This window comes from Anomaloglossus baeobatrachus, chromosome 7, assembly GCF_048569485.1.
Source record: "Anomaloglossus baeobatrachus isolate aAnoBae1 chromosome 7, aAnoBae1.hap1, whole genome shotgun sequence".
NCBI lineage: Eukaryota > Metazoa > Chordata > Amphibia > Anura > Aromobatidae > Anomaloglossus > Anomaloglossus baeobatrachus.
In genome coordinates this window covers 273,253,194-273,366,124 of record NC_134359.1, presented here as the reverse complement: position 1 = coordinate 273,366,124, position 112,931 = coordinate 273,253,194, and the positions used below count along the sequence as shown (strand labels likewise).

Sequence of the window (112,931 nt, the reverse complement as noted above, 5' to 3'; positions counted from 1 at the left end):
CACTTCCGGGTTTCTCGTACACTTGCTGTCTGTGTTTTTCACACCTGACTTGTACCTTTAATAGTCTGTGCAGCTGTTCCCATGTCCTATATCTTTTCGGATAGCGTCGTCTCCACAAAATCAGACCCATCCAATATTGATCCGATTCTCAAGTCTACGGGTCCATGGGAAAAAAAAAAAACGGACAATACTTGATTGCTATCCCTGTACTAATTTTCTCTTATTTTCTCCCCCCCCCCTCCCATCCAATAAAAACTGATCAAACTGTGATGAAACTGCGATCAAAAACTCTGAAACTTGCACTGATTATTGTTTTTTATTTTATTTTTTTTTTCTTTTCATACGAGAAAAACCGCTCAGGTCTGAATGAGCCCTTAAATGTGAGAAAACCTTTCTGTTATTACTGATTTACCCGTCTATGATTTCCTGTATTTCTATTTTTACATCTTGTATAATCTACCTGGACCCGGAAGCAGATTCCTCTTTTAATGATTGATGACGTCTGTGAATAGATTTTTGTATTATTTTTAATTGTGGTAATTCCGAAAGAAAAATATAGAATATAACATTTTCTCCAGAGCGGCTGTGGTTCATTTGTTATTTGCGTTTGTGTATAATTTCATAGTAAAGCCGGGTTTAGGCAAGGGTATTAAAAATGGTCAATTTTTTACCCCTGGAGAGGACTGTTTATCTATTTTATACACCCCACCCCCCCCCCACCCCAAAAAACGGCCAAATACAGTTTTTTATGCAGTTTTTTTGCAATAGATCTGTTATAATTGGATGTAATATGGATGATACCTTTATGGCGTCTGATTTGCCCATTAACCTCCATAGGTGGGTATATCTTTATGGCGTCTGATTTGTATACATACCCATGCAGTTTAAGGATCGAATTTCATCTAAAAAGAAAGACGAGCGCATGTTGCATTTATTACAAACCCAGACTGCGGAAAATATGATTCATTATATATAACACATTCACTTTCATTGATCTGTTGGCACCAAGAGCGAAAATCTGCTCCTCTAAAGAAACCTTAGGCCGCTTTCACGCTGCGTTTCTCTCGCGGGTCCCGTTCGGGGCTTCCATCCGAACCTCCCGTAAAAATGTTTTCAGACGCATGCACCAACGGGGCCACTGACTATAATGGAGCAGCCGGAGTCACCGTGTGCTCTGTCGTGCACTATTTTCGGAAGTATACACTTACAGTAGGTGGTCTACTATGTCTGGGTGTCCGCCTCCAATAGGTGTATACTCCCAAAAATGGTGCATGACAGAGGACCTGGTGACTCCGTCTGCACCATTATAGTCAGTGGCCCCGTCGGCGCATCCGTCCGAAACCCGTTTTGTGGGGGATTAAGACAAAAGCCCCAACGGAACCACTGGACAGGAAGAGGAACAATGTGAAAGCGGCCTTAGAGTTTGTTCACACACAGCAAATTCGTCAGAATTCCGGTGTAAATTGCTGTAAAAATGTTTGTGCTTTCACATCAGTTTCTCCCAGCTCTGCCATTAGGGGTGTGACGCCACCGCTCATCTAATGCATGAAGAACGATGGCGCTCCTTGCACCAGAAATCTGAATCCAGATTTGTGGAGAGGTGTGTAACTCATCACGACCTGCTGACGCCTCATCACGGCCGGCGTCAATATTTTGGTCTTGGTGAATCAAGGCCATTTTTTAGTTTAAATAATAAAATATATGTGGACCGTGCAGTGTTTTTGGCAGATAACTGGTGTCGTCGTATCATCACCTCCCTTGTAATAACGAAGTTTGCCAAACAACGTCTTAAGACCAAATTCAGACATCTGTGAAGCACAGTTTAACGCTAGTGATGGGCACACCCGAACTATAAAGTTTGGGGTTCGTACCGAACACCTAGTGTTCGCACACACGATCCCGAACACGAGCTTTCCTGGGAAGCTTGTGTTACAGTTCCGTTCCATGGGCTGTAAAAAAAAAAAAAAGAAGCACATTATTAAAAAACGTTATGATTATACTTACAGGTTCTGAGACACATCCTGCAGACTCTGTATCCTGGCCGCTTCTGCTTCTGTGTCCGATCATTACTGTGCCCCTGGGTAACCACCACTGACTAAAGGACCTTCCTTGACGTCATAGCCATGTGACCAGTCTGGTGTGAATGTTGTATAGACATTGGCTTACAGACTGGTCACATGGCTATGACGTCATCGAAGGTCCTGTTAAACTTCCGGGGGTATTCATTTCACTGCTCGTCACTCGACAGTTTTCAGCTATTTTAGTCCGTGTTTGCAGTGACGTCAGGGTTCACCCGAGTCAATGGCTTATGGACTCGATTACACTTTGGCTGTCACTGTGCGAGTGTTGTATCGCATCACCCGCCACGGTACACACACTTCTGACAGTGGGTTGGCTGTGTTTATGTCCATGCAGCTGAGCCGCCCCTGTCCGGAGAGTGTCAGGCTGTACCACGTGATGCAATGTGGAATCGTACCCTCAGTGTCAGCCTGTTTCTCGCTCTGTACAAAGCGATGAAACAGAGCTGATATGGCTCTCCCTGCTTCATGCGCTGTATATGTCTGTACAGAGCAATGAAGCAGAGCTGACATGGCTCTTCCTGCTTCTTTCCCTGTAGAGATGCTTGTCTTTACAGAGTGATGAAGCAGAGCTGTGTATGGACTGCTTTCAGGTTACTACAGCATCCAATCACAGACGTTCACTCTGTGACAGCGTCTGTGATTGTTATTTTACCAGTGAAATAAAACAACACAAAAAAAATGTTATTCGAAATAAAATAGAAGACATTTAGGACTCAATCTTTATTACTCAAAAAAACCCTCGAATGTAGCCCAAAGGCGGGCGAGCATCTTCAGCTCTGCTACATCTGACTTTCAGGACCTTCCATGACGTCATAGACATGTGACCAGTCTGGTGTGAATGTTGATAGCTCATGGGTTACAGCAGGACCTTCCGTGATGTCATAGCCATGTGACCAGTCTTTAACCTAATGTCTGTACAACATTCACACCAGACTGGTCACATGGCTATGACTTCACGGAAGGTCCTGTAACCCATGAGCTATCAACATTCACACCAGACTGGTCACATGGCTATGGTTTCATGGAAGGTCACCCCCCCCCCCCCCTCCTCCCTGGCAAGTTTGCGTTATTTCAGAACCCGAACTCGATCTTTGCAAGATGTTCGGGCAAGGCCCCTGAACGTGAACAGCGGGGGGTTCACCCATCACTATTTATGATGCCTGATGTTGGTACCGGTCTCAGCTCTCCCAACCTGGGTTCAGCCCACAGTTGGTTTGTATGTGGACAGCGTTTTATGGAAATGTGAGATCACAGTCACAAGAGTGCATTATATGGCCATGTGTGCCACAAACCGATCACTTGCCCATTCATGCCAATGTGCCAGGGCTTATTGCCGATTTGGCCAACATCTGCATAGAAAAAAGGGCGACAAGCACTACATTGGGTCAGTTACGGAGCGGTATCTAAATAGCAGATCTGTCATTGGGGATAGGACTGGTCAGTTTTTGCTGGTGACTATTCACATTGGATGAATGGCTGCAGCACGGGTCATCCGTCCTTTGTATGTGGGACATCCCTAATCTTCACCGATGGCAAATGCTGGGGAAATAAAGATCAGACATGAGGAAAGTTCAACATGCCCAATCTTTTTATTCTCATGGGAATAAAGCTGCCTATGGAGAACACGTGCATGGTTAGCCAAATCGAGCGTGCATATGTGCATTTTGGGAGAAGTGGTTGCATATACAAGGGGTTAGTAGTGGATCCACACAACCATGTATGAAGAACGCGTCTAATCTCAAGCAAACTGGTGGCGCGCGTTACTGGAAATCAATACGTTTTCTGTAGAGAACAATGGAAACAGAGGTCAGCTGCACCAAGCAGGATGTCGTGTTCCCGACCATTACTCCAGGGAGTGTCCCCGGCAGGATCCGGTTACCTTCAATTTCTTACAAAAGATCCTATTTGTAACCTGAGAGTTGTGTACATAGGATAATTAGTGTATTCTGGGATCGGCTCCACTGACCGAGGGAAGACGAGGAGACCAGAAGTGAGGTTTCTATGTCACCTATATATGTATTCAAGTCTTCGGTGGAGATGGTAGGATGGAATCATGGTGTCACCACGGTTTTACGCTTCCAAAATCTGCTCTGCCCTCCATGCCTTGTATATAGAGACCCTGAGTCTATAATGGGTGGCTCTAGATTATCACCTTATCAAGAGCTCGATCATAACTTTCAGATCAGGGGGGTCCCCGAAGCCCCAAAATGCCCTCCAGGAATGAGGTTCTGGCTACATCTGATGCCCTCACTCCATTACATGGTATGGCCAGAGATGGCGCTCTGCTAAACAATGGATGGAGTGGGGACAAGCTCGTGCGGCCAAAGCTTCAATCCTACAGGGCACTTCAGTTCCAGGAACGGGCTTTAAAGGGGTTCCTCAGTGGAAAAACCCCCATAGATCATAAAGTTATCACCGATACAGCAAACAGGTGATTAATCTAAAAGGGGTGGTTCACTACTCTGCAATAGTGGCCACATCTCTAAAGCTGATATGGAAGGCTTTTTCTACATACCTTGTTCAGCCAATTCTGCCTCTGAGTGGTGCTATTGCGGTCCACTCATCCCCATGAAGTGTTTCCCCCGGGGCTCCATGACCTCTGGGATCTGGTGATGTCACGTCAACTTCTAGTTGACCTGACATCACCGCTTATCCACATAGTGTTTCCCCCGGGGCTCTATGACCTCTGGGATCCGGTGATATCACGTCAACTTCCAGTTGACCTGACATCACCGCTTATCCACATAGTGTTTTCCCCGGGGCTCTATGACCTCTGGGATCCGGTGATATCACGTCAACTTCCAGTTGACCTGACATCACCGCTTATCCACATAAAGTGTTTCCCCCGGGCTACGTGACCTATGAGATCTGGTGATGTCACGTCAACTTCCAGTTGACCTGACATCACCGCGGCCGGCCCCTGTCTTCCTGAGTGACTGGGCTGTGGGCGGTGTTTCACCGCTCGTCACAGCCCAGCATCGCTCCTGCTTGCGGCGCTCTGCAGCGAAAGAGCGAGCATGCGAGATGCTGGGCTGTGATGAGCGGTGAAATACCGCCCACAGCGCAGTCACTCAGGTAGACGGGCCGGCCGCGGTGATTTCAGGTCAACTGGAAGTGACATCACCGGATGTCCGGTCACAGAGCCCCCGGGAGGGGGGGGGGTTGTCACTTCATGGGGATGAGCGGACCGCAATAGCGCCACTCAGAGGCAGAATTGGCTGAACAAGGGATTTAGAAAAAGCCTTCCCTATCGGTTTTACAGGGATGTGGCCACTATTGCAGAGTAATGATCTCCTTTAATGGTGGACATAATCCCTTAAAGGGGTATTCACTTCTCAATCATTCACAGTCCAGGATTACTGAAGCTCTCCTATCTTTGTAATTCCCATAGAAGTGAATGGAAGTTACATAAACTATAAACCAGCCCCCTTGGCTATTTCTCTCAGCAGGGTTTCCTTTTTCAATTAGGTATAACCCCTTTAAGGAATTTTCCTAAATGTACTACGTTACTGATACATGGATAAACATTTTTGAGAAGATTCTTCATCTTCATACATTTGTCTGAACTCGGCCTTGCGTGCATTTTACTCCATTTATTGGGGGGGGGGGAAATCGCCCTTATAGTGCTCGGCACAGGACACTTCCAGTTTCGGGACATATTGTATATAAATAAACACAACCTTGAACTACAAATCCCACAATCCTTAGCGTGCTGTGCTGACACCAAGCTCACGATTGCACAGTTCACCTTCTATGTCTCATCTGTGACCCTTCGGACACAGCATTTCTGACTGTGCCATCAAGGTATCAATCACCTGCTGAATATACAGCATGGCATGTGATCCCGTAGACCTCTATAGGGGTATTCCCTAGCTTTAAGGTTCTCTGCAATCGATGGGATCGAGGATAAGTTTTTGTTCGCCCGGAGCCCGACCAGCAAAGTCCTCGGTGATCCCGAAAAAACGGTTAATGAAGCGCAACTCCATTACGCGCCGTGCTGCTCCATTCACAAATCTGTGTCTTTGGAACGTATCCGTGTGCTCCACATGGCGACATGTCTGGTTTTGGCCAGCAGCATGGATATCACACGGGCCACACACTGATTTGATCTGTGTGACACGCACCAGAGGACACCTCACTGAGATGAAATGGATCTTTAAACTTACCTGTCTGCGGCGCAGCTGTTGCTTCCGGGCCCCGCTCATTATGCCTCATGAATATTCACTGCACTGACTGTGGACCTGGAAGCAAGTGAGACAGCAGCGCCGGAGACAGGTATATGTACAAGTTCACGCCGTCCGTGTGCTATCCGGATGTTACACACATAGCACACAGAGAATACACAGACAACCCACGGAACGCCTCAACGGAGTGTGAAGGGGGCCTTAAAGGGACTTTGTCAGCACAGAATGACTGTTCAAACCAAACACAGGCACTCCTGAATCATGGTGGAGACAATCATTTAAGTCCACTTCACCACCTGCTGGTTTTCCATCTATTCCCTTCTCTGACTCTATGAAGCCAGAGCTGTCAATCAAAGACGGGCAGGGGGGTGTACATTAAAAGCAAGGTGTTGGTGAGTGCCTGGTTTGAACAGTCATCCTGTGCTGAAACAGTCCCTTAAAATAAAAAAAAAAATATTTTTATATAGCGCTAACATATTCCGCAGCGCTTTACATACATCAGGAACACTGTCCCCATTCGCGCTCATAATCTAGTCCCTTTAACTGGAGCACAGGAGGTTTCCGAGTGCTGCACCCCACTGGTTATCAGAAGTCCCATTAGAATGAATCGGGCCACGGTGCACATAAATCGACCTCTGCCTTATTCCGCTGGACCTGCAGCGAGAAATCAAGGACCACAATCGCTGGACCCCAGCACTCAGAAAGTTATCCTCTACCCCATAAATAGGGGGAAATATCATTCAAAAGTGAGAATATCCCTTTAAGAAGATCGAATTCAGCCAAAAAAGCCCAGGAACACTCCTTTAATTGCAGATCATTTAAAGGGATCAGCCTGCTTATCTTTTAAAGGGATACACAGTCATTTAAATGGTTACAGGGGTCTACAAGTGTCTGACAATCCCTTTAAGAACATAGGAGGAGGATCCCTGGAGGTTGGAGGTGATGATCCGCCCCTGCAGAGCCCTGATCTCACACGATCACATCTATCTAGGGGGACTTGAAGGATCCACACAAGATCTGGGGTCAGTTCTCCAAGATGTTTGGCAGAACCACCCTGCCTGTGACAAGGGGACCTAGAAGGAACTGAATACTGATATTTTAGGTTTCCCTTTGTCACTCACTTTGCATTTTATTTTTCACTTATTCACACTTTGCAGCATTTTTACCGCATCTGCCTAAAACGTGTGCGTGATGCAATAGATAGACCGGCGCTGCAGCCGGTGACTGACCGCGGCCCGTCACCTCCACGTGTCCACCAACAACACAACGCTACTTCCGGGTTTGTTCGGACACACCCACTCGTCTCCTGATTGGGCAAAAAGATTGTGTGGGCTTCAGTGATTGGTCAGTGCGCGCGGTGACGTAGGAGGGGAATCCTCTGGACTCCGGCAGGTGGGAGAAGTGTTTATTGTGTCCTGGATCCGCCTGACACCCGGAAACTGACAGCTGCTCCCCTGTGCCCCCCCAACTCAGCCCGAACTGTCCCCCCCGAGCTCAGCCCCCGTGCCCGGTAATGGAGGAGGGGCTGTGACCGCGGACCCACAGGGCTGTGTCCACTGAAGAAGAGGATGAAAAGCCCCCCAGAGACCCCCCGCCGGTATGCACCCCGCTCTGTGGCTGGCACTGGGCATCTGCCTCACACGGGTCCTACAGGTGAGTTATCAACATCCTGGACACTGGTCTATGAGGGAACTACAAATCCCAGCATGGTGCTCAGGAAAGGATATGATGGGATCTGTAGTTCTATACAAGATCGATGGGATCTGTAGATCTATACATTATTACCTGAATTCTGTAGATCTATACATGATTGCTGGGATCTGTAGTTCTGTACATGATTTGCTGGGATCTGTAGTTCTCTACGTGATTGCTGGAATCTGTAGTTCTCTACGTGATTCACTGGGATCTGTAGTTCTCTACGTGATTGCTGGAATCTGTAGTTCTCTACGTGATTCACTGGGATCTGTAGTTCTCTACGTGATTGCTGGGATCTGTAGTTCTCTACGTGATTCTCTGGGACCTGTAGTTCTCTACGTGATTCACAGGGATCTGTAGTTCTCTACGTGATTCACAGGGATCTGTAGTTCTCTACGTGATTCACAGGGATCTGTAGTTCTCTACGTGATTCACAGGGATCTGTAGTTCTCTACGTGATTCTCTGGGATCTGTAGTTCTCTATGTGATTCTCTGGGACCTGTAGTTCTCTACGTGATTCTCTGAGACCTGTAGTTCTCTACGTGATTCGCTTGGATCTGTAGTTCTCTACGTGATTCTCTGGGATCTGTAGTTCTCTACGTGATTCTCTGGGATCTGTAGTTCTCTACGTGATTCTCTGGGACCTGTAGTTCTCTACGTGATTCTCTGAGACCTGTAGTTCTCTACGTGATTTGCTGGGATCTGTAGTTCTCTACGTGATTCTCTGGGATCTGTAGTTCTCTACGTGATTCGCTTGGATCTGTAGTTCTCTACGTGATTCGCTGGGATCTGTAGTTCTCTATGTGATTTGCTGGGATCTATAGTTCTCTATGTGATTTGCTGGGATATGTAGTTCTCTACGTGATTTGCTGGGATCTGTAGTTCTCTACGTGATTTGCTGCGATCTGTAGTTATATTCATGATTCTCTGGGATCTGTAGTTCTGTACATAATTTTCTGGGACCTGTAGTTCTCTACGTGATTTGCTGGGATCTGTAGTTCTCTATGTGATTCTCTGGGACCTGTAGTTCTCTACGTGATTCTCTGAGACCTGTAGTTCTCTACGTGATTTGCTGGGATCTGTAGTTCTCTACGTGATTCTCTGGGATCTGTAGTTCTCTACGTGATTCGCTTGGATCTGTAGTTCTCTACGTGATTCGCTGGGATCTGTAGTTCTCTATGTGATTTGCTGGGATCTATAGTTCTCTATGTGATTTGCTGGGATATGTAGTTCTCTACGTGATTTGCTGGGATCTGTAGTTCTCTACGTGATTTGCTGCGATCTGTAGTTATATTCATGATTCTCTGGGATCTGTAGTTCTGTACATAATTTTCTGGGACCTGTAGTTCTCTACGTGATTTGCTGGGATCTGTAGTTCTCTATGTGATTTGCTGGGATCTATAGTTCTCTATGTGATTTGCTGGGATCTGTAGTTCTCTACGTGATTTGCTGCGATCTGTAGTTATATTCATGATTCTCTGGGATCTGTAGTTCTGTACATAATTTTCTGGGATCTGTAGTTCTGTACGTGATTTGCTGGGATCTGTAGTTGTCTACGTGATTTGCTGGGATCTCTAGTTGTCTACGTGATTTGCTGGGATCTCTAGTTCTCTACTTGATTTGCTGGGATCTGTAGTTCTCTACGTGATACGCTGGGATCTGTAGTTCTCTATGCGATATGCTAGGATTTGAAGTTCTCTACGTGATGATATCCTGGGATCTGTAGTTCTCTATGCGATATGCTGGGATTTGTAGTTCTCTTTGTGATGATATGCTGGGATTTGTAGTTCTCTTTGTGATGATATGCTGGGATCTTTAGTTCTCTACGTGATGATATGCTGGGATCTCTAGTTCTCTACGTGATGATATGCTGGGATCTCTAGTTCTCTACGTGATGATATGCTGGGATCTCTAGTTCTCTACGTGATGATATGCTGGGATCTCTAGTCCTTTACGTGATGATATACTGGGATCTCTAGTTGTCTACGTGATGATATACTGGGATCTCTAGTCCTTTACGTGATGATATGCTGGGATTTGTAGTTCTCTTTGTGATGATATACTGGGATCTTTAGTTCTCTACGTGATGATATGCTGGGATCTCTAGTTCTCTACGTGATGATATGCTGGGATCTCTAGTTCTCTACGTGATGATATGCTGGGATCTCTAGTTCTCTACGTGATGATATGCTGGGATCTCTAGTTCTTTATGTGATGATATGCTGGGATCTCTAGTTCTCTACGTGATGATATGCTGGGATCTCTAGTTCTCTACGTGATGATATGCTGGGATCTCTAGTTCTCTACGTGATGATATGCTGGGATCTCTAGTTCTCTACGTGATGATATGCTGGGATCTCTAGTTCTCTACGTGATGATATCCAACCCCTTTGGTGGCACAGAGATCCCCGTCCTTCGGGCTTGTTTAACCCCTTTGTTTCCTGCCAGCTCATGTGATGGACGCTCAGGTGCAGGGCTCGTTACAGTGCAGCGTGTCCATCACATGACCAGGACTGAAAACCATGAAGATTCCTATTCAATGACAGCAAGCGGAGAGCTTGACAACTTTTAAGAATGGCATCATTTATTTCATCCTATCATGTAACCAATCACCCTTCATGTCGGGGGTAATTCCCCTTTAATGCCCCTGTGTATTCGGTGCGGTGTCGCCCTATTACTGTCCGTCAGACACTGTGTGGCCTCCGCATGGATAATTCCATACAATACAAATCGCATCCGGTTCTCTCCTGGAAACGCTCCTGCATGAATCAATATTTGCTCCTGTCAGTGACCGGCCTATATGATGTAACATACTGCTTAATATTTGTAATAAACCTTACTTAAAGGGGAATTCCACCTTTGCCGCCGTGTCTGTGCACAGACAGGATCTGTAGTGTTGTATGGACTAGAATACATGGATCTTTCTATCAGAAACAGCGCCACTTTTGCCCTTAGGTTGGTTCTGGTATTGCAGGTCAGCCTCATTCAATGGTTCAGATGAGTGTATATCATGGTGTGTATACGGCGAATCTCCCAACCTGAACATCCAGCTTTATAGACACATATAAGGCTGTAAATTTGGGTCGGGCGACCCTGCTCCGCCAGACCGGGCACTGCGGTACAAACCAACAAATACAGACCAAAAAATGCGCATGTGTGAGGCCGGACCTGTGTGACCACGGCAAACATCACTAAGGCTATGTGCGCACTAGAAATGTGAAGTTTCTCAAGAAAATTTCTTGAGAAACTTCTGCCAGTGAAAGATTTCCGGACCTGCGGAAAAAATCCGCACCAAACGCATGCGGTTTTGCCGCGGATTTGCCGCGGATTTACCGCGGATTTACCGCGGATTTACCGCAGGTTTGTCCCTGCAATAAATAATAAAGATAATCGATAGACAGATAATGGATAGAGGGAAAGATGGATAGATGAATAGATAGATAGATACAGGGATAGATAGATAGATAGATAGATAGATGAATAGATAGATAGATAGAGGGATAGATGGATAGATAGATAGATAGAGGGATAGAGGGATGGATAGAGGGATGGATAGAGGGATGGATAGAGGGATGGATAGAGGGATGGATAGAGGGATGGATAGAGGGATGGATAGAGGGATGGATAGAGGGATGGATAGAGGGATAGAGGGATAGATAGATAGATAGATAGAAGGATAGATAGATAGATGAATAGATAGATAGAGGTATAGATGGATAGATAGATAGATAGATAGATAGATGAATAGATAGATAGATAGATAGATAGAGGGATAGATGGATAGATAGATAGATAGATAGAGGGATAGATAGATAGATAGATGAGAAAAACCTATATAATGTTCCACCTCCCTGCATTTTCTAAGCTGGCACCCTTTAGTGACTTTCATGTGGCACTAAAGGGTGCTTAGCCTTGTATTTAGCCATAAAATAAATAAATAATTAAAAAAAAACGACGTGAGGTCCCTCCATTTTTTGTAGCCAGCTAGGGTAAAGCAGACGGCTGCAGCCTGCAGACCACCGCTGGCAGATTCACCTTGGCTGGTAATCCAAAACAGAGGGCACCCCACGCTGTTATTTTAAATTATATAAATAATTTAAAACAAAAAACGTGCGGTCCCCCCATATTGGATCACCAGCCAAGGTAAAGCGGACAGCTGGGGTCTGATATTCTCAGACTAGGGAGGTCCACTGTTATTGGACACTCCCCACCCTAAAAATAGCAGGCCGCAGCCGCCCCAGAAGTGGCGCATCCATTAGACGTGCCAATCCTGGCGCTTTGCCCCAGCTCATCCCGCGCCCTGGTGCGTTGGCAAACGGGGTAATATATGGGGTTGATGCCAGATGTGTAATGTCACCTGGCATCAAGCCCTGGGGTTGGTGAGGTCAGGCGTCTATCAGATACCCGACATCACCAACCCAGTCAGTAATAATTAAAAAATAGACAACAAAAAAAGTTTTATTTGAAAAAACACTCCCCACATAGCCTCTTTAACCAATTTATTGAAAAGAACAATCAATCCACGTCCGGTGTAATCCAATAAGGGGGGGGGGGGTCCCATGCCGATCCATACCATAGTCACTGTCCCAGTCAATGAAGAACAGAATGTTCCCCATTGGCTGGGAGAGCAATGCAGTGACCTGAGCTAACATCAATAGGTCAGCTCAGGTCACTGCAGGGGATGACGAGCGCTGCCATCAGGAGCATAGATGAGATCATTACCTTCTGTGATCATCTCCTGTACTGCTGATGTCAGCGCTGTCACTCACTTCTATGCCCGCCGCGTTGTCAGAAGTATCGCGAGAGCCCGTGACGTCACCGCTAGTGACAGTCTCGGGCCGCTCGCGAGACGGGCATAGACAGCAGTGACCGCGGTGACGTCAGGAGGCAGGAGATCGTCACAGCAGGTAATGATCTCACCTCCTGACAGCAGCGATCGTCATCCCCGCGGCTCCCAGCACTGCAGGGTGTCAGTGTCTGCCTGCGCTGCCGCGTGACAGGCTGCTGACACTGCGGGCAGACACTGACACTGCAGTGCAGGCAGCCGCGAGGCCGGAGCAGGACACACACTGCACGGGCACCTGGAGGTCGCACGGAAGTGCTTCTGTGCGGCGTCCAGGGAGTGTGACGTGTGTTTACTCTGCTCCTCTTCCTGGCATAATGACATCGCTTCCTGCAAAACCGCAGGCAGCAATGAGCATTCCCGCAGGTAATTCGCGGCTATTCCGGTGGTATACCGCACATCATTGCTACCTGCGGAATACCCCCGGAATACCCCCGGTACCTGCGGAAATTATGGACATGCACATTTTCTCAAGAAAGTTTCTCGAGAAAATTTTCTCAAGAAATTTTCTTGAGAAAAATCCGCACAGTGCGCACAGCTATTTTTTTTTCTCATTGAATTTCATGGGAAATGTCTGCACAAAGATTGCAGACATTTCTCAAGAAATTTCCGGGGCAAATCCGCGGGTAAATCCGCAGGTAAAAAGCTCTAGTGCGCACATAGCCTAAGGGGGGTTTTATGTGTATTTAGTTGTAAAGGTAGAAACTATGGGGGCTTTTTGGTGCTTTTTTGCTGTAAAATCTTCACCCAACAACATTTATAGATTTAGGTACATAAAACATAAGAAAGAGATGGGTTTTTTTTAACAATAAAACACGTGGGGAAATAAAAGTGACGTGTGCACTATAGGGCCGTTTTTCACAGTCAAAGGAATAGGAAGCTTGTTGCCAACAGATTTGAAGCTTATTATGTGGATTTTGGCCCAAAAATCTCATAAAAACGTGATAAAAACTGTGTGAACAAAGCCTTAGGCCCACGTTCACATGTTGAGTTTTTTACCTCAGTATTTGTAGCCAAAACCAGGAATGGGTGATAAATGCAGCAGTGGTGCCCGTGTTTTATACTTTTCCTCTAATTGTTCCACTCCTGGTTTTGGCTACAAATACTGGGATAAAAAACTAAAAAAAAAAAAAATACTCGCGTGCATGGGGCCTTACAAATACTGCCATCAAATACACAATGAGTGCACTAGCCTTACAAATACTGAGGTAAAAAACTACTCAACAAGTGCACGTGGCCTTACAAATACTGAGGTAAAAAAATACTCAACAAGTGCACGTGGCCTTACAAATACTGAGGTAAAATAATACTCAACAAGTGCACGTGGCCTTACAAATACTGAGGTAAAAAAATACTCAACAAGTGCACGTGGCCTTACAAATACTGAGGTAAAAAACTACTCAACAAGTGCACGTGGCCTTACAAATACTGAGGTAAAAAAATACTCAACAAGTGCACGTGGCCTTACAAATACTGAGGTAAAAAAATACTCAACAAGTGCACGTGGCCTTACAAATACTGAGGTAAAATATATTCAACAAGTGCACGTGGCCTTACAAATACTGAGGTAAAAAATACTCAACAAATGCACGTGGCCTTACAAATACTGAGGTAAAATTATATTCAACAAGTGCACGTGGCCTTACAAATACTGAGGTAAAATAATACTCAACAAGTGCACGTGGCCTTACAAATACTGAGGTAAAAAAATACTCAACAAGTGCACGTGGCCTTACAAATACTGAGGTAAAATATATTCAACAAGTGCACGTGGCCTTACAAATACTGAGGTAAAATATATTCAACAAGTGCACGTGGCCTTACAAATACTGAGGTAAAATAATACTTAACAAGTGCACGTGGCCTTACAAATACTGAGGTAAAAAAATACTCAACAAGTGCACGTGGCCTTACAAATACTGAGGTAAAATAATACTCAACAAGTGCACGTGGCCTTACAAATACTGAGGTAAAAAACTACTCAACAAGTGCACGTGGCCTTACAAATACTGAGGTAAAAAAATACTCAACAAGTGCACGTGGCCTTACAAATACTGAGGTAAAAAAATACTCAACAAGTGCACGTGGCCTTACAAATACTGAGGTAAAAAAATACTCAACAAGTGCACGTGGCCTTACAAATACTGAGGTAAAATATATTCAACAAGTGCACGTGGCCTTACAAATACTGAGGTAAAATAATACTCAACAAGTGCACGTGGCCTTACAAATACTGAGGTAAAAAAATACTCAACAAGTGCACGTGGCCTTACAAATACTGAGGTAAAATATATTCAACAAGTGCACGTGGCCTTACAAATACTGAGGTAAAAAATACTCAACAAATGCACGTGGCCTTACAAATACTGAGGTAAAATTATATTCAACAAGTGCACGTGGCCTTACAAATACTGAGGTAAAAAATACTCAACAAGTGCACGTGGCCTTACAAATACTGAGGTAAAAAATACTCAACAAGTGCACGTGGCCTTACAAATACTGAGGTAAAATAATACTCAACAAGTGCACGTAACCTTACAAATACTGAGGTAAGATATATTCAACAAGTGCACGTGGCCTTACAAATACTGAGGTAAAATATATTCAACAAGTGCACGTGGCCTTACAAATACTGAGGTAAAAAATACTCAACAAGTGCACGTGGCCTTACAAATACTGAGGTAAAATATATTCAACAAGTGCACGTGGCCTTACAAATACTGAGGTAAAAAATACTCAACAAGTGCACGTGGCCTTACAAATACTGAGGTAAAAAAATACTCAACAAGTGCACGTGGCCTTACAAATACTGAGGTAAAATATATTCAACAAGTGCACGTGGCCTTACAAATACTGAGGTAAAAAATACTCAACAAATGCACGTGGCCTTACAAATACTGAGGTAAAAAATACTCAACAAGTGCACGTGGCCTTATAAATACTGAGGTAAAATAATACTCAACAAGTGCACGTGGCCTTACAAATACTGAGGTAAAATAATACTCAACAAGTGCACGTGGCCTTACAAATACTGAGGTAAAATAATACTCAACAAGTGCACGTGGCCTTACAAATACTGAGGTAAAATAATACTCAACAAGTGCACGTGGCCTTACAAATACTGAGGTAAAAAATACTCAACAAGTGCACGTGGCCTTATAAATACTGAGGTAAAATAATACTCAACAAGTGCACGTGGCCTTACAAATACTGAGGTAAAATAATACTCAACAAGTGCACGTGGCCTTACAAATACTGAGGTAAAATAATACTCAACAAGTGCACGTGGCCTTACAAATACTGAGGTAAAATCCTCAAAAAAAAACAAACAACGTGTGCACGTGGCCCTAAATAATAAGGCACTTATTCATCACTATTGAAACCGTTTGCGCCAAAGTTCTGTCAGAAAAAAAACAGTTGGAAATTTAGCAACATTTTCGTTGCGCAAAATTTTGGGGATTTGTGGCGTTTTATATGCCAGCTCCTGGCAAAGCCCAACAAATCCATCATAAGTACGACAGAAATGATGACTCCAGTCCGTAAGGCTGGAGACAGGTGGAACAAGGCCAAAAAAAAACTTGTCATGTGTGTTGCGCCGGTCCGGTCTCACGCTCGTCACCTGATGTCATGTGACTTTTCTTTTGTTTCAGGCGTCTGGATTAATCCACCCTTTGTGCAAACAGTACAGTGGGCAGGTGAGCGGGCCGGCACTGAATACGCCAGCTCAGCTCAGCGGGGCTCCGCCGCACCCCCATACTGCCCCAATATGTCCTGTATACACTGTATATAGGGTGACCAAGTCCTCCCGGCTCATTAGAAGGGGCTCGGTTGGTAATGCAGACAGTATGTATCCCACTCTGAGCCTGGGTAGGAAACTTTCTCCATGTATGTAGATGGGGAGAGGTTGCACTGATAACAGACATGTCAGCCTAACCTGAGAACAAGGTGCGTCCTACCACAGGTGGGCCGGGCGCAAGATCATATTTTATAAAATGCCCTTTTAAATATACAGCTCCCAGTGAGTAATTAACTGGGAAGGGCGGCTCTGAGGAATGTCCTACTAAATCCAGTGTTACTGGGGAATAGACAAAGCTGACTGCACTAGTGTTGGGTGCAGTTGCTCTCTATACGTCTTGTATTATACTCCAGAGCTGCACTCACTATTCTGCTGGTGCAGTCACTGTGTACTTACATTACGTTACTTATTTTGTACTGATTTTGAGTTAAATCCTGTATTATACTCCAGAGCTGCACGCACTATTCTGCTGGTGCATTCAATGTGTACATACATTACATTACTGATCCTATACTCATCCAGAGTTACAGCCTGCATTATACTCCAGAGCTGCACGCACTATTCTGCTGGTGCAGTCACTGTGTACATACATTACGTTACTGATCCTGCAATGATCCAGAGTTACATCCTTTATTATACCCCAGAGCTGCACTCACTATTCTGCTGGTGCAGTCACTGTGTTCATACATTACATTACTGATCCTGAGTTACCTCCTGTATATACTCCAGAGCAGCACTCACTATTCTGCTGCTGCAGTCACTGTGTACATACATTACGTTACTGATCCTGCAATGATCCAGAGTTACATCCTGTATTATACCCCAGAGCTGCACTCACTATTCTGCTGCTGCAGTCACTATGTACATACATTACATTACTTATCCTGCACTGATCCTGAGTTACATCGTCCATTATACTGCAGAGCTGCACTCACTATTTTGCTGGTGCAGTCACTGTGCACATAATTAGTTATCCTGTACTGATCCTGAGTTACCTCCTGTATTATACTACAGAGCTGCACTCACTATTCTGCTGGTGCAGTCACTGTATACATACATTACATTACTTATCCTGTACTGATCCTGAGTTACCTCCTGTATTCTACTCCAGAGCTGCACTCTCTATTCTGCTGGTACAGTCACTGTGAACATACATTACATTACTGATCCTATACTGATCCTGAGTTACCTCCTGTATTATACTCTAGAGCTGCACTCTCTATTCTGCTGGTGCAGTCACTGTGTACATACATTACATTACTTACCCTGTATTATACTCCAGAGCTGCACTCACTATTCTGCTGGTGGAGTCACTGTGTACATACATTACTGATCCTGAGTTACCTCCTGTATTATACTCCAGAGCTGCACTCGCTATTCTGCTGGTGCAGTCACTGTGTAGATATATTTAAGTACTGATCCTGAGCCACATCCTGTATTATACTCCAGAGCTGCACTCTCTATTCTGCTGGTGCAGTCACTGTGTACATACATTACATTACTTACCCTGTATTATACTCCAGAGCTGCACTCTCTATTCTGCTGGTGCAGTCACTGTGTACATACAGTACTGATCCTGAGTTACCTCCTGTATTATACTCCAGAGCTGCACTCACTATTCTGCTGGTGCAGTCACTGTGTACATACATTACTGATCCTGAGTTACCTCCTGTATTATCCTGCAGAGCTGCACTCACTAGCCTAAAGGCCACATCCTAATCCTGGTGTCTTGTCCTGCAGTGTGATGGCGGAGCCTCGGTCTCTCTGCCGGAGTCCATGCTTTTTGTATCTACGCTGGATGGGAAGTTTCATGCTGTGAGTAAGAAATCCGGGGATGTGCTGTGGACCTTAACAGACGGTAAGTCATCCGGGTGTGGGGTGGGTGTTTGGGGTAAAGGGTAAAAAACCCTTTTCTTTGTCGCTCCTAATTGGGAGACCCAGACAATTGGGTGTATAGCTATGCCTCCGGAGGCCACACAAAGTATTACACTAAAAGTGTAACGCCCCTCCCCTTCAGCCTATACACCCCCCGTGCTGCTACGGGCTCATCAGTTTTTATGCTTTGTGCGAAGGAGGTCAGACATGCACGCATAGCTCCACAGCTTAGTCAGCAGCAGCTGCTGACTATGTCGGATGGAAGAAAAGAGGGCCCATAACAGGGCCCCCAGCATGCTCCCTTCTCACCCCACTCTTGTCGGCGGTGTTGTTAAGGTTGAGGTATCCATTGCGGGTACGGAGGCTGGAGCCCACATGCTGCTTTCCTTCCCCATCCCTCAATTAGGGCTCTGGGTGAAGTGGGATCCTTTCGGTCTCCAGGCACAGGAGACCGTGCTCCATCCACAGCTCCTGAGGAGCCTGCTGGATAGGAGCCGAGTATCGTTCAGGGACATGGCCCTGCTACTTTGAGGTACTCTGTGTCCCCGTGGGGACCGCGCACAGCAACACTCCAGCATTGCTGGGTGTGCTAGTGCACCGGGGACAGCAGCGCTGACTGCGTTTGTGCCATTACACACTTCAGCGTCGCTGAGTGTGTTCGTGTAGGGGGACTGCCGCGCTGACCGCCGCTGCCGTGGTTATCACTACGGCGCGGCTGGGACTGTTAGTGCGCCGGGGACTTCCGCGCCGACCGCGCTTATACGGCGGCCGCGCTTATAACTCGAGTCCCCGGCTTTTGCGGCCTAGTCTCGTTTTCTTCCCGCCCCCAGCCCTGCCAATCAGGGGAAGGGCGGGACGCTGTACAGGTCGGCAGCACTGAGGGCTGGAGCATGCTTTGCATACTCCACCCCCCTCACTCTGCACAGTGGGGCACCAGTTCCCGCACTTTTCTGGGTCACGCCCACGGCTCCCTCCTCTCCTCAGGACGCCGGCAGCCATTCCTCTCAGCTCTGCTAACGCTGGAGAGGAGAGACAAGCTCAAAGAGACCCAGGCAGGATTTCTGGTGCCCACACAACCGCTTTGCGAAGGCGGTAAGCAGCACCTGTGGTGCTGGCCCCACTAGTGCAGAAGTGTACTTATAGATTACATGATTATAGACTATACTTTACACTGTATGGTGCACTGTTGATTTTTGTCTATATACCCTCCTGTATTGCTCAGAGGAGACAACAGCATGTCGTCCACAAATAGCAAGGGTGCCAAAGCACAGACTTACTATGCTGCCTGTGCAGCATGTACGGCTATACTGCCGGCAGGTTCCACTGACCCTCATTGTGTGCAATGCTCGGCCCCTGTGGCACTTTCTCAGCCGGAGCCTCTGCTAAGGGTGGCCCAGGGAGAACCACCTGTTAACACTGTCCAGGTGACAGGGACGGAGTTTGCAGTTTTTACTGAAAGACTTTCTGAGACTATGGCTAAGATATTAGAAGCCTTGCAGTCCAGGCCGGCATCTCAAGCCAGGGGCACTGTGGAATCATTGCCCCCTGGTCCCCCTCAGTTGGAACAGCAATGTCCTCCCGGGGTGTCTCATGGATCCCAGGGTGAGGTCTCTGACACGGAACGCAGTCCCAGACCGATTAAGCGAGCTCGCTATGATATCCCCTCGACATCATCACAATGTTCAGGGTCTCAGCGAGAGGACTCTCTGTATGATGAAGCGGAGGTAGCTGATCAGGATTCTGATCCTGAAGCCGCTCTCAACCTTGATACTCCTGATGGGGACGCCATAGTGAATGATCTTATTGCGTCCATCAATGAAATGTTGGATATTTCTCCCTCAGCTCCTCCGGTGGAGGAGTCAGCTTCTCAGCAGGAGAAATTCCGTTTCAGGTTTCCCAAGCGTACAAAGAGTATGTTTCTGGACCACTCTGACTTCAGAGAGGCAGTCCAGAAACACCGAGCTTGTCCAGATAAGCGTTTTTCCAAGCGCCTTAAGGATACACGTTATCCCTTCCCCCCTGACGTGGTCAAGGGCTGGACTCAGTGTCCCAAGGTGGATCCTCCAATCTCCAGACTGGCGGCTAGATCCATAGTTGCAGTGGAAGATGGAGCTTCACTCAAGGATGCCACTGACAGACAGATGGAGCTCTGGTTGAAATCCATCTATGAAGCTATCGGCGCGTCTTTTGCTTCAGCATTCGCAGCCGTATGGGCACTCCAAGCTATCTCAGCTGGTCAGGCGCAAATTGACGCACTCACACGTACGTCTGCGCCGCAAGTGGCGTCCATAACCTCTCAAAGGTCGGCATTTGCGTCTTACGCTATTAATGCTGTCCTGGACTCTGCGAGCCGTACGGCGGTTGCAGCCGCCAATTCGGTAGCAATACGCAGGGCCTTGTGGCTGCGGGAATGGAAGGCAGATTCGGCTTCCAAAAAAGTGCTTAACTGGATTGCCATTTTCTGGCGACCGTTTGTTTGGTGAGAGATTGGATGAAATCATCAAACAATCCAAGGGAAAGGAAACATCCTTACCCCAGGCCAAACCAAAAACACCCCAACAGAGGAGGGGACAGTCGAGGTTTCGGTCCTTTCGGGGTGCGGGCAGGTCCCAATTCTCCTCGTCCAAAAGGCCTCAGAAGGATCAGAGGAACTCCGACGCATGGCGGTCTAAATCACGCCCTAAAAAGACCGCCGGAGGTGCCGCTACCAAGGCGGCTTCCTCATGACTTACGGCCTCCTCACACCGCATCCTCGGTCGGTGGCAGGCTCTCCCACTTTTGCGACACCTGGCTGCCACAAGTAAAAGACCGTTGGGTGAGAGACATTTTGTCTCACGGTTACAGGATAGAGTTCAGCTCTCGTCCTCCGACTCGATTCTTCAGAACATCTCCGCCTCCCGAGCGAGCCGAGGCTCTTCTGCAGGCGGTGGGCATTCTGAAGGCAGAAGGAGTGGTGGTCCCGGTTCCTCTTCAGCAACAGGGTCACGGTTTCTACTCCAACCTGTTTGTGGTTCCAAAGAAGGACGGGTCCTTCCGTCCTGTTTTGGACCTAAAGCTGCTCAACAAACACGTAAGGACCAGGCGGTTCCGGATGGAATCCTTCCGCTCCGTCATCGCCTCAATGTCCCAAGGAGATTTCCTAGCATCGATCGATATCAAGGATGCTTATCTCCACGTACCGATGGCTCCAGAGCATCAGCGCTTCTTGCGCTTCGCCATAGGAGACGAACACCTTCAGTTCGCGGCACTGCCGTTCGGCCTGGCGACAGCCCCACGGGTCTTCACCAAGGTCATGGCTACAGTAGTTGCGGTCCTCCACTCTCAGGGTCACTCAGTGATACCTTACTTAGACGATCTGCTGGTCAAGGCACCCTCTCAAGAGGCATGCCAACACAGCCTCAACGTTACTCTGGAGATTCTCCAGAGTTTCGGGTGGATCATCAATTTTCCAAAGTCAAATCTGACACCGGTCCAATCGCTGACATATCTTGGCATGGAGTTTCATACTCTTCCAGCGATAGTGAAGCTTCCGCTGGACAAACAGCGTTCACTACAGACAGGGGTGCAATCTCTCCTTCAAGGTCGGTCACACCCCTTGAGGCGCCTCATGCACTTCCTGGGGAAGATGGTGGCAGCAATGGAAGCAGTCCCTTTCGTGCAGTTTCACCTGCGTCCTCTTCAATGGGACATCCTACGCAAGTGGGACAGGATGCCGACGTCCCTAGACAGGAACGTCTCCCTCTCTCAGGCAACCAAAGCTTCCCTTCGGTGGTGGCTTCTTCCCACCTCATTATCGAAGGGGAAATCCTTCCTACCCCCATCCTGGGCGGTGGTCACGACGGACGCGAGTCTGTCAGGGTGGGGAGCAGTTTTTCTCCACCACAGGGCTCAGGGTACGTGGACTCAGCAAGAGTCCTCACTTCAGATCAATGTTCTGGATATCAGGGCAGTGTATCTTGCCCTAAAAACGTTCCAGCAGTGGCTGGAAGGCAAGCAGATCCGAATTCAGTCGGACAACTCCACAGCGGTGGCTTACATCAACCACCAAGGTGGGACACGCAGTCGGCAAGCCTTCCAGGAAGTCCGGCGGATTCTGCTGTGGGTGGAAGCCACAGCATCCACCATATCCGCAGTTCACATCCCGGGCGTAGAAAACTGGGAAGCAGACTTTCTCAGTCGCCAGGGCATGGACGCAGGGGAATGGTCCCTTCACCCGGACGTGTTTCAGGAGATCTGTTGCCGCTGGGGGGTGCCGGACGTCGACCTAATGGCGTCACGGCACAACAACAAGGTCCCAACATTCATGGCTCGATCTCAAGATCACAGAGCTCTGGCGGCAGACGCCTTAGTTCAGGATTGGTCGCAGTTTCAGCTTCCTTATGTGTTTCCTCCTCTGGCACTGTTGCCCAGAGTGTTACGCAAGATCAGGGCCGACTGCCGCCGCGCCATCCTCGTCGCTCCAGACTGGCCGAGGAGGTCGTGGTACCCGGATCTGTGGCATCTCACGGTCGGCCAACCGTGGGCACTGCCAGACCGACCAGATTTGCTGTCTCAAGGGCCGTTTTTCCATCTGAATTCTGCGGCCCTCAACCTGACTGTGTGGCCATTGAGTCCTGGATCCTAGCGTCTTCAGGATTATCTCTAGTAGCAGTCACATCACTTCGGAGAGTGTCTGAGTTGGCAGCGTTATCATGCAAAGCCCCTTTCCTGGTGTTTCACCAGGACAAGGTGGTTCTGCGTCCGGTCCCGGAATTCCTCCCTAAGGTGGTATCCCCCTTTTCATCTCAATCAGGACATCTCCTTACCCTCGTTTTGTCCTCATCCAGTTCACCAATGTGAAAAGGATTTGCACTTGTTAGATCTGGTGAGAGCACTCAGACTCTACATTTCTCGTACGGCGCCCCTGCGCCGCTCGGATGCACTCTTTGTCCTTGTCGCTGGCCAGCGTAAAGGGACACAAGCTTCCAAGTCAACCCTGGCTCGGTGGATCAAGGAACCAATTCTCGAAGCTTACCGTTCCTCGGGGCTTCCGGTTCCCTCAGGACTGAAGGCCCATTCTACCAGGGCCGTGGGAGCGTCCTGGGCCTTGCGACACCAGGCTACGGCTCAGCAGGTGTGTCAGGCAGCTACCTGGTCGAGCCTGCACATATTCACGAAACACTATCAAGTGCATACCTATGCTTCGGCAGATGCCAGCCTAGGTAGGCGAGTCCTTCAGGAGGCAGTGGCCCACCTGTAGGACGGAGCCGTTACGGCTCTATTATGAGGTATTATTTACCCACCCAGGGACTGCTTTTGGACGTCCCAATTGTCTGGGTCTCCCAATTAGAAGCGACAAAGAAGAAGGGAATTTTGTTTACTTACCGTAAATTCCTTTTCTTCTAGCTCCAATTGGGAGACCCAGCACCTGCCCCTGTTTTTGTATACACATGTTGTTCATGTTAAATGGTTTCAGTTCTCCGATATTCCTTCGGATTGAGTTTACTTTAAACCAGTTTATAATTTTTTCCTCCTTCTGGCTTTTGCACCAAAACTGATGAGCCCGTAGCAGCACGGGGGGTGTATAGGCTGAAGGGGAGGGGCTTTACACTTTTAGTGTAATACTTTGTGTGGCCTCCGGAGGCATAGCTATACACCCAATTGTCTGGGTCTCCCAATTGGAGCTAGAAGAAAAGGAATTTACGGTAAGTAAACAAAATTCCCTTCTTTACTATTGGTTTACGCAGATGCATTAACACCTGAGACCTCACAAGGTTATAGGGGCCTGTGTACAGCGCCGCACAGTGAGTTGTGGTGGTGCCCGGTACTGCAGCTCAGTCCTTTTCTCCTATATTGGGTTGCTCTGCTCTGCTTTGTTGGCACGGTCAGTGATGTGGAGTAATTCTGGGATGTCTGCACACGGTTATGGTCTGCGGTGTTGTCCTCGCACAGCGTCCTCCCTCCTGTTGTCAGGAGAACAATACACACAATGCGTCGCCTCCATTCACCCCAGCGACCATCGCTGCCTCCTCGGCTTCTCAACAGCTCCATGGTTTCCTGACTCTGTACCCACAACTGCCGCCAATGACGGATGCAGGCGGTAATCTAGACTGACTGCCGCGACTTCTACTGTCTGCACAAATCTACTTAAAGGGGTTGTCCACCTTTTTGGGGACATTTTTTTTAAACCTAAATGCATGTAATTGTGTCTAAAAATCATTTTTGCAATTGGGTTTCTTTAAAAATCTTGCTTTCTATATTTCCTAAGTTGCACTGTCTTATGCTGACTGCAAAATGAGTTAACTGAGAATCTGTCAGTGAGCTCAGTCTGAGTTTTAGCTTTTTCTAGCTCCTTTTAACTGCTTTATGACCACAGACCACATCAAAGTTTAAACGGTGCAACGTTTTTAATTAAACCCAATTGCGAAATTTATATTTACCCTCAAATATTTGTACTTGAGATTAAAAAAAACAAAAATTGACTCCAAAGATGGACAACGGGTTGGATATACATGGAGCAGTTTATTGTATACCATACGGGAAGGCTCTTGTCTACAAAGGGGTATTCAACCAAAATCTATTTTGGTATTGACACCCTATAATTAGTATAGAGGTCGCTTAGCGTCCCCAAAGTACCGATCCAGAGCAGCACAGCGCCATATACTGTGTAGTGGCCATTCTTGGGTACTGCAGCTATGCTCCTATTCAGTTCAATAGGGTGGAAGAAAAAAAAAACTGGGATTCCGTAATTATTTTTTAGGGTTTTGTTCTTATGGTATAAATTAGAAAATTCTATCTAGGAGTTTTATAAATCTTTCTGCGATGAGTGCCCCTTTTGGGGGCACCTGTTGTTTTTGCCACCATTTTTTCTTGTGCTTTAGTCGAGAAATGTACCATATGTCATGCTGTATCCAATAAGCCTTTACTAATTACATCTGCCCTGTATTTTCTCCTCTCTTTCAGATCCTGTGATACAAGTGCCGCTGTATGTGTCAGAGTAAGTCTAGGGTCACACGTCTGTGTCGCCCCTTTAGCTTTCTCCATAGCCTGAGATGTACCATACAGTAGCAAAGCTCTTTGTCTTACTAATATTGCATCATAGGATGCATGTTATTTAACATTTTAGCCTCTAAACAGCCAGCAAGGCACATGATGACTAAACCTGATATATTCTGTATCATAGACCAGCTTTCCTGCCGGACCCCAGTGATGGCAGCTTGTACATTTTGGGGGGAAGGAATAAAGAGGGTCTCATGGTAAGCACAAGTTTTATTAATGTGTAATTATACTTCTCTATTCATTTATTGGGGGTACCGCTATGGGCACCAACCCTGGCCCAGAATTTTTACCTACAGATATTACATACCAAAGATTCACCTGCTAGATTGGCACTGTTGAAGTGCTTGTAACTTGCACCAGTAAATGTCTAGGGGGGATGGAATTTTTAGACTATTGTTGGTGCCCATGGCAGGACCAAGAACTTTTATAGTCGCCACGATGGAAGCTTGTACATTTTGGGGGAAAGGAGTAAGGAAGCACTCATGGTACTCACCTATTGTACTATCACCCATTCCCTGTAGACTGTGAGCCCTCGCGGGCAGGGTCCTCTCTCCTCCTTGGGGGCAGGGTCCTCTCTCCTCCTGTACCAGTCTGTTTTGTACTGTTAATGATTGTTGTACGTATACCCTCTTTCACTTGTAAAGCGCCAGGGAATAAATGGCGCTATAATAATAAATAATAATAATAAAATGGTAAGCACAAGTGTTATTATAGGTATCTATTCATTTGTTGGAGGCACCGCTTAGTGCACCAACCCCGGCCCAGAATTTTTTACCTACAAATATTTACCCATACTGCATGCCAAAGATTCACCTGCTATATTGGCACTGTTATTGTAATTTGCACCAATAAATGTCTAGGGGGGATGGAATTTTTAGACTATTGTTGGTGCCCATGGCAGGACCGAGAACTTTTATAGTCACCACGATGGAAGCTTGTACATTTTGGGGGAAAGGAATAAGGTAGCACTCATGGTACTCACCTATTGTACCATCACCCATTCCCTGTAGACTGTGAGCCCTCGCGGGCAGGGTCCTCTCTCCTCCTATACCAGTCTGTTATATACTGTTAATGATTGTTGTACGTAGACCCTCTTTCACTTGTAAAGCGCCATGGAATAAATGGCGCTATAATAATAATAATAAAATGGTAAGCACAAGTTTTATTAATGTGTAGTTATAGGTATCTATTCATTTGTTGGGGGTACCGCTATGTGCACCAACCCCAGGCCCAGAATTTTTTACCTACAAATATTTACCCATACTGCATGCCAAAGATTCACCTGCTATATTGGCACTGTTATTGTAACTTGCACCAATAAATGTCTAGGGGGGATGGAATTTTTAGACTATTGTTGGTGCCAATGGCAGGACCGAGAACTTTTATAGTCACCACGATGGAAGCTTGTACATTTTGGGGGAAAGGAATAAGGTAGCACTCATGGTACTCACCTATTGTACCATCACCCATTCCCTGTAGACTGTGAGCCCTCGCGGGCAGGGTCCTCTCTCCTCCTATACCAGTCTGTTATATACTGTTAATGATTGTTGTACGTAGACCCTCTTTCACTTGTAAAGCGCCATGGAATAAATGGCGCTATAATAATAATAATAAAATGGTAAGCACAAGTTTTATTAATGTGTAATTATAGGTATCTATTCATTTGTTGGGGGTACCGCTATGGGCACCAACCCCGGCCCAGAATTTTTTACCTACAAATATTTACCCATGAAGAAAAAACAAAAAGCCAGCACCAAATGTGCACTTCAGCACTAAACATTCCAAACTGTACTTATTATAAAAATTTTGAGATTTTTGGCAAAAAATTGCAATTTCTTGAGCTGCCTCGCCACGCCACGGCAAATCTCATTTGAGGCAAGTCCTACACTAAAATATTTTTATAAAATGTGCCATACGGCCTCACATATGAATAGTAGAACTGCTCTTAGCAGCACTCACCTGGTCTATTTCAATCCCGTACCCATGACTGAGTCATGGCTGTGGGCGGGACAGGTCCAAGCAAATGCTGCATGAAGTAAATAGCCTGTGGACAAAGCCTGATGACTTAATGTGAACAGTCACCAACCGCCAAAATCTAGACAGATGGAATACATCCCAAATTGGGGTGCATAGCAAGGTGGAGGTCAACCACCGACCAATTCAATGAAGAAAAAACAAAAAGCCAGCACCAAATGTGCACTTCAGCACTAAACATTCCAAACTGTACTTATTATAAAAATATTTACCCATACTGCATGCCAAAGATTCACCTGCTAGATTGGAACTGTTATTGTAACTTGCACCAATAAATGTCTAGGGGGGATGGCATTTTTGGACTATTGTTGGTGCCCATGGCAGGACCAGGAACTTTTGAGTCACCATGGTTTTTAGTGAATTACAGCTGAAGAGTAATATAGAAAGGAAAGTGAAAATCCTCGCGTCTTATATGAGGTTCTGATTTGTACATTTAGCTGTGGGTTGAGGCCAATATACAGATCCTAGAGGCATCCTTGTATGGGATTTTATTGTGTGCGTAACATATGTTTCCATATTCCCTAGAAATTACCATTCACCATCCAGGAACTAGTCCAGTCCTCCCCCTGCCGCAGCTCTGATGGAATCCTGTATACAGGTAATACCAGTGATGTGTGTATACATCCATGCAATTTGGGTGTGGACACATTTAGGGCCACATTGGTGGTTGATATTGATCATTATTAAGTATCTACCTATGATTCATTCTGGATAGGGAAGAAGCAGGATTCCTGGTTTGTATTGGATCCACAGTCAGGAGAAAAGCAGACCACGTTGTCCACGGACTCATCTGATGGGCTGTGTCCTTCCAGTCCTCTCCTGTACATAGGACGGACACGTGAGTTTTAAAATATTTATGTAATGTGTATGTTAAAGGGGTTTTCCTACTAAATACACATATCACCGTGAATATGATGGCTGGGTCCCTCATCAATTCTAAGAAGTCTACTCTGTGGGTGGATTGGTGGTGCACAGGCAGCGGTGGTGCACAGCCACGTCCATAGAAATTAATGGTGCAGTGGGAAGAAATATAAGACCCCCAAACTCCTTTTCCAGGCTTATACTTGCTGTGTCATATTGCTTTAGGTCTTTTTTTGTGATAACCATCAGTTTTTGCCTTGCAGAATACATGATCACAATGTTTGACACAAAATCCCGTGAACTGCGCTGGAACGCCACCTTCCACGACTACTCTGCTCATCCGTGTGACGAGAACTATGAATACAGTGAGTACAGTACGACAAACAGGATTGATCTCCAGCAAAACTATAACTCCCAACATGCTGGAAGTTGTAGTCTCTTGAGATCTGGAAGTCACTGATTGGGGGGTTTCTGGCATGGAGACTATACAGTGTGTCCACCCATATCCTGTCCACCGCCATTAACTTGAGAACGGCGGCAGCTATAGGCATAGAAGTGGTGTCTAGGTGTAGTAAAGTAGCCATGCGCTACGTAATGAAACCACCTATAGCGCCACCTGGTGGAAAACAACGGAGTTAGCATTTTTATCTTGAAAACGGAACGAGATAGAGAAAAAAAGTGAATTACAAAGTTGTAGGGCATCAGCAATTCAATATGAATCGACCCCTTGCATACAGAAATGCTATGATATGAAGCCCATGACCCCCCAAAATATTGAATGCTGGTCACGCATATGGCGCTCATTTAACTTTGATGCTCATAGCGGCCCCCGTCAGCTGCAATGCACATCTGGCCTCTGCACAGCATACTGTATCTTGCTGCACTTTGTGCAATATGGTAGGTGACACGTTTGCACAAGCATCTGTGATACGTGGTCGTAGGTCCTGCAATGTTGGTGGAGGGGTCGCATACACCTGCTGTTTTGATGTGACCTCACAGAAAGAAGTCCAATGGGGTCACGTCAGGTGAGAGTGGAGGCCACTCCACACAGCCACCATACCCAATGACTTGTAGGAAGGTCTCCATGAGGTATCGCTTCACGTCCGCAGCCTTGTGAGTGTTACACATTCTAATCATAGCATTTCTGTATGCAAGGTGTCGCTTCGTATTGAATTGATGATGCCCTACAATTTTGTAATCCACTTTTTTTTTCTCTATCTCGTTCCATTTCCGAGATAAAAAGGCTAACTCCGTTGTTTTCCACCAGGTGGCGCTATAGGTGGTTTCATTGCGCAGCACTTGGCTACTTTACTATACCTAGACACCACTTCTATGCCTATAGCTTCCGCCGTTCTCAAGGTAATGGCGGTGGACAGGATATGGGTGGACACACTGTATATTTATTACTTGTTACCTATATTCAGACTGTATGGGCAAATAGGGAGCAGATCTGAGTTTTGTTTCTTTCCCATAGAGATGGCTCACTTTGCCTCCACTGGAGATGGGATGCTGGTGACCGCCGACCAGGGGAGCGGAGAAGTGTTATGGATGCAGAATTATGGATCCCCAATAGTCGGACTTTTCATGTGGCACCAGGACAGCTTGAGACGGATCCCGCATCTTAATGTCGCGCTGGAAACCCTCCGTTACTTGACGTTTAATTCCCAGGACATGCGTCTCCTCAAATGGAACTACCAAGCGGTGCAGGAGCTGAGCAGCACCAAGACCCATCTGCTGTGAGTACTCCCATCTGCTGTGAGTACTCCCATCTGCTGTGAGTACTCCCATCTACTGTGAGTACTTTCATCTGCTGTGAGTACTTTGAGGAGGACTCAGAACAACTATGCCAATTAATTTTCATGGGCGCCATGTAATTCTTCATTTCTCCTGTGGGGGTGCTGCAGGAAAAATGAACACTTACTGCTGGGTTTTCCCATAGGTGATCAATGAAGGTCCCATTTTCACCTATATTGCGTGAACTGGGTTAATATTTGACCACTTATGTCTTTACAGGCCGTCTCTGTATGTGGGGAAGCATGAAAGTGGATTTTATGCTTCCACATCGCTGATCCATGAAGGAGTCTCTGTAGTGGTGAGAATACTTTCCCTGCATTTTCTTTGTTACATCATGGGTTAACATATTGTAAAAGGTTAAAGTTTTACTGAGTTTTCAAACAGTTCTTGACTTTTCATGGTAAGTACAAGTTTTATTACTGTGTAATTAGAGGTCTGCTCACAATGTGGCAGTTTATTGCGTTTTTGTATTTCTGTTGGGGGGTACCTCCATGGGCACCAACCTCGGTCCAGGAATTTCAGCCTCCAAAACATTTATCCATACAGCCTGCAAGATTGCCACTGTTGTGGTGTTTGTCACTTTCATTAGTAAATGTCTGGGGATGGGTTGAAATTTTTGGACTATGGTCCGTGCCCATGGCAGGACCAGGTCCTACATTCTGTTCCTATGATATCATTGAACGTGTTGTCATTTAAAGTTAGTATTTACACGTTTCATGTACATTGGAAGATATTTTACATTTTCCTTTTGATATTCGTTCTTGTAATATATTATATCTTTTTTTTTTAACTGCTAGCCTCGAGGAATCACGCTGGCCCGGATAGAGGGTCCCACGACTAAGGATGTTACCCTGAAGGAATCTACGGAGTTTGATGTAACGCCCACCACAGATGTCAAGTACCCACTTGGGAGCATTGTATCTGCAAACCAATGGCTGCTTATAGGTAATGGAAGGGGATGGGCAGATCTGTGAACATTATTATGTGTGCACTGCATAGCGATGGTATTACAGTTATGTTCAATGTGTGGCACTATTATTTATGCACATTACGACATTGTATAGCAGTATTAGTTGGTTACTTTTGAGGCAGTACTACTCTCCATTTCGCTTCTTTAAAGCATGAGTACCCCTCCTATGCTTATCCAGAAGCCTCCAATCAGCCCTGTGTCTATAGATGTTAGTTGAATGGACCCTCTTTCTGTCTATTGACCTTTTGCAGACTTTTTATCGCACCCTTCTAATAAAATATCTCATTTTTTTTCCATTAAGGACACCATGAAGTTCCTCACGTTGTTCACACGACCATGCTCCGAGCGTTTCCAGAGACCCTGAGGAGGGATACAGAGACGATCATTCGAGGACCTACACCCAGAACCCTATTTGATGATGTAAGTATACTCCAGAGTATTGATATCCATCATCTGTTAAAGGGGTTGTCTGGTACTCTTCTGTTTTCACCATGCATAGCCCCCCAAAAACCATAATCACCTGTCAATTACCCTCTGTACTGCTCCCTGTGTCCCCAACTGGTCTCCGAATCTTCTTTTGTGGATAATAATAATAATAATTTTATTCATTTACATAGCGCTGTTAATTCCGCAGCGCTTTACATACACTGGCAACACTGTCCCCATTGGGGCTCACAATCTAGAGTCCCTATCTGTATGTCTTTGGAGTGTGGGAGGAAAGCCACGCAAACACGGGGAGAACATACAAACTCCTTGCAGATGGCGTCCTTGGTGGAATTTGAACCCAGGACCCCAGCGCTGCAAGACTGCAGTGCTAACCACTGAGCCCCCACAAGACTGCAGTGCTAACCACTGAGCCCCCACAAGACTGCAGTGCTAACCACTGAGCCCCCACAAGACTGCAGTGCTAACCACTGAGCCCCCACAAGACTGCAGTGCTAACCACTGAGCCCCCACAAGACTGCAGTGCTAACCACTGAGCCCCCACAAGACTGCAGTGCTAACCACTGAGCCCCCACAAGACTGCAGTGCTAGCCGCTGACAGACCACAAGACTGCAGTGCTGACCACTGAGCCCCCACAAGACTGCAGTGCTGACCACTGAGCCCCCACAAGACTGCAGTGCTGACCACTGAGCCCCCACAAGACTGCAGTGCTAACCACTGAGCCCCCACAAGACTGCAGTGCTAACCACTGAGCCACCACAAGATTGAAGTGCTAACCACTGAGCCACCGTGCCGCCCATTATGTATGCTGCGCAGATTTTACTTGTGCAAATCCACAAGAAAAATCTATAGTAATTCCTTCTCTTGTGAAACTACTCGGTTAGGCTTTGTGCACACAGAGTGTTTCAAGGAGTTTTTGGAAAGTTTCAAAACTCTTCAAAAATTTTGAGTTTTCCCCCAGTTTCCGCTCCGAAAACTAAGCAAAGTAACTCGATCTGGGTGCACATAGCCTTAGGGTTTCAATTTATTGACTGATATCTTACCCATCGTCTAATCTCCCTGTAGTTTCTGACCCCTCAGAATCAAGGAGAATCCCCCCAGGGTGACGCAGAAGGGCGAGTGAAGATGGAAACGACCCCAGAAGAAGCTGGCATCGTTCTTCCAGACTCTACATTAACTAATCTGCTGGTCACGGGCATCATCACTCTACTCCTTGGAGGATGGGTGCTCTTTGGGTTCACTTTTCCCAAGGTAAGTAGCTTGGATCCATTCTTTTGCTCTCTGTTATCAGTTATTTGGATATACCGTATTTTTTTGCTTTGTAAGACGCACTTTTTATCCTCCAAAACTAGGGGTAAAATGCAGGGCTGTGGAGTCGGAGTCGTGGAGTCGGAGTCGGAGCTCATTTTGGTGGAGTCGGTGTCGGAGTCGGTATAAAATGCACCGACTCCGACTCCTAAAATATATAATAAATTGGGGACAGGAGTGCAATGCAGAATGTGCTGAATATTTTACTAAATAATAACATTTAGTATAATGCTTATATTTAAGTGAAAAATTTATTGTAGTACAATGTGAACATCAGACATTTAATTGTTTTTATGATACAATAATCAAGATATTTGGATAGAACATAAAATATTTATTGGAATACAACTTTAGAACACAAAAAACTAATAAATTGTAAATATGTAATATATATATATATATATATATATATATATATATATATGTATACAGTGTATATACACACAAGATATATATGTAATCTACTGTATATTACATAGTGTATTACATATTTACAATTTATTACAGTTTTTTGTGTTCTAAAGTTGTATTCCAATAAATATATTTTATGTTCTATCCAAATATCTTGATTATTGTATCATAAAAATTATTAAATGTCTGATGTTCACATACACATATTCATGTACTACAATAAATTTTTCACCTAACTATAAGCAATATATGTAGGAGTCGGAGCCGGAGTCGGAGTCGGTGCAAGAGAATTTGAGGAGTCGGAGTCGGAGTCGAAGGTTTGGCTTACCGACTCCACAGCCCTGGTAAAATGGGGGTGCGTCTTACAAAATGGATATGGCTTAAAAGGGGCGGCGGGGAGTGGGGTCATAGGACACGGTATCAGGGGTGTTGCGGCGGGCGGCATCTCGGTGCATTGAGCTGACTGCCGGCTCCCTTGAATCGCCTGCGATGAACTTCAAGAAAATAGCCGCGGAGGAGGTGCATACGCAGATCGATGCAGTGAACTTCAAGAAAATGACCGCGGAAGAGGTGCATACGCAGATTGACGCCATGAACTTCAAGAAAATGGCCGCAGATTTGGTGCATACGCAGATTGACGCGATGAACTTCAAGAAAATGGCCGCGGAGGAGGTGCATACGCAGATCGATGCAGTGAACTTCAAGAAAATGGCCGCAGATTTGGTGCATACGCAGATTTACGCGATGAACTTCAAGAAAATGGCCGCAGATTTGGTGCATACGCAGATCGACGCAATGAACTTCAAGAAAATGGCTGCGGAGGTGGTGCATACGCAGATTGACGCAATGAACTTCAAGAAAATGGCTGTGGAGGAGGTGCATACGCAGATTGACCCGATGAACTTCAAGAAAATGGCCGCGGAGGTGGTGCATACGCAGATCGACGCAATGAACTTCAAGAAAATGGCCGCAGATTTGGTGCATACGCAGATCGACGCAATGAACTTCAAGAAAATGGCTGCGGAGGTGGGGCATACGCAGATTGACCCGATGAACTTCAAGAAAATGGCCGCAGATTTGGTGCATACGCAGATCGACGCAATGAACTTCAAGAAAATAGCCGTGGAGGTGGTGCATACGCAGATTGACGCAATGAACTTCAAGAAAATGGCCGCAGATTTGCTGCATACCCAGATTGACGCAATGAACTTTAAGAAAATGGCTGAGGAGTCCTATCTGCGTATGCACCACGTCCGCGACCACTTTCTTGAAGTCCATCTTGTCAACCGCGGGAGATTCAATGTACCTGCCGCCGAGACACCCCATCCTGTGACACCTCCTCAGCCCACCCTCAGATCAATGGTGCGCTCTACGACACCCTCGAGCATGTCCTGTCACCCTGCCTCCTATGACTCCGCTCTACCACCGTTGCCCCGGTAAGTCATATCTGGTGGATTCAATGGCGCATGCCGCTACACCCCCAAGCCCGCAGTATCGCCGACCCTCCTGAGCCCCAACACCCCCGTCCTCTGTGCCTTCAGCATCGCTGACGCTGCCTCCTGTGACCTTCCTGAGCTGCTCCACCTCCGCCCCCCCTTGTGAGCATTAGGATTGAGACGCACTAGACTAACCCTCATATTAACAGGAAAAAATATTTTTTTCTATTTTCCTCCTCTAAATTTGGGGTGCGTCTTATAATCCAGTGCGTCTTATAAAACGAAAAATACGGTAGGTCCTCAGTCCCTGTGAGAAACTGGACTTTGCTATAGGACAGTGATTTTTTTTATTTCTTCAATAAAAAAGTAATAATGGCGTCTGCACTTTTCAGATGTGGGAGCAGCAGCGCAGGCAGCAACAGGAGTTACAGCAGCAGTTTGAGGAGAAGCTGCAGCAGCTCCAGCATCATCAGCAAATGGCAGCCGAGGCCGCTCCGTCCTCCACTACTACAGAGAGCCCCGGCTCCACCGGAGAGCGAAGCTCTGGGAGCGGCAAGAGGAGGAGCGGAGAGCAGGAGTATGGCCAGGCCAATGGCACCAGGAGATGGAGCAGTAGCGAGCCAGAAGGTGAATAAAGCCTATATTCCTCAGTTATTCCTCCTGGAAAAAAATTAATACAATGACTACTTAGTCCATACAGACCGATACTGTCCAGACTATATAAACTATAGAGAAGAGGATATGTAATTCACAGGTGGCAATTTATTCGTACAGGTCCAGGAGGAATAACAGAGGGACATGATACATCGAGTTCTAAAAAAAATATACTACAGCATTAATGGAGCATTACTAAATGTATTACTATACTGGCATGAAAGATGGCTGTCTGAATGTTTATTGTATGGGGGTTGTAATTCTGATGTGACCTGCATGAACTGTATTTATCACAAATGTGAGGCCATGCTCTGTTCCAGCAGGAAATGAACATTAAAATGAGAGCTGTGCTGCTATTGGTTGCTATGGGCAACGAGGCCTGCTTTGAAATCCGAGGCCTGCTTTTGTATTCAAGGCCTGTTTTGCTTCCTGAGGCCTGCTACTTAACCCTTTCACGACCGGCCGATTTTTCGCTTTCCGTTTTTTTTTTTCGCCATTCTTTTTCTGAGAGACGTAACTTTTTTATTTTTCAGTCAATATGGTCATGTGAGGGCTCATTTTTTGCGGAACGAGCTGTACTTTTAAATGAAACCATCAGTTTTACCATATTGTGTACTAGAAAATGGCAAAAAAATTCCAAATGCTGAAAAATTGCAAAAAAAGTGCGATAGCACTATGATTTTTGAGATATTTTATTCACTGTGTTCACTATATGGTAAAACTGATGTGTGGGTGTGATGCCTCAGGTCAGTGCGAGTTCGTAGACACCAAACATGTATAGGTTTACTTTTATATAAGGGGTTAAAAAAAAATCGGAAGTTTGTCCGAAAAAAGTGGCGCACGTTTTACGCCATATTCCGTGACCCGTAGCGTTCTCATTTTTCGGGATCTTAGGCTCAATGACGGCTTATTTTTTGCGTCTCGAGCTGACGTTTTTAACGGTACCATTTTTGCGCAGATGCTACGTTTTGATCGCCTCTTATTGCATTTTGCGCAAAAGTTGTGGCGACAAAAAAACGTCGTTTTGGCGTTTGGAATTTTTTTGCCGCTACGCCGTTTACTGATCAGATTAATTGATTTTATATTTTGATAGATCGGGCGTTTCTGAACGCGGCGATACCAAATGTGTGTATATTTTTTATTTTTTTAACCCTTTAATTTTCAATGGGGCGAATGGGGGGTGATTTGAACTTTTAGGTTTTTTTGTTTTTTTTTAATTTTTTAAAACTTATTTTTTTACTTTTTTTTTTTATTTTACTAGTCCCCCTAGGGGGCTATTGCGATCAGCATTCCGATCGCTCTGCAGTATCTGCTGATCACAGCTGGAAGGCTGTAAACAGCAGATACGCTGTCTTTCTCTTTTGCTGTGCCCCGGGCACAGCGAAAGTGAAACCAATTCATGTGTAGTACAGGAGTCATCACATGACCCTGTACTACCATGACAACTATCGGGAGTCACGTGATCGCGTCACGTGACTTCCGGTTTCGGCGGTAAGTAAAACTTTACCGCGATTGCGCTTATAATGGCGCTGTCATGTATTGACAGCGCCATTATAAGGGGTTAATCGGCACGAGCAGATAACGATTCTGCTCGTGCCTAGCAGGCACACATCTCAGCTGTGAAAATCAGCTGAGATGTGTGCCGATCGCGGCATGCTGCCGCCGGAGGACCGCGGGCAGTAAGATTATGTCATTTAGGACGTAATTTTACGGCCCGCGGTCGTTAAGGGGTTAAGGTCCGCTTTGCTTCCCAGGGCCCGCTTTGTTGCCCGGGGCCCGCTTTGTTGCCTGGGGCCTGTTTTGTTGCCAGAGGCCTTCTTTGGTATACGAGGCCTGTTTTGCTTCCCGGGGCCTGCTTTGCTTCTCGGGGCCCGCTTTGCTTCCCGGGACCCGCTTTGTTGCCCGGGACCCGCTTTGTTGCCCGAGGCCCGCTTTGTTGGCCCGAGGCCCGTTTTGTTGGCCCAAGGCCCGCTTTGTTGGCCCGAGGCCCGCTTTGTTGGCCCCAGGCCCGCTTTGTTGGCCCGAGGCCCGCTTTGTTGGCCCGAGGCCTGCTTTGATACCCGAAGCCTGCTTTAATACCCGAGGCCTGCTTTGATACCCGAGGCCTGCTTTGATACCCGAGGCCTGCTTTGATACCCGAGGCCTGCTTTGATACCCAAGGCTTGTTTGTTGCCCGGGGCCTGCTTTGTTGCCCGGGGCCTGCTTTGGTATACGAGTCCTGTTTTGCTTCCCGGGGCCTGCTTTGTTGCCCGAGGCCTGCTTTGTCGGCCCGAGGCCTGCTTTGTCGGCCCGAGGCCTGCTTTGTCGGCCCGAGGCCTGCTTTGTCGGCCCGAGGCCTGCTTTGTCGGCCCGAGGCCTGCTTTGTCGGCCCGAGGCCTGCTTTGTCGGGCTGAGGCCTGCTTTGTCGGCCCGAGGCCCGCTTTGTTGGCCCGAGGCCCGCTTTGTTGGCCCGAGGCCTGCTTTGATACCCGAGGCCTGCTTTGATACCCGAGGCCTGCTTTGATACCCGAGGCCTGCTTTGTTGCCCAAGGTTTGATTTGTTGCCCGAGGCCTGCTTTGGTGTCCGAGGCCTGCTTTGGTGTCCGAGGCCTGCTTTGGTGTCCGAGGCCTACGTTTCTATATTTCCTTGATATGTAAATAAGAGCCCGTAGTCACCATAACTTCTGTTCTGATTTTTCTTTTCTCCACTTGCAGCTTTCAATGAAGAGGAGATAGAAGTCGGTAAAATTTCCTTTTCTCCCAAAGACGTTTTGGGCCATGGAGCTGGAGGAACGTTTGTATTTAGGCGAGTAGAAATCCATCACCACATTACCCGTGTATGAGGTTCTATCACTTTCTAAATATCGTTTTGTGTTTCGTATTATCTCCTTTTTCAAGATCTCCGCTTGCTGTTAATGAATAAGAACACTGTATTTATCTCCAGTGAAAACCCTTAGGCCGGTTTCACATGTCCCAACATTCACAGTTTGAGTATGGAGCCATTTTATTGCTAACGTGTCGCTTGTTTCCTTTCTAGGGGCAGATTTGATGGACGATCAGTTGCCGTGAAGAGGATCCTGCCCGAGAGTTTTACATTGGCCGATCGGGAGGTGCAGCTATTGCGAGAGTCTGATGAGCACCCCAATGTGATCCGCTATTACTGTACAGAGAGCGACCGCATGTTTTACTACATTGCCCTGGAACTGTGCGCTGCCACCCTGCAGGAGGTGAGAGGACTGCTACAGGGTAGGCATGGCAAGCACCCACGTACCACGTTCTGTGATAAAAACATATCCGTTCAGTGAAGTGGTACATAATTATCTGTATAACTTGGTTTTTGCAAATATTTCCGCCCCTTCTCTTTGAAATTTGTATATTTTGATAGTACTGCCTCCCTGTTTCTTCCTGTAAATGATATTGGTACAGATAGTACTTCCTCCCTGTCTCTCTCTAGATTTTATATAACGTATGTACACATTACTACTGCCTCCCTATAGATCATGTGACTACTGATAGTACTGCCTCTTGGTTTCTTCCTGTAAATGATATAGGTAGAGATAGTACTTCCTTCCTGTCTCTCTCTAGATAATGTATGTACACATTACTACTGCCTCCCTGTAGATCATGTGAGTACTAATAGTACTGCTTGGCTGTTTCTCCATGTAAATGATCAAGGTACAGATAGTGCTTCCTCCCTGTCTCTCTCTATATAATGTATGTTCAGATTTAATACTGCCTTCCTGTAGACCATGTGAGGACTGATAGTACTGCCTCGCTGTTTCTCCCTGTAAATGATATAGGTACAGATAGTACTTCCTCCCTGTCTCTCTGTAGATAATGTATGTACACATTATTACTGCCTCCATGTAGATACTGTGAGTACTAATAGTACTGCCTTGCTTTTTGTTTCTATAAATGATGTAGATACATGGTTATCCATTTAGAGTAATTAGGAACAGATAGTACTGCTTCCCTGTTTCTCTTTCTCTAAATAATGTGTTCATGGGGATAGTGTCCCAGTAAATGATTAAGTTACAGATAGTACTGACTGCATGTAGTTACAAATAGTGCTGTCTCCCCTATTAGTAATATTGTCTTTTTGTTTCTATGTGGTTAATGTAGGTACTGATATAGCGGTGTCTGTTCCTTTAGATAATGTAGGTATAGATAGTGCTGCCTGCCCTTCTCTTCCTGTAAATGATGTAGGTACAGATAGTGCTGCCTCTCAGTCTATGATGGAGGTAAAGATAGTACTGCCACCTTGTCTCTGTGCATATAATGTAGCTACTGATAGTGCTATGTCAGTCTCTGTTCCTGTACATTATGTAGGTACAGTTAGTAGTGCCTTTCTGTAACTTATATTGGTACAGCTTATACCTTGTTTGTCCTTGTAAGTAATGAAGGTGCATATCTCCTCCTATACATGATGTAGATACATATAGTACTGCCTCTTTGTTTTTTTCTTTACATGATGTAGGTACAGATTGTCTTTTTGTCTTAATGATGAAAGCACAGATAGTACTGCCTCTATCTTTCTGTGAATGATGTGGGTACAGGTAGAACTGCTGCCTCCATGTCTCCCTGTGAATGATGAAGGTACAGATAGTACTGCCTCCCTGTCTCTCCTTATGATTGATGTAGCTACATAGTATTTCTTTCTATAAAGCACTGTAAATATGCACCCATGCCATCCAAACGCAAAATGTGAAATAGACCAGATTAAAAAATGGTTGGTGAAAGGCTTATAAATACTTTATATTAAGAAACCTCTCATGTTTTTTTCCCTCACAGTATGTGGAGAATTCGGCTTTTCCACGATTTGGACTAGATCATGTGACCCTTCTTCATCAAGCCATGTCTGGTCTCGCCCATCTGCACGCCCTCAATATTGGTGAGAAGTATTGGGTTGCTATAATATTCAGTATATCATTACATTTTTACAAAATTGGATGTGGTTTAGGCCTCATCCATTAACAATTGCACCACAAGCGACACTCCTTTTTGTAAATATGTCACTGTAGCTTTAAGACCTATAAGTCTTTAAGGTACAGTCTCATAATATGAAGTGGAGAAATATTGATGGCGTCACATCATGCTTATAACAGATCTATATAGTGCCTACCTATTGCAATGCAATAGCACCATAGCGTTGTACAGTGCCCAGTATTTTGCTGGTCTCTTCCCAGTGCACAGAGATCTCAAGCCGTGCAATATCCTCATCTCCCTGCCCAATGCCCAGGGCAGACAGAGGGCCGTCATCTCAGATTTTGGGCTCTGTAAGAAGCTGGGATTGGGAAGGAACAGCTTCAGCCTCCGCTCAGGAATCCCCGGAACCGAGGGCTGGATCGCGCCGGAGGTTTTACGTGATGGAAGGACGCAAAATCCAGTAAGTGATCCCTGGCGTTGGATCTGGAAATGGATTCCAGGTGATCAGTCAGAGATGGGTTTGTTTTGTGTTCTCAGACAGCGGCGGTGGACATTTTCTCTGCTGGTTGTGTCTTTTACTATGTCCTGGCAAGTGGACAGCATCCGTTTGGAGACAACCTTAGGAGACAAGGCAACATCTTAAATGGGTTGTACAGTCTGCCGCAGCTCCAGGAGGAGACATATGGTAAGAAGAGGGGATATATCCGGATATTCGGCTTATTAAAGGGGTTGTCCACTACTTTTACATTGATGGGCGGCACGGTGGCTCAGTGGTTAGCCCTGCAGTCTTCTGGTGGCTCAGTGGTTAGCACTGCAGTCTTGTGGTGGCTCAGTGGTTAGCACTGCAGTCTTGTGGTGGCTCAGTGGTTAGCACTTCAGTCTTGTGGTGGCTCAGTGGTTAGCACTTCAGTCTTGTGGTGGCTCAGTGGTTAGCACTGCAGTCTTGTGGTGGCTCAGTGGTTAGCACTGCAGTCTTGCAGCGCTGGGGTCCTGGGTTCAAATCCCACCAAGGACACCATCTGCAAGGAGTTTGTATGTTCTCCCAGAGTTTGCATGGGTTTCCTCCCACACTCCAAAGATATACAGATAGGGACTTTAGATTGTGAGCCCCAATGGGGACAGTGTTCCTGATGTATGTAAAGCGCTGCGGAATATGTTAGCGTTATATAAAAGTAAAGATTTGATTTTGATGGCCTATCCTTAGGATAGGTCATCAATGTCTGATCGGCCGGGTACTGCACATCCACATCCTATTCTAATCAATAGAAGGCGGATGTGCAGTACCCGACTGCGGCCGCTATCGGAAGACGGTGCAGCGCCGGAATTGAGCATTTCCAGCTGACGCCGCTAGGACCAGGAACAGCTGATTGGCGGGGTGTCAGACCCCGGACAATCAGACATTGATGATCTGTCCTAATGATAGGCCATCAATGTAAAAGTAGTGGACAACCCCTTTAAGCATAGAAACCATGGTCCAGCAAAAGCACGTACACATGTCCTAACTATTGGAATTATCAATATTTTTGGTACATGGACCTTTTATTGCTACTAACTGTATTACTGCCCGATCTATTTCTGCAGACAATATTGTAGCAAAAGACTTGATTGAAGGCATGATCAGTGGTGATCCAAATCTCCGGCCTTCAGCACCGTGCGTTTTGAGACATCCGTTCTTCTGGGCCCCGGAGAAACGGCTGCAATTTTTCCAGGTACGATTGGTGGAAAGGTTAAAGAAGTTTCGCTGTAGGAGTCTAAGGATAGGAAATCAATATCAGATCGATAAGGATGTGACACCCAATACCAGATGTAATCAGTGGTAGATCACAGCTCCGTAATTGATCAGGTCCAGATACCGAGAACAGCTGATAGTCGGTGATGCCGAATGTCGCATCCCCATAGATCTGATATAGATGACCTATCCCAGGGATGCACAACATTTTATGGTCCACAATGCCATACTGCACCAATCCCAATTAGTTACATGAATATATCACTAAAACCACCATCAGTGGATAAATACATCACCAAAACCAAATTTTGAGTATTTGATTTTTTTGGTGGAGTAGAAACTCTCCAAATCCTTTTCTGAGTGAACACACACTAACGTTAACTGAGTTTTTTTGTAGCAGGAACATGCCAAATCCAGCTCATAATCTAAAACCTCTATATTTTGACACTTCCTAAGTTTTAACATAGCCATGAGACACATCATGGATTGCTACATGTGTACAAGATCAGAACCTCTGTCAACAGCTGAATAGAGCATCAGATCCAACATCATTACATGAATGCAGCACCAGAACTACCTTGAGCACACAAATGCAGCTTCGGAACCATTGTCAGTAATGAGTGCAGTGCCATAAACATTGTCAGTACATGAATGCAGTGCCAGAAACCCCATCAGTACATGAATACAGTGACAGAAACACCGTCAATACATGAATTCAGTGCCAGAACCATCATCAGTACATGAATGCAGCGCTAAAATCACCGCCAGTACATGAAGGCAGCGCTGGAATCACTGTCAGTACATAAATGCAGCGCCAGAACCATTGTCAGTACATAAATGCAGTAACAGAACCACCATCAGTGCATGAATGCAGCGCCCAAACCACCACAGTACATGAATATAGCACCAGAACCACCATCAGTACATGAATGCAACGCCAGAACTACCGTCAGTACTTGTTCCCACACACACACTGCCATTCACCAAAATATACCTGGACACTGCCCCTCTCCAAATTACATCCCCTACAATCCCTTTCCGTAATATCCCCCACATAGTGCCCATTTCCACATCTTCCCCAAACTGCCTCTTTCCGAGTCCCCCATACCCACCACCCCACTGTCCCTCGCTACACCATTTCACAATCACTCCTAATTGCCCCAATAATGTTTGAAATGGTCACATCATTTACCCTCGTAGTAACAACCCTTCCCTTCACCAGCACCTCTTCTAAAATGACATGACATTTCATCTTACCAGTGCCCACATCTCTTATGGCTGTGCGGCTCCCTCAGTCGTGTGATGATGTCGGCATCGTACTGACCTCATCACGCCGCTGCACATTTTTATTTAAATATGAGCGACAACCCGTGTAGTAATAGCTTGTTGTTTCTTACGCCTCCAGGATGTCAGTGACCGTATTGAGAAGGAGCCACAGGAGAGCCCCCTGATTGTCAGCCTGGAGAGGAACGCTCGATTAGTCGTCCGAGTCAATTGGAGATTACACATAACTGTACCTCTGCAGACAGGTAACATCACGGCTGTCCTTGGCCCAAAATTACTCCCCCCGTCAGTTACAAGGCAGGGGTATAGATGGTGGTGAGATAAGCTATTGTGCAGGTGTCTGGCACAGTCGGGGGCTCTGGGACCCCCACTAATGATGCTTTCCCTTATGGCGGCATCACTGACTCCGCTCTCTGACAGTGACCTCTTCATCAAAGCCAGTGAATAAAGGGCACGGGTTCCCATTTGGCAGATTGGAAGGAGTATGGTGGAGACCCCATGGCCGCCTCCTTGCTCCTTTGCAGTAAGCAGAGACCTTTCAATCCAGGACAGCGGACGGGGAGAAGTTGGCAGGGATCCGCCCGTTGGACTAGTCTACACCGCGGCTCGGTCCCCGGCGGCTCCTAAAAGTAAACGCCACAGCACCTGATACATGTAATGGATCGGGCAGCATGTATGAGATCTCAGCGTCACTTTAATTTAACGATAGGGCAGAGTGCTAACAAAGAGGGGTCTGTCAGGCCCCCAAACTAGGGACTATATGGGAATTCTTAGCATAAGTGTGCATCATATAATCACCAAGAATGCAACATATTCCATATATGTGAATTAAACAGTGTATAGGTGCACCAAGCATGATCTATACAATTAAAGGGGTTGTCCACTACTAGGATAACCCCCCCTTCTGATTCCATAGGTTTTCCTCCAGGTAAAATAATAAAGCTTATACAAGTACTCACCTCCTGTACCGGTGCCCTTCTAGTGGTGCCGGAGCTCACGTGGGTTTGTGATGTCACACGAGCCCCACATCCAATCAGTGCCGTCTTCCTTCTCTCCGCCTTCGGACCAAACGAGCAATCAACAGGAAGTGAGTGCTGCGGTTGCACTCACTTCCTGTTCATTAACTGGTGTGGTCCGAAGGTGGGGAGAAGGAAGTCAGCACTGATTGGATGTGGGGCTCGCATGACATCACAACCGCACATGAGCACCGGCACCGCAAACCAGTGGAAGGGCCCCGGCACGGGAAGTGAGAAGCTGTATTATTTTACCTGGGGGGGAAACGTGGAATCTGAAGGGGCTGTCGTAGTAGTGGACAACCCCTTTAAGGTTTGTTTGTTTTTAATTTCTAGACTTGAGGAAATTCCGTTCTTATCGTGGAAACTCCGTACGAGATTTACTCCGAGCCATGAGAAACAAGGTGAGTACTATTTATTTCATTGTGGAAATTGTAGTCCCCACCTTTCCATATAAATAAATAAAAAAAATAAATAAATAAATCTTTATTTTTATATAGCGCTAACATATTCCACAGCGCTTTACATACATCAGGAACACTGTCCCCATCGGGGCTCACAATCTAATTTCCCTATCTGTATGTCTATGGAGTGTGGGAGGAAACCGGAGACCCCGGAGGAAACCCACGCAAGCACGGGGAGAACATACAAACTCCTTGCAGATGGTGTCCTTGGTGGGATTCGAACCCAGGACCCCAGCGCTGCAAGACTGCAGTGCTGACCACTGAGCCACTGCAAGACTGCAGTGCTGACCACTGAGCCACTGCAAGACTGCAGTGCTGACCACTGAGCCACCGCAAGACTGCAGTGCTAACCACTGAGCCACCGCAAGACTGCAGTGCTAACCACTGAGCCACCGCAAGACTGCAGTGCTAACCACTGAGCCACCACAAGACTGCAGTGCTAACCACTGAGCCACCACAAGACTGCAGTGCTAACCACTGAGCCACCACAAGACTGCAGTGCTAACCACTGAGCCACCGTGCCGCCCATATAAATGCCTGTTTCCATGCATTTCTTTAATGTCATGTCACCCACTGCATACGCAAAAATGTAGCATTCACAGGGACCCCCACCAGCCACAAGAATGGGGTCCCGTGTGCTCAGTGTGAATGGAGCGGTGGTGTTCATGTGTGACCATCACTTCTGTGGGCGCTGCCGTGACACATGAGTCTGCATAGGAGCTGTATACCAAAAACGGATGTGGGATTTTTTATTTTATTTATTTTTATTTTTTTTTACTATTTGGAAAAATGTGTCCTTTTTTTTATATTATACATGTATCAGAAAAAAAATATTTTTAGCTATAATGTGGTCAATATTTATTGATTTCCTTCTTCTTCCTCCAGAAACATCATTATCATGAGCTGCCGGCAGACGTCCAGGAGACCCTCGGCTCCGTCCCGGACGAGTTTGTGGCTTATTTTACATCACGTTTCCCACTTTTGCTGCTTCACACACACCAGGCTTTGGAACAGTGTGCGCACGAGAGGCCCTTCCACCCCTATTACCATTGGGCACCAGGACGTTAATGATGCCACTTGGCCAGTTTACGGGGGTCTTTATTCAGTGGGATCTGGACCCTTGTGTTTTTTTTATACAGTTAATTGCACTGCCTTATATATTTGCACAGTTATTTTATCATGGTTTTTGCTTTTAGATAATGTGCAACACAAAGGTGCCAGGTCCGATGCAGCTAATGGGGGGGTTTCCTCACAAAATTCCTTGATCGTTGGAAGGGGGTCTTCAACTTTTTAGCTGGCCTGGTGGTTTCATAAAGTTACATGTTGAGGATTCTAGTAATGGACAATTGTGCGGTAAAAAAAAATGTCATCTTATGGTATTAGTTGCCATTTTGGTGCCCCGTAATTGTGACGTTAAAGGGAACCTGTCACCAGATTTGGGGCCTATAAGCTGCCGCCACCACCACCGGGCTCTTATATACAATATGTTAGAATGCTGTATATAAGAGCCCAGGCCGCTGTGCAGAACGTAAAAATGACTTTATAATACTCACCTAAACGGACGGTGCGGTGTAGACAGGTCGGATGGGTGTCTCCGTTCTTCGGGTGCGGTGCAGACTGGTCGGATGGGTGTCTCCGTTCTTCGGGTGCGGTGCAGACTGGTCGAATGGGTGTCTCCGTTCTTCGGGTGCGGTGCAGACTGGTCGGATGGGTGTCTCTGTTCTTCGGGTGCGGTGCAGACTGGTCCGATGCGTGTCTCTGTTCTTCGGGTGCGGTGCAGACTGGTCGAATGGGTGTCTCCGTTCTTCGGGTGCGGTGCAGACTGGTCGAATGGGTGTCTCCGTTCTTCGGGTGCGGTGCAGACTGGTCGGATGGGTGTCTCCGTTCTTCGGGTGCGGTGCAGACAGGTCTGATGGGTGTCTCCGTTCTTCGGGTGCGGTGCAGACAGGTCTGATGGGTGTCTCCGTTCTTCGGGTGCGGTGCAGTGCAGACTGGTCGGATGGGTGTCTCCGTTCTCCGGGTGCGGTGCACTGCAGACTGGTCGGATGGGTGTCTCCGTTCTTCGGGTAAGGTGCACTGCAGACTGGTCGGATGGGTGTCTCCATTCTTCGGGTACGGTGCACTGCAGACTGGTCGGATGGGTGTCTCCATTCTTCGGGTACGGTGCACTGCAGACTGGTCGGATGGGTGTCTCCATTCTTCGGGTACGGTGCACTGCAGACTGGTCGGATGGGTGTCTCCGTTCTTCGGGTGCGGTGCAGACTGGTCGGATGGGTGTCTCCGTTCTCCGGGTGCGGTGCAGACTAGTCGGATGGGTGTCTCCGTTCTCCGGGTGCGGTGCAGACTAGTCGGATGGGTGCCTCCTCTTTCGGCCCTCTTTGGCCTCCTTCTTCTGAACCCAGGGTGCATGACGCGTCCTAAGTCATCCACACTAGCCGACATTGAGGCCACTTTGATCTGACAGATTTGGATGTCATGGAGGATTCATGGTGAAAAGCTGATCAGGGGCTTCAACGAGTGCACTCGATAGAATTAGGGAATGGACATTTTTTTTTGCCCAAAAAAAGGGGGGGGGGGGGGTAATATGATTCAGGGTCTACATGTCAATTTTTGCAGAATGCGATGACAATGTGTGGATAGATTCCGTGTGCAATGAAAGCCTCCATCGTTCTACATTCCGTCTCTGCCCACTGTCATTTTAAAAGAAGAAATTGTTTTCTTGAAACTATAGATTTTTTTATTTTTTTTTGCCAAAACATGAAGTTATTTTTAAGTTTAAGTAATTTATTTTGTATTTGTTGCGCATTGTATATATTTTTAAAAAAGAAACTAAAGTGAATGTGCCAATATCATGACTACTATTGTCACTTAAAAGAACAGAAAAAAAATAAAATTGTACTTTTTGTATTTGTACTGAGCTTTGGAATAAAGCAATTTACTGCACTATAATGAAGAAAAAAAAAATCTCTTCTATATCTATCTAATCTAAATAATATATCTATAAAAAAATTATAATCTATACCTCTCTATATCTCCATATATATCCTGGATAGAGGGAAGATAATGTAGTGATCACTCACCAAAAAAAAAAATCCCTTAAAGGGAAGGTGTCGTCAAACTTTTTTTCAATACCTGAAAAAAATAAAAGTAATGTTTTTGTTTAAATAATTTTATTGAGAGATGAAAAAAAATTAAAAGCTGGATATTATCCACACTTAAACACTAGGGGGAGCAGCTGCTGAAATCCTGCAGCAGAACTAGCTCACATTACAGCTGCAGTAAAAGTGGGTGGAGTCTGCTCCTGTGTGTGATGTCACCTCCCTCTCCCAATCTGGATGTTTCCATAAGGATAAAAGGGAATGATGTTTAGGATCACAGTGCGGAGCCATTTTGTTGGTGGCTGCAGAGTGATCCTAACGTCTAAATTGTCACTAAGGCATAGTGCTCCACAGTATCCTGTGCCTCACTGTATCCTGTGCCCCCATATACTGTGCTGCCGGCCAGGATCGGAGGTCCGACGCGACGTGCTGTGAGGAGGGATGATCTGCAGCCTGAGCAGCACTGTACTAGATGTCATACCGCGATCACCGCTCCCAGCCGCATGCACTCACCTTTAGACCTGCGCTCCGGCAGCCTATCCTGTCTGCCATCACAATACGAGCAGCGGAGGCCTAAGGGGAGAGGTGGTGACCGGCAGAGTGGGGAGCAGCACACCAGGATCAGTTACGGTGCAATCACCACTGCCCAGCACCGGTGCTTACCCCATCCCGGTGGGTGACAGGGGGGAAAGTGGCACACATCATACGCTGTGAACTCCACAGAGATGGTGCCGGTCTCCTCCCTCTGCTGTGATCTGGACAGCCCAAGGGGCGTATCCAGGTCACAACAAGGAGCTTTTCTGTGTTATGTATAGGGGTCGCAGTCCAACTATCAGACACAATGCCCTGAGCGCTGCCATAAAGGAGGTGAATAACTGTTACAAACACCAAATCCAAAATGGCCGCCCCCAGTGCTTCAGTAACACTAGCATTAAATAACTAAATAAACAGCAAATTTAATTTTGTATTAAATACTTGATTTCAGAATCACTATTAATACAAAAATAAAAATGCGACACCTTCCCTTTATTGAAAGGGCATCAAGCATCAATACCAGTAAAAGATGAATAGCCAGTAGCAATCCCTGCTATAAGTCCACATGATAGGCATAGTAAAGAGAATATGTAGTGCCATTCAAGTCAGCCCATCAAGGATCGGGCCCAAGATTTAGGGGAGAGGAGGAGGAACTCTATCCCACGGTGCCTTCTAGACATCTGTCAAGTCAGCAGTCTTCTCCATGATTTGAGTTTGTTCATTCATGTTTATGGGCTTACAGCCAAATGAAAACCTGAAAGTCATCTCAGAAAACTAAAATTACCACAAAACATCTGCAAAGGCTTCCTAAGCATTTAAAGTGGTCCTTTAGTCTGGTTCAGTAGGGTACACTATATAATGTACACATGAATAGATCACTGTATAATGACTATATACAGTATGTGCTACCCTTTTTGTATTGAATTACTGAGGATATTCCAATTTGAGACGCACATGTATATTGAACCAAGTGTGTTTCTAGAGAGCATGGCTAGAGCAAGTGATATGACTGCACTTATGCAGTGGCCTCATGAAGCCACATTGTCCTGCCTGCTGTGGCTAGTCATCACCATGCTGACACCACAAACTTTGATATTGCTCATCAACACCTGGGATTCCTATTGGGGGGAGGGAGGGGGTCCAGCATGTTGAAAACGTCCCCAAACACATTGTTCAGCCAACATTTGTCTGCATCCACCATAACAAAGGGTGTCAAGTGCTGCCCACAAAGGCAGTTTTCAGGGGGAGGGGAAGGAAAGGGAGTCTTTGAGAACATGCCCTTTAAAAACCACTCCTGACCAAGTAGGCATGGGTGTGGAGAACACTGGTAGTACCCGATATTGGGGCAGCCACATTGTCCACACGCTTAGGCTGGTTTCAGACATCCATGTTTTAGGTACGTGTGACATCCATAGTAAACACTGATGTCACACGTACCTATGTTCTCCTATTGTGTACTCACACGAACATTCCCCACATGCACAGAGACATGTCAGTTTTGTCTCTGGCAGCATGGGTGGCACACGGACCGCACACTGATGTGACATGGACTGGAGAAAACATGGGTTTTTGAAAAAAATATATATATTTTCTACACTTACCTGTATCCAGCGATGCTGCCTCCTGCTCCTGACCCCTGCTCATTATTTTCTTTTATTATTCACTGCAATGAGCAGCTGGGAGGAGGGGCATCGGCAGGGACAGCGCCACCGAGGACAGCATCGCTAGTGACAAGTGAGTATCCTGCCAGCATTGTGTGTACAGGGATGTCCAGGAAGTAATCGGATTTCCCAATGAACTGATGACCACCTGCGACAACTGCATTACAGCGGGTGTCACGATGGTGACAGATTCATGAAAGTTCATTGGGAACTCAGATGATCCCCTGGATGTCACTGCACAAACTGCTGTATACTCACCTGTCCGGCGCTGTCCCCGCGATGCTCCGGCTTTCAAATACTCGGGCAGTGAATAATCAATGAACATAATGAGCGGGGGTCAGGAGCAGAAGACCGCATCGCTGGATACAGGTAAATATAGAACATCTTTTCATTGCAGAGACACGTGTTTTACCCGGTACGTGTCACACGTATCCAAACATGGATGTCACGTGTAACCATAACCATGCGTGTGACTGGTACCTGATTAAACACGGACGTCTGAAACCGGCCCGAGACCTTCCCCACCACATCTTTAGAACATTTCACAACTTCTCACTTGGCGGTCTCTGCACCCAGAACTTCCCCCCCCCCCCCCTAAGTGGAGCATCCTGCCCCCTTCTGATCAAATGAGGTAGAATTTGGGGGGCTTTAAACAAAATTAAAAAAAAAGTGTACAGCCTCATTTTTAAGATCCAAATGGGCACAGAAGGCCCCCTCAAAATCCACCAATTGATGTGGCTGGTAGTATCATGTGAACAAGGCTGGACATGCCCATATAGTGCCCAGTGTGAATGAGGCTGGATATGCTCAGTGCACGCTTTGTCTATTACAGATTCTCTTGTCTCTGGCCATCAGACTTGGCCCTTTCTTGGATCTCCTCACTTATCCTTTCAGAGTCTCCCACCACTTCCTCAGCTCGCCCCCTATCTGTCGGTGTCCCCCAAGGCTCAGTTCTTGGACCCCTGCTGTTCTCCATCATCATGAAGCACTTATGATTAAGGACTTGTTTTGTTTTTATATTATTATTATTATATATTATTTATATATTATATATTATTTTTATATTATTAGTCCGAAACGCGTTTAGCCTTCATGATTTTTGAACCTACACCATCTGAATGAATTTTTTTGGTCTTCACGATGTGTTTTTAAATATGTCCAAATAAAGACTTGAATATTTTAACTTAAGAATTTGTGCCGGATCGCCCTCTCTTTTTGCTTCCTACGTTCCTTGTTACCGGTCGGGTTTGACCGAAGGATTCCGGGCACCCGCAAGGCTGAACAGTCCGGGCAGCAGGTGAGCTGAAGAAACCACTTTTTATGTTCTCCATCTACACCTTTGGCCTGGGACAGCTCATAGAGTCCCACGGCTTTCAGTATCATCTCTATGCCGATGACACACAGATCTCCCTCTCTGGACCTGACATTACCTCTCTACTAACCAGAATCCCACAATGTCTGTCTGCTATTTCATCCTTCTCTGCGCGATTCCTAAAACTGGACGAAACAGAAGTCATTGTCTTTCCTCCTCCTCACTCAACCCCCCCACCTGACATCTCCATCAATGTCAATAGCTGCTCACTTTCCCAAGTCCCGCATGCTCGCTGCCTGGGAGTAATCCTAGACTCTGCCCTCTTTTAAGCCACACATCCAAGTCCTCTTCACCTCCTGCCGCCTCTAAACCAAAAAATAAATTTCCCGGATCCGTCCATTCCTTTTCCAAGAAGCTGCAAAAACCCTAGCGCATGCCCTTATCTCCCGCCTGGATTATTGCAACCTCCTGCTCTGTGGCCTCCCTTCTAACAGTCTTGCACCCCTACAATCCATTCTAAACTTTACTGCCCGGCTAATCCACCTATCCACCTCTCCCCCCGCTACTCCCCGACCTCTCCTCTCTGCCAATCCCTTCACTGGCTTCCCATTGCCCAACGACTCCAGTCAAAACATTAACCATGACATACAAAGCCATCCACAACCTGTCTCCTACCTACATCTGTGACCTAGTCTCCCGGTACTTACCTGCACGTAACAGTCGATCCTCAAAAGATCTTCTGTACTCCTCTCATCTCCCTTTCCCACCATCGCATCTAAGATTTCTCCAGTGCCTCCCCCATACTCGGGAATGCTCTGCCACAACACATCAGACTCTCACCCACCTTGACAAGCTTAAAAAGGAACCTGAAGACTCACCTCTTCCGACAAGCCTACAACCTGCCGTAACCCTCAGTCTGATTCAGCGCCGCACAATCAGCTCTGCCCTCACCTACTGTATCCTCACCTATCCCTTGTAGACTGAACCCTCATGGGCAGGGACCTCTGTTCTTCTGTACCTGTCTGCCTTGTATTGTTTATGATTATTGTACTATTCCCTATTACATACACCCCTTATACATGTAAAGCGCCATGGAAGGATATTAAATTATAAAAATAATGATAAATAATATTAGTATTAATAAATAATAATAATTAATAATAATAATAAATCAATAATAAATAAATAATAAATAAATAATAATGGGGCACCTGAAAAAAAAACCTCCATGATTAAGATACGACAAGGCGCTGTGTACATATACAAAGACCTTTAATCTGATATTAATATACAAAAGTTATAAATTGTTATTTACATTAAAACCTGAACATGGAGAAGTGACAGGACAGGTTCTTCCTCGCAGAAATATTCAGGATATCACCCAGGTTACATAAAAGTCGCCCCCTGTGGCGGCAATGAGCGCACGTTACAGGCGGGTGAGCGGAGAATGTAGTCTGGTACGTTAAACGACTAGTTTAATACGGATCGTGGCACTTCTCAGCTCGGGATTAAAAAACACAAAAAGAAAAACCATCTGTGGCCGCCGGGGTCTGTTATCTCCTACTATAATACATAAGACTGTGCCCCCGGCAGGGAATCAGAGAAGACGGCATCCATGTTTCTGTAGTCCAGCTATGCTGAGGCTTTGACATGTATGACGGCTCCGGACCGCGTGTTCTGCAGTTTCTCCACCATGGTGCGGGCATAGCGCAGCGGCTCGACAGTTCTTTGCTGCAGCCGAACTCCTCTATCAGGCTCAGCTTGTACGTGTGGAACTCCCGCTTCTCATCAATGTAGGAGACAGCAGCCATGAGGGGACATAGGATGATCTTCGTGTGGTCCTGGAAGGAGGAGGATGAAGGTTAGCAATATGGGCAATGGTTTGGAACTAGTTATCAGCTAGGACTACCATGCTCGGGTGCTCTGTACTCTTCATGAGCAGTTGGATGGGTTTGACTTTAGTACCAGAGTATAATGGAAGTCAATGGAGAGTTGCTAGAGTTCCCCACCGACTTAGATTACACACAGGTACTTAATTCACACCCATCCTACTGCTCGTTATGAGTGCCGAGCGCCCCAAGAGCGCCAGTGGCCGCTCAACGCTAGTCCCGAGCGCCCCAAGAGCGCCAGTGGCCGCTCAACGCTAGTCCCGAGCGCCCCAAGAGCGCCAGTGGCCGCTCAACGCTAGTCCCGAGCGCCCCAAGAGCGCCAGTGGCCGCTCAACGCTAGTCCCGAGCGCCCCAAGAGCGCCAGTGGCCGCTCAACGCTAGTCCCGAGCGCCCCAAGAGCGCCAGTGGCCGCTCAACGCTAGTCCCGAGCGCCCCAAGAGCGCCAGTGGCCGCTCAACGCTAGTCCCGAGCGCCCCAAGAGCGCCAGTGGCCGCTCAACGCTAGTCCCGAGCGCCCCAAGAGCGCCAGTGGCCGCTCAACGCTAGTCCCGAGCGCCCCAAGAGCGCCAGTGGCCGCTCAACGCTAGTCCCGAGCGCCCCAAGAGCGCCAGTGGCCGCTCAACGCTAGTCCCGAGCGCCCCAAGAGCGCCAGTGGCCGCTCAACGCTAGTCCCGAGCGCCCCAAGAGCGCCAGTGGCCGCTCAACGCTAGTCCCGAGCGCCCCAAGAGCGCCAGTGGCCGCTCAACGCTAGTCCCGAGCGCCCCAAGAGCGCCAGTGGCCGCTCAACGCTAGTCCCGCGCCCCAAGAGCGCCAGTGGCCGCTCAACGCTAGTCCCGAGCGCCCCAAGAGCGCCAGTGGCCGCTCAACGCTAGTCCCGAGCGCCCCAAGAGCGCCAGTGGCCGCTCAACGCTAGTCCCGAGCGCCCCAAGAGCGCCAGTGGCCGCTCAACGCTAGTCCCGAGCGCCCCAAGAGCGCCAGTGGCCGCTCAACGCTAGTCCCGAGCGCCCCAAGAGCGCCAGTGGCCGCTCAACGCTAGTCCCGAGCGCCCCAAGAGCGCCAGTGCCGCTCAACGCTAGTCCCGAGCGCCCCAAGAGCGCCAGTGGCCGCTCAACGCTAGTCCCGAGCGCCCCAAGAGCGCCAGTGGCCGCTCAACGCTAGTCCCGAGCGCCCCAAGAGCGCCAGTGGCCGCTCAACGCTAGTCCCGAGCGCCCCAAGAGCGCCAGTGGCCGCTCAACGCTAGTCCCGAGCGCCCCAAGAGCGCCAGTGGCCGCTTAACGCTAGTCATGACCCCCCCCCCACAAGAATGATCCTGCGCTTGTTAATGCCATATAGCCAAGATATGCCGACATTTCCATATTTGCCCCATGAGCAGGATTGTTCCCAAGACCAACTTGGTCCCCACTTCCACCATGGGTACATAGATTTACACAATTATAACATGGCATATCCTAAAGATGACCACCAGGGTACAACATTGGACATGTGCCCTTTAACCCCTTACACACCTGAAAGAAGTTGATCTGAACGGTTCATTACTTAGGTGAAGGATAATGGCGCTTCTTGTACGGAACCAAGTTCTCAGAAAGGGGAGGCGAGCCAGCTCATCTCCCTCCCGGGGGGTTATGTTGGCACCAGCTTTCAGGAGATGCTCGCTCATGTAGTTCCGGAAATATTTCAATAGTGTTATCTGCAAGAGAATTTAGGTTAGGAGTCAAGTTTATTTACACAGGAACCAATATGGAAAACAATTGGTCGTCATTGACCAGGCTTTACGAAAATTGCATTTGAGGAACTTCCAAATGTTTCCCCGTGTGCCCTCCACCTCTGCCATTGGGTTGTCCAAGCTGAAGATACATTACCCTCAGTGATTACGTATACCATACCAGCCAAAACAAAAACCCTATACAGGTTCAACCAAGCTCATCTAACCAAAGCCTTCCGCCATTAGCCCATCGGAGGTGACTGCCGCCTCTATGCCCGGTGTGCTGCGTTATTAGGACTTTGGCTCACCTTCTTGGTTAGGGTGGACGGGTATGAGCGAACATTCAGGTAAGACTCAGAATTGTTCCTTTCTATGTACTGTAAGCTGTCGCCATCATTGTACATTATCAGTCGGGTGGAGTCATTGAAGAGAACGCCAACACTGTTATCACAGAGCTGGTAACCTGGGGGTTGGGTGGGGGGGGAGGAGAGGGAAGGGAAATAGGAGGGGGGGGAGGGGTAAAGGGTCATTACAAAATCCATCACTAGGGACAATAAGGGGGCAAGCTGTGGAGCGTTACATACCTAAACCATACTTGTCAGAGTAGTCCACCCACTTGCTGACCCAGAAGATGGGATTGCAGCCGGATCCTCCGCTTCCTCTGCAACATGAAAGGTCAAATATTAAATCAAAAAGGGAACACCTGTATATATTTTGGGGGGTGGGGATGGAAGGGGGGCGTCACATGTGAATCTTACCTTGACGAACCAAAGGCTTCTCAGATGGTTTGGCAGCATTGACGCTAGTGAGCTGCTCCATCATTTCGGACAGGTAGCAGTCAGCAGGCTCCGCGAACTCTGGTGGCACCATCTCCTCATCCTTGGTCTGTGCAGGTTTCTCTACCATGGGAGAGTCCTGGCCTGGAACCAGATACAGTGAGGTAATCTATGGCACTCACATAAGATATGGCCTTGGTTGAAGACCCTGCTGGCTGAGGACTCACCCTTATTATAGCAGTAAGTGGTTTCCTGAAGCTGGGGTCAAATAGTGCTAGGTGCTATTGAGAACCGTGGGGCTACAGTCAAGCAGGTGGTGGGCAGCCGGTTGGAATGTGACCACTGGTGAAGAACTCGTCGGTCATCAGCTCGTCTATGGTGGGTCTGGTGTTTGGGTCTGAGCGGAGCATTCTCTGGATGAGGGCAGCAGCGACTGGATTAATGTGCTGGGGGGAGAAAGAAGATACAAGGAGTCAGCTGCATCAGCATCAATTCTACCCAAAGGAAAGTGAATCAAGACCCTGGTCTAGAAGCCGTGATGGCACTGACAACCTCCTTGGCCCCTTTTCTGATCAGTAGGCCCAGAGCAACTTCATAGTTGGGCCTAGTAATTAGATGTTGGGGATCCAAGCAGGTGGAGGCCACTAGACAGGAGCCCTGTGAACCTGACTGACATGGCCCAATGTACCAGGGTCCTGAGAATAGATCTCTAGTCTGTACAGATCCTTCTATAGGATACATGGATAGCCCATTACAGAGGGCCACTACTTTCACATTGATTACCCATCGATATCTGATAGGCTGGGGTCCAATACTGCAGTTTTTGGTGCCGGTAACTGAAAATGCTCAACTGTGGAGCTACCTTGTCTTCTGGTACTGCCATTCAAACCAATAGGAGGCGGATGTGGAGAGGTGCAGTACCAGGTTGCAGCCACTGAGGATGAGGCAGCTCCAGGACTGAGCATTTCCAGCCACCGGCACCAAGTACAGCTGATCGGCTGGGGTCTGACACACAAGGACCCCCCCCTGCCAATCAGCTGTCCTGTGCTGGCGGTAACACTGGTCAGAAATGCTCAGTTCGGGAGCTGCGTTGTCCACTAACATGTCGCTGCACATCCATCTCCCATTCAAATCAAGAGGAGGCAGATGTGCAGTAACGTGGCCGCCATCAGAAGACGGGGCAGCTCCAGAACTGAGCATTTACAGTTGTCCGTACCGAGAACAACTCTTCAGTGGGGATGTGCAGTGTTGGACCATTGCCGATCAGCCATTGATTGCCTATCCCAAGGATGGGTCACATTTGAATGGCTATGCCCATCTCAGACATTTAGGAAATATTCATATTTGCTGTAAAGGTCTGATCAATGGACATCAGGGGGTCAGGCCCACATCCATTTCCCTTGGGCATAGACTACTATTCTGCTGGCAGCAGCACAGGATTGCTCACCATAGAGGTCAATTACTTGTTGTGATAAGTATTTAAACATTTGTAATATGATTTTATATTCTAATAAAAAAAAAATGTATAAAAAAATATATATACGTAAAGAAAGCGCCAGACATGCACAGCAACAAGCCAAAACTGCACCTATATCATTCTGTGGATAGATTATAATATTTAATCCCTTATACAGCACTGAATTCCACAGCGCTTTACATACATTGGCAACACTGTCCCCATTGGGGCTCACAATCCAAGTTCCCCATCTGTGTCTTTCAAGCGTGGGAGGAAACCTGAGAACCTGGAGGAAACCCACGCAATCAAGGGGAGAACATAAAAACCTCCTTGCAGATGTCGTCCTTTGTGGGATTTGAACACAGGACTGCAGTGCTAACCACTGAGCCACCACAAGACTGCAGTGCTAACCACTGAGCCACCACAAGACTGCAGTGCTAACCACTGAGCCACCACAAGACTGCAGTGCTAACCACTGAGCCACCACAAGACTGCAGTGCTAACCACTGAGCCACCACAAGACTGCAGTGCTAACCACTGAGCCACCACAAGACTGCAGTGCTAACCACTGAGCCACCACAAGACTGCAGTGCTAACCACTGAGCCACTATGAAATGGCAATACCCTATTAAGACATATGGCAGTCACCCCTGTAGGGAGGGTGCAGAACCAAGCACTGCAAAGAATACACAGACTGTTGAGGGGGCAGGCTCCTGTGAAACATGGTGCCGTCACGGTGCTATGCTCTACACCCGGCCATCCTTCCTTCTTACCTTTGGAATGTTGTATTCATTCTTTTTAATCCTCAGATAAGTTTCCTTTAAGCACGAGGTTTCAAATGGCGGTTTACCAACCAGCAGCGTGTACCTGGAGGGGGGGTACAGAGATTTAATCATAGCCCTTACAAAGTAACTACCATTGGCCACAAGGTGGCGATCACACCTATGGGGAATACAGGCAGTTTGGTACTTTGATTGCCCATTCATGGAAAGAAACTGCAAAGTGGGAATGATACTCCCAACTACTAGGAGTTACCTATTGCTGTAACTTACATGATGCATCCTAAGGACCAGATGTCCACTTCAAAGCTGTGCCCCTTCTTGCCCAAAACCTCCGGTGCAATATAATTGGGGGTCCCACAAAGGGTTTTCTTTCGCTCCCCATCAAATTCCACTTTGGTTGCCAGTCCGAAGTCACCTGAAAAGGTAAAATGTATCACTCAGGATCCTGACAACCCCGATACATATAGGGGGTTCAGCAATACTTTTGTATGAGAAATTATCCAGGGGTCCAATGACTACAACTCCCAGCAAACCGCGACAGCCTCAGACTTGCTTGGAGTTGTAGTTTTGACGTTTGGCAATGCATAGATTACAGAACGCATCCCTGGATAACTCCTCCTGGCAGGATCTAGTACGCAGTAATCACGTTACCGATTTTGACCTCCATATCGTCGTTCAGAAACAGATTCCCGAGCTTCAGATCCCGGTGGATCACTTTATTGGTGTGCAGATACTGACAGCCCAGGATCGTCTGCCGCAGGTAGTAGCGCGCCTCCGGCTCAGTCACCGCTTTTCTCCTCTTGTGCAATTCCAGTAAGGACTGATGAAGAATAAGTAATAAAGTATCATGTACTGAAGTCAGAAGTCTCAAGGTCACTGCTAGAACTACAACTCCCAGCATGCATCATTTACATTTTTTGCCTTTAGCTACTGAGCAGGGCCATGAAAGTCTCGTAGGTTTTACGATTGCTTGGAAAACGTTACATTCCTCACTCCAGGAGGAAATCCCTGCAATAACGCACAAACCGTCCAGAGCTGCAGTACACAGGAGCGGCCACCGGGTGGCAGCACAAGGCAGTGCCAGCTCCTGGTATGTGACTGTTACTGAGGCCAAAGAACTGGATCCAGAGGTTCTAAGCTCCAGAACCGACACCAGATCCCCCATAACATTCATATACACAGCGCCCTCTACAGGGGCCTGCAGCTGCTGCATCTCCTCTTTACACACCAAACTGTCAATCATGCAGCCCTGGTAACCTGACAACATAAGCAATGATTGTATAGGAGAGGAAAGTGGAGAGCGGGAGGGAGCGAGCAGCCAGTCCTGCTGGGACCTGTAGTCCTTTACTGTGCAAAAAGATCCACCATTAATGATTTTGGATGACGGCGGAGTAGGACTTATAAGCACCCACCCTGCCCCCCAATAAGTGGGTGCATATGGCACTATAGCCAGGGCCTGCTGGGCTCTGTAGTCCCCCCCCTCCTCCAGTGTAGGGCCTGCTGGGCTCTGTAGTCCCCCCCTCCTGCAGTGTAGGGCCTGCTGGGCTCTGTAGTCCCCCCCCTCCTCCAGTGTAGGGCCTGCTGGGCTCTGTAGTCCCCCCCTCCTCCAGTGTAGGGCCTGCTGGGCTCTGTAGTCCCCCCCTCCTCCAGTGTAGGGCCTGCTGGGCTCTGTAGTCCCCCCCTCCTCCAGTGTAGGGCCTGCTGGGCTCTGTAGTCCCCCCCTCCTCCAGTGTAGGGCCTGCTGGGCTCTGTAGTCCTCCCCTCCTCCAGTGTAGGGCCTGCTGGGCTCTGTAGTCCTCCCCTCCTCCAGTGTAGGGCCTGCTGGGCTCTGTAGTCCTCCCCTCCTCCAGTGTAGGGCCTGCTGGGCTCTGTAGTCCCCCCTCCTCCAGTGTAGGGCCTGCTGGGCTCTGTAGTCCCCCCCTCCTCCAGTGTAGGGCCTGCTGGGCTCTGTAGTCCCCCCCTCCTCCAGTGTAGGGCCTGCTGGGCTCTGTAGTCCCCCCCCCTCCTCCAGTGTAGGGCCTGCTGGGCTCTGTAGTCCTCCCCTCCTCCAGTGTAGGGCCTGCTGGGCTCTGTAGTCCCCCCCTCCTCCAGTGTAGGGCCTGCTGGGCTCTGTAGTACCCCCCTCCTCCAGTGTAGGGCCTGCTGGGCTCTGTAGTCCCCCCCTCCTCCAGTGTAGGGCCTGCTGGGCTCTGTAGTCCCCCCCTCCTCCAGTGTAGGGCCTGCTGGGCTCTGTAGTCCCCCCCTCCTCCAGTGTAGGGCCTGCTGGGCTCTGTAGTCCCCCCCTCCTCCAGTGTAGGGCCTGCTGGGCTCTGTAGTCCCCCCTCCCTCCAGTGTAGGGCCTGCTGGGCTCTGTAGTCCCCCCTCCCTCCAGTGTAGGGCCTGCTGGGCTCTGTAGTCCCCCCTCCTCCAGTGTAGGGCCTGCTGGGCTCTGTAGTCCCCCCTCCTCCAGTGTAGGGCCTGCTGGGCTCTGTAGTCCCCCCTCCTCCAGTGTAGGGCCTGCTGGGCTCTGTAGTCCCCCCTCCTCCAGTGTAGGGCCTGCTGGGCTCTGTAGTCCCCCCTCCTCCAGTGTAGGGCCTGCTGGGCTCTGTAGTCCCCCCTCCTCCAGTGTAGGGCCTGCTGGGCTCTGTAGTCCCCCCTCCTCCAGTGTAGGGCCTGCTGGGCTCTGTAGTCCCCCCTCCTCCAGTGTAGGGCCTGCTGGGCTCTGTAGTCCCCCCTCCTCCAGTGTAGGGCCTGCTGGGCTCTGTAGTCCCCCCTCCTCCAGTGTAGGGCCTGCTGGGCTCTGTAGTCCCCCCTCCTCCAGTGTAGGGCCTGCTGGGCTCTGTAGTCCCCCCTCCTCCAGTGTAGGGCCTGCTGGGCTCTGTAGTCCCCCCTCCTCCAGTGTAGGGCCTGCTGGGCTCTGTAGTCCCCCCTCCTCCAGTGTAGGGCCTGCTGGGCTCTGTAGTCCCCCCTCCTCCAGTGTAGGGCCTGCTGGGCTCTGTAGTCCCCCCTCCTCCAGTGTAGGGCCTGCTGGGCTCTGTAGTCCCCCCTCCTCCAGTGTAGGGCCTGCTGGGCTCTGTAGTCCCCCCTCCTCCAGTGTAGGGCCTGCTGGGCTCTGTAGTCCCCCCTCCTCCAGTGTAGGGCCTGCTGGGCTCTGTAGTCCCCCTCCTCCAGTGTAGGGCCTGCTGGGCTCTGTAGTCCCCCCTCCTCCAGTGTAGGGCCTGCTGGGCTCTGTAGTCCCCCCTCCTCCAGTGTAGGGCCTGCTGGGCTCTGTAGTCCCCCCTCCTCCAGTGTAGGGCCTGCTGGGCTCTGTAGTCCCCCCTCCTCCAGTGTAGGGCCTGCTGGGCTCTGTAGTCCCCCCTCCTCCAGTGTAGGGCCTGCTGGGCTCTGTAGTCCCCCCTCCTCCAGTGTAGGGCCTGCTGGGCTCTGTAGTCCCCCCTCCTCCAGTGTAGGGCCTGCTGGGCTCTGTAGTCCCCCCTCCTCCAGTGTAGGGCCTGCTGGGCTCTGTAGTCCCCCCTCCTCCAGTGTAGGGCCTGCTGGGCTCTGTAGTCCCCCCTCCTCCAGTGTAGGGCCTGCTGGGCTCTGTAGTCCCCCTCCTCCAGTGTAGGGCCTGCTGGGCTCTGTAGTCCCCCTCCTCCAGTGTAAGACCTGCTGGGCTCTGTAGTCCCTCTTACCCTCCGCCTGCAGAGCTCCAGCACCACGTAGACGAAGTCGTTGTCCTCGAAGAAGCCGTGGAAGCCGACCACATGGCGGTGCGCCAGGCTGCGCTGGATGGCGATCTCCATGGTCATCTTGTCCTTCTGGTGCGGCTTCAGCAGCATGGTCTTGGGCACGATCTTCCCGGCGTACACCTCCCGGTTACTCAGATCCGTGATCTCGTAGCACTTGGCGAATCCTCCCTTCCCGAGGAAGCGGCCGCGGAGGTAGCGGCGCCGGGTGCGGGGGTCCACTAGGACCTCGGGGATCTCCTTCACCGCCGCCGTCCCCGGGGGCTTCACTGGCGCCTGCTGCGCCGCCGTCCTGCCGTCTACCTGAGCCATGACTGTGGGGAGAGCCGAGCGCTGTACTGTGAGTGCTGCACGGAGCCTCCGGGGGTCGCTGTGTACGGTGAGCGCTGTACGGAGCCTCCGGGGGTCGCTGTGTACGGTGAGCGCTGTACGGAGCCTCCGGGGGTCGCTGTGTACGGTGAGTGCTGTACGGAGCCTCCGGGGGTCGCTGTGTACGGTGAGTGCTGTACGGAGCCTCCGGGGGTCGCTGTGTACGGTGAGCGCTGTACGGAGCCTCCGGGGTCTCTCTGCCGCCGCTGGCCGTGCGTCTCCTCCCGGCCCTTTAAGCCCTCTGCTCCCGGCCCTGCAGCCGCCGTTGGTTTTGAAGCAGAATGCGCTCTCCTGATTGGCTGATAGAATTTAAATTCCAAAGCCGCCTGCCGCGGAGCAGCATGGGAGGCTGGCGATTTAAAAGGACGGGGAGCGTCAACCAGCTTTATTAACAACTGACACGAGAATAAACGGACATAATCGTGCCGCAGAGCCAAAGCGATCGGGTGGGGGAGGGCGGATCGGTGTCTGCGGCAACGGCGAAAACCTCCACAGGGAGCGATCAGCCATACTGGGGGCACTTTATATATTCTCCAGGGGAAAATAAATATTTTTCATTCATTTTTTTATTTTATTATTTTTTTTTGCTCCTACTGGGGGGAATTGAACCTGCGATCAATTGTGCAATGTACTGCAATGCTGTAATATTAAAACGACTGATATCCCACTGCCATGTCAGTGCTGTGTGTGGGAGGGCATCAGAAGGGGCACGGTCCCCCATTTCCAACCTGTTGTGATTGACAGTGGGATCTAAGAGGTTAAATTGCCGGGAACAGAGTTATCTCCTATCACAGCAGGCAGATGAGCAATGAGCATCCAAAATACATGTACGGCCAGGGGCGGACATATCATTGGAGCAACCTGTGAGGGTGCACAGGGGCCCAAGAGGTCAGGGGGACCATTTCTACCGCCAAAGAAGGCAGAATGGTGCATTTTGATGAGTTATTGGGCCCCTATATTGTTCTTGCACAGGGGCCCTTTTCTGTCTCTATCTGCTAGTGTGTATGGCGGATGGAAACCCGGGCAGAGTGGGTCCAAATAACTAAATACCAAGGGACAGTCAGTGCCCCATTAAGGCTGCTTTCACACCTCCGTTTTTTGCTCAGCGGCACAATACGGCGCTTTGCAGAAAAAACGCAACCTTTTTTTTGCCGCCGGTTGCGTTTTTTCCGCATAGACTGGCATTAGCGCCGTATTGTGCCGCATGGCCTTGCGTTGCGTCCGGTTTTTGCCGTATGCGGCATATTTAGCCCATGCGGCGGCCGGATGGAACGTTGCCTGGCACGTTTTTTGTGCGGCGAAAAAAACGCACCGCGTTGGATGCGGCGCGATTTCCAATGCAAGCCTATGGACGCCAGATGCTTTTTTTTGCACTGCGCATGCTCAGTATCAAAACGCAACCGTCAAAACACAGACGGACCGCATGGAAAAACATATGCAACGGATCCGTTTTTTTCGCCGCATCCGTTGCATAGGTTTTTGACCCGGATTGAGCCGCAGTGCAAAAAACGGATGTGTGAAAGCAGCCTGAGGCCCCCTTCACACGTCCGTGATACACGTGCGTGTTTGGTCCGTTTCCGTATATGCCGGAGACACGGCCAAACGTGCACCAATGTTAATCTATGATTGTGGTCACACGTGCGTTATTTCATTATGTCCGTGTGTGCGTGTCCGTGATCCGTATGTCTTTGCGTTTTGCACGGATGCATGTCCGTTATCTGCACGGAGCACGCACACGTGGACACAATGAAAGTCTATGGGTATGTGCACACACGTTAGTAAACACGTATGCATCTACCTATAGTCCGTGTCCGTTTGGTGTTTTTATTTCTAGTGATGTCGGCTATTCTTTCTATTTCTGTGTATGTCGGTCAATCTCCCTGAGTCCGTCGGTCGGTCTCTCTGTCGGTCTCTCTGTCCCTCTCTCACAGTCTGTCAGTCAGTTTCCCCCCCTCTCTCATACTTACCGTTCCCCGATCCCCGGCGCGGCGCTGCACGGCGTTCACACTGCTGCGGCGGCTTTTACTATTTTGAAAAAGCCGGCCGCTCATTAAACAATCTCCTATTCCCTGCTTTCCCTGCCCACCGGCGCCTATGATTGGTTACAGTGAGACACGCCCCCACGCTGAGTGACAGGTGTCACACTGCACCCAATCACAGCAGCCGGTGGGCGTGTCTATACTGTGCAGTAAAATAAATAAATAAATAATTAAAAAAAAACGGCGTGCGGTCCCCCCCAATTTTAATGCCAGCCAGATAAAGCCATACGGCTGAAGGCTGGTATTCTCAGGATGGGGAACTCCACGTTATGGGGGGCCCCCCACCCTAACAATATCAGTCAGCAGCCGCCCAGAATTGCCGCATACATTATATGCGACAGTTCTGAGGCTGTACCCGGCTCTTCCCGATTTGCCCTGGTGCTTTGGCAAATCGGGGTAATAAGGAGTTAATGGCAGCCCATAGCTGCCACTAAATCCTAGATTAATCATGTCAGGCATCTATGAGACACCCTCCATGATTAATCTGTAAATTACAGTAAATAAACACACACACCAGAAAAAATCCTTTATTAGAAATAAAAAACACACACATATACCCTGGTTCAACAATTTAATCAGCCCGAAAAAGCCCTCCATGTCCGGCGTACTCCAGGATGCTCCAGCGTCGCATCCAACGCTGCTGCATGGAGGTGACAGGAGCTGCAGAAGACACCGCCGCTCCGGTCACCTCCACGCAACTAATGAAGACAGCCGTGCAATCAGCTGAGCTGTCACTGAGGTTACCCGCTGTCACTGGATCCAGCGGTGGATGCAGCGGTGGCCGCGGGTAACCTCAGTGACAGCTCAGCTGATCGCGCTGTTCCCTTCATTAGCTGCGTGGAGGTGACAGGAGCGGCGGTGTCTTCTGCAGCTCCTGTCACCTCCATGCAGCAGAGCTGGAAGCGACGCTGAACCATCCTGGATTACGCCGGACATGGAGGGCTTTTTCGGGCTGATTAAATTGTTGAACCAGGGTATATGTGTGTGTTTTTTATTTCTAATAAAGGATTTTTTCTGGTGTGTGTGTTTATTTACTGTAATTTACAGATTAATCATGAAAGGAATCTCGGGGAGACGCCTGACATGATTAATCTAGGATTTAGTGGCAGCTATGGGCTGCCATTAACTCCTTATTACCCCGATTTGCCAAAGCACCAGGGCAAATCGGGAAGAGCCGGGTACAGCCCCAGAACTGTCGCATATAATGTATGCGGCAATTCTGGGCGGCTGCTGACTGATATTGTTAGGGTGGGGGGCTCCCCATAACGTGGAGCTCCCCATCCTGAGAATACCAGCCTTCAGCCGTATGGCTTTATCTGGCTGGCATTAAAATGGGGGGGACCGCACGCCGTTTTTTTTTAATTATTTATTTATTTATTTTACTGCACAGTATAGACACGCCCACCGGCTACTGTGATTGGGTGCAGTGTGACACCAGTCACTCAGCGTGGGGGCGTGTCTCACTGTAACCAATCATAGGCGCCGGTGGGCGGGGAAAGCAGGGAATAGGAGATTGTTTAATGAGCGGCCGGCTTTTTCAAAATAGTAAAAGCCGCCGCAGCAGTGTGAACGCCGTGCAGCGCCGCGCCGGGGATCGAGGATCGGTGAGTATGAGAGAGGGGGGGAAACTTCAGTCACTCGGGGGATTAGCGGTCACCGGTGAATCCTTCACAGGTGACCGCTAATCAGTACTCGACACAGACAGAGCCGCGGTATGAGGATGAAGTCGGGTGAAGTTCACCCGAGTTCATTCTTATCGCGCAACTCTGTCTGCTGTCAGCCGACATTTATAAACGACATTGTGCATCACACACACGGACATTCCACACGGACATTCCACGTACACATACACGTTAATTCCACACGCACACACGGACGTTCTACACACAAACACGGCTAGCATACGCAATTCACACAGGTGCCACACGGACCATAAAAACGGACACAAAAACAGGACACGGACCCGAAAAACGGCCCGTAACACACGTGCGTGTTTTTCACGGACGTGTGAAGGGGGCCTAAAAGGGATGTCCCAGTGCTGTGTGTACAGATAATGCTGCCATACAGTGCACAGATAAGATGCCCATGTCACGTGTAATGGCCCCAAGTAGTGACCGTACAGCGCCCTATTATAAATCATGTCCTCAGAGCACCCCCTGGCATACAATAATGCCCACAAAATGCCCCCATAAGTTATAATGTATAGTTCTATTTTGAGCAAAATACCACAGAAAATGATAATGCTGTAAAACTGCCCCCAAAACAATATAAACCAGCATAGCGTGTACCCCCTCAACAATATCGCAAGCAGAGTGGACCTTTTACAGTCCTCCAATATATACCAGATTATCTTCCCGATAATCACAAATGTTCTGAATTACTCTCTACTAATCGGTCTCCCTATTACTAAACTTTCCCCTCTCCAATCCATCCTGAATGCCGAAGCCAGGATCATATTCTTCTCCAGCTGCTGCACTGATGCCTCCACCCTGTGCCAGTCATTGCACTGGTTACCCATCCATTACAGAATCCAATATAAAGTTACCACTCTGACCCACAAAGCTCTCCACAGTTCTGTACCGCCCTACATCTCCTCCCCCATCTCTGTCTATCACCCTACTCCTGCCCTCCCTTTTGCTAATAACCTAAGACTGACATCCTCAATATCCGAACATCGCACTTCCGTCTTCAAGATTTCTCAAGAGCTGCTCTAATTCTCTGGAACGTACTAGCAATTCGATTAATTCCCAATATCCACACTTTTAAGCGGGCCCAAAAAACTAATTTCTTTATACTGGCCTATCGCCACACCTCTCTCATCAAACTATTCCCGTTCTGATCTTTACAATATTTTCTTCCAATTCTGTATCTTCTTGGTGCAGTCACTCTGTTTGCAGACTATTGAATCCTCACAGTGTGCTCACTGCACACTGTCAGGATTCTACAGTGTCGGAAGTGAGCGGTCATGTGACCACATGTATGCAGTTTTAATACTTCCATCCACATTTCGGCTAGATGTGCGCATCCTCGCTCAATTCACCTATATTGAGCCGGGCCGTACACATCTAGTCAATTGCACATGTGTTGGAGCTTCCATCCCATACTCAAAGCGCAACCATCACCAGGATTTTCCTATATAACCTAAAGCCAGTGCTATACTGGCACTATCAGGCTGATTCTCTACAGACCTGTAGTTGTCAGCTCGGATATTTGGGTTTTGAAACCCAAGCAAGTAAAGTTTATAAAATCATCAGCTACTTGAGAGACAGCAGCTGAGGAGCAGATAATATCTGGGGGGATTCATAGTTATCCCCTCCCCCTGTTAGAATTAGCATAAGTATTATACAAACAATTCACTTTTTCACTACCAGGACCTGTGTGAGGTCATAACCATGTGACCAGAAGGGGCGGGGCTTCATCCAACAAAGCTGATACCACAAAGCAATATTTTTCTGTTGGCTGAGGCCCCGCCCCACCTGGTCACATGGGAATGACCTCACACAGGTCCTGCAAGAGAAAAAATGAATTGTTTGTATAATACTTATTCTAATTCTAACAGGGGGAGGGGATAAGTATGAATTTCCCCAAGATATTATCTCTTTTCGGTCTGACTTTTTTCTTTTGGTGCTTTCTTCTCTCTTTTGGTGCTGTCTTCTCTCTTTTGATGATGTCTTCTCTCTTTTGGTGCTTTCTTCTCTCTTTTGGATCTGTCTTCTCTCTTTTGGTGCTGTCTTCTCTCTTTTGGATCTGTCTTCTCTCTTTTGGTGCTGTCTTCTCTCTTTTGGGTCTGTCTTCTCTCTTTTGGTTCTTTCTTCTCTCTTTTGGATCTGTCTTCTCTCTTTTGGATCTGTCTTCTCTCTTTTGGTGCTGTCTTCTCTCTTTTGGATCTGTCTTCTCTCTTTTGGTGCTGTCTTCTCTCTTTTGGATCTGTCTTCTCTCTTTTGGTTCTTTCTTCTCTCTTTTGGATCTGTCTTCTCTCTTTTGGATCTGTCTTCTCTCTTTTGGTGCTGTCTTCTCTCTTTTGGATCTGTCTTCTCTCTTTTGGATCTGTCTTCTCTCTTTTGGTGCTGTCTTCTCTCTTTTGGGTTTGTCTTCTCTCTTTTGGTGCTTTCTTCTCTCTTTTGGGTCTGTCTTCTCTCTTTTGGATCTGTCTTCTCTCTTTTGATGCTGTCTTCTCTCTTTTGATGCTGTCTTCTCTCTTTTGGTTCTTTCTTCTCTCTTTTGGATCTGTCTTCTCTCTTTTGGTGCTGTCTTCTCTCTTTTGGATCTGTCTTCTCTCTTTTGGATCTGTCTTCTCTCTTTTGGTGCTGTCTTCTCTCTTTTGGGTTTGTCTTCTCTCTTTTGGTGCTTTCTTCTCTCTTTTGGGTCTGTCTTCTCTCTTTTGGATCTGTCTTCTCTCTTTTGATGCTGTCTTCTCTCTTTTGATGCTGTCTTCTCTCTTTTGGTTCTTTCTTCTCTCTTTTGGATCTGTCTTCTCTCTTTTGGATCTGTCTTCTCTCTTTTGGTGCTGTCTTCTCTCTTTTGGATCTGTCTTCTCTCTTTTGGTGCTGTCTTCTCTCTTTTGGTTCTGTCTTCTCTCTTTTGGTTCTGTCTTCTTTCTTTTGGATCTGTCTTCTCTCTTTTGGATCTGTCTTCTCTCTTTTGGTGCTGTCTTCTCTCTTTTGGATCTGTCTTCTCTCTTTTGGATCTGTCTTCTCTCTTTTGGTGCTGTCTTCTCTCTTTTGGGTTTGTCTTCTCTCTTTTGGTGCTTTCTTCTCTCTTTTGGGTCTGTCTTCTCTCTTTTGGATCTGTCTTCTCTCTTTTGATGCTGTCTTCTCTCTTTTGATGCTGTCTTCTCTCTTTTGGTTCTTTCTTCTCTCTTTTGGATCTGTCTTCTCTCTTTTGGTGCTGTCTTCTCTCTTTTGGATCTGTCTTCTCTCTTTTGGATCTGTCTTCTCTCTTTTGGTGCTGTCTTCTCTCTTTTGGGTTTGTCTTCTCTCTTTTGGTGCTTTCTTCTCTCTTTTGGGTCTGTCTTCTCTCTTTTGGATCTGTCTTCTCTCTTTTGATGCTGTCTTCTCTCTTTTGATGCTGTCTTCTCTCTTTTGGTTCTTTCTTCTCTCTTTTGGATCTGTCTTCTCTCTTTTGGATCTGTCTTCTCTCTTTTGGTGCTGTCTTCTCTCTTTTGGATCTGTCTTCTCTCTTTTGGTGCTGTCTTCTCTCTTTTTGGTCTGTCTTCTCTCTTTTGGATCTGTCTTCTCTCTTTTGGATCTGTCTTCTCTCTTTTGGTGCTGTCTTCTCTCTTTTTGGTCTGTCTTCTCTCTTTTGGATCTGTCTTCTCTCTTTTGGATCTGTCTTCTCTCTTTTGGTGCTGTCTTCTCTCTTTTGGTGCTGTCTTCTCTCTTTTGGGTCTGTCTTCTCTCTTTTGGATCTGTCCTCTCTCTTTTGGATCTGTCTTCTCTCTTTTGGTGCTGTCTTCTCTCTTTTTGGTCTGTCTTCTCTCTTTTGATGTCTTCTCTCTTTTGGGTCTGTCTTCTCTCTTTTGATGCTGTCTTCTCTCTTTTGGGTCATTCTTCTCTCTTTTGATGCTGTCTTCTCTCTTTTGGGTCTGTCTTCTCTCTTTTGATACTGTCTTCTCTCTTTTGGGTCTGTCTTCTCTCTTTTGGGTCTGTCTTCTCTCTTTTGGGTCTGTCTTCTCTCTTTTGATGCTGTCTTCTCTCTTTTGGGTTTGTCTTCTCTCTTTTGATGCTGTCTTCTCTCTTTTGGGTCTGTCTTCTCTCTTTTGATGCTGTCTTCTCTCTTTTGGGTATATCTTCTCTCTTTCGGTTCTGTCTTCTCTCTTTTGGGTGTGTCTTCTGTCTTTTGGGGGTGTCTGCTTTTTTGAATGAAGTATTCTTTAACTTTTTTAGCTGCATGGACACTTCATTATTGAACTGCAACTAGGGCTTATATTTGGGTTAGGGCTTATATTTCAAGCATACTCCAAAAAGTCCGAAAATTCCTGCTACGTCTTATTTTCAGAGAAACACAGTAGTTGTTATCTTGGCTGCAGCCACTCCCTTCTTCTATAAGTATCCACTCCTCACTTCTCCCTATGCCGGCTATAGATCTTCTATACCAACCACTTTGAAGGAGCCTGTCTCTGGAGAAGCTGTGGAGAGCTTTTTGTTGTGTCTTTCCCCACATGTTTGTCTTACCTTCCTTGTAATGTCTTAATGTAGTGGCAAGAGTCTCGCTGGCCTTCACTAGTCAAGGTGAGTTCAGGGCCAACAAAGGCCTAGGCACGTGATGGTGCACGAGAGAAGTACCCGTCTATGGACGTTAGGGAGTGCAGGGATCAGCCTCAGGTGAGTATTAGGAGGTGAACCCCACTCCCCTCTCCCTAGCGCCAGGGCCTTTTGTTGTATTTTTTCACTGGTGTTCCTTTTGTGTTGCGTCGCCCTCCGGGAGTCTTATCGCTCCCGACGCGACAACATGACCACATGTATGCAAATAGCAAACTTACAGTCACATGACTATTTCCTCCCGGAATGAGAAGTCTCAGAAGACATCCGGGCGTCTTTTTGCGTATTTTACCAGCATTCTTGTTTTTAAAAAACCCTATTTAAAAACTCTACAAAAAACAGCAATAAAAAAGGTACAATAAAGAAGCTGAAAAAAATGCTAAATAAAATGTCAGCAGTGAAAAACGTGAAAAAGTGCTCAGGAAACGATAAAAAAAACCCCCCAAAAAACAAAAAGTGGCTCCAAGAAAAGAAAAAATAAATGTTAGCATTTCCTAAAGTGTCTTCCTCTTGACAAACTTGACAGGTTCCCCCGCCTGAAAAAGTCGCCGTGTGCACAAACCTCCTCCTGCTGACGAGGTGGAAACGCTGCTGAGATAACGAGAGCAGAAGAGCTAATGGCAGCAAAGATGGCGACGGACGCCGGGTCCTCTCATAGTTTTGCCTTAATGCAAATATTTGGTGTCACAAAAAGAAGTTTATTCCTCCGCAATTTGTACATTTTTCTAATTTTCGTTGTATGAAAAAAAAAAATCCCGCAAGAAACAAGTTCTCATATGGCTGCATCAATCGGAAAAAAAAGAAGTTATGGGTCTTGGAAGAAGGGGGAGGAATGAAAATTACTTGCTGCAGACGCTGAAGCGGAGAAGTTCCACATCTGCGAGGATGAGAAGTAGTAAGATGTAAGGAATCCAGTTGGTGACTATCCCACGTCATTAACCCAGAAGCAGATCAAAAGGGGCTGCACCATCTCTACTTGGGGGGGATGTAGGTGATATTACAGCTCACCTTCTCCTCCTTCTGTACAATGACTTATATCACCTCCATATACAGTAGATAACACAGGATTCACCATTCACAATAGGTGATGTCACAGCTCACCTCCTCCCCTCCTGTGCAATGCTAGATAACACCTTAATATACAGTAGATAACACAAGATTCACCATTCACAATAGATGACGTCACAGCTCACCTCTTCCCCCTCCTGTAAAATGGCTGATAACACCTCTATATATAGTAGATAACACAGGATGTACCATTCACAATAGGTGATGTCACAGCTCACCTCCTCCCCTCCTGTAAAATGGTAGATAACACCTCTATATAAGTAGATAACACAGAATTTACCAATCACAATAGGTGATGTCACAGCTCACCTCCTCCCCTTCCTGTACAATGCTAGATAACACTTCTATATACAGTAGATAACACAGGATTCACCATTCACAATAGATGTCACAGCTCACCTCCTCCTGTACAATGATTGATAACACCTCTATATACAGTAGATTAAACAGGATCCACCATTTACAATAGGTGATGTCACAGCTCATCTCCTCCCCTTCCTGTACAATGACTGATAACACCTCTATATATAGTAGATAACACAGGATCCACCATTCACAATAGGGAATGTCACAGCTCACCTCCTCCTCATGTACAATGACTTATAACATCTCTATCTACAGTAAATAACACAGGATCCACTATTTACAATAGGGGATGTCACAGCTCACCTCCTCTCCTTCCTATACAATGACTGATAACACCTCTGGATACAGTAGATAAAACAGAATGCACCATCCACAATAGGGGATATCATAGCTCACCTCCTCCTGTACAGTGACTGATAACACCTCTACATACAGTAGATAATACAGGATCCACCATTCACAATAGGGGATGTCACAGCTCACCTCCTCCTACTGTACAATGAGTTATAACATCTCTATCTACAGTAAATAACACAGGATCCACTATTTACAATAGGGGATGTCACAGCTCACCTCCTCTCCTTCCTATACAATGACTGATAACACCTCTGTATACAGTAGATAAAACAGAATGCACCATCCACAATAGGGGATATCACAGCTCACCTCCTCCTGTACAGTGACTGATAACACCTTTACATACAGTAGATAACACAGCATCCACCACTCACAATAGGGGATGTCACAGCTCACCTCCTCCTCCTATACAGTGACTGATAACACCTCTATACACAGTAGATAACACAGGATCCACCATTCACAATAGAGGATGTCACAGCTCACCTCCTCCAGATTTGTACAACTCTCATCCATGAAATCCTCTGTTAATATCCTATTATGAGTTTATATCATTTTTATTATCATGTAGGCTCCAGACTGCAGGTAGGGGGGCTCCCATGTAGGTAAAGGAGGGCATCAGGAGAGCTTGGAGCAGAATAGGTCTTAATAATCCAAACATGAAGGCTAAAGTCAGTCAAGAAATAGGAAAGGGAATTTCTCCTTTGTTCATTCAGTTTGCATCTTGCAAATGTGTAAAAATAAACTAATAATCCTTAAATTCTTGAGTGCATTCTTACTTGGCAGCATTATTTTTACACCGGCGTAAAATATCTTACACGGTATTGTATGTATATATATATATATTTATATTTATTTCATATTAGATATGTATATATATATTATATATATATTTTTTTTTTTAAATATATATTCACATATATATTTTTTAAAGTACATATATGTATATATATATATATATATATATATATATATATATATATATATATATATGTATATATATATATATATATATGTATATATATATATATATACATATACATATATACTTTAAAGAAAATTATATATAAAAATATATATATATATATATATATTATATATATATATATATATATATATATAAAAAATATTATGGCAGTAAAAATCAGTAATAATGCCTTATAATAGCAATACTCTTCAGCTTCACTAGAGGGCGGCATTGCGCTATGAGTATTGCATGATGTATATGAGAATTCTGGAAGAAAACCTAGAATAGCGCTACATGGCGGACACTGACAATGTCACGTTATTGTGTACATACTGCCATCTCACATCCTGCTCCTTTAGGAAATAACGTATGTAGTTTACATTCTTGTGCCCAATTATACGGTTTAGAGGGGTTTAGGGGTGGCAGCCAATAACCCCTGTGGGCTAAGATGAAAATAAAAAAAAAATCAATAATAATAATAATAATAATTGTATATAATAATAATAATAATAATTGTATATAATAATAACAATAATAATAACAATATTAATAATAATTGTATATAATAAAATATATAATAATTGTAATATATATAATATATAATAATTCTAATACATAATTATAATTTTATTATTATTATTATACATAATTATAATAATTATATAAATTATTATTATTATTATTCATTTATATAGCGCTATTAATTCCACAGCGTTTTACATACATTTGCTATTATACATTTTGATTCTTGGTGTTTAAGGGTTAATATATGATACCTGGTGTTTAAATGGTTAACAATTCATGATTATTTTATTTAATTTAATAAATATGTTCATAAATTTGGTCAGGCTCTGTATTTGGTTCTAGAAAGGGATCCAAATCCACTGATATCTTTCACACAGATGTAATGTATAATAATAATATTGTGTATTCCTCTAACTGCCACTAGAGGGAGCTCTCTGCAATGGGATTTTTACATGGTGATCACCTAGTGGTGGCAGAGAGAATTACAGTTTTGCTGTGTTTTTTTTTGCTTTTCTTACTGAGGTCAAGAGCTTTAACCTCTGTCCACCACTGAGAATAGGCTTATTTGGTCTGTTCTGTAGCAAATAGAGGGAAAACACCCCTCCAGCATCTTGATCTAACAGACTCCCTTCCCAATAGCGGTATTTTTGAGCCACCATATAGCACTGTATGGCGGTGTATGTACGTGAGGCACGTGTAGTTGATACCTCGTGACACCACATCCCAGTTTATAGTTTGTAAAAGGTGTGAGAACAGGCGTATGATAAATGGATGGCGTCTTATTACTGGCTCATCTTCAAAGTGGAAATATTCTTCCATCCACCTTCCAGGAAGTGTTGTCGTAGGACGGTTCCAAATTAATTTTTCATTTCTGTTGACTCCTCAGGCGAAATTACCTGACAGATAAGTTTTAAGAATTGGAAACTTTTTGTATTTATTGACCAAGAAGAAAAGGATCAGTTTTAGAAATAATAGTATTATTAAATGCCTGTTGTTACATTGGGGGGGGATAAACTTTTCGGCGCCCATATAGTGCCCATCAAGAAATTAACAGGATCCGGAAAAATATATCTAAACAGGTACAGGACCAAGTTACTATCATGGACGGCTTGCATTGAATGGCTTCTCTTGCCTCCATTGACACTTTAATAGTAATTGTTGTCAGTCACCACTAGAGGGAGCTCATTGGAAACCTAAATCTATATGTAACTAGCTCCCCCTAGTGTGGATTACATACACTCAGAAATGTTTTATTTAAATGGGTTGTCTATTTTTTTTTTTTTTTTAAAAAAAAAATTGTGTTTGTACTAATTTTAGGGTAAATTTATGTTCATTAGTTAGTGACCACAAAAACATGCAGCCTGTTTTTTTGTCATAAGTATGTACATTTTTTTAATCAGGTCTAAATGCCGCTGTTCTCCTGAATCTGGCGCTGTTTTTCTTTTGTTCCTGCGCCTCTCCGTTCCTGAGATATGGCCTCCTCTTCCCTGTATATAAATCTAGTCTTATCCACCAATTAGGGGTGTCTACATGCAGACCACGCCCACTTGTATAACAAAACAAGATTTATATGCAGGGGAGAAAGCGCCATATCTCGGGAACGGAGAGGCGCAGGAACAAAAGAAAAACAACGCTGGATTCAGGAGAACAGCGGCATTTACACCGGGTTTTAAAAACTTACATATTGGTGACAAGTGACAGGTCCCTTTTAACAACCAACAATTGATAAACAATTAATAAATATATATATTTTTTCTTTTCACCTGGTGTAAATGCTGCTGTTTTCCTGAATTCGGCGTTGTTTTTCTTTTGTTTATGAGCCTCTCCATTCCCAAGATATGGCCTCCACTTCAATATAATCTTATAGCCAAGTGGGTGTGGTGGTGAAGACACACCCAAAAAGAATACTTGATGATCACACCCGGTTGGCTAAAAAGACTAGATCTATTTTTCAGTGAATAGAAGGCCATATCTCAGGAACGGAGAGGCGCAGGAACAAAAGAAAAATATCACCGGATTCAGGAGAACAGCGGCGTTTACATTTTTGCTCAGCTCTATTATATACAGTAGAATAATAATTAAACTAATGACTCAAATCTCTCTGACCCAGTGCACCTCTTCTCGGCTGTTTTGCGTTTTTGTAAATGATCCCTTTATGTATTCTGCATTTAGCAGAGGATTATCGTTTTTTTCTCACGAAACGTTTGGACACACCTCATCTCTAGAACAACTGTTAAGAGGAGCCTTTGTGCAGCAGCCTTCATGGTAAAATAGCTGCTAGGAAACCACTGCTAAGGACAGGCAACAAGCAGAAAAGACTTGTTTGGGCTAAAGAACACAAGGAATGGACATTAGACCAGTGGAAATCTGTGCTTTGGTCTGATGAGTCCAAATTTGAGATCTTTGGATCCAACCACCGTGTCTTTGTAGAAAAGGTGAACGGATTGACTCTACATGGCTGGTTCCCACCGTGAAGCATGGTGGAGGAGGTGTGATGGTGTGGGGGTGCTTTGCTGGTGACACTGTTGGGGATTTATTCAAAATTGAAGGCATACTGAACCAGCATGGCTACCACAGCATCTTGCAGCGGCGTGCTATTCCATCCGGTTTGCGTTTAGTTGGACCAACATTTATTTTTCAAGAGGACAATGACCCCAAACACACCTCCAGGCTGTGTAAGGGCTATGTGACTAAAAAGGAGAGTGATGGGGTGCTACGCCAGATGACCTGGCCTCCACAGTCACCAGACCTGAACCCAATCGAGATGGTTTGGGGTGAGCTGGACCGCAGAGTGAAGGCAAAAGGGCCAACAAGTGCTAAGCATCTCTGGGAACTCCTTCAAGACTGTTGGAAAACCATTTCCGGTGACTACCTCTTGAAGCTCATCAAGAGAATGCCAAGAGTGTGCAAAGCAGTAATCAAAGCAAAAGGTGGCTACTGTGAAGAACCTAGAATATAAGACATATTTTCAGTTGTTTCACACTTTTTTAAATATTTCATTCCACATGTGTTAATTCATAGTTTTGATGCCTTCAATGTGAAGCTACAATTTTCAGAGTCATGAAAATAAAGAAAACTCAATGAATGAGAACGTGTGTCCAAACTTTTGGTCTTTAATATATATATATATATATATATATATATATATATATATATATATAAAATAACACTATGTAATACACTATGTAAGTGGCAAAAAAACAGTTTTCAACAAAAACATAGTAAATAACATTTGTGCAGTCTATGAATTTGTTGTAAGAAATAGAATTGCCTCCATCAGATCGTCCTTCGCAGATGACCTCAAATCTGACCTAATAATGTTAAGGCTAGAGATGTGCTCCTCAGACCATCCGGGGGCATCACAGCCCTGGACCAGACCCTAATCTTAAGACAATAAAACTTTCACACTGAACTGCAGCAATATATATGGCCACAACAGTTTGTCCTCTTGCCATAGTGATAGTTCTGCTTCACATCACTTATTTTATTTACTGCCCCATTCTATGTCCTGTTGTGTATAAATATGTGACTCTTCAGATTTTGTGTTATATTGAGCCTGAAGAAGAGACCTGAGTAGTCTGGAAAGCTGCTATTATTACCATCTTTTCAGTTAGCCATTAAAAGGTATCAACCACTGAGGACTTCAGTTCTTTTAAACAATTTTTTAGGAAAATTTGGTAATCTTGACCTCTGTATTGCAGAGAGAGAGAGAGAGAGAGATCATACGCAGGCACTACCTGAGTAAGGTCTCCGGTGACAGCGCGGCGCACTTCATTGCTACGTGGATTTGACACAGAGCGCTCGTGTTCTACGGCGCTCTCTGTCAGCTTCATGTAGCAGAGCTGAAAGTGTCGTGTGGATTACTTCGGACCTGGATTGTTGTTTGGGGATTAATAAAGAGGTAAATGAGGGTGTTTTTTTGTCTTTTATTCCAAATAAAGGATTTTTTGGATGTGTGTGTTTATTTACTTTCACTTACAGGTTAATCATGGAAGGTATCTCGGGGAGACGCCTGCCATGATTAACCTCTTATTACCCCGATTGCCACCGCACCAGGGCAATTCAGGATGAGCTGGGTAGAGTCCCGGAACTGTCGCATCTAATGGATGTGGCAATTCCGGGCGGCTGTTGGGTGATATTGTTAGGGTGTTGGGCTCCCCATAACGTGGCGCTCTCCATCCTGATAATACCAGCCTTCAGCCGTGTGTCTTTATCCTGGCTGGTATCAAAATTGGGGGAAACCGCAGTTTGTTTGTTTTTTTTTATTATTTATTTATGTATTTTACTGCACGATATAGACCTGCCCACCAGCGGTTGTGATTGGTTGCAGTGAGATAGCTGTCACTCATCGTGGGTGGGGCCTGACTGCAACCAATCATGGGCGCCGGTGGGCGGGGAAAGCAGGGAATATCAGATTGAGTAATGAGCGGCAGCCGTTTTCAAAGCGGAAAAGCCGCCAGAGCTTTGTGACAGCCGTGCAGCGCCGCGCCCGTGATCGGTTAGTAGGAAAGAGAGAGGGATTGTGCTGGGGATGCAGGACGCATGCAGATACGCCACGTGCGCACATAGCCTTACTGTGAAAAGCCACGCTTTTGGTGATCGAACCATTATCGAACGGTAACTCGAACTGCCGAGCTTGAAGCAAATAGTTTGAGTTCGTCGAACGACTCGAACACCACCCAAAATCACTCGAATTTGAAATTGATGAACCGTTCGAATCGAGCATCGCTCAACCCTACTGAGGAGTAATATACTGCAGGATGGGCTGAGGAGTGATGTACTGCAGGATGAGCTGAGGAGTGATGTACTGCAGGATGGGCTGAGGAGTGATGTACTGTAGGATGGGCTGAGGAGTGATGTACTGCAGGATGGGGCTGAGCAGTGATGTACTGTAGGATGGGCTGAGGAGTGATGTGCTCCAGGATGGGCTGAGGAGTGATGTACTGCAGGATGGGCTGAGCAGTGATGTACTGTAGGATGGGCTGAGGAGTGATGTACTGCAGGATGGGGCTGAGCAGTGATGTACTGCAGGATGAGCTGAGGAGTGATGTACTGCAGGATGGGCTGAGGAGTGATGTGCTCCAGGATGGGCTGAGGAGTGATGTACTGCAGGATGGGCTGAAGAGTGATATACTGAAAAATGGGGCTGAGCAGTGATGTACTGCAGGATGAGCTGAGGAGTGATGTACTGCAGGATGGAGCTGAGGAGTGATGTACTGCACGATTGGCTGAGGAGTGATGTACTACAAGATGGGCTGAGGAATGATGTGTGGCGCCCTGGACAAGCCAGGGGCCACAGATAACTACACCACCACACCCTACACCCCGGTTAGGCACATCTAAGCCAGACACAAAACCCTTGTTGCCTTCCTTCAGGGGCTGATGTCCACACCAGGGGGTGGAGCCAGGCGGTTGGTTTCCACCCACCGAGGAGTTGACAGTCCTGAAGAGGGAACAACAGTCAGATTAGTTGTGGAGGAGCAAGTGTGAGGAGTGAAGTAGTAGTAGAGCAGACTGAAGTTAGTCCGGGTGTGTGGCCCGGACGGAGCAGCAAGGTTGGCAGACGGTGGTGACTGTCTGCAGGAGTGGCCTATCGGAGTTTACCGTAAGGACCGTGGATGGGCGGTGGCCTGGCGGTACCGGACCGGTACGCAAGGAGAAGCCAGCACCATTGGCAGGGGTTTTTCGGACCCTGGCAAGGCTAGGAGTCGTCGTGAATTTGCCGAATCCGTTAGTGAAGGGGACCTCCTGGGTTTCCAAACAGTCAAGTCCCGACAGAAGGCAACAGTCCCACCCAGTGAGAGAGACACCGCCACCGCCAAGGCAACCGTTTCTCAGGGCCAGCGCCTGCGGGCAAAAGGGGCTCCTCCGGCCTATATCCAAGCCGGGGAGCGGGTTACCGGTGGGAACCCATTGGAACCGTTCACCGTGGGACCAACAGCAGCCGTCCGTGGGACCCGTCTTTCCAGCCGTGTGTTTTACCGAGAACTGTGTCATCGTCTCAGGCTGAGTGAGTACCACCGTGCCGTGCGGCACAGCGCTGCCCCCGCGACCCTGCACCTCTCCAGGCCCCGCAACCCGCCTGTCATTATCTATTCCTACCCCATCACCGGGCCCCGGGACAACAAACCCCCTACCCATGGAGGGGAGAACTAACAACCAAGCTGCTCCCTGTCACCGCTCCCGGGATCCCCGTCCAGAGCAGCGGTGGTGTCACCAAAATCACCACAACCGTGGGTGGCGTCACGAACAATATCTAAAATCCCCCACAATCAACTCCCCTTTTCACTCACGGGCGAGGAGCGCCGCTCAAGTCCCCGGGATCCGGCCCACTGCTTGAGCCACCACCGAGCAGCAGCAGCAGCCGGATCCGAGCAGTGGGAGAGCGCAGCGTCCCCTCCTCCGTCCGCGACAGATGTACTGCAGCATGGGCTGAGGAGTGATGTACTGCAGCATGGGCTGAGGAGTGATGTACTGCAGGATGGGGCTGAGCAGTGATGTACTGCAGGATGAGCTGAGGAGTGATGTACTGCAGGATGGGGCTGAGGAGTGATGTGCTGCAGGATGGGGCTGAGCAGTGATGTTCTGCAGGATGAGCTGAGGAGTGATGTGCTGCAGGATGGGGCTGAGGAGTGATGTACTGCAGGATGGGCTGAGGAGTGATGTACTGCAGGATGGGCTGAGGAGTGATGTACTGCAGGATAGACTGAGGAGTGATGTACTGCAGGATGGGGCTGAGCAGTGATGTACTGCAGGATGGGCTGAGGAGTGATGTACTGCAGGATAGACTGAGGAGTGATGTACTGCAGGATGGGCTGAGGAGTGATGTACTGCAGGATGGGCTGAGGAGTGATGTACTGCAGGATGGGGCTGAGCAGTGATGTACTGCAGGATGGGGCTGAGCAGTGATGTACTGCAGGATGGGCTGAGGAGTGATGTGCTCCAGGATGGGCTGAGGAGTGATGTACTGCAGGATAGACTGAGGAGTGATGTACTGCAGGATGGGCTGAGGAGTGATGTACTGCAGGATAGACTGAGGAGTGATGTACTGCAGGATAGGCTGAGGAGTGATGTGCTGCAGGATGGGCTGAGGAGTGATGTTCTGCAGGATGGGCTGAGGAGTGATGTTCTGCAGTAAGTGTTTGTATATAACGGGATTAGAGAGTTGATGTTTTGTGCAAAACATGAGAACAGAACAAAATCATCAGATGGGTTGTTGTTGTGAGGTCCCTGCCCCCTGCGTCCTGCGATCCCCATAATAAGGTTTATTGGGGTCTTTTATATATTTATTGTACATAGTTTTTTGTCTCAGGCTGTATGACACCAGACGCGACCGCCATCACATCTCCAGGGGTCTCTCCCGGATTTCTAAATATTCAGAGTTTTTATTTAGTTCATCATTTGTCACTCAGTTTCCCCAGAATCCTCGGTGGCCGATCTGCGGCTCCAGAGCTGTGAATTGGGGGCGCCATCGATCACACATTTGCCTTTTATAGAACTAATTCCTCTGCTTTGTAACTAGACGTGAAAACTGAGTCCTCTGTGCGCCGCTGTTTTCAGATGATGATGATGACGGCCGGGATCAGAATGGAACGTTCATGTCTGTTCTCACTGTGGTGACATCATAGGTTTATGACATCATGGAATATGCAAATTATAGCCGATCACACCGATGACTACATAAAGGGGCGACACTCACTTGCCTATGTCAACACTTTGTGATGTCACAGTGATCAAAGGGTCTAAAAATCCGCTCCTGAGAGCCTAACAGCCATTATACTTCCTAAAGCAACAGGATGATGGACCGAGCTACGGAAGCAAGAAAGAAGAAAGAGGAACCCCTGGATTATACACCGTGGAGTCCCTGGATTATACACCGTGGAGCCCCTGGATTATACACCGTGGAGCCCTTGGATTATACACCGTGGAGCCCTTGGATGGAGTCCCTGGATTATACACCGAGGAGCCCATGGATTATACACCGTGGAGCCCTACGCCTTTACTGCCATTTTGGGTAGTAACCAGGATAGGAACGCCCCACAACGCAGGACCGGGAGCATCGTGAGAACCTGGTGACTGTATCACTGCTCGTTATCCGCTAATGTCATGTAAACCTTTGCTGGGCAATTTATCAAGGCTGGGGCTTTTCTGCGCCGACCTTCATGACGCGCCCCCTGGAGTAAGATCTGTCAGGGATATTTTACACCACTTTTGTGCCCTTTATTATACTGAGCTCTGCTCACTTTTTATTTAAAAAGATGAAAGAGCCGGTGTAAAAAGGTGAAAAGTGATCACATGTAAGGTGTGCGGGACGTTTTCAGGATTTCAGACAGTTTTACAACCCTTTCCTGGTGCTGGTCCCCCTGACCTAAAATCGTCAGCCTCATAAAGTGTATCGTATATGGAGATGTCGAGTTCTGGTCAGGGTTGAGTCCAAGAGACTGTGGCGCCCCTGACCTGGTCAGGCACCACTGAGTACTGCACCCATGCTGGGGACAGTACAATACAGGTAATCCAGAAGGCTGACTGGGGTGTGGAACACAGGCGCATAGTGATCAGGTCTCACACATGTACCCATGAGAGGACCCCTGGGGATCCCAGGAGGGGGCAAGCCTTCACCTTCACTGGAATAGTGGAGGGGGTAGAGCCTCCATCTCCTCTCAAGGGGTGTGGTGGAGAGTCTGGTTGCTAGGTGGCGTAGGCAAGAACAGGAGAGGAGGAGCAGTGAGTCAGTTAGAGCAGAACTCCATAGGGCTCAGTGAGGAGCAGACCTGTGGGGTTGATGCTGTCTAACAGCGCCCGCGCAGTGGCTACAGACGGGGGAGAACGGTCAACTAGGAGTGCTGCCTGAAAGCCAGCTTCAGCTAGCGAGTGCAACGGAGTGGGAAGTAAGGAGACTGCTAGAGAGCACCAGGCCCAACCGGGCGGCAGATCCCGAAGCGAGGATAGATTCACCTTTCCCTGCTAAACCTGCCGGTGTGGGGCTCTTAAAGCCCACACCACAACAACCAAAAGCCGCAGCCACGTAACCACAAGTTAGGGCCCATAGGTCATAGGAGGCAAGAGGCTGGAGTGGCCTGGTCCGGGGAACAAGCACACGGCAAAACAAGAAGGGGAGAGAGGCTTGGAGCATCTTCCCTGGGTGACCCCCATAGGGACTCAAAGTCGGGGTCACCCCAAACCACCAAGGGCTAAGGAAGGCGAGTCAGTAGTCACCCTCATAAAGTCAGCCTGAAGGATACCTGGTTCCTACCTGGTTCATCTCAGCTACGCCCGGGTTACTCACCCTGCCATCTGAAGTGAGTAAAAACCCTGAAAGACATCCTGCCTGTGTGGTCATTCTGCGACTTGTGGTACTACAAACCTACACAGGGCCCTGGGGCTTGCCTCACTCTCAGGAGGCTCCTACATCTAACTGCACACACCATCAGCCCCAGGCGACCCTCAACCTGCAGTGGCGGTCCCTACTGGCCGCAATACTGAGAGTGGCGTCACGATCAAAAACGGAAGAGTTCCTACCAGTGACGGAGATCCAGCAACGTGGAGTCCCTGAAGGTAACGCACCGACTCCGACACACCACCTGTGGGGCTTCACATCTGGCGTCACGAACAGGATAAGGACTAGACCTGTTCAGACAGGTGACCATGTGCCTGGGCGGTCCGCTTGAAAAATTGGAAGCGCCGCCATATTGCCACCATGGAAAGCGCGCTGAAAAACAACAGCAGCCCGCGCTGGAAGAAGTTACCACCCACGAAGAGGTGTGGCTACCCAGAGATCCTCTGCAGAGTTCTGACCTTGCCAGCTATGAGAGTGGAAGCGTCGAGAAACGGCGGAACAGAAAGGGAGCCACAAGCCTGCTGCTGGGAGAGGAGCTGCTGAAAGAGGCAGAGCAGAAACTGGACAGCTTGTTACAGGAGGCAGCGAAGAGTCCACTGCTGGGAGATCGTGCAGAAGACGGCGCAGAAGAAATGGCGTCTGACCGCAGGAACCCAGAACCAGGCTCCGCTGCCTGGTGGTATCGGGAGCTGGCCCAGTTCTGTGACCGACTGGAGACCCGGGTCATAGAGCAGATCAGAGAAGAACGCACGGAGCTCCTGGAGATGGCTGCGGCGGTACGGACCTACGAGGAGGGAGCCGCGCGACGCATGTCAGACCGAGCGGCGACGACGCAGACCCCGATGCTGCCACAGATGGGTGAGTCGAGTGATGCCCCGGCCAGCACAAGTGCCCCGACCCCTGCTGCCACGCTCGCGGTCCCGGAAGAGGCGCCCGGCGCGGCGCCACCGGACCAGGCCGCAGCCACGCTAGAAGCGGCCCGCCAAATCCAGGCTGCTGCAGCCATGCCCCGCCTGTCCCGCAGGGCTCCGACCACCACGGCAGTGCTCATCCGTGCTGCAGGTGTGACGCTGACCCAGGCTGCCACCCTGCTGAACCCGGTCCGCCAAGACCCCAACGCAGCAGCGACGCTCGTCCGCGCCGCAAGTGATATGCTGAACCAGGCCGCAGCCCCGCCGGGTGCGGCCCGCCAAGCTACGGTCACTGCAGCGACGCCCGGCTCAGCCTGCACGGACCCCATCGAGGCTGCGACGCTAAGTGAGACCGCGGCTGCAATGCCCAGTGCGGCCCGCCAAGAACCGGCCGCAGTGGTGATGCCCACTGAAACGCAAGCTGCAACCGCGATGCTAGACCAGGCCGCTGCCATACAGGGCGCGGCCCGCCAAGACCAGGCCGCCGCCATACAGGGCGCGGCCCGCCAAGACCAGGCCGCCGCCATACAAGGCGCGGCCCGCCAAGACCAGGCCGCCGCCATACAGGGCGCGGCCCGCCAAGAAAAGGCTACCTCAGCATTTACCCCGGCCTGTAAGGCCAGAGCAGACACCGCTCCCCGGTCCACAGAGGTCCCTGATAGGCAGCCCACGGTGGGTGAAGACCCTGCATATTGGCAGATGAGGGCTGACATGGAGGCCAAATTTCCACAATGGTTGGTGAGCCAGTACATACCCCCTCCGCATACCCCAAAGAGTCTCCTGATAACTCCTGCAGCAGCTACACCAAAGAGTCCCCCACCTGGGCCGGCTGAAGAGCATCCATCCCCGGCACTGCCACAGCCGGAGTGCCAAGAAGAACTAAGGGGGAGAGGAGGCCAGGAAGCAGAAGGGTTGACTCCGACTCCAGTGCCACCCGCAGCAGATGTGTATTCAGAGCCGGAAATGCTGCCATACTCCCGCTGGGATGAGGAAGACCTGACACCGTCTGCTGACGAAGATCAGCCCCAAGACCTCACCTGGGAGTTTGTGAGCTGCCCTCTACAGAACCCAGCCCGCAAGACACGGCGCCACAGAACGCAGTGTGCTCCAGCCCCACAGTCTCCAGAGCAGAAGGAAGTCACCGCCAGAGACCTACAGGAGAAACGGTCCCTGAGAAGGGCCAAAAGCCAGGCTAGAGGACCCCTGTGTTATGGCGTAGTGGAAGACTTTAATCTGAGAAGCGGCTATGGATTTATTGTAACACCTGGCATCAAAAAGGGAATATTTGTTAACAGGAGAGATGTCAGCGCACACCTGCCTAGAGGACACCCTGGCAGAAATCTGAAAATGGGAGATTCGGTACAGTTTACCATGCACCAAGGTGAAAGGGGATTGTACGCACTTGATGTAGCCTTACGTACCAGCAAACCCTACAGCCATCCCATGCCACAAGAAAGACAAGAAAGACAAGAAAGACAAGAAAGACAAGAAAGACAAGAAAGACAAGAAAGACAAGACAGAGATAAAGAAACAGATACAGAAAAGGAATCAGATGCAGACCAAGAAAGGAAAGACACAGAACCTACAGATGAGGCAACCACAGATGAAGAAAGAGACAAAGAGCAAGAAAGTCACAGGTGCCAGTGCCCAACGTGCCCTCGCCCTAGTGAAAAAGAGGAGTAAAGTAAAGGAAAGTAAGAAGTTACTGTTTTGACCAGTTTTGAAAAGTTTTGTTTGCAACGTTTAAGAAATGCGCCCACAAAAACTATTGTGAGAAATAAACTTTAAGGCTATGAACTTGCTATAGCCACAAACTCTCGCAGTGTAAATAGTTACACCAGTGGCACCACCACCAGGGCCAGCCTGTTTAGGGGCTTGGCTCGTCTGCAACCAGGGGGGCCCGTCCGTAGAAAAGGGCCTTGGCTCACCTGCGACCAGAGAGCACGCCTGTTTATGGGGCCTTGGCTCACCACCACAAAGAGGGTACCTGGTCAGCACCAACTGTGGAGGCCGCCTCTGCATCCTGCCAGAAGAGGCTGAAGGCGCGGATCCACCAGGCCAGGTATACCCTGAAGACCACCAGCCCATGAAAGCCGCCTCTACATCCTGCCAGAAGTGGCTGAAGTCGCGGCCAACGTGAGAGGGTTTTGGGTGGGTTAACGGACTTGTGGGTGGAGGGTGGTGATGTATGGTACCTGGTGCTTTTAAATGTTTTACATGTTTTAATGTTTTATGCATTTTAAAATGTTGTCTTGCAGCCCGAGGACGTGCTGGTGATAACTAAGGGGGAATGTGGCGCCCCTGACCTGGTCAGGCACCACTGAGTACTGCACCCATGCTGGGGACAGTACAATACAGGTAATCCAGAAGGCTGACTGGGGTGTGGAACACAGGCGCATAGTGATCAGGTCTCACACATGTACCCATGAGAGGACCCCTGGGGATCCCAGGAGGGGGCAAGCCTTCACCTTCACTGGAATAGTGGAGGGGGTAGAGCCTCCATCTCCTCTCAAGGGGTGTGGTGGAGAGTCTGGTTGCTAGGTGGCGTAGGCAAGAACAGGAGAGGAGGAGCAGTGAGTCAGTTAGAGCAGAACTCCATAGGGCTCAGTGAGGAGCAGACCTGTGGGGTTGATGCTGTCTAACAGCGCCCGCGCAGTGGCTACAGACGGGGGAGAACGGTCAACTAGGAGTGCTGCCTGAAAGCCAGCTTCAGCTAGCGAGTGCAACGGAGTGGGAAGTAAGGAGACTGCTAGAGAGCACCAGGCCCAACCGGGCGGCAGATCCCGAAGCGAGGATAGATTCACCTTTCCCTGCTAAACCTGCCGGTGTGGGGCTCTTAAAGCCCACACCACAACAACCAAAAGCCGCAGCCACGTAACCACAAGTTAGGGCCCATAGGTCATAGGAGGCAAGAGGCTGGAGTGGCCTGGTCCGGGGAACAAGCACACGGCAAAACAAGAAGGGGAGAGAGGCTTGGAGCATCTTCCCTGGGTGACCCCCATAGGGACTCAAAGTCGGGGTCACCCCAAACCACCAAGGGCTAAGGAAGGCGAGTCAGTAGTCACCCTCATAAAGTCAGCCTGAAGGATACCTGGTTCCTACCTGGTTCATCTCAGCTACGCCCGGGTTACTCACCCTGCCACCTGAAGTGAGTAAAAACCCTGAAAGACATCCTGCCTGTGTGGTCATTCTGCGACTTGTGGTACTACAAACCTACACAGGGCCCTGGGGCTTGCCTCACTCTCAGGAGGCTCCTACATCTAACTGCACACACCATCAGCCCCAGGCGACCCTCAACCTGCAGTGGCGGTCCCTACTGGCCGCAATACTGAGAGTGGCGTCACGATCAAAAACGGAAGAGTTCCTACCAGTGACGGAGATCCAGCAACGTGGAGTCCCTGAAGGTAACGCACCGACTCCGACACACCACCTGTGGGGCTTCACAAGACCACGAAAGAAGAAACTAATTATAATTACGGTTATAAGTTGTTAATTTGCACAGATTTGTGTTAGTATTGATAGTTGGGGTTTATTTCAGTTAGGGTTGTTTTGGCCTCACTAGCCTCAAGCTCGCTCCTCCGGCCAGCAGCTACTCTGTAGATACAACCCTGGGCCTGTGGTAAGGCTTTATCCCTGTTAAGGGGTGTAATGGTGACGGTCAGGCTTCCTATGGAACCTACAGAATGGAGTGGCTTGTGTGAAGTCTGTCTGAGGAAACCTTATGAGCTGATGGCCTTAGACAGACCCCAACATTTAAGAAAAAAAGCTTTAGTAGCTCATTTCCATTAGGGATAATTCAGCCGCTCTGGTATTAAGCTCCTAATTCCCTTTGTGTAAAGGACATTTTTACAGTGTGAGCGATGAGATGATGGATCTCTCCCCCACATTATCTTACGGTCATGGAGGCCTGTGCGCCTTTCTTGGCTATTTGCAGGTTATTGGCACTAGGTTATGGGACGTTGATCCAGGGAACTAGTCTGATTGCCGGATATGGAGTCAGGAAGGAATTTTTCCCCTAATAAGGGGCAATTGTCATTTGCCTCATGGGGTTTTCGCCTTCCTCTGGATCAACACATTAGCTTTTAGGCTGAACTTGTGTCTTTCAACCTTAAGGCTATTAACCTGTTCCTGGGTCCGACGGCCTCAGACAGATCCCAACATTCAGGGGAAAAAAGGTTTAGTTAAAGAGGGAGAAATTAAAAGTAAAGCTCCAGAAACATAAACTAAAATCCCAAAAAATGTATCATTTCCAAATAATATAATATAGAGCAAAAGTATTATCCTTTCCAGTCCCATGTCAGGGCATTAGTCTGTGATCTGGGCAGATTAATGCTGTTGCTCTTGTATATTAAATAGGAAATTTTGGGGAATTTTAGTTTTTTTCTGCAGCTTTGCTGTTAATTTTAGGGTAGGGACTCGCAAGACATGAGGACCCTTGACGTGGGTTGCGAGCTTTGTGTATTTTGGCCAAAATATCAACCAATGCCGCATAAATTTATTATATATTTTCTTTCCATGTTATATTTATTTGTATACAGGCGCTGCACTTCTCATGAGTGTGACCAGCGCCCTATACAAGCCTTATCTAATACTGAGGAGTCGCCCCCTCCATGAATCGGGAGGTTGTGAGTGGTGGTCTCATCAGTATTTGCCTCCATCTTTAGTGCAGCATTTTCTATGACCGAGCGGTAAATTCTACTGCCCCTTTTTATTTGCTAAATTGAACTTATGAATTTTCTGGAAATTTTAATTCATTATTCTGAGGACCCTTGACGTGGGTTGCAAGGTTATGTTTTTTGGCCAAAATATCGACCAATACCTCATATATGTATCATATCTATTTTTTTGCATGCGTTATATATTTTTATGGAGCCAATCCCACGTATATTGGCCTAGTATACTAGAATGTAATATAATACTAGGATGTAATATATAATACTGTTGTTCTGTTCATGCTCCGAGATCTTATGAACTCTTTGCTCAGTAAGCGGAAGATTAATTGTTCTTCATGTCACAGCCCTGCTCCATGGCCGAATGAGATAAATCTGTTCATGATGCTGCTCCTCTGGCGGGTGAGATATTTCTTGAGACTCATGCTTCTGTTTTCCACTTTATTTATATTGGTTTTCAATAATACACATCACACAACTATATTCTGTTTTTCTGACACATTATTGAATTACACTCACACATTTTATTTTTAGATGCAGTATTTATTTTGACAATTTTGTACACTGATTTACACCACACCCTTTGCACATATAATTTTATATACATATATATATATATATATATATATATATATATATATATATATTAAAAAATATTAAATAAAAACGTATATATTAAATTTATATATTATCATAATATATTATATATATTATAAATTTATATATTATATACATGTTATATTATATATATATATTATATATTAAATTTATATATGTATATATATATATATATATGAAATAAAATATATATATTAAACTTATATATTATATATATTATTATATATTATAAATGTATATATTATATATTTTATATTATATATATTTTTATTATATATTAAAGTTATATATATATATTTTATATATATATATATATATAATGATAATAATGTATAATATATACATTTAATATATGCATTTTTTATTTCATATATATATATATTTATATATATGAAATAAAAAATGCATATATTAAATTTATATATTAGATATTATTATCATATTATATCTAATATATATAGCTGAGTGCTTGTGTGTGTGTGTGTGTGTGTGTGTGTGTGTGTGTGTGTGTGTGTGTATGTCCGCTAAAGGAATTTGCACTGTCGCATTTACAATCACGAAATTTTGCACAGACACTCCATGTGACTCAGGGAACGTCATAGACTATGTTTAACTCTGCGCTTTACAGTTACTCTCCTAAAAATGGATAGAGAGAGACAGACAGGGAAAGAGACAGTAGATGCTGCAACCATGTGAGACATCTCCGTAGACGCTGAAACTGTAAACAGGGTGGCAGGGGGCGCTGTAGTCATGGTCTGTGTGTCATGCAACCACCTGGTCCTCCTACAGGCAGATTGAGGGCCCAGTAGACGTCTGGGTTCGTCCACTTACTTGCCACCTGGGGATACTTCGTTTCCTTCTAGTCTCCAGTTGAGGTTCAATCAAGGAGACGACAATAATCAGAGTTTCTTTTCTTAAACACAACTTTACTGGTCTTCAGCAGGTTTTCTCATGCAGGTTACAGTCACTTCCAATCCTTCCTCTCTATTCCTTCCTTTGTCTGTTCCTTTCTTTCTCTGTGCCGTCCAGCACTTTACTGAGCTTCTTCCCTTTTGGCTGCGTTCTCTTACCAGCAGACTGATCCAACCCTGTCCGATACTTCGGCTCCCAGCTCTGCTCTGTCATGTTCTGTGGGACCTGCGTACCCCTATGTCGCCCAGCAGGCCACAGACATTGGACCTGCTCATAGGGGAACCGGTCCGACACCAGTACCACACACACCCTGCTCCTCAGGCAGACATCTTCTTCTATCTGTCCTCTGTCTCTCTCCCAGCTCGAGCTACCCGGCTATGGCCCTCCACCAGCACTATTTATCTAACCTGCACCTTTCTAACTCTGCTACATCTTTTCTATCTATAAACCCTCTGTTGTCCTAACCATCACTAATTTAATGTTCCTAACACCTTCCCTACCACTCAACCCCACTCCTGCTCACTTGTCCCTACGTTGCACTAATACTTTTTCTAAGCATTTTTACTCTTTACACACCATAGTCTTTCAATCATAAAAGGTACAAAACACATTACACTTTTAAAGGGATATAAATACACATTAGCAGTAACCTAGCATTAAATTCGACACTGTACCCGTTTGGCCACTAGATGGCACCGGCAGCACTTTCAACATAACCATCCTAAAATCTAATAAAACATTCTGGTTGGGGTCTTCAGAGAGGAGTTCTTTGCTCGCCGACCACCTCCTTACACAACCACCAGAGACGCTGCAGCCATGGGAGACAAGTCCGGAGATGAAAGGAAGAGAGGAATGAAGGACCGCACTCCGTCCGCTGTGCAGGAAATTCAGTTTATTGAACGGTGCAGGGTAAAAGGCTGGAACGTGCTGTGAGCTGGCTCCCAGGCAAGGGACGACGGCCATTTCGCCTAATTAATTAGGCTTCCACGGGTCCTTATGAAGACCGGAGATGCTGCAGCCATGGGAGACAAGTCCAGAGATGCTGCAGTCACTGGAGACAAACCTAGACATCCTGCAGCCACGGGAGACAAGTCCAGAGATGCTGCAGCCACTGGAGACAAACCTAGACATCCTGCAGCCACGGGAGACAAGTCCAGAGATGCTGCAGCCACTGGAGACAAACCTAGACATCCTGCAGCCACGGGAGACAATTCCAGAGATGCTGCAGCCACTGGACACAAACCTGGACATGCTGCAGGCACGGGAGACATGTCCAGAAATACTGCAGCCAGGAGGAGCACATGTCCAGAGGCACTGCAGCCACCGGAGACAACTCTTGAAATGCTACAGCCACGTGAGACAAGTCCGGAGACACTGCAGCCACTGGAGACAAGTCCAGAGATGCTGCAGCCACTGGAGACAAACCTGGATATGCTGCAGGCACGGGAGACATGTCCAGAAATGCTGCAGCCAGGAGGAACACATGTCCAAAGACGCTGGAGCCATTTGAGACAACTCTGGAGACGCTGCAGCCACGGGAGACAAGTCCGGAGACACTGCAGCCACTGGCGACAAGTCCACAGATGCTGCAGCCACTGGAGACAAGTCCAGAGGTGCTGCAGCCACTGGAGACAAACCTGGATATGCTGCAGGCACGGGAGACATGTCCAGAAATGCTGCAGCCAGGAGGAACACATGTCCAAAGACGCTGGAGCCATTTGAGACAACTCTGGAGACGCTGCAGCCACGGGAGACAAATCCGAGGCGCTACAGCTATGGGAAAAGCAGTGTTTTTGACAGGTTCAGTAAGACAATGTGGCCCTTGCGCCAAAAAAATAGGAATATTCTGCCCCTGCTCGGGGCCATTGTCAGTAACGGTGCAGACGGAGTCATTGTGCTTTTGTCGGACGTCATTCTTGCTCGTATCTGCGTAATAAGGCTAGAGAACAACCTCTCTACAGTAACTTGGGTTGGAGGCAAAGCCATAACCACATGGGCAACATCTCTAACAATTTCTGGGTATAAAGGAATTGCCTCATGCACAGTCAGTTTTGATGAACGGTTGAATTTTTCTATTTCTTTGAGAGCATGTGAAAAATGTTGCTGAAATCTGGTCAATCTGCTGCTATAGGAGACGGAGTGAAATCTTTTTCCTTGCAGCAATGCTTTGCCTGCTCCATGTTATCCAAATACTTGTCAAAGTTAAACTCCTCATCTGATGAGGATGAAGATATGGCAGCAGTAGCACTGTCAGGACCCAAGTCCTCTTGCACCTGGCAGTCCTGTAGCCGCTCATCCTAACTGCTACCTCACTCAAAGCTTCTTTTCCTTTAGTAAGCTGTTGATCATCAAGCAGTATACGATGACTTGAGTCCACATAAACAGCTGCCAGAAGAATTTTATTTTCCAATAGCTGTGTCTCTCTCCATTTCATTGAAGCAGAAATGCCATCTGAGATTAAACCTCATCTTTGGGACAGGCAAAATAGCAAGTTCTTAGACTCCCTTATGAAAATGCCAGGAGTTAAATCCTCAGCTTGTAATTTTCTAGTCACGGTAAATGGGTGATTAAACAATTCCTTCAATTCAGCCACATGTGTCCATTGACCTTCATTTAGGGTTACCTGAGGGTTCCCCATATCTATAAGAAACGGTTTTAGTTCAAGCAATCGCTCAATGATTAAATAAGTGCTTCTCCACCGAGTGGCTTGATCGACAATTGCCCCTTTCCCAGCACGTCTCTTCAAGATGGAATCAATTTTAGGGGTTCTGGCGGCAATAACCAATTTCCTCACTTTTCCAATCAGATTTACAGCATGTCCCTCTTGCAGACTATCTCTTATTGCCAGCTGCAGCGTGTGCACAACACAGCGCATGTGATGAATATGAAAGTGTTTTGAAGCAGCTTCAACAAGATCCTCTAATCCTAAAGTATCATTTTGCTGTTCTTCTGTTGTAATATCTGTTTGTTCCTCAGTTACATGAGCAGCGCTGTGGCTCCATCTCACACATACCGAATCCTAAATGTTCTTCTAGCTGTTGTTCATTACTCTCATTCATCAGTTTAATTGTACTTATTAAGTTTGAAGCATTGTCCGTTATTTTTCTAATCTGCTTTTGCTATTGAAAGCATTATTTATGAGCTCAAAAACCTTTCAGGTGATGCGGTTTTTTAAAAAGCTGATTTGCTTTTGCAGCTGAAAAACGTATCCTCAAAAAACGCAGCAAAAACGCTGTGTGTGAATGTAGCCTTAGATCATTAATAGAACAGCCATTTATAGGACATTTCATAACTTTCCCAAATTCCTATGAAAAAACATTCAGCACATTCTGCATTGCACTCCTGTCCCCAATTTATTATATATTTTAGGAGTCGGAGTCGGTCCATTTTATACCGACTCCGACTCCACCAAAATGAGCTCCGACTCCGACTCCACAGCCCTGTTTCCTCTCCCTATCTATTATTTATGCTAATTCCATTATAGAAGTGTTTTACTAAAGGTTGTGACTATAAATCATGGTGGCTAGAAGGACCTTTGCTGACGTCATACCCATGTGACTAGAGGGGGGCGGGGACACAGCCAACATAGCTGATACCAGGAAGCAACATTATTTTTCTGCTGGCTGAGGCCCTCCCCCTTCTGGTCACATGGGTATGACATCAGCACAGGTCCTTTTAGCCACCATGATTCATAGCCACAACCTTCTATAATGGCATTAGCACAAATAATAGATAAGTTGAGGATGGACAGGCAGGAGGGTGGGATTCACTATCAAACCCCCCCTTCCTTCCCCCCCGCTATTAGTGGCAGCTGCTGCCAATCAAAAAACTGCTCATTTTACAGACTTTACTTGCTTGTGTTTCAAAAACTATACATCTGATCTCAAAACTAAAGGTATGTATAGAATCAGCCTGATAGTGCCAGTATAGCACTGGATTCAGGTTATATAGGAAAATCCTGGTGATTGGTGCACTTTAACGCTTAAAGCAGATAAAAAAGTACATATTATGGCAATTGATAGGTCTTAATAACTGATAACCCTTAATGTAATCGTTCTCCTACTGAAGGCACTTAGTGTTCTCACCCACTAGTATACCCTTTTCTTGGCCCCATGGACTATGATGCCCCAAAAATGCATTCACCCCCCACACCAAGTATGATATCTAACAGTGAGTCCCACACACAATTTGCTATCACAGTAAACCTCACATACACAGTATGATGACCCACAGGGCCCCCAACAAAGTATGATGCCCTAAAGATAGGATTATGCCCCCAGCAAAGTATGATGCCCCAAAGATAGGATTATGCCCCCACAGTGCCCCCAACAAAGTATGATACCCCAAAGATAGGATTATCCCCAAAGTGCCCCAACAAAGTATGATGCCCCAAAGATAGGATTATGCACCCACAGTGCCCCCAACAAAGTTTGATGCCTTAAAGATAGGATTATACCCCCACAGTGCCCCCAACAAAGTATGATGCCAAAAAGGATTATGCCCCCACAGTGCCCCCAACAAAGTATGATGCCCCAAAGATAGGATTATGCCCCACAGTGCCCCCAACAAAGTATAATGCTCTAAAGATAGGATTATCCCTCACAGTGCCCCCAACAAAGTATGATGCCCCAAAGATAAAATTATGCCCCCACAGTGCCCCCAACAAAGTATGATGCCCCAAAGATAGGATTATTCCCACAGTGCCCCAACAAAGTATGATGCCCCAAAGATAAGATTATGCCCCCACAGTGCCCCAACAAATTATGATGCCTCAAAGATAGGATTATGCCCCCACAGTGCCCCCAACAAAGTATGATGCCCCAAAGATAGGATTATCCCCAAAGTGCCCCAACAAAGTATGATGCCCCAAAGATAGGATTATGCACCCACAGTGCCCCCAACAAAGTTTGATGCCTTAAAGATAGGATTATACCCCCACAGTGCCCCCAACAAAGTATGATGCCAAAAAGATAGGATTATGCCCCCACAGTGCCCCCAACAAAGTATGATGCCCCAAAGATAGGATTATGCCCCACAGTGCCCCCAACAAAGTATAATGCTCTAAAGATAGGATTATCCCTCACAGTGCCCCAGCAAAGTATGATGCCCCAAAAGATAGGATTATGCACCTACAGTGCCCCCAATAAAGTATGATGCCCCAAAGATAAAATTATGCCCACTCAGTGCCCCCAACAAATTATGATGCCCCAAAGATAGGACTATGCACCCACAGTGCCCCCAACAAAGTATGATGCCCCAAAGATAAGATAATGCCCCCACAGTGCCCCAACAAATTATGATGCCCCAAAGATAGGATTATGCCCACAAAGTGCCCCCAACAAAGTATGATGTCCCAAAGATAGGATTATCCCCCACAGTGCCTCCAACAAAGTATGATGCCCCAAACATAGGATTATGTCCCCACAGTGCCCCCAACAAAGTATGATGCCAAAAAGATAGGATTATGCCCCCACAGTGCCCCAACAAAGTATGATGCCCCAAAGATAGGATTATCCCCACAGTGCCCCAACAAAGTATTATGCCCCAAAGATAGGATTATCCCCACAGTGCCCCAGCAAAGTATGATGCCCCAAAGATAGGATTATGCACCTACAGTGCCCCCAATAAAGTATGATGCCCCAAAGATAAAATTATGCCCACTCAGTGCCCCCAACAAATTATGATGCCCCAAAGATAGGACTATGCACCCACAGTGCCCCCAACAAAGTATGATGCCCCAAAGATAAGATAATGCCCACACAGTGCCCCAACAAATTATGATGCCCCAAAGATAGGATTATGCCCACAAAGTGCCCCCAACAAAGTATGATGTCCCAAAGATAGGATTATCCCCCACAGTGCCCCCAACAAAATATGATGCCCTAAATATAGGATTATCCCCCACAGTGCCCACAACAAAGTATGATGCCCCAAAGATAGGATTATGCATCCACAGTGCCCCAACAAATTATGATGCCCCAAAGATAGGATTATGCCCCACAGTGCCCCCAACAAAATATGATGCCCTAAAGATAGGATTATGCCCCCACAGTGCCCCCAACAAAGTATGATGCCAAAAAGATAGGATTATGCCCCCACAGTGCCCCAACAAAGGATGATGCCCCAAAGATAGGATTATGCACCCAGAGTGCCCCCAACAAAGTATGATGCCCCAAAGATAGGATTATGCACCCACAGTGCCCCCAACAAAGTATGATGCCCCAAAGATAGGATTATGCACCCACAGTGCCCCCAACAAAGTATGATGCCCCAAAGATAAAATTATTCCCACACCGTGCCCCTAACACATTTTGATGCTGCCAGAGAGCCACCATCACATTGTAATGCCCCCCAGAAATAATATATAATAATATAAAATAATAAAGGGCTAACACATTACATTGTCCCCACAGCTCACTAAACAGTATGATCCCACTCAGTCCCCCACACATAGTCTGATGTCGCCACAACACCCCCAACAAATATTGACTAAGATATAAAAAGAAAATACTTCCATAACTCCGTTCCTGTAATGAGCTGCTTTGTTCTGTGCTGTTTGAGGACTGAGACTCTGCGCAGCAGGCCCGATCCAGTAATGTCATCATGCCTGCTGTGCTGAGACTCAGACACTCATGATGAATGTTGAGGCAGGGAGACGGCGGCTCTCTCCTCCACCATTGTGCACATGTTCCAGGAGAGTTGTCAGATGAGTGTAATACCACATCTCCCCTGTAGTGGGCGCTGCAGGGAAATCCCAGGCCGTCTGCTCCTCCCCCTCTGTGATGAGGATCCGCCTCTCATAATGTCCCCAGTCTTTTCCTATATTTTTTCAGTCTTTTCCCCTATTCCCGCTCCTTCCAGTATCTCCCCCGAGGCTATGGCGGTAATTAATGCTCGTTATTAAGAATAAACATGAGGTCAGGGAATATTTGCTGCTTTTCTCATCCAGCTTCCTTCTCACCTCTCCTCTAGAATTTCCCTTTCTGTTTGTTTAGATATTTAGCTCATATTTAATTTTCGGTCTCATCCTTCCAGACAATTCAGGGCAAACAAGGGCATGATTAATGTCTTACGAGCTGCGTGCTGCAAATAAATTGTACGGAAATTATTCAAGCGACTTGAAAACTTTTCTTTGGATCTACAGAGGTTCCTCCTGACGTGATTGTTGGATAAGGAGATGTCCCATAAACAACGTTATTAAATTATAGGGGTTCAATTGATTCTGAGATCGGGGGTACCAAAGTCGTCTATGTGAATGGAGAGTTAGTGAGTGAGCATGTGCGACCACTGGTCTAATGAGCACTGGTCGCACATGCTCAGTAACGCTTCATTCACACAGAAGACTGGGACCACTATTCTCATGATCCATGGGGTTCCTAGTGGTCATATAGTTATCACTCATCCAGGCGATTGCTTTTCCCCTTTAAAGGAGTCCTGAAGAATTCTTACCTCAAGAGCCACTCATCAGGGGCCACAGGGTGCAGCCACCTGACATAGACTTTTACCAAACTTCACTATTGGGGCGATTTCCACTGCAAAGAATTTGTGTGTAATGTCTGTATATTAGAGTTGAGCGGATCGGCCAAAATCCGGGTCCGGCGGATCCGGATCGGGTTGCTGCAGAAGTCCGGATCCGATCCAGAATCCGCGGCCATGTAAATGAATTGGGAGCCGGATCCGGGACAAGAGAGAGAGAGAGAAAGAGAGAGAAAAACAAAACCCGGATCCGGATCGTGCACCCCGAATCCCGGGTACTGGTCGGACTCGGATCGGGCTCTCAAACCGTGCGGATCCGGATTTTGCGGATCCGGGTCCGCTCAACACTACTGTATATAATATATAGCCTGAATAAAAAGTGAAAACAGGGAGCGCATGTGAAGAGTCTCAGGACAGGCGTAGCGGTGAGACCGGTAATTAAAACTGCTCACCTGGAGTGGTTGTGCAGCCCTCGCACAACCATGGTAATAGACGGGAGTGTAATGTTTCGCTGTCAGGAGGATTATCCGTAAGATCCTTCCAGGGAGACGGATTCCTGTGAGCCTGATCCAGCCGCGGGTTAGTGGAGGGAATAGGCGTCCAAAAGGTCCTGGTTTTGATGAAGCCTCCATTTAAGCAGCACTTGCCATGGACCCAAGAAGGGGGAAATAGGTATCAATAAGGGTGGATCACGGTCTAATAGACATGGTTATCCACCTGACGAAGATATTGTGCATATCGAAACGCGTTGTGGCTTTGATAAAACAAATAAAACTTACTAAAGGATTTGTGGACTCCATAGCGCTCTATTAGACCATGATTCATCCTTATTGTATATAATACATAGGCATAGATCCTTCTGTGTGTAATGAGCCCATATAATATATGGGAATAAATCCCTCTGTGTGTAATGACTCTATATAATATATAGGAATAGATCCCTCTGTGTGTAATGACTCTATATAATATATAGGAATAGATCCCTCTGTGTGTAATGACTATATAATATATAGGAATAGATCCCTCTGTGTGCAATGACTCTATATAATATATAGGAATAGATCCCTCTGTGTGTAATGACTCTATATAATATATAGGAATAGATCCCTCTGTGTGTAATGACTCTATATAATATATAGGAATAGATCCCTCTGTGTGTAATGACTCTATATAATATATAGGAATAGATCCCTCTGTGTGTAATGACTCTATATAATATATAGGAATAGATCCCTCTGTGTGTAATGACTATATAATATATAGGAATAGATCCCTCTGTGCGTAATGACTCTATATAATATATAGGAATAGATCCCTCTGTGTGTAATGACTCTATATAATATATAGGAATAGATCCCTCTGTGAGTAATGACTCTATATAATATATAGGAATAGATCCCTCTGTGTGTAATGACTCTATATAATATATAGGAATAGATCCCTCTGTGTGTAGTGACTCTATATAATATATAGGAATAGATCCCTCTGTGTGTAATGACTCTATATAATATATAGGAATAGATCCCTCTGTGTGTAATGACTATATAATATATAGGAATAGATCCCTCTGTGTGTAATGACTCTATATAATATATAGGAATAGATCCCTCTGTGTGTAATGACTCTATATTATATATAGGCATAGATCCCTCTGTGTGTAATGAACCCATATAACATATAGGAATAGATCATTCTGTGTGTAATGACTCTATATAATATATAGAAATAGAATCCTCTGTGTGTAATGACTCTATATGATATATAGGAATAGATCCCTCTGTGTGTAATGACTCTATATAATATATAGGAATAGATCCCTCTGTGTGTAATGGCTCTATATAAGTGGCGTAACTACCGCGGTCGCAGCGGTCGCGATCGCGACCGGGCCCGGGAGGTTAGGGGCCCGGCGGCCGCCAGGCAGATCAGCAGCCAGCTCCTGTCAGTGTGAGAGGAGCTGCGCTGATCTGTCACAAACCTCGCGGCCGCTATTTGACCCGCTGCCACCGCCGACACCGGGCCCCCCTGCCTGATGTCAGCGGCGGCACCGGGGCCCCCTGCCTGGTGTCAGCGGCTGCGGCGTCTCCCCCGTCACCGCGCACAGTAATGATGAAGCATAGCGCGGCCAGTGCCGCGCTATGCATCACCATTCTCCCCCTGTGCGATGACGTCACTCCCGAGCGACTGCTGTGCTAAGTGCACAGAGTGCAGGACAGGAGGACGCCGACCGCAGCACCGGGAGAACGAGCAGCGGGGAGGACAGCAGCGGTGGAAGGAAGAGAGAAGGTGAGTACTTGGTTTTTTTTGTAATATAAGTGAGTAAACGGTGGCAAGAGGCTTGGGAAGGCAGATCTGGGGAAGGTGCTTTATTGTACATGGAAGCCTGGAGAGGCTGCTTTATACATGGAGGTCTGAGGAGGCTGCATTATATATGGAGGCCTGGAGAGGCTGCTTTATACATGGAGGTCTGAGGAGGCTGCATTATATATGGAGGCCTGGAGAGGCTGCTTTATACATGGAGGTCTGAGGAGGCTGCATTATATATGGAGGCCTGGAGAGGCTGCTTTATACATGGAGGCCTGTAGAGGCTGCTTTATGCATGGAGGTCTGGGGAGGCTGCATTATATATGGAGGTCTGGGGTGGCTGCATTATTATACATGGAGGCCTGGAGATACTGCATTATACATGGAGGCCTGGAGATACTGCATTATATATGGAGGCCTGGAGAGGCTGCTTTATACATGGAGACCTGTAGAGGTTTCTTAATACAGTACATGGAGGTCTGGGGAGGCTGCATTATATATGGAGGTCTGGGGTGGCTGCATTATTATACATGGAGGCCTGGAGATACTGCATTATACATGGAGGCCTGGAGATACTGCATTATACATGGAGGCCTGAGGAGGCTGGGTGCATTGTTATACATGGAGGCCTGGAGAGGCTGGCTGCTATATTATACATGGAGGCCTGAGGAGGCTGGGTGCATTGTTATACATGGAGGTGGTCTGGAGAGACTGGGTGCTATATTATACATGGAGGCCTGAGGAGGCTGGGTGCATTGTTATACATGGAGGTGGTCTGGAGAGACTGGGTGCTATATTATACATGGAGGCCTGAGGAGGCTGGGTGCATTGTTATACATGGAGGTGGTCTGGAGAGATTGGGTGCTATATTATACATGGAGGCCTGAGGAGGCTGGGTGCATTGTTATACATGGAGGCCTGGAGAAGCTGGCTGCATTATTATACATGGAGGCCTGAGGAGGCTTGCTGCATTATTATACATGGAGGACTGGAGAGGCTGGCTGCATTATTATATATGGAGGTCTGGGAGGGCTGCATAATGCAAAATGAAGGACACCTTATACATGGAATGTAGGGGTGCATTATACATGGAGGAGTATGGGGATGCATAATACAATATGAAGTTTTATGGGGTTGCGTTATAATACATATAGGACTATGGAGGCTGCATTATACTATATGGAGGACTATGGAGGCTACCTTATACATGGACTATGGGGGTGCATTATAAAACATTGGGGACTATGTGGTGCAGTGTAATATATGGAGAACTATGGGGTGAATTATAATATATGGAGAACTATGAGAAATGCATTATAATAATTGAAGGGCTACTTTATACATGGAGGATTATAGGGCTGCATTATAATATATGGAGGACTATGTGGTGCAGTATAATACATGGAGATCTATGGGGTGAAATATAATTCATAGAGAACTATGAGAAATTCAAGATAATAATTGAAGGGCTACTTTATACATGGAGGATTATGGGGGTGCATTATAATATATGGAGGACTATGTGGTGCAGTATTATATATTGAGTACTATGGGGTGCATTATAATGCATGGAGAACTATGGGAAATGCATTATAATACATGGAGGACTATGGAAGTGTATTCTAATATATGAAGGGTTATGTGGGACCCTTTATACTATTTGGAAGGCTATGTGGGTGCCATTATTGTATTTGGAGAACTATATACAAGGGGGGACAAAGATACAAGCAGGGGATGGGAACGTTTTGTGCTGAGGGAAAAAGGCTCTTTTCCCTCAGAACCCAGCTTTCCCATGCTCTGCTATACATCTTCTCTCAGCACCCAGCTTTCCCATGCTCTGCTATACATCATGTCTCAGCACCCAGCTTTCCCATGCTCTGATATGGGAAAGCTGGGTGCTGAGGGAAAGATGTATAGCAGAGCATGGGGAAGCAGTGTGCCGAGGACAAGATGGATATCAGAAAATAGGAAAGCTGGGTGCTGATAGAGGGATTTCAGATCATGGGAAATCTGGGTGCTGTGGGTAAGAGCCAAGTGTCAGCATCATTATCCTGTACCCCGAGTGTCAGTGTCATTATCCTGTACCCTAAATGTCGATGTACGTGGAGGGGGGGCCAGGTCTGAACTTTGCACCGGGGCCCATCAAACTCTAGTTACGCCCCTGCTCTATATAATATATAGGAATAGATCCCTCTGTATATAATGACTATATAATATATAGGAATAGATCCCTCTGTATATAATGACTATATAATATATAGGAATAGATCCCTCTGTGTGTAATGACTCTATATAATATATAGGAATAGATCCCTCTGTGTGTAATGACTCTATATAATATATAGGAATAGATCCCTCTGTGTGTAATGACTCTATATAATATGTAGGAATAGTTCCCTCTGTGTATAATGACTCTATATAATATATATGAATAGATCCCTCTGTGTGTAATAACTCTATATAATATATAGGAATAGATCCCTCTGTGTGTAATGACTCTATATAATATATAGGAATAGATCCCTCTGTGTATAATGACTCTATATAATATATAGGAATAGATCCCTCTGTGTGTAATGACTCTATATAATATATAGGAATAGATCCCTCTGTGTGTAATGACTCTATATAATATATAGGAATAGTTCCCTCTGTGTGTAATGACTCTATATAATATATATGAATAGATCCCTCTGTGTATAATGACTCTATATAATATATAGGAATAGATCCCTCTGTGTGTAATGACTCTATATAATATATGCGTTTCCCATTTTGTATTTAATTACTGTAATAAATTCACTTTTTGATGATATTCTAATTTACTGAGACACACTTGTATATATACTCAGGAAGAAATTGGGTAACAGATATCCTCAAACACCATGAGTTCCCAGTCTACCCCTCCATTCCATGGTTGGCAGCACCGGTGATCCACCTGGTTTGCCCCCCCCTGGGAGGACATGCATTTATGTATCCAGCCATCATGGCGGAGGGCAGTGGGCTCCAGCCTGTGACTCTTTGGATCTGTCTCGTCTCTGACCGGCACGTGTGGCGTTTGCCAGTAATTAATACTTAATGTGATAAGTAAACAGGTACGTTGTGATCTCGTGTCTTGGATCCAGCTTCCTTCTCGACTTTGCTGTTGAATGTCCTCGCTGTTTGTTTAGACGTCTTACATCCTATAGTCTTGTCCTTGGGTCTCATCCTTATCCGCAGTTCCACGTGCGCAAAGGATTAATGTTTTAACAAGTGACTGTCACAATACAACTGTGTCATTTCCTATAATAATGTCTTTCTCGTGTACCTTTTGGGCCAAGCTTAAAGGAACCGTTCATCTGATTTTCCAAAATTCAATGCAATTTAAAGGGCCACTATTGGATAAAAGGGGGGGGGGGCACAAGACTCGAATCCCCAAGTGTTCACACAGACCTGCGGCAGGCACTGATTGAGGGCACACCGGTATATCAGGGTGTGCTGTTGTAGAGCAGGTTCAGCAGCTGAGCCTGCTTCATACCGGGCACAAAACGGTTGTGTTATTGTCACACTAGGTACGGGAAAGTACCAAGTGCACAGTGAAAGGGAAGGGAAACCCTGTGTCTAGAGAGAGGGAAGATGATGACCCTTGACCAAACCTACAGCTGGTCTCTGGGGTCCCTCACCACTCTAGATAGGTGCCACACCTATGCGCCGAGTGGATACCTGACCCTAGGTATCCCTAGTGCTGGGACCTGGGGTCCTTCACCACCCTAGATAGGTTCCCCACCTATGCGCCGAGCAGGATACCTGACACTAGGTGTCCATAGTGCTGGGCCATGGAGTCCCTCACCACCCTAGATAGGTTCTGCACCTATGTGCCAAGCAGGATACCTGACCCTAGGTGTCCATAGTGCTGGCCCTTGGAGTCCCTCACCACCCTAGATAGGTTTTGCACCTATGCGCCGAGCAGGATACCTGACACTAGGTGTCCATAGTGCTGGGCCCTGGAGTCCCTCACCACCCTAGATAGGTTCTGCACCTATGCTCCGAGCAGGATACCTGACCCTAGGTGTCCATAGTGCTGGCCCTTGGAGTCCCTCACCACCCTAGATAGGTTTTGCACCTATGTGCCGAGCAGGATACCTGACCCTAGGTATCCCTAGTGCTGGGCCCTGGAGTCCCTCACCACTCTAGATAGGTTCCCCACCTATGCCCCGAGCAGGATACCTGACACTAGGTGTCCATAGTGCTTGCCCTTGGAGTCCCTCACCACCCTAGATAGGTTTTGCACCTATGCGCCAAGCAGGATACCTGACCCTAGGTGTCCATAGTGCTGGCCCTTGGAGTCCCTCACCACCCTAGATAGGTTTTTCACCTATGCGCCGAGCAGGATACCTGACACTAGGTGTCCCTAGTACTGGGCCTTGGAGTCCCTCACCACCCTAGATAGGTTCCGTACCTATGCGCCAAGACGGATACCTGACCCTAGGTATCCCTAATGCTGGGCCTTTGAGTCCCTCACCTCCATAGATAGGTTTCGCACCTATGCGCCGAGCAGGATACCTGACCCTAGTTATCTCTTGTGCTGGGCTCTAAATAAGGAACGGATGGGGTGAGCTCTTCATCAACCCCACTGAACAACTATAGACAACACAAGGAGGACAAAAGGGGGAAAATCCACAGACTACTTATCATTAGATGACTCAGGTAGAAGTTCAGCAGAGTTTTCAGCAACGATACCAAAGAGGAGTACAAGCCACCTGCTTGCAACCTCGGCTTGAACGAACTGAAAATATCACCAGCACCAGATCAAAGGAAGGAAGGGGTTTTTAAACACTAAGGGAATATTGATAACCAACAGCTGGGTGGAAGTCGAGTTCTTGCTGGGTCCAAAAGGGGGAGAGATGAACCCAGCAGGAAAGCTACCTATACCAATGTATACTGACAGCAGGAACAATGGAAAGTCAGGGAGCATTCTGCACAGCCAAACACTGTGACCACCTATGGCCAGAAACCACATGACTGTCTATCACCCGTGACAGTTATATAGTCATCGAATATGATTATGCAAGTGGATCTAGTGGTTTAACCAATGCAACGGTGTGTTCACATGTACACCCATCGTGACAAGATCACAGGATGCTGATGGCCTGCTATGGCCTGCGGTGTCTACAGAAGGCGGCCATTCATGGCATATTAGGTCCTTTTATGATGCCTAGCCTGTGGGTGGTGTTGCAGTTAGGGGGGTAAAAAATAAAATCTAAATTAATCAAGAAAAAAAAGTTTTAAAAAATATAAAAAAAATATAAAAAAAATAAATAAAATAAAGTTAGATCTATAAAAATTCCAGAATTGCTGTTTTTGGTCACTGCCCTTCCCTCCAAAAAATGCAATAAAAACATTGTGCATACCCTAAAATGGTATAAGTAAAAACTACATAAAAAGGAAATATTAAAAAAATATGCACAAAAAAATGTAAATAAAATGTTAAAAAGTATAATAATAGTAATAATAATAATAATAATAATAATAAAAAAAAAAAAACAAAAAAAACAAAACAACTATTCAAGATTGGATTTGCCGTAATCATCCTGACCTGGAGGATAACAGTAACCAGCTCATATTTACTGCACAATAAAAGGTGTAAAAAGAAAACCCACCTCCCCCCCCCCAAAAAAAAAAAAGAAAAGAAAAATTAATAAATAAAAATGAGGGAATAATGTTTTGGGGGTTTTTTTTAGCCATTTTATTTTTTTCCCTTCATACAATAAAATGAATGGTGTCAATCAAAACTATATCTGTGCCACAAAAAAATAAGCTCTCATGCAGAAATAAAAAAAAAAATATATATATATGGCAGAGGGAAAAATAAAAACTATGTAAAAGCAAATCTTCATGATATTAGTTTGTAAAAGTTGTGAAATTTGTTGTGGAAGTTGAGAATCCTAATTCTGCAGAATGTGCTCTGATCCGTCTCCATTACAGGGATTAGGACGGTGAGTGGCGGCTCACGTGCCTCCGCCGACACCGTCCCGTGCGCCGTGATGTATATGTTAATATAGGGATCTTCATGTCTCATACAAAAGTGTCAGGAGAACAAACAGCCATCTTCTTGGTCTCGCTCCGGTGAGGTCACCCATTGTTTTAGCCGATGCACCTGTGTCTATGAAGACTTGGCACGGGTGCAATGTTTGAGCACGTTTAATTAAAATTTGGAGTGTACCGCATCCAAAGACATTTGCTTCCCAGCATTTACTGCTCATCCCTGGACCGGATCCATTGTTTTCTTGCTTTTCGTTGTTCGCAGCCAAAAAAAAAACCAAACTGGGTCATGTACCTTGTTATTGTGAAAGGTAAGGTCCATACTTCTTACTATACAAGGGAAGTTTCGCACTTATCCATATGTAGTAATGATGGATGGCGGCCGCTCTATAATAAGGAGGGGGACTTGTGGTCACGTTACCCCCTGAAGACACCAATCTCGAAGTTATAATATGAGTTATGTCTTGCGTCATTGTGGATGCAAATTGTGATGTAATGTATAATGTGTAGTCATGCTTTTTGTGTTAGGCTCACAATTGGGTCAGAAGTAGTTAATAGTTGGGACTAGCCCATAAGGGGAGTGGCTAGAATGTAGGGTAAGTGATGGTTTCCTGTGGAATATCCTATCGGGCCTAGTGAGTGACACAGAAAGACCTAGGATCTGAATGTTAGTTAAGGCCACATGCAGTGGGTGACATGTAAGCGATGGTTTCCTGTGGGACATCAGATAGGGCCCAGAGAGTGACACAGAAAGACCTAGGGTCTGAATATTAGTTAAGGCCACATGCAGTGGGTGACATGTAAGCGATGGTTTCTGTGGGACATCAGATAGGGCCCAGTGAGTGACACAGAAAGACCTAGGGTCTGAATATTAGTTAAGGAAACATGCAGTGGGTGACATGTAAGCGATGGTTTCCTGTGGGACATCAGATAGGGCCCAGTGAGTGACACAGAAAGACCTAGGGTCTGAATATTAGTTAAGGCCACATGCAGTTGGTGACATGTCAGTGATGGTTTCCTGTGGGACATCAGATAGGGTCCAGCGAGTGACACAGAAAGACCTAGGGTCTGAATATTAGTTAAGGAAACATGCAGTGGGTTACATGTTAGTGATGGTTTCCTGTGGAACATCAGATAGGGCCCAGTGAGTGACCCAGAAAGACCTAGGGTCTGAATATTAGTTAAGGCCGCATGCAGTGTGTGACATGTCAGTGATGGTTTCCTGTGGAACATCAGATAGGTCCCAATGAGTGACATAGAAAGACCTAGCGTCTGAATGTTGGTCAAGGCCGCATGCAGTGGGTGACCTGTGGTGACGAGAAGAGACAAGGATAGCGTGATCCTGAAGGACCAACTAAGACACAAGGAGCGTGGTAGAGATCCAGCATGAAGGACAACGTCAAGTCCAAGGAGTGACCATAGAACAGAGTGACCCAATCAGAAGGGTTCGGAGAAGGGACATGTAGCAGAAAGGCTTCTACAGGTAACGGGCCAAAATGGACTAGAACATGAGATGGAGGAGTGCCCCTGGTAGGAGTTGCCTAGGCATCAGAAAGCTTGAGTCCGGCCATATTGGTGAATTCTCTCCTCTATGAGGAGAATCAGACGTGGAGCCGCGGGATGACAAAATGACTGCCATGAACCATACTGTGGTGCTAGGCTGGTTTGTGGTGGAGCGAACCAGATCAGTGAGGACAGGACCAACCGAGCTGGGAGTAAAGAGCGCAGCGTGTCTGAAGTTGCTCTGTGCCAATGAAACGTACGAGAAATTGTGTTCCCGCTATCTTGTGTACATAGTTGTCATCAAAGGACTGGAACGTAAAAGTACTACATTGTTTTTAAAGAACTGGTGGTGTCTCTTCTTGAATGGGTAATATCTGGTCCTGGCCAGCAGAAGCCATCGGCCTCATGCAGCCTGCACTGGTGCACTGCCCTCACGACACAAGTCCACAATGAAGAATAACACTATTTCTGGCCATTATATGAGTTGTTTTCTGCATTTTTCACCTGTTTTCCCCTCTACAGTCTCTGTCTCTAATTTTCTAGTGGGTGGATATTAGCTGATATGATGTCTACACAGACATGAGGGATTCCCGCTCTCCTGTCCATTATGTAGCACGTTTTCAGAAGCAGCAGCAACATGGAGGACATTATCATCATTCACAGGCAGGTGTAATCCGATTCCTCAATGAGCTTCCAGTCCGTCTAGTTTTGAGCAAGACAAATTTTAGCAGTTATGAGTTTAGGAAATATGAGGGAGATAAAGAAGTGATTCTTAAGTGGAAAAAGAAGCATATTTCTTTGATGGGACATATATACCAGGAAGGGAGCATATTTATCAGGATGGGGGACATATATTCTAGGATGGGCCCAAGATGCGGACATGTATACCAGAAAGGGGACATGTTTACCAGGATGGTGATATATATACCAGGAGGGGCCCAGGAGGGTGAGATATATACCAGGAAGAGGACATATTTACCAGGAAGGGGACATATATACCAGGATGGGAACATATATACCAGAATGGAGGACATGTTTACCAGGATGGGGGACATATATACCAGGATGGGGGCATATTTACCAGGATGGGCCCAGGATGGCAGAGATTTACCAGCATGGGGACATATGTAACAGAAGGAGCCCAGGATGGGGACATATATACCTAGAAGGGGACATACTTACCAGGATGGGAACATATAAACCAGGAGGGGCCCAGGATAGGGACATGTATACCAGGAAAAGAATATATTTACCAGGGTAGGGATATATATACCAGGATGGACCCAAGATGGGGACAGGTATACTAGAAAGGGGACATGTTTACCAGGATGGGGGACATATATACCAGGATGGGGGCATATTTACCAGGATGGGCCCAGGATGGCAGAGATTTACCAGCATGGGGACATATGTAACAGAAGGAGCCCAGGATGGGGACATATATACCTGGAAGGGGACATACTTACCAGGATGGGAACATATAAACCAGGAGGGGCCCAGGATAGGGACATGTATACCAGGAAAAGAATATATTTACCAGGGTAGGGATATATATACCAGGAGTGGCCAATGATGTGGGACATGTTTACTAGGATGGGGGACATATTTACCAGGATAAGGTACATATTTACCAGGATGGCGGATATTTACTAGGATGGGGAAATATATACCAGGATGTGGGACATATTTACATGGATGGGAACATATACCAGGATGGGGACATATTATACCAGGATGGGGACATATATACCAGGATGGGGTGACATATTTACCAGGAAGGAGATCAGAATGGGGTACATTAGAACAGGATGGGGGACTTTACTACATAATGGTGGGGAGGGCAACTCGTATGTCTTCATAAGATTTAGAATAATACAAGGGTCTATAAATTTGACCAACATGTAGGTGGGGGGCAGATCCAAATCTTTCACCGGGGTCCATAGGACTCTAGTTACACCACTATTTCTAGTAACAGATTCTAGATTTCTGAGCTTTACCTAGGAGTTTCATCTCTTCTGTAGAGCTCAGTGGTGGTGCCAGTGTGATGCCCTGGGCAAGCCAGGGGTCACAGGTCATCACAACACCACACCCTACACCCCAGTTAGGAACACCCAAGCTACCGAAATCCTTGTTGCCTTCCTCCAGGGGCTGATGTTCACACCAGGGGGTGGGCCAGGCGGTTGGCTCCGCCCACCGAGGAGTACACAGCCCTGGAGGCGGGAAGAACCAAGCAGAACAGAGTTTAGCCCAGGCAGGGCTTGAGTGAGGAGTAAACAAGTAGAACAGTGAAGGAAGTGAAGTGGTAGAGGAGCAAAGGGGGAAAACTGGAGTAAAGGAGTAAAAGTGACAGTAAGAAAGCCTGAAGCTAGTCCGGGTGTGTGCCCCGGACTGAGACAGCAAGGTCAGCAGACGGCGGTGATTGTCCGCAGGGGTGACTGCTCGGGAGTTCCTGGAAGGACCACGGACGGGTGGTGACCCAGCGGTCTGGAGCAGTGTGCAAAGAACAGTCAGCACCAGGGCAGGGGCCTCTCGGACCCCGGCAAGGCTAGGAGTCGCCATAATTTGCCAAATCCGTCAGTGAAGGGGACGGCTGTCTACCAACAACCAAGTCCCGATTGAAGGCAACAGCCCAACCATTAAAGCAGAGACACCGCCACCGCCAGGGCACCAGTTTCTGAGGGCCAACGCCTGCGGGCAAAGAGTAGAGCTCCTCCAGTCCAGCTTGAAGCCGGGGAGCGGGTTACCGGTGGGAACCCATCGAGACCATCAACAACATTAGGTGCAGGAAAAGGGACATCACCGTCACCGACTGGGGAAAGCAAGTGCAGCCGTCCGTGGGAACCGTCTTTCCAGCCGTGTGTTTTACCGAGAACTGTGTCAACGTCTCAGGCTGAGTGAGTACCACAGTGCCGCAAGGCACAGCGCTGCCCCCGCGTCCCTGCACCCACCAAGCCCTGCATCTCCCAACTCATCACTGGGCCCCGGGACAACCAACCCTCTACCCACGGAGGGGCAACACAACAACTTGCTGCTTCACACCATCGCTCCCGGGATCCCCATACAGAGCAGCGGTGGTGTCAACAAATCACCACAACCGTGGGTGGCGTCACGGACAATAGACTATATCCCAAAACCCAATCCCCTTTCACTCACGGGCGAGAACCCCCGGGATCCGGCCCACCGCTCGAGCCACCACTGAGCAGCAGCAGCCGGACCCGAGCAGAGGGGTGAGCGCAGTGCTGACACCCTCCTCCCCGCCCGCGACACCAGGATCACAGACAGCAGTGTCCTCCCATGTATCAGTCTTATCCATTTATGTGATCTTCTCCTTTAAAAATCATGAGCGCAAAAAAAAAAAATCACAAATCCTTGAAAATGCATCTTAAAGGGGTGATTGGAAAAGCACACAGCGAGGAGGACACCTGCGTCTCAGGAGCATTTGGATATTTGCTTTCCTTCTGAAATAATAGCAGATTGACGTTCTTCTCTGTGTGTTTTCCGATGTCTTCTCCCTGGATGGAAACCTATTGCGGCCATTGTATACGGAAGTCTCCTCCGCACAACACAGTGTATATCAGTGAGCGAGGAGTACATGGCGTTACTATACTCCCACCAGATCATACTATATCAATGTTTTGCTTCCTGTGTGCCTCCTTTAATAAACTTTCCCATGGAGGTAGAACATAAGGTGTGACCGGTCCTGGGTCTTATCTGACCCGAGATGTTGTCAATATGATAAGATCCAGCTAATCAGAATTCCCAGTCCCAGTCGGCCGCACATACTGTACTCCATTATCTCCGGGACACCTGGGACTATATAATCCTATAGGACCAGGGCCGTATCGTAAGGTGACCTCACACCAACACAACACGTGTGCACCAATGTCCGGAGTGTTATACCGGCACTGGAAAATTCATGGCTTCTACCTTTAGAAGACGGCATTTCGGATGGACTTCAGCTGAGAATGAAGTGAATGGAGCTGAACAACAGTACTAAGTAGGACTTCATATCGTTGCACTCCGTGGATGTGGGGTGACCTATTCCATTGGACGTGTCAAGCTTTCCTCCACCTCATCTGTAACAGTACTAAGGACTGGTATTTATGGACTGGGTCCAGTTTGAGGCAGGCACTGTTTATGGTGGACACATATTTGTCAATTAAGCCGTGTCCAGCATGTCGCTGCAATTTTTACGCCATAGCCACGCTTTCTTTTTACTGGTCATTCTCCCACCAAACCCATTTTGCCCCTCGTAACTGCTAATTTGCTATCTTTCTTTTCTGCACAGGTTAATGGTGGTTTTCCCTTCCTAGAGAAGCATGGAATTGTCCTGAGAGTGGAAAGGTGTACATTTGGAGTATGCAGTGTCTTGCTGTGGACCTATTTACCAGGATAGGGAAATATATACCAGGATGGACCCAGGATAGGGAAATATATACCTGGATGGGGACATATATACCTGGATGGGCCAAGGATAAGGACATATATACCTGGAAGGGGGCAGGATAGGGACATATATACCAGCATGGGCCCAGGATAGGGACATATATGCCAGGATGGGACCAGGATAGGGACATATATACCAGAAGGGGCTCAAGATAGAGACAAATATACCAGGAGGGGCCCATGATAGGGGCATATATACTACGATGGGCCCAGGATAGGGACATATATAAAGGAGGAGGCGCCCAGTATAGGGACATATATACCAGGAGGGGCCCAGGATAGGGACATATATATACCAGGATGGGCCCAGGATAGGGTCATTATATATATCAGAAGGGGCCCAGGAAAGGGACATATATACCAGGATGGGCCCAGGATAGGGACATATATACCAGGATGAAGACATGTATACCAGGATGGGCCCAGGATAGGGACATATATACCAGGATGAGCCCAGCATAGGGACATATATACCCCGATTTAGACATGTATACCAGGATGGGCCCAGGATAGGGACATATATACCAAGAGGGGGCCCAGGATAGGAACATATATCCTAGAATGGAAGACATATTTACCTGATGAATTATATTCGGACTACTTGTGAAATGCTACTGTATATGAGTTTTCCTCTCCATTGTTGGACAAGAACTATAAATACATGTGGGCCATGAACCCTTATGGCCGAGTCCCAAGCATGCACTAAATTCTCTTACAAGTGAGTGGAGGAAGCCATGCAAACATGACCACCTCTGTATTTCTTGCCACGCACCTGAGCTATGTGTGGATCCCACATCTATCACTGGGATTATCCACCTTTGCACTTTATTGATGGGGGACCTATTTACCAGGATGGGGACATATATACCAGGATGGGCCCAAGATAGAGACATACAGTACAGACCAAAAGTTTGGACACACTTTCTCATTCAAAGAGTTTTCTTTATTTTCTTGACTCTGAAAATTGTAGATTCACATTGAAGGCATCAGAACTATGAATTATCACATGTGGAATGAAATACTTAACAAAAAAGTGTGAAACTGAAAATATG

General features: G+C 47.0%; 2 protein-coding genes across 2 annotated transcripts; one reads left to right on the top strand and one right to left on the bottom strand.

The window, feature by feature from the left end:
- The first annotated feature begins 7,637 nt into the window (after nucleotides 1–7,637).
- ERN2 (endoplasmic reticulum to nucleus signaling 2) lies at nucleotides 7,638–47,768 on the top strand. The gene is made up of 22 exons (XM_075318144.1): nucleotides 7,638–7,918; nucleotides 18,340–18,457; nucleotides 25,417–25,450; nucleotides 25,637–25,709; nucleotides 28,072–28,144; nucleotides 28,262–28,384; nucleotides 28,671–28,772; nucleotides 29,882–30,143; nucleotides 30,421–30,499; nucleotides 30,999–31,146; nucleotides 31,473–31,591; nucleotides 32,682–32,867; nucleotides 35,164–35,398; nucleotides 38,120–38,210; nucleotides 38,442–38,631; nucleotides 40,196–40,295; nucleotides 40,591–40,790; nucleotides 40,868–41,015; nucleotides 41,912–42,039; nucleotides 43,465–43,588; nucleotides 44,693–44,760; nucleotides 45,706–47,768. The coding sequence occupies exons 1-22, from the start codon at nucleotides 7,865–7,867 to the stop codon at nucleotides 45,886–45,888; spliced, it is 2,838 nt and encodes a 945-aa protein (XP_075174259.1). The 5' UTR covers nucleotides 7,638–7,864; the 3' UTR covers nucleotides 45,889–47,768.
- Nucleotides 47,769–52,680: 4,912 nt separating this feature from the next.
- PLK1 (polo like kinase 1) lies at nucleotides 52,681–62,367 on the bottom strand. The gene is given in 14 exon segments (XM_075319378.1): nucleotides 52,681–53,137; nucleotides 53,140–53,266; nucleotides 54,819–54,844; nucleotides 54,847–55,000; nucleotides 55,324–55,478; nucleotides 55,600–55,653; nucleotides 55,656–55,676; nucleotides 55,774–55,935; nucleotides 56,019–56,120; nucleotides 56,123–56,237; nucleotides 58,021–58,114; nucleotides 58,300–58,444; nucleotides 58,681–58,849; nucleotides 61,680–62,367. Coding segments are annotated over 14 exon segments (1,770 nt in total). The 5' UTR covers nucleotides 62,046–62,367; the 3' UTR covers nucleotides 52,681–53,057.
- Between the last annotated feature and the right edge of the window lie 50,564 nt (nucleotides 62,368–112,931).

Bases quoted from the DNA above. Each gene is read 5' to 3' on its own strand.
- ERN2 (XM_075318144.1), top strand. From the start codon at position 7,865: ATGCACCCCGCTCTGTGGCTGGCACTGGGCATCTGCCTCACACGGGTC. The intron at 32,868-35,163 runs GTAAGTAGCTTG...TGCACTTTTCAG, and splicing joins TTGGGTTCACTTTTCCCAAG to ATGTGGGAGCAGCAGCGCAG. The intron at 40,296-40,590 runs GTGAGAAGTATT...GTCTCTTCCCAG, and splicing joins TCTGCACGCCCTCAATATTG to TGCACAGAGATCTCAAGCCG.